This window comes from Lactuca saligna, chromosome 5 (genome assembly GCF_052625555.1).
Source record: "Lactuca saligna cultivar CGN05327 chromosome 5, ASM5262555v1, whole genome shotgun sequence".
In the NCBI taxonomy this organism is placed as follows: Eukaryota; Viridiplantae; Streptophyta; class Magnoliopsida; order Asterales; family Asteraceae; genus Lactuca; species Lactuca saligna.
In genome coordinates, this window is record NC_136421.1 from 43,351,876 (window position 1) to 43,496,054 (window position 144,179).

The 144,179-nt window shown below is 39.1% G+C and overlaps 2 protein-coding genes, 1 long non-coding RNA gene and 7 other non-coding genes across 10 annotated transcripts; 7 read left to right on the forward strand and 3 right to left on the reverse strand.

The window, feature by feature from the left end:
- Positions 1 to 37,044: 37,044 nt before the first annotated feature.
- LOC144999005 (small nucleolar RNA R71) lies at positions 37,045 to 37,151 on the reverse strand. Its single transcript, XR_013660533.1, has one exon. It is a non-coding gene; the product is annotated as a small nucleolar RNA R71 (small nucleolar RNA).
- Positions 37,152 to 48,873: 11,722 nt separating this feature from the next.
- LOC145045239 (uncharacterized) lies at positions 48,874 to 53,301 on the reverse strand. Its single transcript, XM_078993581.1, has 2 exons — positions 52,235 to 53,301; positions 48,874 to 48,877 (listed from the first exon to the last, which is right to left on the reverse strand). Exons 1-2 carry the CDS (start codon positions 53,299 to 53,301, stop codon positions 48,874 to 48,876), a joined length of 1,071 nt encoding a protein of 356 aa, XP_078849707.1.
- LOC144999308 (small nucleolar RNA snoR20a) lies at positions 49,920 to 50,012 on the forward strand. Its single transcript, XR_013660821.1, has one exon. It is a non-coding gene; the product is annotated as a small nucleolar RNA snoR20a (small nucleolar RNA).
- On the forward strand, positions 50,097 to 50,179 carry LOC144999290 (small nucleolar RNA R38). The gene has a single exon (XR_013660803.1). It is a non-coding gene; the product is annotated as a small nucleolar RNA R38 (small nucleolar RNA).
- An 11,863-nt stretch (positions 53,302 to 65,164) lies between the features above and the next one.
- LOC145045240 (uncharacterized) lies at positions 65,165 to 65,650 on the reverse strand. Its single transcript, XM_078993582.1, has one exon. It carries the CDS (start codon positions 65,648 to 65,650, stop codon positions 65,165 to 65,167), a length of 486 nt encoding a protein of 161 aa, XP_078849708.1.
- A 1,067-nt stretch (positions 65,651 to 66,717) lies between these two features.
- LOC144999060 (small nucleolar RNA R71) lies at positions 66,718 to 66,824 on the forward strand. Its single transcript, XR_013660586.1, has one exon. It is a non-coding gene; the product is annotated as a small nucleolar RNA R71 (small nucleolar RNA).
- Positions 66,825 to 98,864: 32,040 nt separating this feature from the next.
- LOC145045823 (uncharacterized) lies at positions 98,865 to 101,966 on the forward strand. Its single transcript, XR_013681895.1, has 2 exons — positions 98,865 to 99,145; positions 99,911 to 101,966. It is a non-coding gene; the product is annotated as an uncharacterized LOC145045823 (long non-coding RNA).
- Positions 99,115 to 99,187, forward strand: LOC144999307 (small nucleolar RNA snoR64a). Its single transcript, XR_013660820.1, has one exon. It is a non-coding gene; the product is annotated as a small nucleolar RNA snoR64a (small nucleolar RNA).
- LOC144999309 (small nucleolar RNA snoR20a) lies at positions 99,353 to 99,446 on the forward strand. The gene has a single exon (XR_013660822.1). It is a non-coding gene; the product is annotated as a small nucleolar RNA snoR20a (small nucleolar RNA).
- LOC144999292 (small nucleolar RNA R38) lies at positions 99,511 to 99,592 on the forward strand. The gene has a single exon (XR_013660805.1). It is a non-coding gene; the product is annotated as a small nucleolar RNA R38 (small nucleolar RNA).
- Positions 101,967 to 144,179: the final 42,213 nt, after the last annotated feature.

Sequence of the window (144,179 nt, forward strand, 5' to 3'; positions counted from 1 at the left end):
TCCTATCTGTTGGCGCTCCTTCCCTACCCTCTCGTCTATCGGTGATCCTCAAAACAGTCGGAGCAGGCTCACTCACTGCCCCTCCCAACAACATCGGATAACCGACCTTCTTGTAGCCCACCTGATTGTAGTGGAAACATAACAAGCTTGCCCCCTGAGGGAGATCCCTGCTGATGTGGCCAACTTGCCGCACTTGAAGCAATCCAAACCCTCGGAACGACAAACCCCATCGTGCGTTTTTTGCACGTGATGTACTGACCCTGACCCTGCTCGCCTCTCAAATGCTAATATGAAGTCTTGAGTCTCTTCTCGAGACCCTCCACTACATGCACCTGATCTGATCCACTCTTCATGAGGTGCTCCAAATCGATATACCACTCTCGGGATCTAGAAACCATATAATTTAGGGTTTCGCACCTTGAAATACTTACAAACTCCCTGATATTATCCCACAACATGTCATGGTACCCCACATTCTTCATTTCCTCGTATGCAATAAAGCCCTTTCCCGAAACTTGGCAATGATCTCTGCCACAATCCCATTAGTCTGGTGAAGATCTAGAAATCCTCATGCCAACTTCTGCACCTCAGTCGACGATGTAAACTCATCTCGAAGCCTGGTCGAGAGTTCATCCATGACATAACATCAACAGTATCATCACCCAACTCACTGCCAACCACTTCCCACCAATCACGTGCCCTTTCCTTCAATAGGCAGGAAGTATATCTGACATTTGCCTCTTCGGGGTAGAAACTTATCTTGAATGCATTAGCCATATCCGCTAACCACCTCCTACTGACAATGGGGTCCCTCCCCTATGAAACTCAGGAGCTCCACAAGCACGGAACTCCTAGAAAGAAAGAGTGTGAGCTCTTATAATAGCCATAACCTCAGCACGGAACACGCTCAAGCGTTGTAACGCTCGATTCCTGGTATGTATTTTAATAATGAATTATTCATTTTTGCAAAGGGACTCGTCGAGTAGGAATGGGACTTTTGGTAGCGGGACTTGAAGTCTACTCGATGAGTTGAGAAGCCTCAACTCGACGGGTAGCACTACCAGAGTGAAACCCTAATTTTCAAGGTTTGCACCCTATTTAAGGACATTAACACTTCCTTACAGCCTTCCTCATTGCCTCCCTCAGTCCAACAAACCCTAATTTGTGATATTGAACCTTATAAGTGTGTGAGAGAGAGAAAGGAGTGATTCTTTGGTATTTTCCTTGAAGGACTGGAAGTTAGAAGTGTTTGGTTGAAGGAAGGAGCTTTGGATTAGGGCTGAGCAATAACCAAACCGATAAAAGAAAAACGCAACCGAAAAACTGAAACCGACGCAAAAACCGATGGTGCGAATTTTATTTTTTTGAAAAAACGAATTTATTGGTGCGGTGCGGTTTTTATCTAGAAACCGAACGACGCCGCAAACTTATTAACAATAAAAGAAATCAGTAATTTATATTATACAATTATACATATTATTTACAAAAACTAATAAATTATAATTTATACATATATTATATATTGAACTTGAAGGTAATTAATAATTAGGTATTAGGTGTAATATGTGAGTTTGTCACTTTGTGTTTGTGACTTAATGATTATGTGTAAAGTGTAAACACTATATAGACTACAACTTGCAAGCTTGTAACTTCTAAGCACAATTTGAATTAAAAAATGAGTTTGTGAATATTGGTTACAAATGAATTGATCAAGTAAACAACATAAAAAACTCAAAATTACAGCTTCTAAATGCGAGGAAACGAAATGACACCATGTCAAACAATCATAAATCTTCACATGAACACCACGATTAAAAAAATAATACCGATGAACATAAAAAACCGCACCATATGTTTGACTCGGTTTAAAATCGACACCGAACCGGTACAAAACGAAACCGCACTCAAAAACCAAAAAACTAAATCATTGAAAAATCACACCCAACGATTTCTAGAATTCAAAAAATGCACCTTGCGGTTTGCGGTTCGGTTTGGCCGTAAAACCGCACCAAACCGCACCATGTTCACCCTGTAACTCCCGTGTTCCTGGGCTAAGAATCTGTATACTTTCATCTTACACATAGATATGAAGTATTTTATATAAATTACGTGCTATGTGTGCATATTATCTGTATAGTTGCTATCTATGTTGGATGAACGATTTTATACATGTTTAAAATGATTTAAATTGTATACGTATTTTATATCTACAAAATGTGTTGGGTAAAACATTGATAGATGTAATAGTTGATGTGTGATAAAATAAAATAATGAGAGGCCTCGATGTTATTGATGATATAGTCATATAGCGGAGTATAGATGATGACCACAAACTATTCTAGACAATCCAGTGGAACACTAGGAGGCTCGCAACATGTAGGTGTTTATTTGAACTTAGTGTTCACCAGCAGTACTCCATCCCCCACATGGTTGCCTTATTTGACATAAATTTCTAAGGAACCCCCGAAGCAGTGTTGTCACCCGATGAAAGTCCTTAGACTAGGTCCCTTATGTTAGATGTTTTAGGGACGTAAAGTGAGGATAACAGGAACGGGTAATCGGGTTTGCTTGGTTTGATAAAGTAAATAAATATATATTATTGTGGGTTGAAAACCCTATGTGCTTACCAGGCTCCCAAGCTTGACCCACGCAGTTTCTTGTATTACAGGTAGTGGCACACGAGAATAGATATGATGTTGGGATGAGGGATCATGGATTATAGGCTTGTAAATATGAAATAATGTAGTAAGAATTATATTGTACTGTTTCTACTTTTCATCTGTATCGAACATGACATCCCGAGGTTTTTGTGACATCCCCAATTTCACGGCCAGAAAAAAACGATTTGTTTATGCTTTTTTTTATTATAAATCAGAATGATCGTTTAAAGAAAACGGTTGCGGAATTTGTTCCCAAAATGAAATATGATAACCATTTATCAAAACATTTCTCGAAAAGAAGGTATTTTCATTAAATAATAAAAACTCGGGATGTCATGTTCGTTACAGACCAAAAGAATAAACAATATAAAATAGACCTTACAATAGTTATTCAACTACTGATCTATAATCCAAAATCTCTCGTCAAGTCCACCAACTTATACCCTTGTGCCATTACCTGTAATGAAAAGAAAACTGAGTGGGTCAGGCTTGGAAGCCTGGTGAGCATATAGGGTTTTCAACCCACAATAATATAATTATTATATGTAATCAGCAAACAATCAACCCAATTACCCATCCCCATTATCTTCTTAAGGTTTTACCCTAAGAACCAACTATCCTTCATTTATTTATTCGTAAGGAATTTGGCACGAATTCCATTGCTGCCAAAGCTTATTTATCAAGTACTAAATCCATAGTTATCTGGCGCTAACTCCATAGTCACCAAAGTTTACTTAACAAGCGCTAACTCCATAGTCGCCAAAGTTTACTCAACAAGCGCTAACTCCATAGTCGCCAAAGTTTACTCAACGTGCGCTAACTCCATAGTCGCCAAAGTTCATCAAATAGGCACGAAGTCACATTGTCGCCAAGGTTTATACAATAGGCGCTAACTCCATAGTCACCAACTATTCCATCTACCTATGTTCTACCCAACAATTTTGTAGATATAAATACTTACACAATTTAAATCATTTAACACCTGTATAAAACTCCAATTTCCATGCCCATCTCAAATAGACAAATAACATATAAACACATAGCACATATTTCATAGCAAATACGTCATATTTATGTGTTAGAAGAAAGTAACTACACACTCACACATATAAACAACAATAAAGTTAATATACTCAAACGATACTTGTATTATTATCGTGTTTATGAAAGGTAGTATACACTCACTTGATCAGAAGATGATTGGACAGCACTACGACTTGCAGAAGTAGTATTCTTCGGTAGATCTGGAAGATCTCCACAAAAATCGAACTTCTCGCGGGCAGAGCTTCAGCTCGGGAACCGCACTTCTCGGGATCTCGGGACTTGCTTCGGGGCTTGAGAATAATACCGGGGTTTTGGGGTATTTTTGGCACGCAAATCGATGTAAAACGGTAGAGAGAGAAGAGAGAAAATGAACAAAAGAACCGGCTGCCCTCGCATCTTATTTATAGGAGGCTGGAGCCTCGGAGTACGCAGGGCGTACACGTCCGAATTCGTCACTGCATGCGTCATCCGAAGAAATCGAGTGCGAAGGTCGTCATGCTTCACTGTACGCGGGGCGTACTTCGGATGAGTCCGATGACTCGCCTTCGGATAATACCGGGATTTAATAATTAAATTTAACTATTAATTAATTAATAAACTTCAAAAATTCATATATTCTTCATACGAACTCCGTTTTTGACGTTCTTTATATCCACGCGTAGGTGAGACTACGCTCTTCGACTTTTGTTTAGACTCCGTTGGCTAATTTTGACTTTTATTTTTATTATTTATTTTTAATAGGTCGGGACAGAAAATTTCGTTATAAATCCATAACTTCTTCGTCCGACGTCCGTTCTTGCCTAACTTTTCGTCGTTTCGCTACTAACAACGAGATCTTCGATTCTCGTTTACATCGCTAAGGCTAAATATCACTCTAACGTAAATTCACTTTTTACGTCATTCAACGTTGTGTCGGTTCTGTCGCGAAACTTTAACAAGTCATAACTTCTTCGTTATAACTCGGATTTTGCCGTTGTTTATATGCACGGAAACCTTGTAACATATACTACAACTTAGTTAGGATTATTCATCCTAAATAATCTTCTATCAAAAATTCATTTTTGATGCTTATTGTCTCTAAATTGACTAGCCCTGATCTACGAGCGTTACAGTTTTTAATGAAATATATTCCTTCGGAAATGCTTTGATAAATCTTTATCATATTTTTTTGGGAACAAATTCTGCAACACTTTTCTTTAAAATGTTACTTTTATTTTTAAACAAGCATAAACAAAATCTGTATTTTCTGGCTGTTAAAATGGGGATGTCACAGTTGGTATCATAACATTAGTTTAAGCGAACTAGGAATTTGTAGGATTTCTAAACTTAAACTTAGAATGTTAAGCGATGATTATGAGATGAGTGTCTAGTATTTTTTTAGACACAAGCACTAGTTTATTTTAGGAAAGATGCCTAAAATGCTTTTATGTGCTATATGTTGTTATTTGTTTGGATCTATGGTCTGTTGTCGACCGAATCTGGAAACCTTATGTATCCAGGATTCTAAACGTACGACTACGATATTAGAACTAACATGTACACGTTTCGGAGTGATAAGGATGATTTAAACATCCATTGAAAATAAAGATCTAAATTTACCCTATTCGGTGTATAGATCAAAATGGTAAGAACTCGAAGTGGAGTCGGGAACGCGAATGGAAATAGGAATCAACCCCCAATGATTGAGTAAATACTAATTGTAGCAGATGATCCAGAGCCAATCACAATGGCCAGAGTACTAGCGATGATCCAAATAATGTTGGATCGTCATATGGAGGAGACAAGACGATTGCTCCAGTAGAATCAAGAGGAACCTACTATGCCAGTTAAATAACCCGAGCTGAATGACGAGTAGTCTGAGTAGGGGAACTACAGCAGGACTATTGGTCAAGCTGATTCGCCAGTGATAAGGAGGAGCAATCAAGATGATAGAGTCGATATAAACAAATGCAAGTACAATGATTTTCTGACTTGCAAGCCATCAACCTTCACCGGGAAGGAAGATCCGATCGGAGTTATGGATTGGATCTTAGAGATGGAGTTGGATTTTATGACGTGTAGTTGCAGAGGCAAACTACAGACCACTTTTGCAGTGCGCCGGTTCAGAGGAGGCGCAATTCGTTGGTGGAACACTCTGGAAAGACTTTAAGCCCCAATGAGCCCCTGCAACTGACGTGGATAGAGTTTTTGGTGCAATTCAAACGCAAGTACTACTCGGCCCAAAACCTGTTAGAGCTAGAAAACCAATTCCTAACCCTGAAGAAAGGAAGCATGTCTAATGATAAGTACACCATCAACTTCACAAAGAATATGGATTTTGGCTTGCGTCTTGTCCCAAATGAACTGAAAAAAATCGACAAGTACGTGAAAGGACTTCCATGGGAGTATGCGGCGACGGTACATCAGGAACCTACTCTAGAGGCAGCTATCTGGGCTGCCAAGCCTGTGGAGGAGATGATCAAGGGAAGAGCCGCCAGCAAGATTGAGGTTGGCAAAAAGAGGAAATTTAAGGGGTCTTCTAAACCCAATAAGAAGAGCAATTCAGTTCAAAGAAGTTTGGAGGAGGAGGCAACAAAGCAAAGTGGTGCGAGAAGTGCAAAAAGAAGCACTAAGGTAAATGTAGCGAGGAAGTGACCTGCTACAAGTGTGGGAATATGGGGAATTACACCAATGAGTGCACCGCGACAGCAAAAGGGTGTGCTACGAGTGTCGTGAGGAATGACACATTGCAAAGGATTGCCCCGAAGAAGAAAGTGGCAGCAAGGCCTAACATTCCACCAAAGCCAAAGGTGAGAGCCTTCCAGATGACGCTTGAGGCTGCAAAGGGAGGCAACAGATGTCGTATCAGGTACCTTTCTTGTAAATGGATTTCCTGCCACTATATTGTTTGATTCAGGATCAAACTACTCATTTATGTCACATAAATTTGGAGGTAAATTAGCATTGCCTGTAGAAAAAACTTGTGGAAGTGGCCAGTGGAAAATTCGTACCAATTAGTGATCATATTAAGAACATCGTCATTGACTTAAATGGAAACGAATTCCACGCAGATCTGTTACCCATAGAGTTGAATAGTTTCAATGTCGTTTTGGGAATGGATTGGCTTAGCGCCAACGATATCGAGATATTATGCCAAAAGAAGATAGTAAGAGTAAACCACCTGGAAAAGAGTAGTTTATGGTGTACGGGGACAAACGCAGAGTAAATTCTGGAATCATCTCCCTGATGAAAGCCATAAACTGTTTGTCCAGAGGATGTGCATCATATTTGGCATTTGTGATCGATGCTAAGAAGGAAAAGGTGGTGCAAAATATACCGGCCGTGTGTGATTATCCGGAAGTCTTTCCCGAAGATCTTCCCGGATTACCTCTTGATAGACAAGTGGAGTTTTGGATAGACTTGTTACCAGGAACGACACCAATAGCAAAAACACCATACCGATTAGCACCAACGGAGTTGAGGGAGATCATGACGCAACTTCAGGAGCTGTTGGGCAATGATTTCATTTGACCTAGTTCCTCACCCTAGGAGCTTTGGTGTTATTCGTGAAGAACAAAGATGGAGGCATGAGAATGTGCATAGATTATAGAGAGCTGAACAAGGAAACGAAAAAGAACAAGTACCCTTTGCCAAGGATTGATGACCTATTCTATCAGCTACAAGGTTCGAGCTATTTCTTAAAGATCGATCTTAGGTCAGGATATCACCAGCTGAAGGTGAGAGAGTAGGATATCGAGAAGACTGCATTCAGAACAAGATATGGATACTGTGAGTTTTTGGTTATGTCATTTGGACTAACCAATGCTCCAGCAACATTCATGGATTTGATGAATAGGGTTTGTAAGCCATTCCTTGATAAATCCGTGATAGTGTTCATAGATTATATTCTGATTTACTTAAAGAGCCAGGAGGAGCATGGCCAACCTCTACGAGAAGTGTTGGAAGCATTAAAGAAGGAGAAGTTGTATGCAAAGTTCTCCAAGTGTGATTTTTGGATTCGAGAAGTCCAATTCTTGGGTCATATGGTTAACCAAGAAGGGGTAATGGTTGACCCAGCAAAAATCGAAGCGGTGATGAAGTGGGAACGACCAAAAAGTCCCATGGAGATTTGAAGCTTTCTGGGATTAGCTAGATATTACCAATGATTTATCCAAGGCTTTTCTTCGATAGTTGCTCAATTAACATCTTTGACCCACAAAGGAGCTACTTATACATTGATTGAGAAGCATGGAGAAGCATTCGAAAAGTTCAAGAAGAAGTTCTGTGAAGCACTGATTCTTTCTCTACCCGATGGAGTTGAAGACTTCGTATTGTATAGCGATGTGTTAGGAGTCGGGTTAGGATGTGTTATAACTCAAAGAGAAAATGTGATAGCATACGCATCTCGACAATTAAAAGAGCACGAAAAGAACTACCCCACTCATGATATGGAGTTGGCAGCGGTAGTATTTGCCCTAAAGATATGGAGGCATTATCTCTATGGCACAAAGTGCAAACTTTTCACTGATCATAAGAGTCTCGAGTATCTCTTTAATCAAAAGGAATTGAATATGAGGCAATGACGCTGGCTAGAATTACACAAGGACTACGACTGCGAGATATTTTACCACCCCGGTAAAGCAAATGTTGTCGCTGATGCACTCAGTCGAAAAGTCAACCTTGAGAGAAAAAGGCCAAGAGCATTGAGAATAAAAGTTGTCTCGATGATTGTGGAAAATATCAGGAAAGCTAGAGAAGAAGCTTCAGAGAAGAATGACCGAAAGGAAGAACGTTTGGGCAAAACGTTAGTGTTCGGTACAAACAGTCAAGGACTGAAGGTACTCCAAGATTGGATTTGGGTACCTAAGACGAGAGGAATAAGAGATCTTCTGATGGAAGAAGCACACAAGACCATGTACTCGATTCATCTCAACAACACTAAAATGTTTAGGGACCTAAAGCCCTACTACTGGTGGCCGACGATGAAGCTCGATGTTGCGTAGTATGTGGCCGAGTGTGTGACATCTGTGAGAGTTAAGGCACAACATCAAAAACCGTATGGGAGTTTAAAACCTTTACCCATAACCATGGGTAAATGGGAAGCATCACCATGGATTTTGTGATTAAACTGCCCAGGACGAAGAACGGTCACAACATGACTTGGGTGGCCATGGATCGTTTCAATAAGAGTGCACACTTCATAGCAGCCAACAAGAGGTGGTCTATGCATAAGCTTGAAAATGCTTACATGAAGGAGGTAGTAAGACATCTCGGTGTTCCTATTACGATTGTATCAAATCATGATACTCGTTTCACATCAAGGTTCTACAGAAGTCTACAAGAGGAATTCGGTATGAAGTTGTGTTTGAGTACAACTTACCATCTGCAGACTGATAGACATAGCGAAAGAATGATCCAAAAACTGGAAGATATGTTGAGAGCATGTACCCTGGATTTCCAAGGTAACTGGGATGAGCACTTACCTATGGTAGAATTTTCCTACAATAATAGTTTCCACCCGAGCATCAAGATGACACCTTATCAAGCTTTGTACGGATACAAGTGTCATACGTCATCTTGTTGGCTTGAGGCTAGAGAAAAGCATATTATGGTCCCCGATATAGTCCATGAGACTGCTGAGAAGTCGAAGGTGATCAAGGAAAGGATGTTAGCAGCTCAGGATCGTCAGAAGAGCTATACTGATAAGAAAAGACGACCTATGACATTTGAAGTTGGAGACTCTGTTCTGCTTAAAGTCTCACCGTTGAAGGGATTTATAAGATTCGGGAAACGAGGAAAGTTGAGTCCAAGGATTATTGGACCGTTCAAAGTTCTTCAGATATTAGGAACCAAGCTTACAAGTTCGAATTACCCGAAGAACTAGATGTATTCATAACACCTTCCATGTGTGTTATTTGAGGAAATTCACAAGAGAAGTTCCCGACATAATTCCAACATCAGAATTAAGAATGGATGAGAATAAGAGGCTAATCGAAGAACCTGAGGCAATCGTTGACCGTAAGACTAAGAAGTTACGATGCAAGATGTTCGATTTAGTGCTAGTCCATTGGAAACATTCGAATGGGCCGAATCTCACCTGGGAGACAAAGAGTGACATGATGAGTCGCTATCCACATCTGTTTGTTGATGCATGATTCTGGGACGGAATCATCATAAGGGAGAGAAAATTGTAACGCCCGTGTTTCTGGGCTAAGCATTAGTAGATGATGTAATAGTCTAGGTCAACCAATATAACTCATTTTAAAATAATAAAGATGAATTATTTGAGTATTATGTGAATTATGTGAATTTATGTGCTTCATAGTTAATTATAAAAGTATCATAAATAAAGGATAAAAATAAGCATCAAAATTAAAGTGTGAGATAAACTCTATATATATACATCAAGTTGTAGTGGTCGAAAAAAGGATTCCAGGTATATAAAGAGCGCCGAAATCCGAGTTATAACGATGAAGTTATGACCTATCGAAGTTTTATGGCAAAACCGGCACGGCACCGGGAAACATAAATAGTGAATTTATGATAGAAGACTTTTTAGCCTTAGCAATCTAAAAAAAAGAATGCCCAAATCTGACTTTGAATGAGGAGTTATGATTTTTCTAAGATTTAGCTTAACAGTGCACAGCTCGAAACTTGAATTTTAGATCGAGCGGTTTTTGGCCAACGCGACCTAAATGAGAGTTGAAGATCTCATTAATAGGAACTCAACAATAAAAAGACATACAAAAATGGAGTCTGTATGAAGAAGCTACGAATTTTATGCGGTCATTTAATAGTATAATCTCCTCCTACTGTTAAAGTTAAGATCGGTCAAGAATTAGCCGATGGAATCAAAATGAAAGTTGTAGATTTTATTTTTACCTACGCGTGGATATAAAGAACGTGAAAAACATAACTCGTATGCGAAAGTTACGGATTTTAGAAGTCGGAAGTGTGTTGTGCCAAAATAGGTTACGTGGCACAATCCTGACCATTGCTTTCTCCCCAAGGTTTGCCACCAGATGTCTAACAGCCGGGTTTCCAGGTATATATTATTTTATTTAATTATTTTGAATTATGGGAAGGAACTCGGTGAATTGATGCGTAGACTCGCCGAGTAGGGTCACGACTATTCATCCAGATTTGCTTTGGACTCGGCGAGTCCATGAGTGGACTCGGCGAGTCCACGCTGTTTAATGAAACCCTAAATCCCCGGGTTTGGAGCCTATTTAAGGGCACTTATAGCCTCTCATTGCGGCTACCAGTCCCTTGAGAGAACCCTAAGTGAGCCAAATCGCTGAAAGGAAGAAGAAGAAGACACTTTTAATCCTTGTATCTTTGGTTTAGCAAGAAGGAGGTGCAAGAGCAAGAGGGGAGGTGCGATTCTAGTAGTTCCATGGATTCAGAGACTTCATTTTGAGGTAATGGTTCGAACCTCCTTCTGTTTTGGTGTTGATCTATAGAGTTAGGGTTTTCTAACCCCCTTTGGAGAGTGATTATGAGGAGAAAATGGTCCCTGTTCGACTTTGTGCCTTGGATCTGGACTCAAAGAGGTCCAGAGACCATAACCCTTGGAGCTTTATGGATTAGTTTGGAGTTATTGAACTTAGGTTGCCATTTTTGGGACTAAATCACCTTTTGATGCCTTGTTGTTGTTATACAAGCATCAAGTTTAGAGCTTTACGTGACATTCATGCTTGGGAAGGTCAGATCTTTGATTTAGGGAAACAGATCTGACCTCAAGAGGCCAGTAGAGTTTGTGCATGGCATGAACTCATCGAGTTGTTCTTGAGACTCGGCGAGTAGGGTCATTTAATAGTATAATCTCCTCCTACTGTTAGAGTTAAGATAGGTCAAGAATTAGCCGATGGAATCAAAATGAAAGTTGTAGATTTTATTTTTACCTACGCGTGGATATAAAGAACGTGAAAAACATAACTCGTATGCGAAAGTTACGGATTTTAGAAGTCGGAAGTGTGTTGTGCGAAAATAGGTTATGTGGCACAATCCTGACCATTGCTTTCTCCCCAAGGTTTGCCACCAGATGTGTAACAGCCGGGTTTCCAGGTATATATTATTTTGTTTAATTATTTTGAATTATGGGAAGGAACTCGGCGAGTTGATGTGTAGACTCGCCGAGTAGGGTCGCGATTATTCATCCAGATTTGCTTTGGACTTGGCGAGTCCACGCTGTTTAATGAAACCCTAAATCCCCGGGTTTGGAGCCTATTTAAGGGCACTTATAGCCTCTCATTGCGGCTACCAATCCCTTGAGAGAACCCTAAGTGAGCCAAATCGTTGAAAGGAAGAAGAAGAAGACACTTTTAATCCTTGTATCTTTGGTTTAGCAAGAAGGAGGTGCAAGAGCAAGAGGGGAGGTGCGATTCTAGCAGTTCCAGGGATTCAGAGACTTCATTTTGAGGTAATGGTTCGAACCTCCTTCTGTTTTGGTGTTGATCTATAGAGTTAGGGTTTTCTAACCCCCTTTGGAGAGTGATTATGAGGAGAAAATGGTCCATGTTCGACTTTGTGCCTTGGATCTGGACTCAAAGAGGTCCAGAGACCTTAACCCTTGCAGCTTTATGGATTAGTTTGGAGTTATTGAACTTAGGTTGCCATTTTTGGGACTAAATCACCTTTTGATGCCCTGTTGTTGTTATAAAAGCATCAAGTTTAGAGCTTTACGTGACATTCATGCTTGGGAAGGTCAGATCTTTGATTTATGGAAACATATCTAACCTCAAGAGGCCAGTAGAGTTTGTGCATGGCATGAACTTGCCGAGTTGTTATTGAGAATCGGCGAGTAGGGTTAGGGTTTCACGTAAATTGCTCAGTAAATAGACTTGCTAAGTTGGGGGATGACTCAGTGAGTCAGAAGGGAGTTGAGGACTGGAGTTCGAGGTGACACTCGCCGAGTTGTTCTTGAGACTCGGCGAGTTGAGTTGTGGTGGCCCCGCGATTCATGCCTAGTATGACTTGTCAAGCATAGGGAGGGACTCGGCGTACCAAGAGGGACAAAGTGTTAAAGGACATGTGTGAACTCGCCGAGTCACCAGAGTGCCCTCGGCGAGTAGGGTCAAAGTGTGACCGTTGACTTTTAGGTTTTGGTCAATGGAGTACTTGTGTTGAGAGGGGGGGGGGATAAAATTGCCTTTTCCTTCCTGAGGGTGCAAAAGGCAGGTTAAGTCTAGTCTTGAGAATTATATTTATAAGAGTATTTATTTTATGTGAATAGGCGAAGATTAGGCAATATTCCTACCGAGTCAGAGATTTACCGAGACACCTGAGGTGAGTCTTCTCACTATACTTTACCTAGTGTGGTAACATAGTTATGTGATAGAGTATTTTAGAGTTATATGCTAGTGTAATTGAATGTTATTTATGTGCTATGATTTATTGTGATATGTGCTTTGTATGATTCAGAGTTACAGAGTTAGGACCTACGGGTCCACAGAGTTAGGACTTTCGGGTCCACAGAGTTAGGGCCAGAGGGCCCATAGAGAGTTGGGGCTAGAGGGTCCCACTGAGACATATAGACCTGAGGGTCAACAGAGTTACAGCCTCGAGTGGCTATTGTGTGTTAAAGTGGTATTTTGGGGAACTCACTAAGCATTTATGCTTATAGTGTTATGTGTTTCAGGTACCAGCGACAATCGCGGGAAGGTGCCGGCATGATCCGTACAAACACGCACTGGAGTTTTTATATATATTTTGATCTTGGGTTTTATATTGATACATTGTTTTTATAAAGATTTGTTTATGTTTTCAAATGATATTCTATGGGTTCAAAAGTGAAAAATTGTTCAAATTTTTACGGTGTTACAAGTTGGTATTAGAGCCTTGGTTTGAGGGATTTGGATATATCTTCGGGCGTATCTGAACTCAAACTGGGGATTTGAGGAACTTTTTAATAAATAAATAAGTATATATATATATATATATATATATATATATATATATATATATATATATAATATTTTTGAAAAAGAGTAAAAAGAGTTTTGAGACAAACAGAGCAGAGTCGTGTGTACGATCAGCCAGCGCCCGAACGGTGATTTCCCAAAATACCCTCCTAATAAGTGATTATCAGATATGTTATGTATGCTATATGATGAGTTACGATATGCATGCTAGAGTAGACTAGGTATTCTTATTAGGACTAGAGTGGCCTGATACACGATGCCTTAGTCTAGGGGTTTTTGCTGCTAGAGATGCTTAAGAGTGATTTAGATAGCAACGAGGTGCTTATGAGAGTTTTATTAGTGAGTAGCACATGATAGAAAGAGTAGAGTACTTGGGATTTGAGGCTCCAGGAGAAGGACTTGGGATGAATGCCAATGCGGTATGGACGGTAGTATTGGGCCCGTACTACTGAAGATATCGGGTTGGTACGCAGCCCAAGTAAGAATCCTTTAGGCACCAAGGAATGAGTAGGGTGGAGTTATCGAGTGTATTTATACTCAAAAAGGGTCTCTAATATTCTTATGTTGTATTTCAGAAGGAGACCATGGTTGGGACACGCCACACACCAGTGATCGGCAGTTCGAGTGATGATGAGATCCGTAGGATCATCCAGGAGGAGGTGGCTGCGGCCATCAGGGCAGAGATATAAGAGATTTTCGGGTCTATCAAGACCACTCTGATGGAGACATTTAATGAGAGATATGTTGCTCTTTCTGAGGCTGTTGTTGCTGCGGCCACTGCAGCTATAGCTGCGACTAGGCCGCAGGGTGGCGATGTGTTGTTGTTCCGAGAGTTCAGCAACACAAAACCACCAGAGTTTGACGGGACCCAGGACCCAATCGTGGCGATGAGATGGATTTCTGACATAGAGGGGTGTTTCTTTACTTGCTCATCTCCAGAGCATTTGAGGGTCCGATTCGCGCTGAACCAGCTTCGCTTGGGAGCGAAGGACTGGTGGAAGTTTGTGATTGCGCACTTTACGCCAGCTGAGCTTGCTGCGATGACCTGGGATAGGTTCACCACTGTGTTTCGAGATGATTACGTTCCCCAGGTGGAGAGGGAGCATTTGGCCTAGGAGTTTCTGACCCTTAAGCAGGGTACTGAATCAGTTACGGTGATTACGAGGATGTTTCATGAGCGGGCGATGTTCTGCCTAGAGCATGTGTCCTCCGAGCAGGCACGCATGAGTCGATATTTGAGCATTTTGAGGAGGAATATACGTGAGTTCGTGGCGAACTCGACGTACCGGACATTTTCTGAGCTTCAGGCAAATGCCGAGAAGAGGGAGATAAAGTTGGAGACCCAAGCCAAGGAGGAGGCTGAGTCTCAGGGAAAGGATCGGCGGCCGGATCGGTCTCAGCTGACAGCCAAGCGGGTCAAATCCGTTGATTCGAGATTTGGGAACCAGAAGGGCCGCACTTGTGGCAAGTGCAACAAGAGCCACAAGGGGATTTGCAGAGCAGGGTCTTGCTACAAGTGCGGCAAGGAGGGGCACATGGCCAAGGATTGCCCTAAGGGTTTTTCAGTCTATTTTCATTGCAACCATAATGGACACCGGAAGGCAGAGTGTCCACAGTTGCGGGGGTTAGCGCAGGGAGCATCTTCGGGATCAGCCCCTGGTGCGGTGAGAGCTGAGAAGGTTGAAGCACCGAAGGCACGTGGGAGAGCCTTCCAGTTGACTGCGGAGGAGGTCCGCGCAGCACCCGATGTCATGGCCGGTATGTACTCTTTCATGTATTCTTTTATATTCTTTGATGATTGTGCTTATATTATGTTATGCGTAGGTACCTTCCTTGTGAATTCTATACTTGCTTTAGTGTTATTTGACTCGGGTGCGAGTTGATCTTTTGTATCGTTGGCCTTTAGCCGACACATCAGTACTAGTAGAGAGGCGATGAGTCAACCTCTGAGAGTTTCCATAGCGGATGAGAGAGCGGTGTATGCCACCGAGGTGATACGTGGTTGTGTACTCGAGATTTTTGGGGTTGAGTTTCCGGATGTATTTCCAGAGGATTTGCCCGGTGTACCTCCTGTGAGGCAGGTGGAGTTCAGTATCGATTTGGTTCCGGGGGCCGCGCCTATCGCCAAGGCGCCCTATCGCCTTGCGCCTCCAGAGATGCAGGAGCTATCCTCGCAGCTGCAAGAGCTGCTAGGGAAGGAATTTATTCGGCCGAGTAGTTCACCGTGGGGAGCTCCTATCCTTTTTGTCAAGAAAAAGGATGGTTCACACCGGATGTGCATTGACTACCGGGAGTTGAACAAATTAATGGTCAAGAACCGTTGCTCGTTACCGAGGATTGACGATTTGTTCGATCAGTTGCAGGGAGCATCTTGGTTTTCCAAGATCGACTTGAGATCTGGATATCATCAGGTGAGGGTGCGAGATGAGGATATTCAGAAGACAGCATTTAGGACTCGTTACGGGCATTACGAGTTCGTGGTGATGCCTTTCGGGCTCACTAACGCACCAGCGGTGTTCATGGACCTCATGAATAGGGTGTGAAGACCGATGTTGGATCGCTCGGTAATCGTATTCATTAACGACATTTTGGTGTATTCGAGATCTAGAGAGCAGCATGAGGAGCATCTGAGGGAGATCCTAGGGGTTTTGAGATCGGAGAGGCTTTATTCCAAGTTCTCCAAATGTGATTTCTCGTTACGAGAGGTCCAGTTCTTGGGACATCTCGTTAACCAGAAAAGGATATTGGTCGACCCCACCAAAATTGAGGCGGTGATAGGTTGGGAGGTGCCAAGTTCGCCCACGGAGATCAAGAATTTTCTAGGGTTGGCAGGCTATTATCGGAGATTCATCAGGGATTTCTCCAAGATAGTTGTGCCACTCACCAAGTTGACCCGGAAGGGTGTAGTTTTTGCTTGGGGTCCAGAGCAGCAGGCCTCCTTCGAGACACTTCACCAGAGATTATGCGAAGCCCCGGTGTTAGCCCTTCCGGAAGGAATGGAGGATTTTGTGGTATATTGTGACGCATCGATATCAGGATTGGGAGCAGTACTTATGCAGAGGGGTCATGTGATAGCATATGCATCGAGGCAGTTGAAGCCTCATGAGGCGAGGTATCCTACCCATGATTTGGAGTTGGGGGTAGTGGTGTTTGCCCTCAAGATCTGGCGTCACTATTTATATGGGGTCCGGTGTACCATATACACGGATCACAAGAGCCTGAAGTATTTAATGGATCAGCCCAACCTGAATATGCGGCAGAGGAGATGGCTGGATGTGGTAAAGGATTATGATTGCGAAATCCTGTACCACCCAGGAAAAGCCAACGTCGTGGCCGCTGCCTTAAGTCGTAGGGCAGAGAGTGTTTCGATGCGTGACATTTGTATCAGGTTGATGGTGATGACTCCGGTATTGGACACCATTCGAGGAGCTCAGGCCGAGGCCGTTAGGCCAGAAAACAAGAAGAGAGAACGGGTTGTCGGACAAGTATCAGAGTTTGTCACCGATGGTCGGGGGCTTATGACGTTTCAGGGTCGGATCTGGGTACCGCATGTGGGCGAAACGCGTACCATTCTTATGGAAGAGGCTCATCGATCGAATTTCTCAAACCATCCCGGGGCCACTAAGATGTATTTGGACCTAAAAAGGGGGTAGTGGTGGCCTTGTATGAAGAGGGATGTTTCATGGTTCGTGGACAGGTGTCTAACATGTCGCAGGGTTAAGGCCGAGCATCAGAGACCTCACGGCAAGTTGTAGCCGTTGGAGATTCCCGAGTGGAAGTGGGAACAGATCGCCATGGATTTTATCACCAAATTGCCAAGGACTGCGAGGGGCGTCGATGCAATTTGGGTGATTATAGATCGATTGACGAAGAGCACTCATTTCCTCGCTATTAGCGTGAGCTCTTCCGCGAAGATGTTGGCGGAGATGTATGTGAGGGAAGTGGTAGCACGACATGGAGTGCCGATCTCGATTGTCTCAGACCGAGATGTGCGTTTCACCTCTAGATTCTGGAAGAAGTTCCATGAGGAATTGGGTACTAGACTACATTTCAGTACTGCGTACCACCCCCAAACTGACGGACAGAGTGAGCGGACGATTCAAATGCTCGAGGATATGCTCCGGGCATGTGTGTTGGATTTCAGTGGGAGTTGGGACACATACTTACCCTTGGCGGAATTTTCCTACAACAACATCCATCATTCGAGCATTGGTATGCCACCCCTTGAGCTGTTGTATGGGAGGAGGTGTCGGACCCCCATTTGTTGGGGAGAAATGGGGCAACGTGTGATGGGTAGCACGTAGATAGTGCTTCAGACGTCTGAGCAGATCCAGCAGGTCAGGCAGAGGTTGTTGACCGCTCAGAGTCGCCAGAAGAGTTATGCTGATAGGTGACGATCCGAGCTCGAATTTCAGGTCGGTGATTTGGTGCTTCTGAAAGTATCTCCTTGGAAAGGAGTGATCCGATTTAGAAAGAGGGGCAAGTTGGGACCCCGGTATATTGGGTCGTTTAAAGTGATCGCGAGGGTGGGCAGGGTAGTGTATCGCTTGGAGCTACCTGCAGAGTTGGGTCAGATTCATGACACTTTCCACATATCGCAGTTGCGGAAGTGTATAGCGGATGAGTCGGCAGTGGTGCCATTGGAGGACATTCAGGTGGATGCGAGCCTGAATTATACTGAGAGACCGGTGGCGATCAGGGATCGGAAGATCAAGGTTTTGAGGAACAAGGAAGTGCCTCTGGTTTTGGTTCAGTGGCAGCATCGGAAGGGGTCCGAGCTGACTTGGGATCCGAAGCGTGAGATGTGTGAGCAGCATCCGGAGTTATTTCCAGAGTGAGACTTCGAGGGTGAAGTCCGATTCTAGTGGGGGAGAATTGTAACAGTCGGGTTTCCAGGTATATATTATTTTATTTAATTATTTTGAATTATGGGAAGGAACTCAGAGAGTTGATGCGTAGACTCGACGAGTAGGGTCCCGACTATTCATCCAGATTTGCTTTGGACTCGGCGAGTCCATGAGTGGAGTCGGCGAGTCCATGAGTGGAGTCGGCGAGTCCACGCTGTTTAATGAAACCCTAAATCCCCGGGTTTGAAGCCTATTTAAGGACACTTATAGCCTCTCATTGAGGCTACCAGTCCCTTGAGAGAACCCTAAGTGAGCCAAATCATTGAAAGGAAGAAGAAGACACTTTTAATCCTTGTATCTTTGGTTTAGCAAGAAGGAGGTGCAAGAGCAAGAGGGGAGGTGCGATTCTAGCAGTTCCAAGGATTCAGAGACTTCATTTTGAGGTAATGGTTCGAACCTCTTTCTCTTTTGGTGTTGATCTATAGAGTTAGGGTTTTCTAACCCCCTTTGGAGAGTGATTATGTGGAGAAAATGGTCCCTGTTCGAGTTTGTTCCTTGGATCTGGACTCAAAGAGGTCCAAAGACCTTAACCCTTGGAGCTTTATGGATTAGTTTGGAGTTATTGGACATAGGTTTCCATTTTTGGGACTAAATCACCTTTTGATGCCTTGTTGTTGTTATACAAGCATCAAGTTTAGAGCTTTACGTGACATTCATGCTTGGGAAGGTCAGATCTTTGATTTAGGGAAACAGATCTGACCTCAAGAGGCCAGTAGATTTTGTGCATGGCATGAACTCGCCGAGTTGTTATTGAGACTCGGCGAGTAGGGTTAGGGTTTCACGTAAATTGCTCAGTAAATAGACTTGCTGAGTTGGGGGATGACTCAGTGAGTCAGAAGGGACTTGAGGATTGTAGTTCAAGGTGACACTCGCCGAGTTGTTCTTGAGACTCGGCGAGTTGAGTTGTGGTGGCCCCGCGATTCATGCCTAGTATGACTTGTCAAGCATAGGGAGGGACTCGGCGTACCAAGAGGGACAAAGTGTTAAAGGACATGTGTGAACTCGCCGAGTCACCAGAGTGCACTCGGCGAGTAGGGTCAAAGTGTGACCGTTGACTTTTAGGTTTTGGTCAATGGAGTACTTGTTTTGAGAGGGGGGGGGGGATAAAATAGCCTTTTCCTTCCTGAGGGTGCAAAAGGCAGGTTAAGTCTAGTCTTGAGAATTATATTTATAAGAGTATTTATTTTATGTGAATAGGCGAAGATTAGGCAATATTCCTACCGAGTCAGAGATTTACCGAGACACCTGAGGTGAGTCTTCTCACTATACTTTACCTAGTGTGGTAACATAGTTATGTGATAGAGTATTTTAGAGTTATATGCTAGTGTAATTGAATGTTATTTATGTGCTATGATTTATTGTGATATGTGCTTTGTATGATTCAGAGTTACAGAGTTAGGACCTACGGGTCCACAGAGTTAGGACTTTCGGGTCCACAGAGTTAGGGCCAGAGGGCCCATAGAGAGTTGGGGCTAGAGGGTCCCACTGAGACATATAGACCTGAGGGTCAACAGAGTTACAGCCTCGAGTGGCTATTGTGTAACACCGTGATTTTCAAGACAAAATTTTCGTTTAAAATAATCATTTTAATATTAAAACACCTGTTTAAAATCTCATTCATAATTGAATTACAAAGCATAGTTCATTTTCACTTGAATAGAAAACCAGGATCCTCCAAAACATAACTCTTTCTCTGGTGTGTACAATCGAGTCGGTGCCATCCTGTGTTACTGAAAGAACCTGAAAACAACATAACACAAAACACTGTAAGCACGAAGCTTAGTGAGTTCCCCAATATACAACCTACGCATATACGCCTTTCCAGGCCCTGACCTTCCGGTCCACTACACAACGCCTTCCGGCCCATGAGATAATCGCCTTCCGGCCCATAACGTATTGCCTTCCGGCCCATAGCACATTGCCTTCCAGCCCATAACGTATTGCCTTCCGGCCCATGTAAACATACACAACACGCATAATAATTAACTTACCACATATAGCACATATATCATATATCATATCCGACCTTCCGGTCACATAACATATTGCCTTCCGGCCCATATAAACATACATAGCACGCATAGCAATTATCATTCCATTTATAGCATCTATAACACATATCATATCCGACCTTCCGGGTACAGTATAGTGAGAAGACTCACCTCGAGGATACTGGAAATCAGCAACTCCTGAAATCACTCGTACTCGATCCGCCGAGCTACAGACTCCCTGGATAATATCGTGCATCGCTTATTAACACCTTTATCTTTCAAGACAACTGACCCTAAGAAATCACACACAGGTCAACTCTGGTCAACAGTCCACAGTCAACTCGACCGGACTCGGCGAGTCTAGTCGTCCTCCAATCCTCTAAGTTTTCCCTTCTACTCGTCGAGTATCCTCCTTGACCCGACGAGTTACTCCTGGAAGAATCGCGGGGCCACCCCGACTCCACTCGCCGAGTCTGAGGAACAACTCGACGAGTCCCAGTTATTCTTCAAGCTACTCGCCGAGTCTGCTCGTCTGACTCGGCGAGTCCATGCCATGCAGCCGCGCAAACTGCTTCCTAAGGTCATAACTGCTCCGACCATTCATAGGTCTGGCCTTCCTCGACTGGTCCATTACATAAGGTCTTCATTTAGGTGCTCATGATACACCCCAAGACTTATAATTTACATGTTGACCTAAGGCATAAGGATTTCAATCCAAAACCTTCACCAATTCCCGAAATGCACAGACATGGGATATTCTGGACCTCCAAGGGTCCTAATACAGGGTTACAATCGTTTGGGGAACAAGGGTAACATTCAATCTATCCATAAAAGGGTTCCATAAACCCTAATCCTCTAAATACATCACCATAGCAGAGTATACACGAATCCTTACCTGGATAATGTGCTCTCTGTGTCCCCAATCCTCAGAATGTGACCCCCTTGCTGTTCCTTTAGCCAATCCCTTCTCTTCTTTGCACAACAACTCCTTCAAAATCACCAATGGCCCTTAGCTTTGCTCCAGATGCACACAATCGGTTTAGGGTTCCTCCCATAAAGCTAAAACGAACAATGATGGCCAATAAGTCCCCTTTATACGTCCCAAACCTAAATGGCTAGGGTTTTCGCTAAACAGCGCAGACTCGCCGAGTCCCTATCTGACTCGTCGAGTCCAGTCGCGAACCCGCGACCAGGTCTACGATACTACTCGGCGAGTCTGGCTCCAACTCGCCGAGTCCCCCCTTAAAACACCCCATAATTATAATTTCAACAATACTTGAGATTCCGGGCTGTTACAATTCTCCCCCACTAGAATCAGACTAGAATCAGACTTCGCCCTCGAAGTCTTACTCTGAAAATAGTTCCGGATGCTGCTCCCGCATCTCACGTTCCGACTCCCAAGTCATTTCCGATCCATTCCGGGGTTGCCACTGAACCAATACCAGGGGTAGGGCTGTCAAATCGGGCAGTTGTGTCGTGTTTTTGTCTGACACGACACGACACGACAAGGTTTTGTATAACACGAACACGACACGACACGATGTCGTGTTTTTTTTCATTAACACGAAAACGAACCAATTAAAACACGACAACACGACACGACACGACAAAGATAATATTACATAACTATTAGTGTATTTCGTTCATACTTACAGATATATAACACGACAAAAACGAAAAACACGACAACCACATGCTTAATCGTGTCAATTCCGTGTCGATTTATGAACACGAACACGACACGACACAACATCGTGTTTTTTAATCTTGACACGAAAACGACACGAACACGAATTCGAATTTTGATTTCGTCCCGATTTCGTTTCGTTTCGTGTATTTTTGTCGTGTCGTGTCATAAATTGACACCCCTAACCAGGGGTACCTCCTTGTTCCTCAGAACCTTTATCTTCCGATCCCTGATGGCTACTGGTCTCTCAGCATAACTCAGGCTCGCATGCACCTAAATGTTCTCCAGTGGAACCACTGCTGACTCATCGGCTATATACTTCTTCAATTGCGACACATGAAAAGTGTCGTGGATCTATCTCAATTCAGTTGGCAACTCCAAACGGTAGGCCACCCGTCCTCCCCTCACAATCTCACGAAAAGGTCCAATATACCGGGGCCCCAACTTGCCCCTCTTCCTGAATCGAATCACTCCTTTCCAAGGAGAGACCTTCAGGATTACGAAGTCGCCGACCTGAAACTCAAACTCGGACCGGCGTCTGTCTGCATAACTTTTCTGTCGGCTCTAGGCGATCAATATCCTCTATTTAACCTGCTGAATCTGCTCTGTCGACTAAAGCACGATCTCTGTACTGCCCGCCACTCCCTGTAACCGAGAATTACCCAAGATGCAACTCTGTTCTAAATCTCAACGATCACTCGGCCCATAAGGGTTAGGAAACCATGAATCACCGGATCCCCGATCCAAAGCCCACTGTATCCATTTCGGAACGACTGAGAGACCCATTCTCACTCTCAGAGCAACTCTCACGAGTTCTCCTCTTGCAATCGCATACACATGCAACACTAGCCCCAACATACCTTTCTCTTCCCTTGCCCCAACATACACAAAATCTTCTTTTCCTCATGCGAGAAAAAAAAATACAATCCAACCGAGGATCGTCTCAACTCAATTCCCTGGTTTCTGCTGCGCATATTCCTTGCGTATCTCCCCGCATCTTCTGACAGAGACGGAGACCCCCAACTCAACATCCAAGCTCCAAAGACTCAATACCAAGGCTACCCAAACCCAACTCTTCCACATCATACATTGCTCGAAAAACATTCCAACATCGAAATTCTCTTGCCATCTAGTGAGTATTGCAACTCCACGCAATATCACAACACCCTCAGAGTAGGGAGTACTACGGCTTGAATATCCATCACAGACTCTGGAGGCAATCAACATAACAAATGCCCATCTTTGCGAAAATCCACTCTCTCAAATAATCTTCCCGGATGCCCATACTCGAAAGGCTCCCACTAGATCCACAGATACTTGATATGCCACACGTTGATTCAATTCAGGATTCACTAGTAACTCCTAAATAAAGATATCATACCCGGATATCTCAGAGTACCCCAACAGAACACCACAAGATCCTGCCACAACCACTGTTCTCCTGCCCCAAGCATCATATAAACACAATAATACGTTTCCTCTGAACCCCATAATTAGATCTACATTTTTCCCATATTACAACTTCGGTGCATATAATTTCTCGATTAGAATACGAGAAAACGCTGACGCTACGAAATATACTGATAATTCTCCGAAACCCCTTTTTCCCGACGCTCAAAATCCAAACGAGGATACGCATACCGACCCTGGGAGTTGGCTGCCCAATCATTCTCTATCTACTTGCAACAACACCAAACACCTGTCATGGATACATTCGTTCTCCTCCTCAGGTACTTCCCGCATTAACTCACTCTGACCCTTTTCCTCGGTCACCGACACCTCTGGTCTCATGATTTCTTATAGCATATCTCTATACTTCACTTATAACTACTCTTGACAAATCTTTGCTTCCCTTACATACTGTACCCGGTTCTCCCCCACTTAGGGTTCGAACCATTACCAATTAGCACATCCAACCCACGACTATTTTCCACCAGCGAAATCGCACCTGCTCCAGGAGAATGCTATGCAACGCCCGATAATTTCCCCTTAAGGAAATCAATCAACCCCCTATACTCTGAACCTCTGATGAACTCCTCAAGAACTTCTCATCACGACTGCCTCTAATCGTTCCAAATCTCATACCAATCTAACACTAAGCATCTCAACTGCTCAATAACATCCCTGGTTCATAGACTGCACCACAAAATCATCGTTCCTCTCACCCCAACTCATCAACCAATGTTCCAACACCGGAATTGTCCCAAGGACAGGGACCCACTCCCAACATAGACGAAAACTCCCTGCACTGCAAAACTCAACTGAACTCCCCACTACTACCACTATAAAACAACCTACTATTCTCAATTAGGTGTGGTGTGGTCCTCGACTACCTCAGTCCCAACTGACTGTCTGCTCCCGATAAGTCACTGCCTCGCGGCACACATTCCACCTGATACTCTGGGGAAAATCATCACCGATACGACCTGTAGGGTGTACCCCCAAACCCAAAACTGTAACATCAGGCCTCCCGTGTCTTGCACACGGACAAAAATAGCACCACCCACCTAGAAGATGACCTCTCCTCTATCGACTGATTGCTCAATTCAGACCGAAATTTTCCTCTTCCTTTAACTCCTTACCAAAATACTCTGATAGGCACTCGCCTTTCCTCTCGAGGGACGCCTCTCCATACTCAATCATGGTATACAGGCCTAAAACCCATAGCGTCCGATCTCTACCTCATCGATCATGACCGGATAATAAGATAATCACAAGCATCATACACTACAAACCATGGTACTCACCCCATGACATCCCTTCTCAATCTGCTCCGGTGTATGGTACCCGAACCATAGCATCACTCCTCAATCTGCTCCGATGTATGGTACTCGAACCATAGCATCACTTCTCAATCTGCTCCGATGTATGGTACTCGAACCATAACGTCACTCCTCAATCTGCTCCGATGTATGGTACTCGAACCATAGCATCACTCCTCAATCCGTTCCTTAGGACCTTCAGAATGCTCCCTGTATCAAGTATGGGTCCTCTGCTTTCAGTAGTACGGGCCCATACTACCTGCCACATCTACCCATACCTTCCACACGGACCATCCCAGAGCTCCTAAGTAGCTGCTCGACCTGCTCTTTCACCAATCCCATCGCACGTGCTCGTTCCCCAGCGAAATCCTCTACTCTACCAGCGCACTCATCTGGATAGGGTTATTCCCTAGGCTCTTCCGTCGTCCTCCCACTTCTTTGCTATCAGCTGTTGAAGAGCTCCTAATGATGCCAACCATCTACCTCCTAAATATCATCATATTCACTTGGTAGCTGACTCCCATCATCGAGAGTTCCACAAAGCACAAAGCAAGCAGCATTCGAGCATTCGAAGAATACATAGGACTCCCTCCCTGTGATAACTCCAACTTCTCAGCTCATCCTCGAAAGTACCACCGAACTCTGTAACTCTACCCCTCATGGGTTCTAACTGGATACTCTCACTCATCACATACTCAAAACATAACACATATAACAACGAGTCCTAGGCTAAGGCATCACAAATCAGGCCACTCTAGTCCTAACATATGAAATACCTAGCCTGTCTCTAGCATGCAATAATATCTCATAAAGTGCATCATACATATCTCATAACACAAAAATAAGGGTATTTTGGGAAATCACCGTTCGGGCTCTAGCTGATTGTACACACTGCTCGTTCTTGCTTTCTCTTTGAACTCTTATTCACTTTTAGAAAACTATCTATTTGAAAACTTTTTCTTACTTCCTCAGTTTGAGTCCAGATTTACCCGAAGGCGCATCCGAATCCCTCAAACCAAGGCTCTGATACCAATTTGTAACACCGTGATTTTCAAGACAAAATTTTTGTTTAAAATAATCATTTTAATATTAAAACACCTGTTTAAAATCTCATTCATAATTGAATTACAAAACATATTTCATTTTCACTTGAATAGAAAACCAGGATCCTCCAAAACATAACTCTTTCTCTAGTGTGTACAATCGAGCCGGTGCCATCCCGTGTTACTGAAAGAACCTGAAAACAACATAACACAAAACACTGTAAGCACGAAGCTTAGTGAGTTCCCCAATATACAACCTACGCATATATGCCTTTCCAGGCCCTGACCTTCCGGTCCACTACACAACGCCTTCCGGCCCATGAGATAATCGCCTTCCGGCCCATAACGTATTGCCTTCCGGCCCATAGCACATTGCCTTCCGGCCCATAACGTATTGCCTTCCGGCCCATGTAAACATACACAACACGCATAATAATTAACTTACCACATATAGCACATATATCATATATCATATCCGACCTTCCGGTCACATAACATATTGCCTTCCGGCCCATATAAACATACATAGCACGCATAGCAATTATCTTTCCATTTATAGCATCTATAACACATATCATATCCGACCTTCCGGTCACACAATCAAACCCTTCTGGTTACAGTATAGTGAGAAGACTCACCTCGAGGATACTGGAAATCAGCAACTCCTGAAATCACTCGTACTCGATCCGCCGAGCTACAGACTCCCTGGATAATATCGTGCATCGCTTATTAACACCTTTATCTTTCAAGACAACTGACCCTAAGAAATCACACACAGGTCAACTCTGGTCAACAGTCCACGGTCAACTCGACCGGACTCGGCGAGTACTCTGGCGACTCGGCGAGTCTAGTCGTCATCCAATCCTCTAAGTTTTCCCTTCTACTCGTCGAGTATCCTCCTTGACCCGACGAGTTACTCCTGGAAGAATCGCGGGGCCACCCCGACTCCACTCGCCGAGTCTGAGGAACAACTCGACGAGTCCCAATTATTCTTCAAGCTACTCGCCGAGTCTGCTCGTCTGACTCAGCGAGTCCATGCCATGCAGCCGCGCAAACTGCTTCCTAAGGTCATAACTGCTCCGACCATTCATAGGTCTGGCCTTCCTCGACTGGTCCATTACATAAGGTCTTCATTTAGGTGCTCATGATACACCCCAAGACTTATAATTTACATGTTGACCTAAGGCATAAGGATTTCAATCCAAAACCTTCACCAATTCCCGAAATGCACAGACATGGGATATTCTAGACCTCCAAGGGTCCTAATACAGGGTTACAATCGTTTGGGGAACAAGGGTAACATTCAATCTATCCATAAAAGGGTTCCATAAACCCTAATCCTCTAAATACATCACCATAGCAGAGTATACACGAATCCTTACCTGGATAATGTGCTCTCTGTGTCCCCAATCCTCAGAATGTGACCCCCTTGCTGTTCCTTTAGCCAAGCCCTTCTCTTCTTTGCACTACAACTCCTTCAAAATCACCAATGGCCCTTAACTTTGCTCCAGATGCACACAATCGGTTTAGGGTTCCTCCAAGAAAGCTAAAACGAACAATGACGGCCAATAAGTCCCCTTTATACGTCCCAAACCTAAATGGCTAGGGTTTTCGCTAAACAGCGCAGACTCGCCGAGTCCCTATCTGACTCGTCGAGTCCAGTCGCGAACCCGCGACCAGGTCTGCGATCCTACTCGGCGAGTCTGGCTCCAACTCGCCGAGTCCCCCCTTAAAACACCCCATAATTATAATTTCAACAATACTTGAGATTCCGGACTGTTACATATTGTGTGTTAAAGTGGTATTTTGGGGAACTCACTAAGCATTTATGCTTACAGTGTTATGTGTTATGTGTTTCAGCTACCAGCGACGATCGCGGGAAGGTGCCGGCATGATCCGTACACACGCACACTGGAGTTTTTATATATATTTTGATCCTGGGTTTTGTATTGATACAATGTTGTTATAAAGATTTGTTTATGTTTTCAAATGATATTCAATGGGTTCAAAAGTGAAAAATTGTTCAAATTTTTACGGTGTTACAAGATGGTGACATGTGGCACCAAGATGAACCATATTTCAACCTATAAATACAATCCCTTCCACCCTCATTTCTTCACACCTTTCCCATTCTTTCTTGTCTCTACTCTCTCTCTCTCTCTCTCTCTAAACCTCCCAAGCCCCCAAGCCCTAGCGAACTCCCCTAGCGCTAGAAGAAAGCCTTGGAGCGCTCAACGGCTCCTAGAAGAAGAGCTTTTCAGCTTAGAAACGTTGCTCCAGTGAAGCTTGCTTTTTAATAAAAACCCGTTGTAAGTGAGATACGTCTACCATACCTTAAATATAGCTTATATATAAATATAATATCGTTATTATGAACCTATAAATAAGATTTATCAGTGATTCAAAGTCGTTATACTGATTGATCTACTTACGGGAATGATGTCTAGGCTATGATTTAGTGAAGTGTTTAAAGTGGGATTTCCATACAGTATACTTCGTATACCAAACGAACCCTACGTCCGATATGATCCTACCTGGTTATTCCTTGCTTGATAGGTCATGAAGTAGACCCCGAGTTAATGACGAATCTAGACTAATAATTAGTCGCAATAAATATTAGACTAAAATCTAGTGGTAATGATACTAGGTTTCGTCGAATGAAATCATATTGTTAAGAAGCGAAGCGCTGCTCAAATTTTGATTTGTCACTTTAACAAGTGAGTACATAGTTACTGTGACAATCCAAAATTTCTATCTTATAAAGCCAGTTAATTCAATCCAAGGTCAGACTTATTTTTGCTATCTTTTAGCCTGGTGAAGGGTCTGTTTGAGTGTTCTAAGCCTAGTACATTCAAGGATTGGGTGTTAGGAAGTATCTTTTAGAGTTCATTGTGCAATATTCAAGCCAGAAAACTACATCATGTGGAGTTTACGACCGTAAACTAGGGTTTACGGCCGTAAACTAGGGTTTACGCCCGTAAACACCTCCTTGGTCATGAACTCCTCCCATGAATATGAAATTCCTTCATTTTTCACCATTTCTCACCCTTCCAACTCAAGAAACTCGATTCTCTCTCAACTATCATCAAGAGTTTTCATCTTGATCTTTAATTATGTAAGTGTTTCTTTCATTTGTTAGTTGGTACCTTACTTAATCTAGTGAAACTCCATGATTTCACCCATGAAATTACCTCTTTTGGTTAGATCTTCAAGATCATCAACTTTCACCAAGAACGCACACTTGTTATTGGGCTGTGAACTCCATAGGAATCCTCAAAAGTCTAAGTATATCTTCTAGTTAGGCTTGAAAAACACATGATTCCTAGCCTTGAAACATCATAAAGTTCATGAACATCAAGATTATACGGTTGTAAACCCTTTCATGGCCGTAAACCCTTGTTTCGGTGCATGTATTGGCCGCAAACTCGTCTTAAGTCCAAACCTAGGACCGTGAACACTTAGTGGATGCTAGAAAGGACTGTAAACACATCTTAAAGACATGCCCTATGGCCGTAAACTCAACTTGGCCGTAAACACCAAAGGTATGGTTGTAAACACCAAGGTGTGGCCGTAAACTCCCCTTAATACAATCATATGTGATTATAACACTTCAATACAAGTGTTTCCTAGTCTCTAAGGTGGTTCTCTATCATGATTAGTTGTTATATACACTAGTTATATCCATATATGTGTCATTATATGCTTAATAGGATCCTTTTGTGCTCGAGGCTTCACTTGACACTTAGCATCATATATCGATCTTACATTCGAATCACTCACTACAGGTGAGTTCATACCCCTAACTTACCTTTTAAATGATTTTAAATGCTTTTATGGGGGGGATACAACTTGAAACATTATAGTTATTATATCAATCACATGTGATTAATAACTATCAAAATGATGGATTTCTCATACTTCAAAACGGTGTTATCAAACAAACTACTTCAAAACATTTTATCAAACTCTTTTATATGTTAAACTCTTTATCAAACTCTTTAAAACTTATATATTGTCAAAAACATGTCTATACAGATATAGTTATATAAATAAGATTGAAAGGGCTTAGGACTAATAACTCGCTTTATTTCATGTTCCTTGTTTGACTGTGGACTTAGGGTATCGGTTGTTTGTCTAAATGTCATTTGAATCTTAGTAATATATTATGTATATATGTATAGATATAAAAGTTCTTACATTAATTCAATGCCTTTGGGTAACAAAGGTGTACATACATAATCAGTCATTCAAACAACATTACTAGTGAACTATAATAAGTATAGTTTAGGAGATTACTACTCACTATTTCTAGTACAATGAAACATACAAGAGTCAGTTCAAACATACTATAACGAGAAACAGAAAGAACATACTATAATGAGAAACAAGAAGGAACATACTATACACTATATAAAGAGAACATACTATATACCAAGGTTGTAAAAATCACTCGGCGGTAGCTCGGCGGTCGACTGGGGTCAAGCGATTAATCGGTTTGGCGGAGATTAATCGGAGGATTAATCGGGGACCATAAATTACTAATAAAACTATATTAAAACTTAATATATCCTAAGAAAAAATAGTATTTGAAAATTTAAAATTTTTAAATTTTGAATTTTTGAAATATTTGGTAATAATATTTGAAAATTTGAATATTTAAAAATTTAAAGTTTTAAAGTTTTGAAAATTTTGGTATAATATTTGAAAATTTGAAAATTTGAATTTTTTAAAATCTTCCCGCCAAGGACCGCCGAGGACCGCCAAGGACCGCCGACGACCGCCTAGCCCGAGTTTGACCGATATTGACCAATTTCCGCCTAGCACCCCTAATCGTAATCAGTTGCAAACCGCCTAGCGCCTAGGCGGCCGCCTAGACCGATTTTTACAACACTGCTATATACTATACAAAGAGAACCTACAATACACTATAACAGAGAGAACATACTATACAGATACAAGAATACTATAACATTAATGTGAGCCACTGCTTCATGGCATGGCAATCTACTGTTGTGTCAAGTTTTGTAATCAGAGCCTCCTGGAGGGAGAGCATGAATTGGTGTATAGATCTATACTGGATTGATCATCCTAAACCATGCTGCTAGCTACAGTGGGATCTGCAGGTCTACATGTGACGAATGTCATACCATTTCGACGTCTTCAAACGTCATGTTTTACTAAGTTGATCAAGCATAGTCATAATCAAATCACATTATACCTTAATTAACAATTGGTTTAAGGTAGTTAGTACAACAATAGTTACTATATACAATACTACAGTACATCATTATTTTTCCCATTGCATTCACATTGTGATCTTCTCACATAAACGGTAATGTAAACAATATTTTGGGAATGATAGTCGTGCTTGGGAAAAACACTCACTTTTACAAACAAACAACATTCAAAAAATTCGGGTCTTGGTAGAAGGCTACATTTCATGATAAGTAGAAAATATAGGATTTTCTAGGAGATACAAACATTTACAACAAATACTTACAAACATTTACAACAAACCTTTATAAACACTTTCTTCAAACTTATACAAACATTTTACACTAAATACTAACGAACTCACCAACTTAAATATTGATCCTCTATTTCAAAACAACTTGTATTCTCAGGTCACCAGTAGACAAGTACAGATGATAGGTTTTGAGAAGACAGAGCACTTTCAGACTCGTCTTTTATTTTGATATATACATTTTTGGGTGTCTTACATTTGCATTCAAAACACACTTGTATTGAATTATATTATTAATGCAATGGATGATGTTGTTGCTTGTTTACTATTATGCGTTGTTATGATATTGTACATGACGTCCTCCGCCACCGAATGTTTCCACCAATTTGGTTTGCGGGTGTGACAGTTACTTTCATCTTACACATAGATATGAAGTATTTTATATAAATTACGTTCTATGTGTGCATATTATTTTTATACTTGCTATCTATGTTGTATGAACGATTTTATACATGTTTTAAATGCTTTAAACTATATATGTATTTTATATCTACAAAATGTGTTGGGTAAAACATTGGTAGATGTAATAGTTGATGTGTGATAAAATAAAATAATGAGAGGCCTCGATGTTATTGATGATCTAGTCATCTAGCAGAGTATAGATGACAACCACAAACTATTCTAGACAGTCTGGTGGAACGCTAGGAGGCTCGCAACCTGTAGGTGTTTATTTGAACTTAGTGTTCACCAGTAGTTCTCTATCCCCACTTAGTTGCCTTATTTGACATAAATTGCTAAGGAACCCCCGAAACAGTGTTGTTACCCCGATGAAAGTCCATGGACTAAGTCCCTTGTGTTAGATGTTTTAGGGACGTAAAGTGAGGATAACAGGAATGGGTAATCGGGTTGGCTTGGTTTGATAAAGTTAATAAATATATTTATTGTGGGTTGAAAACCCTATGTGCTCACCAGGCTCCCAATCCTAACCCACTCAGTTTCTTGTATTACATGTAGTGGCACACGAGCATAGATATGATGTTATGGTGAGGAATTACGGATTATAGGCCTGTAAATATGAAATAATGTAGTAAGGATTATATTGTACTATTTATGCTTTTGATCTATATCGAACATGACATATCGATGTTTTTAATGAAATACATTTCTTCGGAAATGCTTTGATAAATCTTTATCATATTTTCTTTTGCGAACAAATTCCGCAACACTTTTCTTTAAAATGTTACTCTGATTTTTAAACAAGCATAAACAAAATCGGTCTTTTCTGGCCGTAAAAATAGGGATGTCACACACCCCTACTTTGGATCCAGAAGAAGAACTTCATTTCCGGTCCATTTGAGGTATACATTCTTACCTTGTCCATTCATTTACTATATCTCTTCATGGAGCAATTTAGGGCTTTAAGGAGCCATTTTTTGAACCATTCATGGATGCAAACATGTTTGGGGTCAAGATATTAGATCCAAAGTCTTTGAGGGACTCCATGGCATAAAGGTGCCAACTTTATGGCCATGGGAGTCCCCTGCATCATAAGAACCACTTTTTATAACTTTTTGAGCTAACTAACCCATGCATACACGTAAAGTTAGAAACTTTACGTGATATATCGACCCTAGAGAACTAGATCTATGTTTTGGATGCATTAATCCCGACTAGAAATGACTGTATGGATTTGGACTGTGGGGCACTCGACGAGTTGTTCATACGACTCAGTGAGTTGGGTTGTGGTCCCCGAACCTTTTTTTGTTAATGAGTAAACTCGTTGAGTCTGAGAGATCACTCAGCAAGTTGAACCTGTTTGGGCTTGAAGATTGAAGGAGAACTCGACGAGTTCAAGGAGGAACTCAATGAATTATGTGCAAAATTTCCCGACTCTATATGAAGGAGGACTCGACGAGTTCAAGAGGAACTCGGCGAGTTATTAGTAAAAGGTCCCGACTACGTTATAAGGAAGAACTTGATGAGTTCATGATAGAACTCGACAAGTAGGATCGGGGGTTTCAGAGTTCTACGAATCATGGAACTCAACAAGTTCATGAAAGAACTCGACGAGTAGGGTCGAGGTTCCAAGGTTTTATGGATTATGGAACTCGACGAGTTGATGGACCAACTCGGCGAGTTGGGCCAACCAGGATGTTGACTTTGACTTTGACCATGACCAGAGTTGACCCTGAAAGGGGTATGAGTAAGAGAGGGTAATTAAAAGAGATTTTTATGTGTAGGAGTTTGATAGGAGTTGATCCCAACAATGAGGATAGTTCAGCTACTTCACAACATTGAGGTGAGTTACCTTCCGGTAGAAGTGGGTTGAAGGCACCAACGTCGGCCCACTAGTAGAGCTATAGTAGAGATGATTGTCTTTGTGATAATATATGGTATGTCACTATTTGTTATGCTTATGTGCTAGTATGCTATCATGTCATGAGATAGTGGTAGGAGGGGTAGGATAGACCCCAATACCGGTCGCTAGGGTCGAAGGGGTATGCCAACACCTAGATAAGCTAGGTAGAATATGACTTATATGTTTATGCACTGGGATGCTGTGGTAAAAGTAGGAGTTGAAAGCATCCCCGATACCGGTTGAAAGGACCGAAGGGGTAAGCCAGCACCCTGATATGCTAGGCGAGGTACCGGTCCACATGACCGAAGGGGTAGGCCAGCACCCTGATAAGTTAGGCAAGTTATCAGTCGAAAGGACCAAAAGGGTAGGCCAACACCGTGACATGATAGGCAAGTTACCGGCTGAAAGAGACCGAAGGGGTAGCTAGTACCCGGATATGTTAGACAGTATGTGTTGTGTACGATATGTGGTAAGATGGGGGAACTCATGAAGCTTTGATCTTACGGTTTTCAGTTTTGGTTTCAGATACTTCTTCCGCGAAGGGAAAGGAGTCGGCACGGTAGCAGCGCATCGCACTAACGATTTTCCAAATATGAGATTCTTGAGATTTGTACTCTGACATTGTTACTATTTTTTGACATGCTTTTGAGACATATGATCTATGATTTTTATGAAATGAGATAACTTGACGATGTTTTCTTTAAATTGTTTTATAAACCGTTATATCAAAAATGAAATTTTTGGTCTAGAATTTTGGGATGTTGCAAGTTGGTATCAGAGCCTTGGTTTGAGGGATTCGGTCACACCTTCAGGGGTGTCTGGACTCAAATCAAGGGTTTTAAACATTTTTACAATAAAATAGTTTCCCTAAAATTTAAAATAAAGAGTTTTAAGAAAGTGAAAGGTGTGTGATTGATATTGCTATATTTGTACATACTTTTAGGCAACATTTGAATACATTTTGATTAATAATTTGGTTATTTGCATAGATAAATGACACTTATAAGATTAAATTGTATTTTGCAGCCAAAAGAAGTCATTTTGAAGAATAAGGACTCAAAGTGACAAGAATTGGAACTTTGGAGGTTAAAAGCTCAAGAGATGAAAAATTAAGCAAAAAGGCATACTCACGACGTGATCATGGTGATTCTAGAAGATAAACATCCGAAAGCAAAAGAATTTTTGTTGGTATGGATACATTCGAGCTCACGACGTGAGCTTCCTTGCTCACAATGTGAGGATGGCAAAATCAGAAGCTATAAGTATCCTTGATCCTCACGATTTTAGGAAGTTGGTTGGTGAGATAAGAGATACCATAAGACAATTTTCAGAGTTTTAAAGGCTAGAAACTTGGTAATACACCAAGGGGGAAGAAGAAGAACATACTTTACTTTTTGACTTGGTAAATTACTATGCTTTTGATTATGAAGACTATTTGTTTATTTGTGGCTATGAGTAGCTAAATCTAGTTGCTCCTGTTAGCTAGATGAAGTTGGAACTCATGAACTAGTAATTGGATTGTGGATTCTTTTAGTTGGTTATTTGCTTGTGTTGATTGTTTATACCTAGCATGTTAGAACTTGATACCTAAGATTGCTTAAACTCATGTTATGTGTAGTTAGTGAATATTGAATTGCATGAACTTGACACCTAGCAATTTAGTGATCATTGAATTGCTAGAGCTAGGATCTAACTAGTCTTAGTTAAGTAATCAAATAATTAGTTTTTGTTATGTTAGAGAACATATATTGTGATCGTAATATTGTGCTTACTTAATCAATCTTACATAACTCCAATCCATTTAATAATTGATTATGTGTTCATGTGTGACTATACATAGATCTACATGAATTAATTTAACATTAGTAAAATTGGACTTGAATTGCTAATAAAATATTAATTGGTAACCAACGAGAATTATCCTTAATTAATAACTAAATAATGAGGGAAAGTGACTTCGAACTGACAGGAGTGCTTTTCATAATTGATTTAATTAGTTGTTAACAATTTAAGTATATCTAAACTTGCAAAATTAGATATAAACCAATTAACTTTGCTAGAATTTTAGGTTAATTTAATAGTGAGTAGATTAATTAATTAAAACTGATCCCTATGTTCGATACCCGACTTTTGTGTTTTACTATTTACAAAGGGGTGGGTCGAATAGCTAGTAGATTAGGAGGTAAAATTAGGTGAAGCTGTTCCAGACGCATCAAGTTTTTGGCGTCGTTGCCAGGGAATGACTTATTTGATTTTTGATTTATCTGCTTTAGGTAAATCGATCCTTTTTTGGGGGTAAAACCAGCAAAAAAAGTTAATTTGCAGCCTAGTTTTTATTTCATTTTTAAATTCACGATGTGAGCCTTAAGCTCACGACGTGAGTTTAGTAGGTTTTTCGTTTTTCTTCGCTTTTCTTTTTTGTTTAGTTTTCTACAACAACACGAGGCGGTGATCTTTACCACGTCGTGGTGGCCGGTCTGTAGGTAGTTTTATTTAGTTTTCGTTAAGTTTTACGTTTTTATTTTTGTTTATTTCCAGTAGTACATGACCAGAGGCTCAAACACACATTTGGAACCACCGCTTGGAGATCCAGAGTCGACCCTTCACAAAAAGATGGATAAAAACGCAGGAGAAGCAAACCCATAAAAGAAATCACCTTTCAAGGACCTCAAATCAATTTTTGGAAAGAAGAAATGAAAGAACATGGGTAGGTCCAGTAGTCAAAGGATGGAAGAAAGCAAATTAGAAAGCTTTGGATAAAATCCAAATTCATAAGATATTGAATACAAGACTGAACTCGAGGTTGAAGAAAGCGATTTCAAGGACGAGCCAAAGAACGAGATGGCAGACATTGCGGATATGTCCATGGAAGCATATAAGAAGCGAATAAGAGACGACGTTGGTCCTGGTCTAGTGCAACCTATAATTCCCTCCGCCGCAACATTCGAGCTAAAAGGACACATTCTCATTGCACTTAAGGATGTACCATTTTCTGGGAAGGATCATGAGGATGCTTACAAGCATTTAGATGAGGTCAATGACATTGCAGATTATTTAAATGCCCTGAATGTTCCAAGAGAGATTGTGTTGTTAAGGATGTTTCCCGTTACTTTTAAGGGAGTTTTAAGAAACTGGTTGAAAGCACTTCCACCTGGTGCAATTACTACTTGGGCACAGATGCGAGAGCAATTTTTGGAACAATTATGCCCACCTTCAAAAATAGCCAAACTCAAGAAGGCGATAGCCAATTTTGAGCAACAATCAGCTGAATCACTTTATGAGGCATGGGAGCGATATAAAGGGTTACTAAGAAACTGCCCTCAAAATGACCTTAACATACAACAAGAACTGTATATATTCTATGATGGAGTAAATGTCATGACGAGGCAACTCCTTGATTCCTAAGGACCGCTTACAAAGAAAAATATGGGAGGAGTTAAGGAGTTAATTGAAGTCTCAAAGCATTCTCGTGAGTACCATAATCCAAGACATGATGGAACAAGGGGAATTGGTAGTGGAACATCAGAAGACATGGATGGTGTGCTAGCAATGCTTAATATTATGGACCAGAGGATGACCCAAATGGATCAGTCGATTCATGCTATTAGAGTTGGTTGTGAAAGGTGCAATGGTCCACAATTAACAAGAGACTGCCATTTGGATGAACATGGAAATAAAAAGGTGCAAGTTTGCTACTCGATTGGGGATAAGTATGATGAAAATTGGAGGAAACCAAAGAAAGAGTGGTTACTATAAGACGAATATAAGAAGCTAAAAGAAGACAAATATAGGCAAACTGACCGAGACTTCTACCAAAAAGAACCACCACCTCCTGAAAAGAAGGTTGATCTTGAGTCCATTTTACATAGATTTATGGAGGCTTCTGAGAAAAGACATGATGAGACAGATGCAATGATCAAGGAACATCAAAATATCATGAAGGAACAACAAACCTTGCTAAGAAATCACCAAGCATCAATCCAAAATATTGAAGTCTAACTAGGTCAACTAACTACTTTAGTACAAGATAAATTATCTCAAAACAATTCCCGAGAAAAAGCCTCAATCACATGTCATGGTAATAGAAACTGAAGAGGATACCATTTTCGAGTTACTTGAAGCACTAGAAGTCGATCCATCTCAGTACAAACCAAAGCTAAAGAAGTCCAAACTCGAAGAAAACAAACTTGCTGAAACACTAGGATCACGGCGTGGGCATCTAAAGCTCACGACGTGGGCATGATCTGAATATAAATTTTTTGATAATGTTTGAGCTTATCGTCCACCGCTTCTGTTTCCTTCCTGAGCTAATATCCATCCACTGGAACAGGAGCATTTGAAGTTTATGCAACAAGTGAATGGTATTCCAATAAATACTCCTTTCATTGATTCGTTATCTAAAGTTCCCGAGTATGCCAAGTTTTTGCAAGATTTAATCAATACTCGTCAGCAGCTACAGAAGAATTCCAAAGTAATTCTAAGTGAGCAGAGTTCTAAAGTAATAATGGGAGAGTTACAAAAAATATGGGAGATCCTGGATGCTTCACTCTTCCATGTGAGTTTGGGAATAATTTGAAGACTTATGCTTTAGCTGATTATGGGGCTAGCATAAATCTAATGTCTTACTCATTTTATCTAAAGCTCAATACTCCAAAGTTAAAGGCTACAAGAATTTACATGGTCAATAGTTCAGTAACATATCCTATGGGTATTATGGAAGATATTTTGGTAAAAATTGAAAATTTTGTTTTTCCAATTGACTTTGTTGTTTTGGACATGAAGGAAGATGTCAATGTCCCAATTATTCTTGGACGCCCTTTATTGAATATTGCAAGAGCCCTGGTTGACATTCACGAGTCAAAACTTGTTGGATTAGGTGTCTAAGCCCATAACTATAATTGGTATGTACTTGACCCGAGAGTAGCATGGTCCATTTGGGTTGCCTTCACCATAGCAAATTGATAGGATGGACTTTTAAGAAGAGGTTATTTATGATTTAATAATATATTATAAGTTCTAATATATTAATATAAAATCGTTATGTTTAATTAGTATTGATCAAGATTGGAATTAATTTAGTGATCAAAAGAGACTAATTAAATAAACAGTGACTGATTATATATATATATATATATATATATATATATATATATATATATATATATATTGTTTGGGCTATTGATCCATGATGGATTAAGTTTATGTAATTATTCACGAAGAGTCAGCCCACAATAAATATGGATCATAACCTAATTGTATGGATTATGGTTTACCCATGACTCTTGGATTCCTACACTATATATATGACAACCCTTTGGCTTAAAATTGGTTGAACATGTATTCTTAGAGAAGCATAGCTGAATTTTAGTGCTCCGTATTCTCTCTCAAAAGTCCTCTATTTGTTCATGGTGTTTGTGAACCATTTGAGACATCACATCTGAGGTTCTAAGCTCTTAAAGGCCAAAACTACAAGCTACAACAAAGAAGTAATTCTACAACGCAATTCTATGTTGTTTATGTCAATTCTATGGTAGTTGCAGGCTTCATGCTTTGGAAACAATATTGCATGTATAATTAGAGAAAACATAGATCCAAAGACGGAGAATAAAGATGTAGTAAGATATAATATTTTATGGAATAGCTGGATTTTTGAATGTTACGGTTACTCATCACGATTCCTCCCCCCCCCCCCCCCCCTTCTTGATGTTTCGATGTTTAAACACACATTGCTGCTTCAAAAGACGGAGAAAAAAGATGTAGTAAGATATAATCTTTTATGTGAGACAACGAGGTCAGTAAATCACACCCATGACTAATACATTGTTGTTGATTACACATGATTTTGAAGTTATACACACTCGTTTTTGACCTTTTTTTCTGGGTACTCGTATTGCTTCGCGAACCTTCGTGGGTACTCGTCGAGTAGACGTCTCTACTCGCCGAGTAGCTTCAAGATTTGGCATACTTTCTTCTTTCTTCAATTCCTGAGCTTTCGATCGTATCTCATGTGATACAATTTAAACACTATTAAGTACCTTTTGTCCATAATTTGCAAATAATTAGCTAATAAATAATAAAAATCTATACTAAAAATATAGCTAAATATGCACATATCAAATATACATATATTTATTCTTATGCATATGCACATACATAAGCATAATCATATTTATTTAATTGTTTCATGTATATTTTAATATATGCATATGTATACATTTATACGTGATGGGTTTTAGCCATATGAACATCCCTATGTGCACATACAAAACCCTAATGCTTGGATCTAGGTTTCTCTAATTGAACATGCATGAGTCCAAGACTTTTAATGGTCATTCTATCATAATAACATTAAGAAATCATAGTCATAAGTTTACCTTAGATCACTTGCTTGATCTTCTTGTCCTTAGAGCTTTAGAGTCACAATTGTCACTCCTCTAATGGTTTACAAACACCAACTAGCAAGAGGATGATTTAAGAGAGTGGGGATGGAACTAGAATTAGGCCAGGGTTCCTTAGTGACAAGGGTACCGATTTCGATGACCCCTAGGGTCTATTTATACTTGTAAGGCTCCTAGGGTTTCACCTTTAAACCCTAATTGGATAACTTAGGCCCTAAGCAATCTTAAGCCCTTTCATGATAAGCCTTGGACGGATTTTAGGTCTATCCTAAACCCCTAAAATTGTCCACCCCTTATCCATAAGGGATTATAGCCTAAAGTACAACTATCATACACTTGACAGTTTATGCCCTTCCATTCAATTAATCTCCTTCAGTCACCAAATTAATTCCTAATTAATTTATGACTTATATTAATCAAATAACAATATTATTATTCCTTATAATATTTCAACTCTCATTGTAAATCATCCTATCAAGTTGCTATGGTGAAGGCAACCCAAAAGGACCATGCTCAATCGGGTCAAGTACTTTCCAAATATAGTTGTAGCCTTAGACACTATTCCAATAGTCTCCCACTTGGATAAGTCTAGTAACTATATACACCGATTAGCAATCGTAGCTCTCAAAGACGCTGTCAAACTTTGATCTAATCAATTTTTTCCTTTAGATAAGGGATCGTACAGTCCTCTGTTTATATATCATGTAGACATTCATATGTAACCAATTGTCTAGCATTTGGTTTCTCGATCTCGGATTTATTCGACATAGAACTTAATCGAACACATCAATTTAGTTCTGACCGGGCCCGACACATAAGTCAAATCAAATCATCGAGCGGCCGAGATATCGCTTTTTCCTTCTTAGGATAAAAGTAACATATAAACTTCGACTTATATGCATTTACTTATTCATTAACCAACTATACACAACAATGCGTTTTATAACATCAAGTTACTGATGCAGTTTCGTATTATCAATGTACAACCAATTAACAAATAACAAACCATATATCTAGGTTTTAAGACCATATGATATTATCGTCTTGCGATCACCCTTTTATCACATTCCATAAGGTGATTCCAGCAAGTGCGGGTTTGTTCCAATGCTCAAAACTAGTTCATAAGTACTCATGAACGCTGCAACAAACTTTTGCTATGTCTAATACCATTTAGACAATCTACACACCAATTCATGACAATCTTCATTCATACCTACTTCCAACATATGAACGATTGTGGACAATTTGAATCATTCGATTATTCTTAATAAACTCAATTATTCTGGACGTCAAAACATGCAAAGTGAAACAATGGTTAAACAATTAACATAAGACAGTAACATTACTCATAAATAATACTCTTTTATTTAATCATCAAATGTTAATTACATTTATCTATCACACGTTTCTAACACTATCTAATCTATACTAATATCATCCTTCTGCCTAATGCCCCTAGCATGCTGCAAGTGCTTAACTCTGCTCAGTCCCTTCGTAAGCGGATCTGTTGGGTTATCTTCTAATGATATCCTCTTCACCACGAGTTGTCCTTCTTCTACACGATGTCTTATAAAGTGATATTTTTTGTCGATATGTCGAGATCTACCATGATCCCTTGGTTCCTTGGTCAAGGCAACCGCTCCTTCATTATCACAGAAAATCTCCATGGGCTCCTTTATGGTAGGTACAATTCCAAGATCACCAATGAAGTTCTTTAACCATATTTCCTCTTTCGATGTTTCGCTCGCTGTGATGTATCTGATTCACATGTTGAATCAGCTACAGTTTATTGCTTGGAACTTTTCCAAGTTACTGCTCCTCCATTCACGGTAAAGACCCAGCCCGATTGCGAACGGTAGTTGTCCCTGTCGGTCTGAAAGCTGGCGTCACTATACCCTCGTACCTTCAATTCATCACTCCCTCTGAGGACTAAAAATGATTCCTTGGTCCTCCGAAGGTACTTATGGATATTCTTCACCGTAATCCAATGGGATCTGCCAGGGTTCCCTTGATATCTACTAACCATGCTCAAAGCAAAGGCTACATCAGGGCGAGTACAAGTCATAGCATACATGATTGAGCCAACTGCAGAAGCGTATGGTACTCGGCTCATTTCTGCTATTTCGGCTTCGGTACTCGGACTTTGAGTCTTATTCAACTTGGCATTATATTGTATCGGTAATTCTCCCTTCTTCGAGTTTTCCATACTAAAATGTTTTAGTACTTTATCTAAGTAAGTGTTCTGACTAAGTCCTATTAGTCTCTTACTTCGTTCTCTCACTATCCTTATTCCCAGAATACAGGAAGCCTCTCCGAGGTCCTTCATAGCGAAGCACTTCCCGAGCCAGGACTTAATCTCCTGCAGTGTCGGGATGTCGTTTCCTATGAGCAGTATGTCATCGACATACAAAACTAGAAACCTACCTATACTCCCACTAGCCTTGACATATACACATGATTCATCTTCACCTCGTGCAAATCCAAACTCTTTGACTTTCTCATTGAAGCAAAGATTCCATCTGCGAGATGCTTGCTTAAGTCCATAAATGGACTTCTCAAGCTTACACACTCTATTTGGATGCTTTGGATCAACAAAACCCTTTGGCTGAGCCATGTAAACATCCTCAACCAACTTCCCATTAAGGAAAACGGTTTTGACATCCATTTTCCAAATCTCATAATCATGAAATACGGCAATTGCTAGCATCACTCTAATAGATTTTATCTTCGCAACTGGTGAGAAGGTCTCATCATAGTCAACTCCAGGAGTTAGAGTAAAACCCTTCGCAACCAATCGCGTCTTATATCTGTGTACGTTTCCATCCACGTTGGTCTTCTTCTTGAAGATCCATTTGCACCCAACGGTCTTACATCCGGGTACATAATCAACCAAATTCCAAACTTGGTTTTCATACATAGACTGGATCTCGCTGTCTATTGCCTCTTTCCATTTTGCAGACTCCGGGCCTGCCATGGCTTCCTTACAACTATTAGGTTCATCTAGATTTATTAGTGTACCATCACTAATATACGTGTCCCCTTCGGTAGTAATATGAAAACCATAAAAGTGGGGTTGAACTCTAACTCTTTCAGAACGTCTAAGAGGTAAGGACTCGTTAATCGGTTCAACCGGAGTTTCTATGCGAGTAGCCGATGAAAATACATCGCTCACTACGAGGTTTGAGCTTGTCGTGAGTATCTCGTCTTACGAAAGCCTCGCAACCCCAAACCTTGATATGTGCTAACGAGGGAGCTTTCCCTATCCACATCTCGTGAGGTGTTTTGGCAACCTTCTTAGTAGGGACTCGGTTAAGGATATGGGCGGCAGTCTCTAATGCATACCCCCAGAATGAGATAGATAGTGAAGCACGACTCATCATAGAGAGGACCATGTCTAACAAGGTTCGATTACGCCTTTCTGCCACACCATTCAATTGTGGTGTCCTAGGTGGCGTCAATTGTGAAACTATTCCACACTCTTTTATATAGTCGTGGAATTCAAGACTTAGGTACTCTCCTCCTCGATCGGATCGAAGTATCTTGATTTTCCTGCCCAGTTGATTCTCCACTTCATTATTGAACTCTTTGAACTTTTCAAATGTTTCTGACTTTTGCTTGATTAAGTAGATATATCCATATCTACTATAGTCATCGGTAAAAGTCACATAGAAGCGGTTCCCATCCTTTGTGGTTGATCTAAATGGTCCACATACATCGGTATGTATTAGGTCTAATAAACCCTCACCCCTTTCACATGAGCTAGTGAAGGGTGACTTGGTCATCTTTCCAAGTAAACAAGATTCGCACGTGTCATCTTCCCTAAGGTTGAATGACTCCAACACTCCATCCTTTTGGAGTTGGGCTATGTGCTTCTTGTTGACATGTCCAAGACGACAATGTCACAAGGATGCTCTATCCATACTATTGGAAGAATCCATGCATAAAACATCATTTCCTAGGTTATCTACAATCATAACAGTTTCATAAATTCCATTACATGGTATTGCTTCAAAATATAAGACACCATTTAGATAAGCACAAATAGAACCATTCTCATTATTAAAAGAAAATCTAAATCCTTGTCTAAACAAACCATGAAATGAAATGATGTTTCTTGCCATTTCTGGAGAATAGCAACAATTGTTTAAATCTAAACATAAACCATTCATAAGCACTAGAGAATACACTCCAATCTTGGTCACAGGCGACGATCTTCTGTTCCCCATGATTAGATTTATTCTTCCATGCTCCACATCCCTATTTCTTCTTTGTCCCTGCAATTCAGAACAAATGTGGTAACCACACCCAGTATCTAGGACCCAAGAAATAGCATGAGATGAATCATTAGATTTAATTGTATATATACCTGCGAAAGACGGCTTGATCTTCCCTTCCTTGATAGCTTGCAGGTACTCTGAGCAGCTTCTCTTCCAATGCCCTATTTTGTGGCAATGGTGGCACTCTTCCTCCTTTGGGTTAGAGTTAGGCTTAGCGGGATCAAATTTGGTCCCACTAGAGGAGGAACCATCTCGGGACTTTCCCTTGCGGTGGCTCTTAGACGGAGCCTTCCTCTTCTTTCCTCTTCCTTGCCCAATGGCCAAAACAAGAGCAACGGGTGGATTGGGAGTGGGTGCAACAGACTTGTCCTTGAGATTGCTCTCAGCAACCCTAAGGAGACCTTGGATCTTACTTAGGGTGACCTCTTCTTTGTTCATGTGGTAGGTCATCTGAAATTGGTTGTAACACGGAGGCAAGGAGTGAAGCACCATGTCGATTGCCAAGTCTTCCCCAAAGTCAACATTCAACTTGCGAAGACGATCGACGTACCTTTGCATCTTTTGCAGGTGCACGGTTAGAGATTCACCATGACCCATTTTAGCGGAGATCATGTTAGTGAAGATCTCGTAACGTTCTTGCCTCGCGTTTTGGTGGTATCTCTCCAACAAGTCTTGGTTCATTTCGTACGGATACATGTCCTCGTAGGACTTTTGGAATTCGGAGTTCATAGTGGCTATCATGATGCAATGAACCTTCGTTGCATCACACTCATGAGTTTCAAAAGCGGTGATTCAGCCGGATTAGCGATTTCAGGATTGATCTTTTCGAGCTTCTCATCGAGGACATACTCCTTGTCCTCGTAGCGAGCAATCGTGCGAATGTATCTTATCCATTCGCTAAAGTTTGTCCCATCGAAAGTTACCTTTTGGCAAAGGCTCATCAATGTGAACGAGCTTGCAGCAACGTTGTTCACGTTCGACATCTACAAATAGAAAGGACAAAGATAGATTAGAATTTGGATCCCTAATTATCACCCAATAAGAAAATTAGGGCTAGGATCCAACAACAATATTTACATATTAGAAAGGTATGCCGTAATCTAACATGCAAACAATTTGAAGGTAAGTGAGTGAAGATTCACTAAATCTCCACCATGAAAACATAACTTTAAGTTCTAAATGTATTGAGAATTCCTAGGTTTGGATGAGATTCATTCAAACTTTTCAATGGCATGTTTAAATCTCAATATGCCCCTCTCGTTTGTGATTGGGATATCGAGGATCACAAAGTGGGTGTGAATTACCATGCAAATTCACATGGTGCCTTCATTGTAACAATCACCTATTCGATGTGCCGGTAAACCACACACGCTCCATCGAACTATGATAAACAATGAATCACCCTTTGCCACTTTTGCTTAGAACCAATTAGTGTGCTGGTAAACCACACACGCTCCACTAATTTCTTAGCAATGTTGCAAAGTGTAATTTCATGGGATTGCAATTCACTTTTCATAAAGTAACTAGGATTGGGAATTTTTTTTGAAAAAAAACATGTAGTTACTTTGTATTTCATATTATACTTTCAATGAGGAGATGAGGTTGTCCTATCCTACCCGTTCGGCTAACGACCCTCCACCGATCAAGCAAGCGGTGGGTGTGAGTTTACACCCATTAAGCGCCATTTTATAGGCAACAACCTTATACCCACCTTATAGACCGGCTTCGTGAATGAGGCCTACTAACAGTAAGACTAGCTTTTTAATCATATATATATATATATATATATATATATATATATATATATATCAATCTTGTAATATTATATTAGTATAGAGTTGAATTTTAAACTTGTAAAAATCTAGGGTTTGAAATTTAAATTCTTCAAATTAAACTTTTAATCATAAAACATAAATTTCAAAACTTGAGGGCAGGTTCAAAACTTTTCAAAACATAGAGGATCAAATAACAAATAATCTAAATTAACATTTAATCACATAATTATCCATATTTGATTTATTTAATTATTTCTTGCAAAACAATTTACCAATTTAATTAAAATAATTAATCAATTATCACATAAGGAAACTAATATTTAATTAATTGATAAATATCTTCAATTAGGTCAAGGATATACTCAAATATATCTTAAAATCGGATTTATATTGACCTAATATGATTAAGGTAAGTATCCAAAGGATAAACAGCAAGAAATCCTGAAATTAGCTCTTTCTGACGCTCGAACTCGTCGAGTACCACAATGGACTCGCCGAGTTGAGGCCTACTCGCCGAGTCCACTATGGAACTCGCCGAGTTCATCAGGCAGGAACACAAAATTCGAATTTTGCAAGCATCAAACAAGCAATCAATGCATCAATTCAATAGAAACCAATCTAGGCTCTAATACCACTGATGGGTTTTAGCCATATGAACATCCCTATGTGCACATACAAAACCCTAATGCTTGGATCTAGGTTTCTGTAATTGAACATGCATGAGTCCAAGACTTCTAATGGTCATTCTATCATAATAACATTAAGAAATCAGAGTCATAAGTTTACCTTAGATCACTTGCTTGATCTTCTTGTCCTTAGAGCTTTAGAGTCACAACTGTCACTCCTCTAATGGTTTACAAACACCAACTAGCAAGAGGATGATTTGAGAGAGTGGGGAGGGAACTAGAATTCGGCCAGGGTTCCTTTAGTGACAAGGGTACCGATTTCCATGACCCTAGGGTCTATTTATACTTGTAAAGCTCCTAGGGTTTCACCTTTAAACCCTAATTGGATTACTTAGGCCCTAAGCAATCCTAATCCCTTTCATGATAAGCCTTGGACGGATTTTAGGTCTATCCTAAGCCCCTAAAATCATCCACCCCTTATACATAAGGGATTATAGCCTAAAGTACAACTATCATATACACTTGACAATTTATGTCCTTCTATTCAATTAATCTCCTTAAGTCACCAAATTAATTCCTAATTAATTTATGACTTATATTAATCAAATAACAATATTATTATTCCTTATAATATTTCAACTCTCATTGTAAATCATCCTATTAAGTTGCTATGGTGAAGGCAACCCAAAAGGACCATGCTCAATCGGGTCAAGTACTTTCCAAATATAGTTGTAGCCTTAGACACTATTCCAACAATATGCATGTGTGTGTGTGTGTGTGTGTGTGTATATATATATATATATATATATATATATATATATATATATATATATATATATATATATATATATATACATTTAAATGGCTAAAATAATGTGTAATTTGAGAAATGACGATGTGTACTTATGGGTATATACCACATGGGTGTATATGTTAAATGAAAGAATTATGGTTAGATGGAAATATACTTATATTGTATAAAGTCTTATGTTTAAAGATCAAAACAAACGAGACATACTATATGCCTCAAAGCATAGCAAAGGGAATGTAAGACCTGCTTCCCACCATGATTGAAATTCATCAAACTTCTCACAGAAATAATATTTCATGTTGGTTATTCCTTTAATTTACGTTCATTTAAAGTGTTGTTTTAATCAAACCGATTTTATATGATTTATGAGTTTAGGATTTTTTTTTTACTTATAACATTTTTCTATTGGAACAGGTTTTTAACTAGATGCGGGTCCCAAAGGGTGTCATATTTCAACTTACTATCAGGTAAATATTTCCATACCCAGACCTTAGTTTTATCCAAAGCATAGGATAAATCCTTTCTCTAATTTTTGTTCATAAATGGGCAATAAAATGTAGTTTTAGTGCAGCCTAACGACTCACTCCTAAAAGATGATTGAAAGAAGGTGATTATTGCCCTAACAAGTGTAACTGTTACTATATATAACTGATATGATATGCTCATGGATCGAAGTTTTGATTTAGAAACATGATTATTATAATTATATATATATATATATATATATATATATATATATATATATATATATATATATATATATATATATATATATATATATATATATATATATATATATCAAAGAAATAACAAATGATATCCACAACATACAAAAAAGGACAACGGAGTCGATCCATGATATGAAGAAAACCATCAAGAACCTCCCGAAAGATGATCAACCGTATTTGTAGCCGTTCCAAGTGTTTACATGAACGTTTTTTTTTTTTGCCATTGTTGTTCAATATGTATGACTCCATATTTTATTCGTTCATATATTGGGTTCTAGATCAGCTTCTATGTCATTAATATATATGTATTTTACATGTACTTTTTTCTTTTAGATTAACGCAAACACTACAGACTATACCCTAAGTCTTTGAATATTCAGACGGCACCAACGGCACGGCGGAGTTTCTTCTACTTGATAATAATAAGATTCATAATCAATTACCTAAATCAAATATAAAAAAATTATAAAAAAAAAAAAAAAAACTATTGATTTTTTTAGAATAAACATGTTTTGTAGACCCAAAACGATCCCAAATAGTCGAAAAACACCACACATTTTGGCGAAACTATGATTTTCTTAATCGGTCAATTTTAGATTTTACATGTCGTGTGCACATTTCATCTCATTATGAGCTGTTGGTTCACTTTGGCAGATTTGTTATTGATGCCATCACATTTTTACTGATATTGTCATCATCAAATCATTCATCAACACTTATATCATTCGCTTCATAAAGTTTTTTTTTTTGAACAAGCAAATATAAATATATAATCTACTCCTAAAATAACATCTAAATTTCACCTATATCCACGATAAAATTTGAACCCTCGACCTTAAAGAGCGAAGACACCGCTTAATAGAACTTTTTACTAAACCGATCATATTTAATTATATTTTCAAAGTCTCACAAAATAATCTAAATTTTGCAAATAATGATAGTAAATTCATGAAATTAAGTTTTCCGACACGAAAATACTTTTTATATAATCAACTTCACGATCTTGATTATTTTAACAAATTCTAATATATTTCTTTTCACAAAGTTAAAAAAATCTACAAAACTAAAATAAATATTTCTTACAACTATCAATCGGTTATGGATTGGACTTTGGAGTGTGAAATTATATTCCAATGGAAGCCCAAAGCTTCACTGGGCTTAGCCGCTTAGGTCAACTACGGCGTGAGTATAACGATCCGATCAATCTCCACCACTGCACAAGCAAGTTATAAAACGAGCGTTCATAACCCTAAAAAATCAATCCATCTCGCATCTACCCTTTTCAGTCTAAGATAGTCTTCCTTTTTGTTCATATTCCGTTGTTGATTTCTTTAAAAACTGTGTTGTTTCTCAAATTGTTCTCATCGATTTTAATTTTCTTTTTCTGCTCTCTAATCCGTTTCCTGAACATTCGTGTTATTTCGTTTTGATAATCTAACCGATGTGCATAGCGCATCAGAAATATCGATTTTTCATTTGTTTATGGCCATTGATGACAGTTTATAATTATGGTTTACTGAAAGCTAGTTTTTACATTAGCTAAATTGTTGAAAATCATGAACTAGGACGGTCTGAGGCTATTTTCATTTTTCTTCAATTTTTTTTTTATCAAATGCTAAATTTAATTGATTTGATTGAGATATTGATTGCTTATGGTAAGTGGATTTTGAATGATGAGATCATATATTTACACAGTTATCCCTGTCTGATAACATCTTGATGAAATTTTGTGATCTGACAATATACCACTTTTTTCCCCTAATCTTCTGATTCTTGATGTATGTCATCATTTCCATAGTTTGATTCGAAATATGCGCGAGAGTTGCTTTTTTATTGGTAAATTTGGTTGAGGGGTATACCGTATACATGTTACACAATACTACAATTAATGAGTAGACATCTGATTCTTTTTTGGTTGATGTATATCTTCTTTTATGAAGATTGACATTGTTATAAGAGAATCTGATGTCTATTCGTTTGTTGTGGGTATATATGTGTCTGCATTTACAATGTTTTGTGTTTGTTCTTTTGGCATCTTCATAGACGATTCCAAAGTTGGCTATTGTTCAGATTCTTGCGAATGAATTTATGTTTCTTCCATATTTTGTTTGCCTTTATCTTTAGTAGCATGTATAGTCCTTAGTTTTACATTCTGCGTTGATTCATTATCTAACTGTTAGTATTTTAGAATTACGTGAAGTGGAGTGTAGGTGAGAAGAAGGTTAATTCGTTTGTCCTGAAATTTCTAAATTGTATTTTTTGTAATCGTTTTTGTAAAAGTGTTAATAGTTTTTTCTGTTTTAATTTTTATGTTGAATGACAAAAAAGCAAGTTTTAATTAAATCAAACACAATATAGATCGTATTTGGTTATATGTGTTATTAACCAACTACTTATTCATCTCCGTCTCATTTGGCCGTTGTAATTATTTTTTGTGCGTTTATTTTGACTAGCCAAGATTATCTATAACAAACATAACATTCCCAACATAATTCGGTCATCGATGATGGAACATGTTCACTCTCTTTCATAGAGGAGGATATTAGAGGAAAATAATGGATGTGTCAAAACATAAGAATGGTAGACTGCGAAAGCAGTTTTTAATAAGTTATAAAACAATCAACACTGTATTTCCTCTACAAGTTTGAGGGTCACGCGTGGGCTGTGATATTTGTTGTGATAGTGCTGTAAAATTGGTTTAAGTTGTCCATTAAACGTAGCGGCCCATTAAACGGAATTGAAAAGCGACTGAGACAGCTAATGAAAAATCGGTCAAAAAAACTTGTAATCGGTTAAACTCAGTAAAAATCAAAATCAACTCCGATCCTATCCTATCCAAGATCTGTCCGCTTAAACCAAATTATTGTTCCTGGAAACGATAACGTATTTTGCAACATTGGTTGTGATATATGTGAAATTGATAAGTAGTTTATGAATAGATTTGTGATTTAGGATCGGACAGCTAATGAAAAATCGGTCAAAAAAACTTGTAATCGGTTAAACTCGTAAAAATCAATTCCGATCCTATTCTATCTGAGTTCTGTCTGTTTAAACCAAATTATTGTTCCTGGAAACGATAACGAATTTTGCAACATTGGTTGTGATATATGTGAAATTGATAAGTAGTTTATGAATAGATTTGTGATATACTTGAATATATCATCTTCGAATAGATATAGAGGAATCATTAGCAAAAAAACTCTCTTTCCAGCATGCTGACCAACAGCTATTTCAACATCTATACATTTTGTTGAAAATATTTACATATCAACTGGGTGCCGTTACACAATCCATTTGATGGGTCGAGATTCCGTAACAATATTATTGGGCATCCAACTTTCAGTCGTAGGTAATGAGGGGTAAACCACTAACACTGAGTGTGTTCAAGAATTCCACATGATATAAGTTATTTATGTCTTCAGCTTCATCAAAACTTAAGTAATTTAATTCCATATGATATATAAGTTATTTATGTCTTTTCATCAAAACTGAAGTAATTTTTCTTTTCTTCATGGAATCGGCCGATCAATAAATCATTAATCTCAATGACACTATCATTTCTTGTGGATAATATTGCATGCGAAATAATATAATCGGTTTGAGATCTATTAATTTTCAAGGATGGAAAGATTGCATCAATCAAAGCATTCAATGACTTTTCTTTTTTAGTGAAGGGAATTACCATATCATCAGGGATGCAAATAAAATTTCCCTGCACTGTTTCTTCAACTCCATCACCGACACGTTAAAAAAAGTCTAAGAACCATGGATCGGTTAGTACTCGTATATTTATAGTTAACCGCAACTTGATAATCGAAGACCAAAGAGGCGACATTTGTATGCTAGAATCCACAATCTGTGCTTGTGTTCCACGTCTAACGATAGACAAAACTTGTCTGAAATCACTTCCCAAAACCATTATCTTTCCACCAAATGGGAGCATCACCCCAGTGATATCTTTCATTGTTCGGTCAACCGCCTCCAACGCATGTCTTTTAGTCATCGACGCTTCATCCCATGTGATTACTTTTGCAGTCCGAAGCAGTTGAGCAATGCCACTTTGTCTTGAAATCTTGCAGACCGAGTTATTTTCCAGATTAATAGGAAGTTTAAAGCGATAGTGAGTTGCTATTCCCCCAGGCATGTTATTAGCCGCAACACTCGATGAAGCGGTCGCCAGTGCAATATAACCACACGAACGAATATCAGCAAGTAAATCTTTGTACAAAAATGTTTTTCCTGATTCATCGGGACCGTCTATGAAGAAAACTCCTGGAATATTACTATGGACATGCCGCATTATCTCATCATACGCAAATTTTTGTTCAGGATTGAGAAAATCCCGGGCTTGTAAATGTTCTAATTCTAAAATAATAGAGCATTCCTCTTGTACCTCACGAAAAACTCCAGATTCTAAATCGACATTTTCATTTATCTTTAGAAGATCAAAACAATCAATGTTGTCATTCATAGATTGTAGGAATATCTTGATGTTGATGAGGACCATATTTTGGACTCTCTCAATACTTCCATATTGTTGCCTATAATCTTCCGAAAGAGCATTGTAGTGGTCATCCCATAACCTACAAACATCTCCTGGCTCACAAAAATTCAATATCGTTGCAAACATCATTCTAAGAGCAATAAGAGCTTGAAATAAAGATACCTCTGTAAGACATTGTGATAAACCATCATCAGACTCTATTAATCCTCTTTCAAGAGTTGCTTTCTGAAATGTTGGGTGTTGTACATTGTTGATTGTGTAGAGATCTTGAAAACATGTAGGCCCACTAATATGCAATAAAATTAGGCGAAAGTAGTATCGCTCCCCTTCAACGGGGTTGGCGGAAACCATACGACCCCGCATTAATCCTTGTTTTCAATGATGCCAACAAGGTGAGCTCGGATCCGACGTAATTTTTTTTGGAAAATCTCTATATTTTATCTCTCTCGCAGTGGTATCTTCTTTATTTTTTAGAAAAAAAACAGTCAACATGGATCTCATATCTTTCTCCTTCTCAACAACGCTAGTCATCGTATCATCCTCCCTGAACCTAACCATCTGCTGATTTGGGAGATGCACCTGCAAAGCCATCACAAAAAGGGTGGATCTGAGAAAGAGGGAAGCTAAAAATCCTCCACATGGCCTCTGGAGGTGAGAGATATCGTGCATCCTGAAACCGTTTTATCTCATTAATAGCGACAAGTTGTCCATCCGGATCAATATTGATAATTTGTTTGTCATGACCCTTGTAAATATACTTAAACACATATTTCACAAAGGTTATCATTAACAACTTTGGGTTATATGGGACAACCCACTTGTTATCCATCTTATTGCCCCGTACGTCCACCTCTATACCATTATCTCTCCTTCGGTAAACAGGATATGAGTCCTTTCCTTGTAACGTGGTTTCATTGAATTGCCGAGGGTATCTAAAACGACATTTCTTTTGCTCGTTATTCATACAAGGACAATCAGAGTTTAAGCCACCGCAAGGACCATGGATCATGTGTGACACGACTAATTCGTGCATTTCAGGATACTTTTTTGGATCTGGAATTTCAGCAGATACTATTTTGTCGTAATGGTCAGCGTTAGTAAGCTTGTATGGAGGTCTCATTATCAGGAGGAAATGTGCATGCGGCAAACCACGTTTTTGAAACTCAATGACATAAACGTATGAACCCACCACGCCGAGGATGTGATTTGTGAAGAGTTGTTTCTTAAGATCCTCTAACTTAGCACGAAAAACTTGTGACAACCGTCAAATTCTGGTCAAGTCAAAGTCAAATAAAGTCAACAAGTCAAACCGGTCAACTCAACTAACCCTTGTGTGCTAGGGCTTACGTTAGGTAATTACTATACAACTCGTTATGCTAATGAGAAATCATCAATTGAAAAGTTCATATATCTAGATTTCATTAACCTAAAACTATGGTAAGTAACGAACCAAATCGATAAAACAATGTTGCATACTCATCGGAAGTGTATAAGATCTTTAAACATGGCTTAACGGGGCTTACGGACCTTGCGTTGCGGAGCTAAGCACTCAAAAAGGTCACAAAAGAAGTTTCTCCCAATCTCTTTCACTCTATCTCTCTTTATTAAAAATCTCTCCTAAATCTCTCTCAAAAGTTCCCGTGACTTTTTGTAACCATTCGGGTCATCCCGACCCTTAACCGGGTCAAAAATCGCTTAAAACGGGGTAAAAATGGGTAAAACAGCCTAAAGGAACCGAAACCACCCCTTAGGGAGTGAACCCTCTTAGGGCCGAAGGTCCCCTATAGGGACCGAACCTATTAAGAACCGAAATGCTTGAACCGAACCCGAAGCTGGAAGAGTCGAAGCCTCTCGGACCGAAACCCTTAGGACCGAACTGAAACCCTTTCGGACTGAGCCTCGCAGGGACAGAACCTGAAGGTCCTCTCGGACCCGAACCTCGCACAGACCTTCGCCTCTTACCCCTTTCTCCCCACTTTGCCTTCGGGTCCAAACTGCTAAGGACCGAACCTCCGACCCAATCCGAGAAGCCTCGTTGTAATGCTCTTTTTGCTCGATTTTCGACTACGACTTTGTTTTAGGCCCATTTTTCATCATTTTAGCGCGGGGTTTTCACCCAAAACTTTATTTTAACATATAAGGCCCCATATTTATTAATTAATCACGTTTTTTGGGATAAATCTTATCCAAGAACAGTGGGTGAAGTACAAGAGGTGGAGTGTTGATTTTTCTTTAGTTTATGACACAAGCAACCACCCATACCCACTCCATGACCAACCCACACCCCTCCCCACTATCCCTAGTCACTTCATAGTCCTTTCCCACTCATTTCCCAGCCATACTCACATTCTAAGAACTGGAAAACTCACCCTCTCTCCTCATTCTCACTCATTTATCTCATTTCCACCCAAAGAGCAAACACTTTTCTCTCAACTTCTCTCTTCCAATTCCGATTTTTCCAAGGCTTTTTCCAAGACTTTTCTTCTTCATTTGTTAAGTATCATCATCTTTCATATGATCATTACACTTCCTTTTAACTCAAGTCATAGATCCCTTACACAAACTCCATCATATTTGTGTTAGATCTTCGAATCTTCTAGCAACATTCTAAGTGTTCTTTAGTTGAATACTTCATTTCTTCAACATCCATCCACTGAAATCACACAAGGTGAGTTCATACCCCTACATTATCATGTTTTCTTAAGTTTTAAGGGGGGGGGGGGGGGAATACAAGTTAAAACACCAAGAACATAACTAAACTCATCCAACAACTTTCATCTGAAAAGTTTAACTCCATTCACAGACTTTTTTGGTTAACTTAAACATTTTAGTTTTCAAAACTGTATTAGATACAAATAGTTCAGGTTTATCTATTTAAAATGACTACTTTCACATGTTCATACGATTTTTCTACACTATATGGCGATTTTTACAAAACTGCCTATCACTATAGCTACAAATCCGGACCAGTCTGTGAATATGGACATTTTCACACAAGTTAGAGACATATAAAAATCATGATAAAATTTATGAACAAACTAGACACATTTCTTAAACTCCCAGAGTCTACGATTTTGAATTTGTATGATTTTTCTGTGATTTTTCCAAAACAGTACAGAAATATTAAAAACAAGTTAACAGCTTACAACTTTCATTACACTTTGTAACATGTTGAGCAGAGTGTTAATCTTTGATGGTTTCATATTCTATCTATCTTTTCTGTTGTGGTATAATTATATACAAGAAAATACTCACGGATTTGTAAAATTTGTTGGCTTTATCCAGTTGATATCCCATTTCATGACCTAGACCTTCTTTCTAGCTTGGATTAAGAGTTTTGGCTTCATAACACCTTGCATGCACATAAAGTTAGCAACTTTATGTGCAATGCTAGCATAAGGAGTCCATATCTATGAGTTTGAGGTATTGGGATGGACTGGAATTAGCATAATAGATATGTCATAAGACGGACTCGGCGAGTCAGTTCATGGACTCGACGAGTCGGGTCGTAAACCGAACCCCTTCTGTTTATAAGTCGGATCAGTGAATGGGGTTAGAGAAGGACTCAGCCAGTTTGTATCCATAATGGACATGAAGATCAGGGTACTTGACGAGTTCAAGTAGGAACTTGGAGAGTCCAAGGCAATCTCCTTAGCTTATGAAGATAGACTCGACGAGTTGTTCTACAACTCGGCGAGTCGGTTAAAGATGGTTCGAATGTTTAGTTGAAGGAGAACCCATCGATTTGTTGCTAGACTCGACGAGTAGAGTCGAGGTTGTTTTGGGTTTTGAGGAGCATGGACTCGACGAGTTTGTAGAACAATTGATGTGTGTAAAATGCACTAGTTTTAATCCTACTTTTAAATTATAAATTTAGCACACAAAGACAGTGAATCTGCCTTTTAGTGGTATAGTTGGATAAGTAGAGTGTCGAACTCAGGAACGAAAATTAAACTAATAACTAATTTTAACTAAGCAAGTAATAAAAGTAAAGGTTTTTCTCTAGTTTTACAAGACTAGAAACTTAAACACAACACATAACAAGTGATTAACTAAAAACTAAAACAAGTAAAAATTCACCAAATTTGATAAAGAGTTTTTGTTTAGGTCCAACCAATTCACTCCTATGGTTATTTGTATAATAGTATGATAAATTAATTGTTATTGGTTACCGACTATAGTGGTTAGATTCATGTTCACTAATACTAACCCTTAGACAATTAATCATTTCAAGCAGTGGCCAATTGTTTAAACTAATTAATTCCCTAGTTCAATTATTTGGATTAAATAATATTTGTAATTGGTTAATTAAGTGGTTGTTTCAATTAACCTCTTGTTTGTTGGTTTCTCAAACAAGCTCACACATTAATTTACTCATTCTCTAATTAATTATAGTTTCATGTTCATTATTCCTAGACATATGACAAAGTGTTCACATAAACATATGAGGTTAACAACTAAGAGATGTTCATGCAGCTTAATTGTTTTCCAATTAACAGAAAATAGTTGTGGTTAATGCATAAGGTTCTTTAACAAACTTAATTTAATAAAATCACTAATAAACAATCAATAAAAGTTAATATTAAACCATAGGAGTAATTTGGTTATTCCTAAACAGAAACAATAAAAATTTAGCTCATGATTACAGTGGAAACAAGCTCAAACACAAATTTAACTAAGTTAAAAATGATTCAATCCTAAGATTAAGTGGAAAATATAACCTAATTCGCCTTGAGTCTTCAAAAGATCAAAGGTTAGGGTTCTTCAGGTCTCCAAAGGGTTCTTCAATCGCAGGTGTAACTCCAAGAAGCCAGAAAAAGTTTTCAATTCGGATTAAGATCCAATATTTATAGTTATCACAAAACAGGGGCAACTCGGCGAGTAGGTCCCCCAACTCGCCGCGTAGGCGTGTAAAATCCGTGTACGGCAAGGATTCTTGACTTTTCTTCGGGAACATTCTCATGAACTCGCCGAGTTGGTGCGTGGACTCGCCGAGTAGGTGTGGGTTTTCCTTTTTCTTCATTCTTTGGTCTCTAATTGCTTCTCCTTATTCCTTTTTACCTCCAAGCATGTCTTTTGGAGTGAAAACACAATTTAAGCATTATTAAGTACCTTTTGTCCATATTATGCACATAATTAGCTAAAAATGAATAAAAATATATGCTAAACATATGGCTAATTATGCAAATATCAAAATACCCCACACTTGAATTTTGCTTGCCCCCAAGCAAAACTGAATTTTAACACATTAGAACCACATAGGAAAACTCCAATCGAACCCAACCATCATGCCAAGACCGCAACGCATGCATTTGTGTCTAAAATTTTTCTAATAACCCCCCATACTCTAAATACTCACAATCCTCATAAACATTCGCCCACTTTTTCCGAACAATGCTCATTTTATGCATCCCTCCGAATGCATCAGCATAAAACCTCTTAACCTCAAGGTATTTTTGGTTGAGCAACCCAAGCATACATAATCTAGACAATTACAACTTATGATACCACATTGGAGCTCTTTGGAATTCTTCACTTCTTTGACATTTGATCTTTAATTTCTCTGAATTCATCACCTTGTTGTTTGATTTTTTTGGTATCTTCAACTTTTTGAATTTCTTCAGAATTTTTGATCTTTTAACTTCACACTTTAACTTTGATGCTCCAAAAATTCTTCAAACTTTTCTTGTAATTCTTTTTTTTTTTTAACATGTAACTCACTTTTTTTCACTCAAAACCCTACATGCTTAAGCAAGGGCGCTCAACTTCAACCTTTATTGGTTAACGATAATAATTTTCCTGGATACATTTATGGTACACGATGCTAAACATATTGCATCCTTCAAACTAAGTGAGGTCGTGTTTTTGTCCAATGAATTCACTAGAATAAGGAGGCTACAAATGTACTAGAACGTATATAGGCTCAACTAAACATTTGAGTTTTTATGCAATCATCAACACAATTCTAACATGGAATCCTAATTAATTTTTACCAAAATTTTCTAAATTAAATCCTAAGTAACATTTTTGGTATGCAAGAGTGCAAAAATTTTAAAATAGACCTAAATTAGGATTTTAGGATTCTAAATTTACCAAGATGTAACCACTCCTACCCCACACTTAATTCATGCAATGTCCCCATTGCATGTTATGCATGAAAAATAAAAACATATGAAATATAGAGAGAATTGGAACAAACTCCCCTGGGGTAGTAGTTGCGAAGGTGATTTTCTTCAATTAAGCTCCTTTGAATGACTTTAGACATGGGAACAGCTTATCCATGTATTGGGTGTCATGTCGCGTGTGGTAGACTTGCAAATGACTCAAATATGTAAGACAAAGCTCCTAGAAACCTCCAGTAATGACTCTTCATGAAAAAGTTGGATAAGACTGCAATGAACGTGCCCAAAACAACTATGGGATTCGAAAAATGTTGATGGACTCGGCGAGTATATCGTGTACTTGGCGAGTATATCGTCAACTTGCAGTGATGTCGTGTAATTACTGATGTACTCACCGAGTAGGCTAGATGCACTCGGCGAGTAAGCGCTGAGTTGAAAAGAAAATGTCCTGCTTGTTTACTTCTTGACTGAGGTGTTGAATTGGGGTAATTCAGTGACTCTTCTTCTAATTACTTCAGTAATAACACACTCTATCACTCCCAATCCTAACGGACTCAACCTTAATGGAAACACTTCGCACTATTATCTAAAGCATTACTCACTTGAACCTTGACCCTTAAGACTTCTAAATGCATCCTAACCTTCCAACCTGAAAAAAAATGCAACCACAAGTGAAAGCAACCAAATAAAAGTCCTAAAAACATAATTATCCAAGTTCAACGATAATCCAAAACCAAACACCATAAAAACAAATAAAAACACAAAACAACCAATCTTCAATCTTCCTCATCCATGTTCGCTCCTCCAGCACCACTACCTCCTTCTTCATTTTTTCTCCTTCTTCATCCATATAGGGATAACCGGGCCTGGGTCTTGGGGCGATATTCATTTGTTGGAAAAGATACTCAAATGATTGATTATTGTAATTGACACCTCTCCTAATGTCATCCAAGTATCTTCGATATTCAACTTGGTTCCACCCGTCATTCTCATCCTCCATCGGAATAACCGGTGGGTCTTCTCGGGCTCGCTCACTCCTTTGCCTCACCCGTCGTCCCGACTCCTCGGGGATAACTTCCTCGTCTTTATGCGGAATAGCATAAGAATCTCCAAATTTTTCTACAATCCGTGCCCTCCGATATAATGTAGTGTTGAAAGGAGGAGGAGAAATGACGGTTAGTGCCCTCGCCTCTTGCAAATCCAAGATCCCATATGATCTCGCGAGCCTCGTGATGAACATTCCTCCATTGATTTTGGAGGTCACCTTTTCTTTGACAGCCCCGTCTGCGAGATATTTGGCTAAGCAGTAGGGAAGCTTGCAAAAGACATCGGGAGTAATGATGCTCCAAAGGTAGAAGATATCAAGGGTCGGGACCTTTCCATCGTCCTTCCTCATATTGATTGTACTAGCAATGAGGCGGTATATAAGACGATGAATTGGTGAGCGGATGTGTCCTTCCTGTGCGGAAGATGGAATGTATACCCGGTTGGCAATGGTGTTCCACCAGGTGGAAGCAACAACTTATTTAGGGAGGTCTTTATGGAACTGCTCCAAGAAGGATTCAAAATCTTCATTTAACATAGCACTTTGATCGTAAATGTCAATCCTCCATGCAAGCTCCGCCATGCTGCATTGTCGCAGCTCCCCACCAAGTGAAAAGGAAATAGCATTGGAACTATAATATTCACTACCACCCCGGAATGAGATCGTAGCGAAGAATTCCCAACATAACTCCGTGAATACCGGCTCTTGGATCTTGAAAAATTGTAACATCCGTCACAAATAATGGTAGAATCCCCCATATCGCAAGCTTTTACCAAATATGGCGTAAATTCTTCCTCCAACCCAATCTTTCCCAACCAATCCCAATTTATTGCATTGGGGAGGTGGATCTCCTTTTGCTTTAGAGCTTCCAATCTGTTTTTAGCACCGGCCTGTGAGGATTTAGAAGTTATTTAGCGAAAAGAAAGCCATGGAATGTCTCATTGGCTTCCCCCTCGTGAAGTTTGGCCTCTTCTAGACATGGTTCCTGCAAAATATCATTAAGAAAGCACAAAAAAACAACACCTAACAATTAAAATTAAACAAAATAGATCTATAAAGGCTCCTACTCGCCGAGTTCATGAACTACTCGGCGAGTAGGAAGAACATCGGGACTAGATTCCAATCGGACCATATTAGGTCACTTGAAACATCTAATTTTGTAGAGGGGTTTGTTGTACTAAGTCCATTAAACACTAATCCATAAGAAATTTTGACTAATGCCTCTTAATACATAGTAAAATCAAAACCCTAGAATTGGAGAAAACCCCCAAATCTGAGTTTTGGGAAAAATAAGGACTAAGAATCGATAAAGCTTCAATCTTTAACAAGTATTGGGAGTAAAAATCATACCTTTATGCTTGAAAGATGGAGATTCAACAAAAATTGGAGAAATGGCTTGAGAGGAGAAAGTGTTCGGCGAGTATGAAGGTTATGGTGAAAATCAGTAAAAGAACCCTTATTTACAGATTGTAAACAACCCGTGTAAAACTTCTACTCGCCGAGTAGATCTATGTTTTTGCGATTATTAAGGATTTTAAAGAGGTACTCGCCGAGTATGCGTATAAACTTGGCGAGTAAGGCTTGCAGTTTGAAAAAAACTTAATTTTTTTGATTTTTAAAACCACCACCCCACACTCTGAGCATTGCTTGCCCTCAAGCAATCATTTTAAACATATTTTCAGAAGAATAATGAAAATAAAACAAAACCTAAGAAATTAAAAAGAAAAGAAAGGGGAAAGAAATGCGAACTCTAAATGCGGGTTGCCTCCAGGAAGCACTTCTTTTTAAGGAGTCATTAGCTGGACTCCTTCCATGCTACGTTTCTGCCATTCCCTCCAGCAGCAGCCCTTCTTCTATGTCTTCATTTCTTGGGACTCCTTCGTATCGTTTCACTCTATGTCCATTAACCTTGAAAGGGATACCATCTTTTGACAGTAACTCTATAACACCATGTGGAAATACCTTCTTCACTAGAAAAGGACCATCCCATCTTGACTTGAGTTTGCCCAGGAAAAGTTTTAGTCTTGAATTAAAAAGCAACACCTTTTGCCCTTCATGAAACTCTTTATTACCCTTGATCCTCTTGTCATGCCAACTCTTAGTTTTCTCTTTATAAATTAAAGAGCTAGTATAAGCCTCATTTCTAAGTTCCTCAATAGCATTCATTTGCATCAACCGGTTGTTCTTAAGCTCCGCTATGTTGAAGTTGCACATTTTTAAAGCCCAAAAAGCTTTATGCTCGATTTCCACCGGTAAATGACATTGCTTTCCATAGACTAGCCTATATGGTGTAATACCAATAGGTGTTTTGAAAGCTGTTCGGAAGGCCCAAAGTGCATCATCTAGCTTGTCCGACCACTCTTTCCGATTGCTCCCCACCGATCTCTCCAAGATTCTTTTCAAGGCTCTATTGGTTACTTATGTTTGCCCACTAGTTTGTGGATGGTAAGATGTAGAGAATTTATGAGTTACCCCATATTTCATTAACACCTTTTCTAGTTGATTATTGGCAAAATGAGTGTCTCTATCACTTATAAGAGCTTTAGGAACTCCAAATCTTGAAAATAGCTTCTTCAAAAATCGCACCACCACCCGAGCATCGTTAGTTGGTAAAGCTTGTGCCTCCGCCCACTTTGATACATAATCCACTGCCACCAATATATATTTGTTGCCTTTTGACATGGGAAATGGTCCCATGAAATCGATCCCCCATACATAAAATACTTCACACACTTGAATGCTTTGTTGTGGCATTTCATTTTGGGATGAAATATTTCCCGCTCTTTGGCATGCATCACATTCTTTGATATATTGGGCTACATCTTTAAAAATTGTGGGCCAATAAAACCCAATGTCAAAGATCTTCTTAGCAGTGCAGTATGCTCCATGATGTCCACCGGTGGGTCCGCTATGAAAAGGCTCCTAGATTTGTCGGCTTTCATTCCCGAACACACATCTTCGTATGATTTCATCCACGCAACTTCGTAAAACGTAAGGCTCATCCCAAAAGTAGTATTTTTATTTCTAAAAAGAATTTCTTCTTTAGTTCGCGGGTAAGATCTTTTGGGATGTACTTGCTAGCTAAGTAATTAGCTATGTCTGCAAACCATGGCTCTTCTCCCGTGGTCACCATAATGTACTCGTCCGGGAAGTCATCTCCAACTTTATCTTCTTGCAATTGCGGGTTTGCTAGCATTGATAAGTGGTCGGCTGCTACATTCTCCGTTCCTTTCTTATCGCGTATCTTGATGTCAAACTTTTGAAGAAGTAGAACCCAAAGTATCAATCTTGGCTTGGCATCCTGCTTGGCAAACAAATACTTGATAGTAGAGTGGTCAGTAAAAACAATTGTTTTAGATAAAACTAAATAAGGGTTTTATCATAAGCATACACCACAACTAGTAATTCTTTCAGTGGTGGTGTAATTCTCTTGGGCCGGATTTAAAGTTTTACTTGCATAGTAAATGGGTCGAAAGTGCTTATCAACCCTTTGACCAAGGACAGCTCCTAATGCAAAGTCACTAGCATCACACATTATCTCAAATGGTAAATCCCAATTCGGGGCAATAATGATCAGGGCATTAGTTAATTTTTCTTTCAAGAATTCAAATGCCTCTAAACACTCTTTAGTAAAATTAAATGGTGCATCTTTTTAAAGCAATTGTGTTAGAGGTCTAGCTATTTTAGAAAAATCTTTTATAAAACGCCGGTAAAAACCCGCGTGTCCTAGAAAACTTCTAATGCCCTTCACATTAGTTGGTGGGGGTAATTTGGCAATTGTGTCAATCTTTGCCCGATCCACTTCAATTCCCGATTTGGAAACCTTGTGGCCTAAAACTATACCCTCCTTGACCATAAAGTGACATTTCTCCCAATTAAGGACTAAGTCGTTTTTTTCACACCTAGCAAGCATCAAATTAAGGTTAGTGAGACAATCATGGAAGAAAGATCCAAAAACATAAAAATCATCCATAAAGACTTCCATGAATCTTTCCACCATGTCGTGGAATATGGTTGTCATGCACCTTTGAAATGTCGTGGGTGCATTGCATAACCTAAAGGGCATGCAACGATAAGCAAAAGTCCCACTTGGGCAAGTGAAAGTGGTATTTTCTTGGTCCATTGGGTCTATGGGTATTTGGAAATAACCCGAAAAGCCATCTAAGAAACAGTAATAACTATGGCACGATAATCTTTCTAGCATTTGATCAATAAAAGGTAAGGGAAAATGGTCTTTACGAGTGGTATCGTTTAGCTTTCAGTAATCGATGCACACTCTCCAACCGGTTATCGTTCGTGTCGGAATAAGCTCGTTCTTCTCATTGGTTATGATTGTCATTCCTCCTTTCTTGGGGACCACTTGGACCGGACTCACCTACGGACTGTCGGAAATAGAATAAATGATCCTCGCATCTAAGAGCTTGACTACTTCCTTCTTGACCACTTCTTGCATGTTTGGGTTTAGTCTTCTTTGGTGCTGCACAACCGGCTTTGCTCCTTCCTCCAGGTTAATCTTGTGAGAACAATAAGAGGGACTTATTCCTTTGATGTCGGTAATGCTCCATGCTATGGCCTGCTTTCTCTTCTTCAAGACTTGAACTAGTTCTTCTTTTTCAAATTCAGAGAGTTCATAGGCTATTATAATTGGATTTTGATGACCATCTTCAAGGAAAGCATACTCCAATGTTTTGAGCTCTATTTTTACGTTCTGCATGTTGTACTCGCCGAGTACAGGTGAGAGACTCGGCGAGTCTACTGCAGAATTTACGAATTCAATTGTTTTTTCACATGGACTTGGCGAGTAGATCGTCCCTACTAGGCGAGTAGCTTTATCAGATTTCTTCACTAATTATTCATACCCAGCTTCTTCCAGTAGCCTCTCGATTTCCAGTAAGTCATTTTCAGCATCAAATTCATCATCAAAGATGGTGGACTTGTTGGGATCTTCATTATCGCATTCCTCCATCAATTCATCAAACATGTCAATCAAGAACGCCATATCATCACTATTCCTTGCATGCTTCATAGCTTGATCAACCCCGAAAGTGACTGAATCATCTCATACCCGTAAGGTAAGCTTCGAGTCTCTCATGTCCACTATAGCACTTGTCGTGTTGAGGAAAGGTCTTCCAAGGATGATCGGGACTTGAGGATCCGCTTCCATGTCTAGAATTATAAAATCTGCAGGAAACACAAACTTGTCCACCTTGACCAATAAGTATTTACATATTCCTCTTGGAAATGTGACTATCTTGTTTTCTAAGTGAATTGCCATACAAATTGGCCTTGGTTCCGGGAGATCCAATTTCTTGAAAAATGAATAAGGCATGAGGTTCACACTTGCTCCCGAATCAGCCAAAGCATGAAAGGTAGCCAAGTTTCCAAATTGGCAAGGCAAAGTCAAACTTCCCGAGTCACCCTTCTTATTTGGTAATTTGTTTAACATGGCAGCTAAGGAATTTTCGTTAAGAACTACTTCTTTCACCTCCTCCATCTTCCTTCTATTAGTTAGAAGCTCCTTAAGGAATTTTGCATATTTTGGCATTTGCGCGACTGCTTCGATGAAGGGTATGTTGATTTGAAGAGCTTTAATATGGTCAAGAAACTTCTGGTACTCCTCTTTCTGCTTTTCTTTCTTAGCTCAGGCTGGATATGGCATTGGAGGCTGAAAGGGCTTTTCAGGAATTTGATTTTTGGAGTTTAGCAGTGGACTCGTCGAGTCCATAGTCTGGACTCGGCGAGTAAGGTCTGTTCCATGCAAATTTTTTATTTTGATCTTCTTTTTTTGCATCCTCCTTTTTCAATTCTTTGGGTGCTTCACTCTGAATGGGGGCCAGAGGAGTAATTATCTTCCCACTTCTTGTTGTGACTATGTTTATGTGAGTGCCTCGTGGGTTGTTTCCAGTTTTACTAGGAAGTTCTCCTGGTGATCATTGATTGATTTGTTGAGCAAGTTGCCCAAGCTGCGTTTCAATGTTGTGGATAGATGCTTATTGGTTTCTAAGCATGGTTCTTGTTTCTTGGATTGCATCATCATGATCATTATGTCTCTTTTCTAAAGCAACTACACATTTGGTAAGCATCTCTTCCAAACTTGGTTTTCCTTCTTGTGTCGGCTCCTCCTTTTGGTAAAAACCTCTTCCTTTTTGCTTGTACTTCTTCTCCTTATCCTTCTTTTACTCTTCATAAGGGAGCCACTCCTTCTTTGGTTTACGCCAATCTTCATCATATCATTCCCCACTTGAGTAACATACTTGCACCTTCTTATTGCCATTTTCATCCAAGTTGCAGTCTCTAGTAAGATGAGGCCCATTGCAGTTCTCACAACCCACCTGAATAACATGTATCGTTTGATCCATTTTGTCCATCCTTCTATCCATGGTTTTTAGCATAGCCATAACTGCTGACAAGTCTTCAGAAGCTGCAAAGGCGGCCCCCCTTGTCACATCATTTCTTGGATTATGGTATTCTCTAGAATACTTAGAGAATTCTTCAATTAGTTGCTTAATTACCGGAGGTGCCTTCTTTGTGAGTGGACCTTGCGAGTCAAGTAATTGCCTTTTTGTAACATTTACTCCATCATAGAAGATGGAGACTTCTTGTTAACTATTGAGGTCATGATGTGGGCAATTCCTTAGCAAGCTCTTGTACCTCTCCCAAGCTTCATATAGCGACTCCCCAACTTGTTGTTCAAAGTTAGATATGGCTTTCTTTAGCTTGGATATCTTGGATGGTGGGAAGAATTGATCATTGAACTCTTCTTTCATTTGGACCCATGTAGTGATAGATCCGGGAGCAATGACTTGAGCCAATCCTTTGCAGCACCCTTCGAAGTAACTGGAAGCATGCAAAGTAGCTGAGTTTCCCAAGGCACATCTGGAACATTGAAGTAATCAGCCACATCATTAACTTCATCTAAGTGTTTGTAAGCATCTTCATGGTCTTTGCCGGTGAAGGGGATCTCCTTAAGTTGAGCAATGATGTGACCCTTAAGCTCAAAAGTAGCAGTTGCGGGAATTGCAGGTTGCACAAGTCCCGGGCCAGTGTCATCGCGTATCCTCTTCTTCCATTCCCCCATGGGGATTTCATCGATGTTAGCCATGGTAAGAGCTAAGTTGTCTCCGGAATCGGAGCCGTGCCTGTATGTAGGTTCTTCTTCCTCCTCGATTTCGTACTCGGTGTCTTCTTTGATCGGGTCTTCTCTTGCTAAAGATGTGCTAGATGCTCCTGATTTGCGACTCTTCTTCTTCCCAAAAACAATCTTCAAGTTAGATAAAGGCGACTTCTTAGGTGTATTCGAGCTTTCCATGTCTTTGCCTTTGTTCTTTCTCAACGTGGATTCCAGATCTTCAAGCGGGGGTACCAGCGGAGTGTTGGATCCTCTGGTCATGAAAATCCTGCAATAAAACAAGAAAAACACATAAAAAGAACAAAAAAATGCAACTGAACTAAATGAATAATAAATACCAAATAGCAGGGTACTCGCCGAGTAGGTGCGAGTGCACTCGGCGAGTAGCTTGTTCTAACAAAAAAAAAGCTAAAGGAAAAATTCCTAAAAAATACTAATAAATTCTAAATCCTAACCTACTTACTGAATTACTAAAAAAAGTAACTTTGTGCAAGAAAACTCACACAAAGGATCGATAAAATTAGGAATTAGATTTAATTTTTTGAACCGTTCCCCGGCAACGACGCCAAAGACTTGATGTGGGTAAAATACACTGGTTTTAATCCTACTTTTAAATTATAAATTTAGCACACAAAGGCAGTGAACCTGTCTTTTAGTGGTATAGTTGGATAAGTAGAGTGTCTAACTCAGGGAACGGAAATTCAACTAATAACTAATTTTAACTAATCAAGTAATAAAAGTAAAGGTTTTTCTCTAGTTTTACATGAAAATAAACTTAAACACACCACCTAGCAAGTGATTAACTAAAAACTAAAACAAGTAAAAATTCACCAAATTTGATAAAGAGTTTCTATTTAGGTCCAACCAATTCACTCCTATGGTTATTTGTATAATAGTATGATAAATTAATTGTTATTGGTTACCGACTATAGTGGATAGATTCATGTTCACTAATACTAACCCTTAGACAATTAATCAATTCAAGCAGTGGTCAATTGTTTAAATTAATTAATTCCCTAGTTCAATTATTTGGATTAAATAATATTTGTAATTGGTTAATTAAGTGGTTGTTTCAATTAACCTCTTGTTTGTTGGTTTCTCAAACAAGCTCACACATTAATTTACTCATTCTCTAATTAATTCTAGTTTCATGTTCATTATTCCTAGACATATGACAAAGTGTTCACATAAACATATGAGATTAACAACTAAGAGATGTTCATGCAACTTAATTGTTTTCCAATTAACAGAAAAATAGTTGTGGTTAATGCATAAGGTTCTTTAACAAACTTAATTTAATAAAATCACCAATAAACAATCAGTAAAAGTAAATATTAAACCATAGGAGTAATTTGGTTATTCCTACACAGAAACAATATGAATTTAGCTCATGATTACAGTGGAAACAAGCTCAAACACGAATTTGACTAAGCTAAACATGATTCAATCCTAAGATTAAGTGGAAAATATAACCTAATTCACCTTGAGTCTTCAAAAGATCAAAGGTTAGGGTTCTTTAGGTCTCCAAAGGGTTCTTCAATCGTAGGTGTAACTCCAAGAAGCCAGAAAAAGTTTTCAATTCAGATTAAGATCCACTATTTATAGTTATCACAAAACAGGGGCAACTCGGCGAGTAGGTCCCCCAATTGGCCGAGTAGGCGTGTAAAATCCGTGTACGACAAGGATTCTTCACTTTTCTTTGGGAACATTCTCATGAACTCGCCGAGTTGGTGTGTGGACTCGCCGAGTAGGTGTGGGTTTTCCTTTTTCTTCATTCTTTGGTCTCTAATTGTTTCTCCTTATTCCTTTTTACCTCCAAGCATGTCTTTTGGATTGAAAACACAATTTAAGCATATTAAGTACCTTTTGTCCACATTATGCACATAATTAGCTAAAAATGAATAAAAATATATGTTAAACATATGGCTAATTATGAAAATATCAACAACTCAGCGAGTCGAGTCACCTGGAAGTTGACTATAACCGTTGACTTTGACCTTGAGAAGGACCTTGACTAGAGTTGACTTAGTTGGATTCTTTAGGACAGTTAGGCTAAGTGTTGTTATTGGTGTTGGTAGCTCGGGGAATTGGAGGAGCAGCAGTTCGGGGAGTTGTCAGATAGCAGTCAGAGGGTTATCAGTAGAGTTCAGCAGTGCATGTGAGTTTCCCTTTGTGTGGATGGGTCTACGGCCACAATGCCGGCCCATGTAGTTATGAGTAGGAATTCCCAGGGGTTAGCGCTAGGCACTGTTTGCTAGTATGATATTCAAGACCAAGGTCCAACGTCGGGCGGGTGCCCAAGGAATGGTTTGCATGATAGAATATGCTTGTTGTCTGTATGATACTTGTATGTGCCTGGTAGGGGGTGAGTGTGGGCGAGGTCTTGTATCTCACCATTTGCAGAGTATGGATGCGGTTCCATATCTCATCAATAGTTGAGCAGGGGCGAGGCCCACGTCAAGAAAGGAGTGAGTGTGGGTTGGGCTTGTATCTCACTATCAGCAGGAGTGTGGATGGGGTTCCATGACTCATCAGTAGCAGGAAAAGGGCGGGGCCCAAGACAGTCGAGGCCTTAGTACAGGAATGCAGTAGAGTAGTTATGGTTTATGCATTATGTGATATGTTATACGTTTTTATATGTTTAGCGGGCAGGGCCCAGAGATAGGCGGGGCCTAAGAGAAACATATTTGTGCACCGAGCGGGGCTCAAAGCCAGGCAGGGCCTGGAGCAGTCGGGGTCTGTTGTAGCGGGAGAGGCCTGAGGTAGTGGGAGAGGCTCAATGTTTGCAGTGTGCAGTTATGTGTATGGTATGTGGTTGGTTTGGGATCTCACTAAGCTCTGTGCTTACCATTTTTAGTTTTGGTTTCAGGCACTTCGGTAGCGGAGGGAAGAGCTCGGGATGATCGCATCGCACACACCATAGTTAGCCAACTTGGGATGTTTTACACTGATAATGAGAACATGTTTTGAGTTGATACTCCGAATTTATGATATAACTTATGTTATGGTTTTATAAATATGGTTTTAGTAATGTTTTAAACAAAATTTTTAGTCGTGATTTTTGGGTCGTTACTACCCATATATGTTATCTGTTATGAATTGATTTATGAATCTGTGAATTTCATGCTAGTTATGACTAAGGATATGCTCAATTCTTACATGATAGAATGGTAGAAGATATGCCTTTGTATGTATATTGTATGAGCTGGTAGGCTTGCATGCGAGTGTTGATTAGTTGGTGGTAGCTTGATTTGGTAAGTGATACTTTGTTGCATTGGGGATATATATTGAATTAAGAAATTGCTAAGTGTATGCTTTAAAAATTGTATACGGTTAGAATCTTATAGCCCTAGAATAATTGATTTGGCCTTATTTCTTGTTCCTTGTATGGTTTTGGTTCTAAGGTGGAGTCTGTTATCTGGCAGTTTATTTGATCATGTTTTGTGTATGATTTGCATGTATAAGGCAACCGACATTAAGGGTGGAATTTCTAGCATAAGTGGTGGTGAATGGGTTGAACTTTATATGATAGATCTATGGTTTGGAGCGTGATTATTAGAATGTTGCTTGCTTTGTGCTTTGTGGAACTCTTAGATGATGGGAGTCAACTACTAAGTGAATATGATGGTATTTTTGAGGTGGATGATTGGCATTATGGGTAGTTCCTCAGCAACTGATGACAGAATGAGGTCAGGAACCTAGGAGAGCCTAGGGATTTCTTAAGTAGGTATTCTTGTGTTGTTTAGTGAGCCTTGGTGCATCAGTGGAGTAGGTGACTTAGAGGATTTAGGATGATCCCTGCGGAAAGTATGGATAGGAGTGGCATGTATTATTGGGCTTGTACTACTGAAAGCACGGGATCCATACTCGAATTAGGGAGAGTTTTAGAGAATCTAAGAAACTTGGGGAAGAGAATTATTAACTATGTTTTGATCTTCTACATGGTTGTATTTCAGTTTGGTGATGAGTTTCCAGGAAAGAGGTTTAGGTTCTGGTTCCGGCTCAGGTAAGGGTACTGGGCCGATTAGCGAGTAGATATGGGAATTCATCTCATCGGTATCTACCCGTGGTGTTTTGGAGAAGACTCCTGTGATATTTAGTTCGGTCAATGAGGGGTTTTTGAGGTCTTGGATGAACGTTTTGGAGTGCTCCCTGTTGAGGTTATGGTTATCATTGGAGCTCGCACTCTTTCTTTCCATGAATTTCGTGCTTGTGGAGCTCATGTATTCTATGGGGAGAGGGACCCCGTTGTCATTAGGAGGTGATTAGAGGTTATGGATAACACGTTAAGGATAAGTGTCTTCTTGATGAGGCGAAGGTCAGATATGCTTCCTACCTATTGAATGACAAGGTGCGAGATTGGTGGAGAGAGATTGGTCGTGAAGTGGGTGATGATGTTGTTGATGATATATCAAGGGATGATTTATAGGTAAGGTTTGGTGCATATAGTGGAGGGTCTCATGAAGAAACTAAATACTTCTAATTTTTGAGGTTTGAAAGGCCAGTAGGGTCGGGGTTAGTGCAGCACGTGATGGGTTTTGGTCATAAGACATCCTATGTGCTCATACAAACCCTAATGCTTGGATCTAGGTTTCTCTATTGTACATGCAAGTTATCCAAGACTATAAACCCTAATTCTAGTATTCAACTGATCATATTAACATAAGAATAGGTTTATAATGTTACCTTGATTGTTATGTAGCAATAACAATCCCAAATCTCCTTGTATTGACTTTGGAAGGCTTAGAGTCACAATTGTCACTCCTCTAATGGCTTACAAACACCAAGAGCAAATGGAGAAGATATGAGGAGAGAGTGGAGGTATTGAATTCGTCCCTAAGAAGCCTTGGGAAGGTCTTACACGAATTCATGAGCCAAGGGGGGTTTATATAGGTGTACAGATAGGGTTTCAGTCATTATCCTTATCTAGTTGCTTGCTTACCAAGCAACCCATAAGATAATCCTTGAATCCTTATCATAGTCGAATTCTAAGGCATTATCACCTTAAATTCGTCCATCCTATATTTAGGATAATCCTTACCTTATTTTGTAACTATCACATAATTACAATTCAGCCCCTCTAGTTTAATTAATTACACTTGATCACAAAATTAATTCCTAATTAATTATTGACCAATATTAATTAAACAAATATGATTTCTCCTTTAATATATTATTCTTATAACATATTAATAAATCATAATAACCTCTCTCACCATTTATTTCTCCAATCAAGTTGCTTTGGTGAAGGCAACCCAAAAGGACCATGCACCATCGGGTCAAGTACATACCAAAATAGTTATGGACTTAGACACTAATCCAACAGTCTCCCACTTGGATAAGTCTAATAACTATTCTGCGTATGACTTCAGATCCTGATCTGCAATCGTAGCTTTCCAAAGCCGCTGTCAACTCTGATCCTATCAGATACGCGTGTCCTTTAGATAAGGGATCATATATTCCTCCATTCTAGATATCGTATGAGACATGATTTCAAATCATTCTCTTTGTACTATTTCTCGATTCCCGATTTATGACGACTGACTAATTGAACAAATCAAATTAGCCCTAGCCCGGCCGAGCATTTACGTTTGTCATCACTAAACCATCGAGGGGCCCAAAGATATCGCTTTTGTCCTACTTTGGATAAAAGGAACGGATAAACTTTGATACAATGCTTGCTTGCACTCACTCACCGAATCACACACAACAATATGTTTTATAACACCAAGTTACTAGTGTGTTTTCATATTATCAATGTGCAACCGATTAGCAAGATACAACTCACACATCTCGGTTTCACGAATATAAGATGTTATCGTCTCACCAATCACTCGTGATACAATTCATGGAGTGATCCAAATGAGTGTGGGTTCAATCCAATGCTCAAATTCATATTCATAAGCACTCATGAACGTTGCAGCAAACATTTGCTTATGTCAAATACACTTTTAGACAATCCACACACCAATTCACGACAGTCTTCATTCATACCTACTTCCAACATATGAACGACTGTGGCATGTTCGAATAATTTGACTGTTCTTAACCAATTAAATTATTCAGGAAGTTAAAACATGCAAAGTGAAACACAAGAATAATATTAATCCCATATGGCCTCAAACCTTTGAGTATAAATAAAACTCCTTTTATTTATCACCATATTGATTACTCATTGTTTGTCATTTTTGATAATCAACTTCTTACTTGAATTTCTACACTTATCCCATGCTCATAGCATGCACACAATGTTTACCTATGGTTCTTACTTTGTGAAATAGATCAAATTGAACACATTTCCAATCATTCTCATTTCACAACTCCAAATCCTTTTCATAAGTGAAAGAATATCAAATTCTTGCTACTTATAGAATATGCTAGATTCTAACATTCTATGCAATGATTCTTTCGTAATGTCACTACACCAAAATCACAAAGACTATTGCCAATGATATTACAAAATCTTCTATTCGGAGATTGTTACAAGACAATTCCTTAGATAAGATGTCTCTCACTCAAAGTACATTCCTTTGAACATCCTTTTGCATAAAAGTTTCTAATCTAGACATAGATTTTCAATATTCAATTCCTAATATGGACACGCTTCCATATTTTCCATATGACAACTCATTCTTAATAGAATCTTATCTATTCATAATAATGTCAATATGGTTCATCCAATACCATGCTTCCAACTACTCACAAGCAACCAATCCTCGTCGAACTTTGGATTGTCCTTTGATAGTTGTTTAATTATTTTAGTCAAAACCGATCCTAGTCCCTTTTCCCTCTAAATGCGCTGGACATTTGGAAAATTTTAGAATGGTCAAACATTAAATCATTTGCAATCGATCCTATACCCGAAGCGTATGGGACACGACGCATAATGTTTTATTCGCTATGTTCTCAAAATTCGAATTGTGAAGAGGAGTGTCGTAATCATAATCGAAAATTTTAAGAACACACTATGTACCTTTGACTAAATTTATCAACATTTCTCAACCTAATCCTTTAGATTTGAAATGAAGCATAATATTCTCTCCCTTAATTATAGAAAAACAACTTTACAACCCTTACGACTTTGCAAGGTATAACTCTTGTTTTCTATAATTAATATTGCCAACTTGCAAACTTTCCATAATAATCATACAATCATAACTTTTATGCTCCCACTATAATGATGATTACTATAAAAAACATAACACTTATGCTCCCACTAGCTTCGACATGTATTCAAAACATCTTAACTTCCAGAAAAACAATACCTATTGAATTTCTGAAGTCCATATTTCTAATACTTAATGCTTTGATAATCTTTTATCAAGGCCTCTTAAGCTTATACACCTTTGCCTTAGATAGTTCATATGTGTGTCTAAACAATTAAGACTAATTGCCAAACCTCACAATTCAAATCATGGAAAGGGATACCGTAACCATAATTGAATTCGAGAATGCAACTTTACAATCACTATCTTCTTAAAATCTTTCTTAGTGAAAGCATTTCCTCACAATCATTTTCATGAAGGAGGAAATCTTATGACACTTAGATTTAAACGGTGTATGTGTTCCTATCCATGTGAATTTGTTAAAACCAAAGTTTACGACAAATTCAAACTCATATGGACCGAACTTTCTTAATCTTGATTTCTTGCTTTATGGTAGCACAGCTGCCCACCACATCTTCCAAGTAGTTAAGCAGCTCACCTTTTCCTATCAATGTACCTTTCATTGATCAAGGTGCCTTGCCTTTTACGCGTTCAAAATGAGAACTCATAGAACTCACATGCATAATTAACTCGATTGGAAACAGCACAGAAACAAAATAATGTTAACACGATAGGTTGTAAACCTCAACTCGTGTGCTAGTGATGATCGATAAGGTTTATTTGATTTGTTGTTGAAACTTTTCAAGACCATTAAGACTCCCACTGACTCCTTGACATATAAGATTCTCTTGTCAATAAACATTTGTTGACAACCAAATATTCAAGAGTTAGTGTAGCTTTTATCAAAACACTTCATAAATTGGTCCTAGTTGGCCTTTGTCTTATCCAAGACATCACAACTTTCCACGTTTGATGAATGTTATAAACCTTCTTAATACTTGTCACTGATTGTCACAATCTTAACTTTAAGACTTGTTATTGGAACGAAGTATGATTGACCTTTTGATTTAATCATTTCTTCAATTCTTGATTCCTCTTCTTAAACATACAATTATACTAAGACTTACTTAGAGGATCAATTGAGATATGGTTCTTAATCATAAAGACCTATCATAAAGCATAAAAGGTACTCTCCCTTCTTCTTAGAATGGAGAAACTTTTATCTTTCTGCCTACTTGATTCTTATTCGTTTTGCTATTGATTTAAACCTTTTTAATCAATTCCAAATTATACTTAATCTTATAAGTATAATCATATTTACTAAACCTTTAGTAAATCATGACGAATATCTTTGTTTCTCTTATGGCGAACTTGATCAACACACAACTTTGTGTACTCGATCTCCTAGTTCTTCACTTGACACTTTGTCAATGAATTACTCTAATTTCCGGATATGAAATTTCTCATTCATCATGCAACCAAGTTTCGTGATTCCAAATTTCTGTCCAATTGAAATTTGGGCGATGAGAAACTCTCCCTATTTGGTAAATTCTTGACATTTCCATAATCACCATAAATAAGAATCATATCCATTTGTTGTAGAAATATGCAAACATCAATTTTCATAACGATTTCATTGCAAGGAAGTGAACAAATAAATAAATAAGTCAAACAAAATTTATTTTATTTATAAAAGCAGCGGAAAACATTTGTCCTTACAATTCAAAATCCATTGAAAACTATGTATTTCAAAAGGAAAATTTCTAACAACTCTATCATAACTATCTAAGCTCAAAATCTAATCTTCAAATTCATGCGATCGAGATCCATTTCTTCGTGATTAGACTCATCTTGCTCTATTTCATCAAGCTTCCTTTCTTTTCACCGATCCTACAAAAACATTCAAATGCAATCTTATCACATCATGTATTTTGAATCAATGAATAGGAACTTAACGAAGTTAGATAGTGGATTTTACCTGAAGCGCAGTCATACTCTTTGACTCTCCCATCTTTGGAATTTTCAGGCTCTTGGGGCAGACTTCTATCCAACGCCCTTTCTCTTGGCAGCAAACGCATGTCGCTTCTCTTAGAACGTCCTCAGAAGCATGGTCGGTTGACTTTCCCAACAAATACGCTCCATTGCTTCGCCAAATCATTTCTGATTCAGCAGCAATGAGCATGTAAGTTAGGTCAATGAGGTTGTCGTCATGATCCATCATATAATACTTTCTTTTGAACTCATTATATGATTCAGGAAGTGACTGCAAAACCCAATTTACAGCCAACTCATCGGGGAATGACACACCCAACATTTTTTAACCTATCAATGTGTGATTGCATTCCTAGAATGTGGGCACACACGGATTTACCATCTTCATGTTTCATTTCCAATAGGGCTTTAGTGATATTGAACCTTTCAATTCTTCGATCTTGTGGGTTAGGGAGAATAATTGGAGGAGGTGGAGGAAGTGAAGCATGATTTCTTGTTCCTCGATCGAATCGTGGAATACCATATTCATGTGGAATGCTTGTTCCACGGGATTTGAGAAGATCATAGTTATCGATCTTTGACATCTACAAAACATGAGAAAACGTATTCAAGTTAGTTGATTGATTGAGTCCTTAGTAAATCACCCAAATGAGATACTAAGGCTAGGACCCAACACAATATGCTACAACCTAGAATAGGGATGCCGTAATCTAGTTGCAGAATATTTGAAGGTAAGTGAATGACGATTCACTAATTTCCACCATGAAAAACGAAAAATAAATTTAAGTTTTAAATCTATGAAAACTCCTAGATCCTTTGAGATTCATTGAACATTTCAATGGCATGTTTATATCTCGATATGCCCCTCTTGTTTGTGACTGGGATGCCGAGGATCACAAAGCGGGTGTGAATAACCATGCAAACTTACATGGTGCCCTCACATGTTACAATCACCTATTCGATGTGCCGGTAAACCACACACGCTCCACCGAACTATTACAAACATTGAGTCACCCTTTGCTACCTTTGCTTAGAACCGTTTAGTGTGCCGGTAAACCACACACGCTCCACTAACGTCTTCGCAAGGGCACAAAGTGTAATTTCATGGAATTGCATCAATTCACTTTTGCCTAAGTAACTAAGATTGGGAATTTGGAAAACATTTAGTTACTTTGTATTTCATTATACTTATAATGGAAGGTTTCGTCATATCCTACCCGTTCGGCTAACGACCCTCCACTAGTCAAGAGTGCGGTGGGTAAGAGTGGATACCCATTCAATCGCCATATTATAGGCAATTTCCTTAAACACCCCTTATAGACCAGCTTCGTGAATGAGGCCTACTAACGGTAAGACTGACTTTTACTTATACATATATAAATATATATATATATATATATATATATATATATATATATATATATATATATATATAGTGTTAGACTTTTAATGTTATATATATAGTATAGGGTGTATTTTGCACTTTTAAATTACTAGGTGGTCTAATTTAATAATTATACCTTTAATTCAATTAAATTGTATACCTAAACTTTTATGGATTTATTAAACCTCTTTTAATTATACATCTTAATTAATTAATAAAACCATAAGGGTGTGAATTGAACTTTTCAAAACATTACTAGGGTTTTAGAATTTAACATTCCTAATTAAACTTTTAATCAACTTTTAAATTCCAAAACTTGAGGGCAAGTTTTGAAACATTTCAATACATTAGGGTTTGAACTATTTAAATTTCAAAACAACAAAACTTTTGGGTTCAAATTTAAACTATAAAACCTAAGGGGCAAAATATGAAACTTTTCATAACAACAAGGATCAAATAACAAATAATTCAAATTAACATTTAATCACATAATTATCCATATTTGATTTATTTAATGATTTCTTGCAAAACAATCTATCAATTTACTCAAAATAATTAATCAATTATCACATAAGAAAACAATTATCTTATTAATTGATAAATATCTTCAATTAGATCAAAATTATAGTCAAATATATCATATAATCGGATTAATATTGATCTAACATGATAAGGTAACTATCCATAAGCAAAAACAACAAGAAAACCCGATATACCCTCCATCTGACGAGTTGACTCGTCGAGTCAAGCCTGGACTCGTCGAGTCAGCATGGGCTCGGCGAGTTCAGCTATGGACTCGGCGAGTCGAGCCTCCAGAAACCCAAAAAACGATTTTTTTCAGTTATATAATGCATCAATACAATTGAAACCAAGCTAGGCTCTGATACCACTGATGGGTTTTGGTCATAAGACATCCTATGTGCTCATACAAACCCTAATGCTTGGATCTAGGTTTCTCTATTGTACATGCAAGTTATCCAAGACTATAAACCCTAATTCTAGCATTCAAGTGATCATATTAACATAAGAATAGGTTTATAATGTTACCTTGATTGTTATGTAGCAATAACAATCCCAAATCTCCTTGTATTGACTTTGGAAGGCTTAGAGTCACAATTGTCACTCCTCTAATGGCTTACAAACACCAAGAGCAAATGGAGAAGATATGAGGAGAGAGTGGAGGTATTGAATTCGTCCCTAAGAAGCCTTGGGAAGGTCTTACACGAATTCATGAGCCAAGGGGGGTTTATATAGGTGTACAGATAGGGTTTCAGTCATTATCCTTATCTAGTTGCTTGCTTACCAAGCAACCCATAAGATAATCCTTGAATCCTTATCATAGTCGAATTCTAAGGCATTATCACCTTAAATTCGTCCATCCTATATTTAGGATAATCCTTACCTTATTTTGTAACTATCACATAATTACAATTCAGCCCCTCTAGTTTAATTAATTACACCTGATCACAAAATTAATTCCTAATTAATTATTGACCAATATTAATTAAACAAATATGATTTCTCCTTTAATATATTATTCTTATAACATATTAATAAATCATAATAACCTCTCTCTCCATTTATTTCTCCAATCAAGTTGCTTTGGTGAAGGCAACCCAAAAGGACCATGCACCATCGGGTCAAGTACATACCAAAATAGTTATGGACTTAGACACTAATCCAACAGCACGTGCATGACACTACACGATGGTATTTTCATTCCAAGGATATGAGTTGCTATAAGTGTAGCAGGATTGATCATATCAGCAGGGGTTGTCCTCGGGGGCAAGCCCGCTATGTTTTCTCTGCGTCTAAATGTGTCACTAAAGGGTCTTCTGTCCTAGGAGAAGGGGAGGAGCAGTGATTGCGCCTGCTCTGACTATTTTGTGGATCTCTGATAGTCGTGAGGATAGGACAAGAGACCCAACAGAGAAGAGTCGATCATTGCAGTGTCAGACAGGGGAGTTCAATGCTCCGTCGGGTGATTTTGCAGGCATGTTATCTTTTGCATTCTTTTCGGTTATTTAAGTGTTCATGTTGCTTGATATTTGATATTGATTGGGGTAAGCTTTATCTTCGGGTTATTTCCATGTTATCGTTGAGCGGGTTCCAATGTGATCAATTGATATTCTGGGTTTGGTCGAGTTCAGTTCAGGGAAAATTGTGTGGAAAAATATGGATAGGATCCAGCGAGTTGGTTCTCTGATAATCGTCAGGGTTCAATGGTTATAATATTTATTTCGGTAGGAGCGGAGTTGCCTATGGAAGAACTTTTGGGTTCAAGCATTGCCGTTGTTAGGAGGGAGCGGTGACGGGAGATGGTAGTGTCAGTTACATGGGTTGTTTGGCCATCAAAAGTGTCAGAGGAGCTTTATATTCGCATGGGCTGCAGTCAGTCGAAATCCAATAATTCTTTGAAATTGGAAGTTGGGGTAAAGGTTTGTCGATTCATGGCAAAGGTTATTGTTTCATTCGTCAGCATCAAAATTCAGGAATGGTGTCATGGGAGGTGATCTCGGATTATCAAGTAAGTTAAGATTTCGAGGGCATTCATCATGGTTTTAGAAAACCGGGTGATTAATGAGTGGGCTAGCAATGGAATGCTAGTATTGTTTAGCGCAAGATATGGGCAGTTCATTCTATTTGAGGGAGATGATTTGGAGATATATAAGGAATAATAAGTGAGAGATCTTCGCCGAGTCCAAGTGGGGGGGAGTTAAGTGGCTGTTCAGTTTGAGGTTGCATTGGTGGGTGGGTGGGTGGGTGGGGGGTTCAGGAAACTTTCGAGCGCGGGTCGACATCTCCATTGCTATTCATATTAGGCCATGGGACTCGAATGTGTGACCCTAACTTCTGATTGGCGGTAGGATTTGGATCAAAGTGTGTTGTATTGTGATGGTTTGAGTATGGTAGGGCCATGAGTAATATCCTAGTTGGTTGGAGGTGTTGTAAGATTGCGATGGGATCGTAGCATTCACTAGTTCGAGATAAACCATTATTAGAAATGGTCGAGTGTGATGAGGAAATTAGTTTGCGCCTTGAGCACGTCGATCAGAGTTGTCGAGGATTTTTCTTTGTTTTGGGTTGAGGTTCGTGTCGGTTCGGGTATGTATAGCTTTAGATGAATAGGACCCATGGGTGAGGCCCGTGTGATCATGATAAATTAGGCTGGTTTTGGTGGATACCGTTGGGTCAAGGTATCAGATCTTGAGTTGCAGGATTATGTGGGGGATTAGTGTGGGTCATAGAGGGGTTTTAGGCTAGGTAGCTTACCGTTTGGACTATTAGGAACCTAGTGGTTGGACCGGATGCGAGACTGGTAGTCTTAAAAATAGGTTTGTTGTGAACATTTATCGGTCAGGTGAGGGTTCTGTTGGGTTATGAGCATTCTAACACTCCTAAGTGTACATGCAACCCTAAATACCTTGGATCTATGTTTTCTCTATTATACATGCAAATATGAACATCCAAGGTATTATCCTAATCTAGCATACAAAATAATGGATATAACAAGATAGAATACATACCTCTTTGATAGTGCTTGTCTTCATGAAGCTTGAGTGCTTAGTGCCCCAAGTGTGACACCTCAAATGGTTCACACAACACCATAAGCACTTGGAATAACTTAGAGAGAAATTAGAACACTTCATGAAATCGTGTAGCCCTCATACATACACCTAGTGTTAGTCATAGTCACGATTTCTTGAGCCATGGGTTTCTTTTATATGATGGCTATTAGGGTTACACCATGTAACTCATGACTTTACCCATTCCTTATGCTCCATGGATTTTAACCTCCATGGAGTATCCATGGGTCACCCCATGGACTTAGTCCAACATAAGGAATCTTGGATCACAAGCCCATATATATAAGAATGAATGATTTACACAATCAACCCATATATTTAATTAGTCTTCTTTTGATCACTTAATTAATTCTAGATTAATTCTTGATCAATACTAATTAAATAATCTCATTATTCTTATTATTAATATACTAGAACTTATAATATATTAATAACCGTAAGTGTCTTATTTCTCTCATTATAGTCTATCGAAGTGCATGATGCCATGCAACCCAAATGGACCATGCCGGGTCGGGTCAAGTCTTACCAATTATAGTTATGGACTTAGACATTAATCCAACAGTCTCCCACTTGGATAAGTCTAAAACTATTATTGCGTATGACTTCAGGAACCAACTAGCAATCGTAGCTCTCAAAAGCTTCTGTCGAACTCTGACCTTGTAGATGAACTCTGATCTTTGTCAACGACTTGTCCATTAGATAAGGGATCATATATTCCTCCATTCTAGATATCATATGGACTGAGACATGGATTATAATCATTCTCTTTGTCCATTAGTTGTTTCCCGATTTCCGATTTATGACGACTGACTAATTGAACAAATCAAATCAGTCTTGGCCCGGCCGAGCACTTCCATTTGTCATCATCAAATCATCGAGGGGCCCACAGATATCGCTTTTATCCCAAAGGTAAAAGGAATGGATAAACTTCGACTCATATGGCTTGTTCTACTACTTGTTGAATCATACACAAAGGCACGTTTTATAGCACCGAGTTACCAAATGCAGTTTCGTGCAATCAATGTACAACCAACTCATAGTAACAACTCATATCTCTAGGTTTGAAGAATATAAGATATTATCGTCTCATGATCACTCGTGATAAAATCCATGAAGTGATTCCAATGAGCGCGGGTTGAATCCAATACTCAGAACTTATGAGCACTCATGAGTGTTGTAGCCCTTTGTCCAACAACTTAGACCTCTACAAGCCAACCCATGACAGTCTTAATTCATATCTACTTCCAACATATGACCGACTGTGGATGGTTTGAATAACTTAGTCATTCCGGAAGAATAACCTAGTTTATTCGGGAAGTCAAAACATGCAAAGTGAAACACAATAATAATTGAATCCAATATGGTCTCAGAACTTATGAATATAAATAAAACTCCTTTTATTTATCACCATATGATTACACATTATTCATTGTATATTGTTTCAGCTATCAACATTATTCTTGAATTTAAAACAATAGTTGTCCCATGCTCCAAGAATGTACACTATGTTTTCTAAACAATAGTCATGCCATACACCAAGTATGCATAATATGTTTGACTATGATCTTTATTTTGTGAACTAGATCAAATGAACATAACTTCAATGATTCTCTTTTCACACTCCCAAATCCTTACTGCAAATGCAAGAATTCCAAATTCATGTCATTTACTGAAATCTGTTAGATTCTAAACTTATATGCATCGATCCTCTTGTAATGATTATGCACAAAGTTCGAAAGACTTAACAACAATCATTACAGAGCATTCCAAAGAAGATCAAGTCCTTGGAACCATCCTTCTTGCATTAAGTTTCCTTAATCTTACACAGATTGAAAATTCTAACTTTGAAACATTTCCAGATTCCATTTCGACTATCACTTCTGAACAAGAGTTGCCTCCTTACAGATTATGTCAATATGGTCCTTCCAGAATTATCACTATACTTCCAATTGTCCTTGAGAAACCAATCTTTGGTAAACCTTAGATTGTCCTCGACAATTGTTTAATCATTTTAGTCATATCCAGTTCTAAACCTTTTCCATTCTTAACGCCCTAGGCATTTGGAAAATTTTAGAAAGGATGAATATAGCACATGTAATCGATCCTATATCCGAAGCATATGGGACACGATTCATGATGTCTCACATAAAGACTAAACCAGTCTTTTGCTATAACATTTCCATTTCAATTTGCCAAGTTCTCATAATTCAGATTATGAAAAGGGATGCCGTAATCATAATCGAATTTAAGAACGCAAATAATGGACCCATATATAGAATTTCCTTATGTTGAGCCATTCCAACATGAAATTCATATATATCCTTGACTAAATGATTAAAACCTCATGATCTAAGCTTATAGATTTGAGATGAAGTATAATTTCCTCTCCCTTAATTATAGCAAAACAACTTTTTCCCAATTGAAACCTTTTGTTTTCTATAATTAACATTGCTAGCTTGCAATACGTATTGTAATTATCATGCTCCCACTAACATGATGATTATTAGCATAACACTTATGCTCCCACTAGCTTTGATATATACTCAGAAAGCTCGACTTCTAGAAATCAATACTTTATTGACTTTCTTACCAAAGTTCAGATTTCTGATACTAGATTGTTTTTGATAAGACTTTATCAAAAACATACACCTTCCCTTAGATAGCTCATGAGTGTGTCAAAACAATTTTAAGAACTATGAAAAGGGATGCCGTAATCATAGTCTTGATCGTTTTGACCTTTGCCATTTCTCACAAGTCCAAGTTAGTGTGCCGGTAAACCACACACGCTCCACTAATGACTTTGAGAATGCAAATATCACAATTGCTATCTAACTAAAATCTACTTAGTCAAAGTGTTTCCTCACCATCATTTTTCATGAATCGGAGAGAAACCTTATGACACTTAGATTTAATGGTGTATGAGTTCCTACCCATATGAATTTGTCAAAACCATAATCACAAGACAAGGATAATGACAAATACAAAACCATATGGATTGAACTCAATCTTAATTTCTTGCCACCTGGCAGCTCAAGGGCCTACCATTGCTTCCAAGTTGTTGTGCAACACATTGAGAACTCTAAGAACTCATATGCAAAGCCAACTTTAACTGGAATGGGCACAGAATATGTCAACACGATAGGTTATAAACCTTAAGTCGTGTGCTAGTGAAGAACTTTAGGTTTTATTCTTGATTAGTTCTTGAGACTTTCAAGACCTTTAAGACTCCCACTGTCCTCTTGACATATAAGACTTCTCTTGTCAGATATTCAAGAGATAGTGTGGATTCTAATCAAGACAAACACTTCATACAATTGGCCTTAGTTGGTCTTTGTTTTATCCAAAACATCACAACTTACCAATTTCAAATGTACAAGAGTATAAAACTTTTACTCTTACATTTGATAAGTGTTTTAAACCTTCTTAAAGACATGTCACTCAAATTACAATCTTGGAGTATGACTCTAAGACTTGTATTGGAACGAAGTATGACTCATCTTCTTGATTTAACCATTTCAACAATTCAAGATCCCTTCTTCTTAGTCATAAAAATGAACTAAGACTTCCTTAGAGAACAAATTTTGATATGGTTTCTTAATCATTAAGATAATCACAAAGCTGATACTAAAGTACTCTCCCATCTTTTCAGATTTGAGAAACTTTTATCCTTCTGCCTAATTTGATTCTTCTTATCCGCTCTGCTATGCATTGGAACTTTTCCAATGTCTCAGAGTTACACTTAAGCTTGTAAGTATAATCATTTTTACTGAGCTTTAGTAAACTATGACGAATAGCCTTACATCTTGTGTGGTGGACTTAATCAGTGCACATGACTATGTGCTCGATCCCTTAGTCCATTACTTGACTCACACATCCATGTGAACAAGTAATTAGTCTTAATTTTTCCAATACTTGAAAGTTCTCATTCATCATGCTATACAACTTGCATGATTCCAAGTCCCGGTCCAATTGAGACTTGGGTGATGAGAATCTTTCCTTATTTGGTAAATTTAGACATTACCACAAATGAAGGAATCAATTTCATATTTCCACTCTTGCTATTAATGGAATCATATAAGCAACAATTTGTCCTCAAATGCCATTGTAAGGATATTTTTAAAATAAATAAAATCAAAAATTTTCTTTTATTTTAAAACTATGCGGAAAACTTATCCTTACAATCCATATGAAAACTTGTTGCTATCTATTCCTAAGCAATACCTCATAACTCCTAAGAAGTAGCTCAAGAATCCGATCTTCAAACTATGCGATAGAAATCCATCTACGTGATCAGATTCAGCATATTCTTTCTTTAAGTTCCTTTACTTTTCTTTGATTCTTAAAACATTACCATGTGACCTAGTCACATCATGTATCAGGAATCTCATAATAGAAACTTAACAGAGTTAGATAGTGGACTTTACCTAAAGTAGAGTCAAACTTATTGACTTTAACATCCTTAGGTAAATTTGGCAGCTTCGCAACTAATAACCCTTACTTTGGCAATATAAACATATGGACCCTTTGATAATGGTACACGGGACTATCACAAACTTAGTTTTTCTCTTTACCATTTGTTCAACCGAGTTGACTATGGCCGATCCCTTTCCATTGGGAAGAGAATGCTTTCCTGGATTTCCTGTGTCACTATTGTCAATGTCCATAAAGTTTCAGGAAGTTGATCTTAACAATAGATAAGATCATTAAGGGTCTTGTCATAGTCTATTTCATAGGTGTCCCAAAGGAACTCACTATGTGACTTAGAAAGTGATTGAACCATCAACTTTCTCAAGACTTTGACACCCAACTCTCCCGGCTTGTCAATATGTGACTACATCTCCAAGATGTGATCACACCTAGACCTTGTCTTGCCAATAGGGTTCGAGTGACTTTAAACTTTTCAAGAACTTGTGGGTTAGGGAGAATAATTAGAAGAGGAGAGAGAAGTATGATATCCATGGGACATCATCTTCATTTAGGAAAGCTTGTTTCAAGAGATTTGGGAAGATCATAAATGTCTAATCCAGACATGTTATGGGAGATATTCAAGATAGTTGATCTTTGAGTCCTTAATATGACACCCAATATGAAAATATTAAGGCTAGGACCCAACAAACTATTTTATAACTTAGAAGAGGTATGCCGTAATCCAAGCTATAAAACAATTTGAAGGTAGGTGAATGACGATTCACCAATTTCCACCAAGATAAACGAAATGTATTATTAGGTTTTAATTGGTTTTGAAACTCCTAGATCTTTTGAGATTCATTGAACTGTTCAATGGCATGTTTCAATCTCGAGTGTGCCCTTCAGGTTTTGTGACTGGGATGCCGAGGATCACAAAACAAGGTGTGAAGTAACCATGCAAATTACTTGGTACCCTTAAGTGTTTATCCCTCAATCGATGTGCCGGTTAACCACACACGCTCCACCGATACTATGATAAACATTAAGTCACCCTTTGCCTACCTTTTTAAATACGAGTTAGTGTGCCGGTTAACCACACGCGCTCCACTAACCGACTCAAACAAAGTGCAAAGTGTAATTTCATGGATTAGCACCTTATTCACATTTTCCTAAGTAACTAAGATTGGGAATTATTAAGAGTTTAGTTACTTAGTATTTATCATTAATACTTTTAATGAAGGGAGAATTATAGTCATGTCAAACCCATTCGGCTAACGACCCTCCACCAGTCAAGCGAGCGGTGGGTGAGAGTAGACACCCATTAAGTTGCCATTTTATAGGCAACAACCTTATACCCACCTTATAGACCGGCTTCGTGAATGAGGCGTACTAGCGGTAAGACCGACTTTACTCTTATACATATAAATATTATTAACTTATAATATTATAAAGTATAAGGATTGAATTTTAACTTTTAAAATTCTAAGGGCTAACTTGGAATTAAAGTATTCATAAGAGAAAACTTTACAAATTCCAAAACTTGAGGGCAAGTTTTGAAACTATTCAAAACTAATTAATTCCATAACTTATGTATTTAAAGTAGTTTTAATCCAAAAACTCTTCAAGTTCCATAACTTGTGGACAAATTATGGAAGACTTTAAACTAATAAAGAATTAATCTTTTCTTTATTTTATAACTTATGGAATTAATTAAGGTTACATATTTTATTTATTTATTTATTAATGAAGTGACTCTTGAACCTCCATAACTTAAGGACAAGACTCTTCACCTTTTTGTAACCTTTGCCAACTTTATGAGTTTTATGAGTCTTTAATGTGACTCTTCATGTAACTTAAGGATAAGTTACACAAACACATTTTATACTCAACTCTTAGATTAATTTGGATTGAAAACAACTTTTTCACTCAACTTTTCTATTAATCTAAGCAACTCATAAGAACAAGATAATTCAAATCAAACTTTTTCATGTAATTAGTCTAGCCTTTAAACTAATACAAAACATGAATCTATTGACAATTATCATAAAAATGGATTAGCATGAACATTACCACATTTAAAAACAAGTTTATAAGTTCAAAACAACTTAGGGTAATGTTCCTAGTCCATTTCTAGCCAAAAACCTCGAAGATATGCTGTCTGGGGTCCAACTCGTCGAGTGCATGAACTCAACTCGGCGAGTTGGATGCATTTTGCCTTGGACTCGTCGAGTCCCTTCATGGACTCGGCGAGTCAGCTGGGCTGACAGCATCAAAACTCGATTTTTCAGCTTCTATTGCAGGTATAACAAGAAAACAAGCCTAGGCTTTGATACCACTGTTGGGTTATGAGCATTCTAACACTCCTAAGTGTACATGCAACCCTAAATACCTTGGATCTATGTTTTCTCTATTATACATGCAAATATGAACATCCAAGGTATTATCCTAATCTAGCATACAAAATAATGGATATAACAAGATAGAATACATACCTCTTTGATAGTGCTTGTCTTCATGAAGCTTGAGTGCTTAGTGCCCCAAGTGTGACACCTCAAATGGTTCACACAACACCATAAGCACTTGGAATAACTTAGAGAGAAATTAGAACACTTCATGAAATCGTGTAGCCCTCATACATACACCTAGTGTTAGTCATAGTCACGATTTCTTGAGCCATGGGTTTCTTTTATATGATGGCTATTAGGGTTACACCATGTAACTCATGACTTTACCCATTCCTTATGCTCCATGGATTTTAACCTCCATGGAGTATCCATGGGTCACCCCATGGACTTAGTCCAACATAAGGAATCTTGGATCACAAGCCCATATATATAAGAATGAATGATTTACACAATCAACCCATATATTTAATTAGTCTTCTTTTGATCACTTAATTAATTCTAGATTAATTCTTGATCAATACTAATTAAATAATCTCATTATTCTTATTATTAATATACTAGAACTTATAATATATTAATAACCGTAAGTGTCTTATTTCTCTCATTATAGTCTATCGAAGTGCATGATGCCATGCAACCCAAATGGACCATGCCGGGTCGGGTCAAGTCTTACCAATTATAGTTATGGACTTAGACATTAATCCAACAGGTTCACCAGGAATCAGAAGGTTGTGGTGTGAAATGCAAGTGCAGATTCGTGAATCTCAGGTAGTGAATGGAGCGTTAAATTGGTTTTAGTTAATAACTAAAATTGAGGTATCAATATGCCAATGGCATCAATACCAGGGTTCAAGGGTAGTGAATGGGTTCAGTTTTGATAGAAATCGAGTTGTTGTGTTGTGTCTTGGGTTGGTTCTGTTTTCAAGAAGGCCACAACGCGGTTGGAATCAGGATAAGGTAGGTCGTTGAAGATCGGGTATGATATGAGACTACAGTTGGTCTCGTGGCATCCTTTTAGCAGTAGGTTTGATTTCAAGGTGGTTTGGAGTATTATCTCCAGATAATGTTGCTCTCAAAAGTTGTGTGTGGATACCGTGTGTTTGTATGTCTTTTGGCTTAGCAATCGGGTAGGAGTCCGGTGATTCAGTTAATTGGCATATAAGTTGGGACCAGGGAGGTCTCGACTGCTTTTTGGAAGCAACTAGGTGGCAACAAGATGAGTTGTAGTGGTTTTAGTGATTTGAGCATTGTTTGAGTAGTCGCTTGTATTTCGGGGTGTATGTTAAGTTGCTTGTAGTTGGATTAAATAATCTTAGAGTGGCTGATTAGACCCTGATGCACAACTTTTGCATGAGTCTAATCGTTACAGATAGGAAATCTTCTACTCGAAGGATTATCTAAGCCTTCGGTCAAGCGTAAGTATTCTGCAGATGTATATGATCAATGGTTTTGTTCCAATGGAAGCATTAGGATAATTAGAGTTGGAAGGATTTTGTTTGATCTGTTATTCAATGAGGTTTTAGCATGGTAGTGTTTCAGCATAGGTGGTCTATCGGGGAGTCAGACCATTATAAATTCAGGTATAGGAAAGGTAAAAGTGGTCTTCTGTAAGGGCTAAGGGTTTATTCTTCTTCGGGTAAGGTTTATGTTTGGGTTCGATTGTTTTGGGGAGGTCGTCTTATGCTCAGAATTTTGGAATTGCATCTTTCAGTTTGTTTGGTAAGACATGAGTGTTAGTAAGGAGTGATTTCGAGGACGAAATCAAATTTAAGTGGGGGAGAGTTGTAACACTTGATTTCAAATTTACTTCATTATTCAAGGTTGCAGCCCAATCTTCAGTGGGCATGAGGCCTAGGGCATTGGTAAAGGAAGGAATTGACCTTTCGGTGTGGGTGCTATGGTTTAAGTGATTTAGGTGTTCGATTGTGTCTTTGGAGGTCAAAGTCTCAAAGTTATAATCATAATTTCGTATTTCGGTGTAACATCCATAAAAAAAGTTAATGAAAATTTGAACTTTTCAAAACATTTCAAAACCATTAAATATTATAAAACTTGTTTTCAAAATAGTATAATATCAGAGTATCCCAAAAACAAATCATAAACATGAGGCGTTGTACGATCACGTCTTTGCCTTCCCGCGATCATCTGATGTACCTAAAACCAAAGCTAAAACTGTAAGCACAAAGCTTAGTGAGTTTCTCAAAATACTCATACACACAATAATACATATATAATCACAAACAACATAATATGGGTCCAGTCAACCATCGGATTGGAATGCCAACATACTATGGATCCAATCATCATCAGGATCGAATACCCCAGGCCCACAACCAACAGGTTGGAATACCCACATACTATGAGTTCAATAATCCTCAGGATGGAATACTCATGGCCCACAACCAACATGTTGGAATGCCCAGGTCTATTGGCTTTCGCTCAAAGCAGATAAGTCTGAACCGCCAATAAAAAATGTGCACATATGACAGATAATCACCTAACCGTCTATAGACAAACAAACTGATCTAACAGATTATAGCCACATAATAACATAATACCATCCTATCTACCAGGATACTGATCTAACAGATCATACTAGCATAGCATATCAGAATAACAATCCAAAGGGTCAGCCTTGGTGCCTTCGACCCTTATGTATAGTGAGGAAAACTCACCTCGCAATGTAGATCTCGACTGATGAACCGAACTCCCGAATCTTTGACTCCCCAAAAATCCCAAACTATCCAATAATGAATATTAAGTCAATAAATGGGAATATAAATCTTGACCAAGAGTCCTACAACTATTTATAGTCAATTTTGACTTTTTCCCAATTTTAGGCCAAGGCCCAATGCCAAACCATGATCCACAAGTATACATATGCAAGGCCCATTATTGGCCTAATTTTCCAAATTAGGCCCAACTCCTTATTTGGTCCTTGTACCAAATCCATTACCAAAACTGGCCTAAAACATTATTGTTCAGAAATTCCACCAAGGCTCGTGTCAAACTGGCCCAAGAGTGGCCAAACCCTGAAGCCGAAAATGTCAAAAGCCCAACAGAGGACGTATGCGACGCTTACTCCTCTGGTACGCTGGGAGTACCTTCATTTGTGTTGACCACCACCAGGGTGGTCGACTTAGTACGTTGGGCGTATATAAATTACGCGGGTTTGTACTAAAACTCTCTTAAGTGCTTAATGGCTTAAGCACTTAAGCCCATATTTCAGATCCATTGACCAAAAGTGTCTTAGAAACATAAAGTCTCGAACTTCATCAATTTAGATGTCCAGAAAGCTCTTAATACATGGTCTCAATCCATTTAAGATCTTTCTACTACATGCATGGGACATCTTAAGCCATTGAGACCTCATTTTATCACTTAGGACTCTCTCTAAGGTCTGAAAGGACAGGTCATCTCATCCAAATCATAACTTGCACCAACTTGGGACTTTTGAGACAAGAAATGGTTCCATAAAGCTAGCTTTGCAATATCTATATCATACAAGCATAAAGTTTCAAGCTTTTTACCTTCTAGAGCTTCTATAGCACAAGGAAACTTCAGATCTATAATATTGCCATCCTCCTCCAACTATTTGATGCAATGCCTTCACATTCAAGAGCTTAAGACCCACACTAACTCACACTCACACATAAAATTAGGGTTTGGGATGGTTCTGGAATATGGAGGCTAGGAATGATGAGATAAAATAAGTCATATGGATTTTATATAGCCCCAACCCTAAATATTAGGGTTTTCTTCGGACATGAGTATGCCCAGCGTACTAGGGCGCGCCTAGTACGCTCAGCGTACCCTTATGTACGCGCATCATATTCTCCTGGTCCCAAAATTGCAGCTTAGCCCTTAGGCTTTTCATGGCTTTACCCTTCCATCCCCAGGGACTATAAATGACAAATCTTAGGATGTTACATTCGGGTCTTTTATGGATTTTGGGTTTTTCTTGGAAGTTTTAAGGCCTAGATGTGTTGTTAGAAATGTAGGGCTTCTCGCTAACTTTTCGTGGATATAATGTTCGTTGGAAATGGACCTAAGATGAGGAAGTCATGACATTTTTAAGATTTTGGCAGAAATGGTCCTTATTGGAAAAAGGTTTGCATTTAAATCCCATGCGTGGATGGCGAGGTAGGCACGTGTTTGGGTGAGTACGCCCAACGTAATGGTCAGAGTGCCAAACCCTAGTTGTTAGGTTTTGGGCACTATATAAACATCTTTATGAGCTCAAGGCTCTTTCCTTTCTCAGCTCTGATTGCATTCAAGTCTCATTTTGGAAACACTAATCCAATTTTTGAGTGTTTGAGTGATCCAAGTGTGCTTTTTAGTGTGTTCTTGATCATTTTGATGAAGAGTGTGTTGGTGCTAGCTTGTGGATTCAAAGGAGGATGCTTAGATACAGACTTTTGGCTTCATTTTCAACTCATTCAAGTAAAAAATTTATTACCTTGACGTCTTCTTATGTTAGTTTGAGTTTAGGGCTACATTAAGGGTTTTTATGGTTTATTATGTTCTCCTTGTGAGCTTGAGCCACTCTAGGAGCTTGGAGTGATAGGTGTTGCCTCTTCTGATGTTTATAGTCCATAAAAATGTTTGCTTGATGCTTAGGAATGACCCATGCATGTTCTAGTTGGATTAAGTTGGGTCTTAATGGATTAAAATGGTCAATTGGTCCCATTGAGCCATGCAAATGCATAAAGTTGCTGACTTTATGCATTAGGATATTTATTTTGAGGTTCCTTAAAGTTTGGATGTAAAGTACTTAATCAATTAAGTCAGAAATCGAGTTTGGGTTAAGCCAGGTTACGACCTGCATAACTGGCTGTACGCTTAGTGTACTGAATTGAGATCACGACTAGTATTCTTCGAGCACGCCCAACATAAGCTGAGCGCACACCCCACGTTCGTCTCCAGATGGGTTTTCGGGATTTTTTCATTATGGGCTTCGTATATTTGGGTTGCAAGTATGGATTGTTGGATATAGAGTGGAACCCAAGTGTTAATTGGGTGTTATTTTGTACTGATAGCTCGAGGGATTCGTAAGGGCAACAACTAGGGATCTTCAGTGAGATTCAACATTCGAGGTGGGTTTCCTCACTGGGATTAGCGGATCTAAGTTACCAATGCCGACCCTTATTGATTATGCTAGGATGTTGGGAGTCCGCATGACCCTTGAATGTGTTATGTGTTGCTATGTATACTGGGTGGGGCTCGATGCCGGGCGAGGCCTGATGAATGGAACATATGCTATTCTTTATCATCATTATACGTGTTAGCATGATTATGTAATATATATATATATATATATATATATATTGTATGTGTATAGCGGGTGAGGCCCAATGACAGGCGAGGCCTGAGAATAATAGATTTGTAAACCTAGCTGGGATCGTTGTTGGGTGAGGACCGATGTAGGGCAGGGCCCCAGTATGTGATTTGTTATGTATGGTATGGGATAGTTTGGGGAACTTGCTAAGCTTTGTGCTTATGGTTTTTAGTTTATGTTTCAGTTACTTCCGGTTCCAAGGGAAAAAGCTCAGGATGACTGCATCGCACACACCACATGAATTTGCACTTGATATTTCACTATGATTTTTATGATATTTGATAACTTGTTTTACTTAGAATGTAGGGATGATGTTGGAATACTGGTTTACTTAAAATAAAAATGAAAATTTTGGATCATATTTTTGGGACGTTACATTTGTCATGGATAGTCGAGGGTCGTTGACCTGATGCGATCCGGTTTAGGTTCCAGTTTTTGGTGGGATCAGGTATATTGTATTGGAGGAGGCTTATAAGTCTCGCTTTCTATTCATCCGGGGGGGGGGGGGGGGGCACCAAGATGTATCAGGATTTGAGGTTAAGCTATTGGTGTTCATGTATAAAGAAGGAGATAGCCTGGTATATCGAGAGATGCTTGACTTGCAGGATGGTCAAGGCTGAGTACTAGAGGCCGCATGGAAAGTTGCATTCCATGGAGGTTCCCATGTGGAAATGGGAACAAATTTCTATGGATTTTATCACCAAGTTGCCAAAGACGACAAAGGGTCTTGATGCTATCTGGGTCATTGTGAATCGATTGACCAAGAGTGCCCACTTTTTGGCGATTCGAGAGAGTTCTCCGGCAGAGAAGTTAGCTGATGTGTATCTTCACGAGATCGTTGCTCGCCATGGGGTTCCGATCTCCATTGTTTTAGAGCGTGATGTTCGGTTCACTTCCTGTTTATGATAGAAGTTCCATGAGGAATTGGGCACGAGGTTGCATTTCAACATTTCTTATCATCTGTAGAACGACGACTAAAGTGAGCGGACGATACAGATCCTTTAGGATATGTTGCAGGCCTACATCATTGATTTTGGTGGGAGTTGGGATTTGTACCTACCCATAGCGGAGTTTTCCTACAACAACCGTTATCACTCCAACATTGGTGCTTTGCCTTTTGAGCTTTTGTATGGTCAGAGATGTCGTACCCCGGTTTGTCGGGGTGAGGTTGGTCACAGGGTGATGAGGCAGATCGAAGTGGTCCTTCAGACCACAAAGCTGATTCAGCATATCAGGCAGAGATTGTAGACCGCTCATAGTCCACAGAAGAGCTATGCCGACCGGTGCTAATATGAGTTAGAGTTTCAAGTCAGCGACATGGTATTACTGAAGGTCTCACCTTGGAAGGGGGTGATACGCTTTAGGAAGAGGGGAAAGTTGGAGCCCTGATATATTGGGCCTTTTTCGGGTGATTTCCAAGGTTGGCAAGGTTGCTTGTAGATTAGATCTTCTTGAGGAGCTCAGTCAAATTCATAGCTCTTTCCAAGTGTCGTAGCTGCAAAAATGTGCATTGGATGAGGATGTAGTGATTCCCTTGAATGAGATTCTGGTCGACGAGCGCCTGAACTATGTTGATAGGCCGATGGCTATCCTAGAAATGAAGGTGAAGGTTTTGCGTAGCAAGGAAGTACCTTTGGTAAAGGTACGGTGGCAGCACTGGAGAGGCTCCGAGTAGAACTGGGAGCCGGAGGCCGGGATGCGAGAGCATTATCCAGAGTTATTCGCCACAACAAACTTCGAGGACAAAGTCTAGATCAAATGAGGTATGATTGTAACATCTTGATGGCGAGGTACTCATAGTTTCAACCTTATAATTTATTTATAATGCATTCTAGTCCCTAAGTAGAAGAATGTGTCCATTGGAAACCTTAGTGTAAAAATTGTAACTTGAGAAAAACGGGAGTACGCCATGCGTACGTACGTACGCTTAACGTACTAGGGCATGCCTTAGTATGCTGGGGGTATATCAGCGTATGCGGGGCGTACCTACAAGGTTTAGAAACGCTAAATTTTAGGGTTGAGCCCCTATATAACCATCTTTATAGCCTCATTTCCCCTCACATCTTTAGCCTTCACTCTATTTGAGATGTTTTAGAAACCCTAATCCTTTGAGTGTGTGTTTTGAGCTTAAGTATGTGTTCTTGGTGTATTGAAGGAAGAAAGAAGGTATATCGAGGAGCCTTGGTGTGGAAGCACGCTTGTAGATCTGAGATCTTGCTTCCTTGGGAAGCTCCATAAGGTGTAAAGCTTTGATCTTGACATGTATTTCCTTAACACATTGCCATAAGAAGTTTTATGAGTTTTTAGTCCCTTTTATTGGACTTAATGAGTATGAGCTACTCTAAGACCAAAGGAGTTGTCCTTTCAGAAGATTTGAGGCGCATTAAGTCATAAAAATGCTATCTTAACTCATTTGGTGCTTGCATGCTAGTTATAGAAGTCTTAAGTGGTCAAGGCAAATGAGGGTTATGGTATTGGGACTTATTATGTCATGCATAACTATAAAGTTGGAAACTTTATGGTTTGGAACACCTTTTTAGGCTTATATCTGGATTTGTACGTTTGGACTTGTTAAATTAAGCACTCAATGGAATTTTTGCATGGCTGCTGCGTACGGTGGGCGTAAAATGGGGTATGCTTGGTGTACATGGTCAACTACTCGTTTTTTGTCAAGGGCTGAGTACGCGGGGCGTAGGAGTTGAGTACGCTGGGCGTACTAGGCTAGGTTAACTTTATGTTGACTTTTGACTTAGTTTGACCTCAGGGGCATTTTGTTATGAAGCCTAAGGGCTGGGTCTCTCCCTCTGTATATGTGATATGTAGAGTTGACTCGTGGGTCGATATTCTTTTCATCTACTTTTACGAATTTGCGAGGTAAGTCTTCCTCACTGTACTTTCGGGTCGAACGAACTAAGGTCGGGCCATTGGATTGTTATCTTAGTTTAACACATGATTGGTATGCTGTGGTGATATGTATCCCGATAGATAGGATGATGCTATGCTTAAAGATCTGTAAGATCTGTCTGATTGTCTATTGGCTGATTATATGTATGCTTATTTGTTATGCATACGTCGACATGGTTTATGCATGGTTGGGTTGAGTCGTACCAATGTAGACTGAAGGCTAAGAGACCCATGGCATCCCAGATAGACTGCAGACCCGAGAGGTGTACCAATCAGGCGCTACTTACGAAAGATGTGTCTAGAATGGTTATGTTGGCTTGGTTGTTGGATTTCATAAAAACTATATGCTGAAATGGTCTTGCCTCCTAACCGTCTGGCCATGTTGGTCCTTATTTGATAAAACTCTCAGTATTCATTGGGATTAGTTAATAACCAGTTAACATCAGTAGAAGTTCTTCCTTGGCTAATAGTAGGGTGAAATGGAAAGGAATCCTAGAAGGAGAGTTTAGGAAATTTAATATATGTTTGATAAGGCACATAATCGTAGACAGAGCATAAGTAAAGATGCGAAGTCCTAGTGTAATCTAGGAAAACCTCTTGTATGTGCTCATCGGACACACACACACACACACACATATATATATATATATGTATGTTTAGCGGTCATCCTGTGTAGTATTGGAAGTGACTTGGAAATTGTGTTACAATTTTTGGGACAAGTATGAGCAAGTGTGAAATGTAGTAGAGACCTATACCACCTGAAGCACATAACTCACACTAGGACCATGAATAATCATAAAGTTGCTAAGACATTGGTGGTTAGGTAGATAGTGTGGCTAACATTATGAATCTGTTTATTTTTGTCATTACCTACAATATGGTGATATCTAGAAAAATGACTTTAAGTTCGGTATCAAGTGACCATATAAGATCGAGCGAGTAAAGTATAATTACGTAAGAGACATGGTTTTTCCATTTCAACACTAGAAAAACATTATAAGGTAGATGATCACCTTCACACACAATTGTTGGTTCGATCCTTAACGAGGAGTACACGATCCGAAGTTGAATCGAGTACCATACACATCCCAACCGACATACATCAGAATAAGTTAATTCCTTAATCAGAAGTTCAGAGACTCCTAGATCTCTCGACCTCATGTCATTCTACCGATAAACTGGATAACAAGACTCGCGACTAACCGTCGTATGTCAACAACTCATCATACGAACGCAAGAGAAAAATCCTAAACAATTAACTAAGTAAACAACGACTAAACCAGAATACACCTTCACTCGACTTTAACAACCCTCTCGCCTAACCATAAGAATAACTAAGCAACCAATACGATCTATTTCGGCCAACGAGTATATTTCAACCCAAGTGAATGCTACGGGCCATATCGTAGTCTTGCAACACTCCTGCAAAACGGTCTATTTCAGACAATATGCACCACCCAATGGTCTATTGCAACATATATGAATACTATAGTCTACCCATACTTTTACAATCATTTCTCTTGTTACAATCTAACTGTAGTCTTTCCTATCATGCTCCACCCATGGGTTTTAATGACATACCAGACAGACAATCTAACATACACATGTTTAAATTTCAAATGTGTTACGTGCTTTTTAATTTTAAGTTTGATGTTTTTTAATTTCAAATGTATTCGTACTTTGTATTTTAATGAAAATTTTGATTTTCATATAATTAAAAAAAATGTTGCATGGTAAATGTGTTATGTAAATGATAAAATTTTGAAAAGACCTAACAAATCTTAGTTAACTAGTTGTGAGACCCGTATGTTATACGGGTTGGATAAAATAAAAAAAAATTAAATATGAAGGTTTAAATATATATATATATATATATATATATATATATATATATATATATATATATTTCAAAATTTGAAATTTAAAATTTAAAATTTGAATTTAAAAAGAAACATATTAAATACTATATGAGATGTAATATTGTAATTTAGTTGTTATTTTCAATTAAAGCAATTATTAATTAATGTGTAAATATGATGTGTTAATTAAGAAATATAAAAAAATAAGAAAATAACAAATGGAAAAAACGTTTATTCAAAAATACCATAAAATGATAAGTATAAAAACTCATAAGAGATTGATATGTTGTAAAAAAAAACATTCATTTATTAAAAAGGATACTTATTGAAAAAAAAAATCGAACTATAATTTCATTGTAATAGAAAAAGGAAAAAATAAATAAATAAATAAAATGTGGTGGTGATTCTTAAAATTTTTTTTTTTTTTTTTTTTTTTTTTTAATCATAATTGAAAATCCCGCATATATTAATATTTAAAAACTTTTGTATCGAAAACCTAACGCATGTCATAACTGATACCAAATGGCCCAATGTTTGAATGGGCTTCGGTCAACTACCCATGATTAGCTTCAATCTTGTCCGTTGGATCATATTCTCCACCCACTTATTGTCAATACGAAAAAGGAGCATCAAACCCTTGGCGAACAAATCTCGCCCTATAAAACGACCACTCATCTCCATCAACATCACAAACCTGTAAAACCCTAATCTATTAGCGCCGCCTCCACCTTCCTTTGGTCGATCAAGCCATTGTTTTAAGCCTTTTTGCTCACGAACTTCCTCTTTCTTATTTATTCTCTACTTAAAAAATCTTGTCTTTTTTGATTTCTTTTGCTCTCTTTTATATTCTTCAGCTTTATTTTCAATGGGAATTCGAAGATAGACAGGCCAAATGATGTGATTTTATCGAGTTGAATACCTGCATTCATGTGGGTATCCTGATTCTTACTCTGAATAGGAAGATCTGATGCCTTTCTCTTATAATTTCCCCAACATTTTTTAATTTATATTTTTTACACTTACGATACTCTCACTTATTTTTTTTTTCACGAATCTGTTTTATTTATTTATTTTTTTATTTCAATTTTCAGATATTGATAGATGATTCTCACAAAAAAATCTAATTCAATTTGTTTGCCAGTGATGATAGTTTTTATTAATGGTTGACTGAAATGCATGTTTTATACTTGCAAATTTGATCGAAAATCATGAACTAGGACGGTCTGAGGCTATTATGATTTCTTTTTCAAAGTTTGAGTTTTTGAATTTGAAGATTTATAAGTTTTTCCATGTGGGATGTGCATGAAGATATCATATTTTTACACAGTTATCCCTGTCTGATTAACCTTGATGTGTACATGTGATCTGACTCATACCCATGTGTTAGCTTCTCTAATTACTTTATTAGTTCCATTGTAGATCAGAATGCTATTCAAGTTTCCATTTGTAGATCAGGATGCTATTACAAATGATACCTTTTTAATACTATACCAAAGGAGTATACATCGGATTTTTTGTTGATGTTTTTGTATCAATAATTATGTCCGAAGAATGCGGTGTATACCCTTTGATATATTATTTGTTGGTATAATGGTATACGTACCCTTCGGTTTGAACGAAAAAAGAAAAATAGTGGTATGAATATAAAATGCTATATATTCTATGCTTCAAATAGTTTTGTTTATTAATTGCAGATCAGTTTTGTTGATTGAATTTTTGATTCTGACAAAGATGGAGTATTTTCGTTTTTAAAGGAGATAATCGATGTAAATGTTGTAATGTAAAATTTCTTCAATTATATTAGAATATAATAATATGTGTCCTGTTTTAAGATCATATTTTTAGCTATGTTTTCACCAGAATATCATCATTTATAGTGTTTGCCTCGCTTGTGATGCAGTGTTATTTCGTTGACTAAGCTTCCGTTGTTTTATTATTACCTGTGCACACTTCGATATCGTCCATCATTTTTTAAAAAAAATAGATATATTCGTTTTCTTACTTTTACTATCGAAAAGGAGATGATCAGTTCGCCTACTTATCAACACAAGTTCTTTAGAAACAATTTTCCTAATTATTGAAGTTTTTATAAATTGCTCTGAAGTAACCGAGATCACATTCAAAATCATTATCATCCGAAAATGCAGTCAACCACCAAAAACCAAAGACATTTTTATGCATTTATTTGTTATATGTAGAATTTATTTTTTGATTAATTTACTATGGAATTATAAAATTTATACATTGACTATCATCTCATCAGCTTCCCTCTTTGTCTAGGGTTCCTTGTATCATCTTGATCTGTAGATAAAAGATTCTATTAAACCACGTGATTTGTAAACCATGGGCCTGCATAATCAAAAGTTTCAAAAGTCTGATCAAATGTACAGCTTGAATCACCAAATCTGTAATTTATTTTTAGAGTAAATTTGCTACTCGTCCAGTCCTTTGATTAGCTTTGCTATCTTTTTGTCATTTTATGCAAGGTTTTGAAAACTGGACCGAACATCGAACCGGCCGTCTTAAAGGTTTGATGGTTCCACCGGTTTGACCAAGGCTTGTCGAAAGAACTTGAAACCCGTTTTACCCACCCGATTCGTTCTGAATTCTGGTATGAATATTTGGGTAATAGGTTAAGCTTATAATAATTATAGGTTGGGTTTAGGTATGAATATTTATTTTCGGGTATACTGAATACTTGAATTCATTTTTTAAATAATACCAAATATACAATGCAGTTAGTACGCACAATTCAAATAAAACAAAATCTTTCGTTTCCTTCTTATGAACGACGACTCAACAGTCGAGTCAAACTTGCAAAGGGAATACTTCCTTAACTGTCATCATAATTCTCTGTTTCTCTCTACCGTACGACATCGCAATTCTCAATTTCTTAGTTTCCCCTTAACCATCATCAACTTCTCTATTTGATCATGCTTCGGTTTCTTCCTTCTCCATCGGATCACCCTGAAAAGTCCCACTCTCCTTGAATGGTTGAAGATTGATCGATCAAAAGACTTTTCAAGTATGCAATCATAATCAGAGGTTAATAATTCTGCATTTAAGAAATTTTCGGGTACACCTGATAATTACCCGATCTGACCTCAAATCCGAATACCTGAAACCCAAAAACCCGAAACCCAAAAACCCGAATTACAATATAGGTCGGGTATCGGGTATTATTTTCTTAAGGAAATACCCGTTCTACCCGAAATTCAAAAATTTTACCGGTTCGACACCCTTAGTTGGACCGATCCCAAAAACCGGAAAAACCATATATATATAATCTTATGCTTTTGAATTTTTAAGATTAAACTTCCATTTCTGTTTGTATCTCTGTGAGTAATGAAAAAATGAAAAATATTAGATTGTATCACATGAGGGAGACAAGGAGTGTTGATGGCCATATCCCAATTCCTAGTTCCCACATCGCCTAAAAACAAAAGTGTGAGTCCTTCGGAGTTTTATAAAAGAAATAATAAGCATCAATTAGCCGTGGATCTTACAATTAAAGTCGTGGGTCCCCTTGTTAGTCTTTAAAGGTAATAGTGAAGGAATTGCATTCTGTGATCATTTTGTTCTTAAATCATTAGAGTAATAGTGAAGGAATTGCCTTTGTGTTCTTCAGGTTGATTGTTCTTGTTGCGTGCTACTCATTAGATTAAGTGAATTCATAATACAATCTTCATGGAATCATGACATGTATCCTGAGTTTTGAAAGATGAGTAGGTGAATAAAATGAAAAGTTAACCTTGTTTGTAGTGTAGAGCAATAATGGGTCGAAGGAATCTTTCTCCTTTGATTCTAAGGTTGGAAGGAGTGGCTCGCCACCCTCCCTTGCTAAGCCCTCGCCAAAAGCTTGCTACCATTCCTTTACCATACGCCAAGATGGACTTGTTGGTTGCTTGGCGAGAGGAAAGATTAAGACTAATGGTCCCAACTGAATATATCAGCTTCATATGCTTGTAATTTTAGCTTAACAACTTGTACCATTTTATAGTTTATATTATATGAATGGTTAAATAAAAATAAAAAATATTTTATTTTTTAAACACATAACTCTATATTGTCATATTAAGCTTAGATGTCCATAAAATTATGATATGATAATGTTTTAGCACATGCTACCACATTCTACCACTCCTTCCAGCCTAATAATCTAATGTAGGTTCAAATCGGGCACTGGAAAATTTTCACTATTACCAATTAGGTTTGACAATTCGGTTGGGTTCGAATTGGCGGGTCTCGGGTTGACAGGTTGGCGGGTTAGAATTCAAAAACTCAACCCAACCCATATAATATATGGGTTGGAAGGTTGGCAGGTCACGGGTTGAAGGGTTGGAAACATTAACCCAACCCAACCCACATAACTCATATAAGTATATGGGTTGTCGGGTTCACGTGTCAGTGGGTCGAACCCAACCCGTATAACCCATTTAATAAGCAACGCATTTTAAGATGAAATTGAAAAATCCAAATAAAATGAAGTCTAAAAGTCATAAGCATTAAATATAAAGTAATAAACATCTAAATAAAACCGTAAAAATCAAAACATTCATGAAAAGTTTTAAGGATATGATAAATAGAAAATAATAGTATAATATCATCTTAGATTGTTAAAAAATAAAATAAATAGATAATTAAATATATTAGGCGGGTTGGCGGGTTAACCCACGAACCCAAACGTGTAACCCAACCCAACCCATTAAATAAATGGGTTGTCGGGTTGGTGGGTTAGCGGGTCAGAAATCTCAACCCTAACCCCACTTATTTTCGTGTCAGGTTCGTGTCGGGTCACGGATTGGGTCGAGAGTTGTCCCCCTTATAATATATATATATATATATATATATATATATATATATATATATATATATATATATATATATATATATTAAAGTTATGAAAAATTTTAACAGTTATTTGTTTTGATTGGTTGTAATTTCTTTTTTCAATTAATGTTACAACATTCACCCTTCAACTTTATGATTTTGTTCACAAACAACATTTTCACTTTCGTTTGAATTTTTCATAACCCTCACTTTTTATTACATATTATTAGTATATAGTCATATTAATATTTTTTTGGCAGGAATGGTCCCTCATCTATATTTGGATCATTTTAAAGTTGCTTCCTTTTTTTGTCTTTTTTGGTCATTCTACTTCCGTTGGTTATTTGTGGCATTATAAGTTCCTATCTTTTCGTTTAATTATCACTTTATTAGTTTTGCTTACAGATTCATTGATGTTTTTTTTATTTCTTATTTATTTATTTGTTTATAGATCGGTTAAAGAGGGAATGAATGAGCAACTCAAACTATAAACATTTTCAAAGAACAAACAACGGAAAAAATTATCGCATCCGACCCCCACAACGCGGGGGTTCCCTATCTAGTTACCAATACAAGTACGAATTTTCACCTATTATAAAAAAAAAATCAACAAAGAACAAAACAACAGCTTGGTTAAAACTCTTAAAGTCATTCACCTTTTACAGAAAGAGTTAATAACAGATAAGTTATAAAATCCAACTTCGAACATGTGAAAATTAGCTTAGGACTAACATGATTTGGACTGCAATTCCTTCTGACTAAGCTAATCTATAAAAGTTTTAAATTATAAAATCAAGTTTGCATTTGTCTAGTGAATTGAATTGGAAAATTCAATACAAAGAATTCCTAAATAGTGACAAAACATCTCTCTCTCTCTCTCTCTCTCTCTCTCTCTCCATCTCTCTCTCACTCTCTCTCGTCTTTGAATTCGTGATGTTTGTCTTTGCATCCATTGTATCTAGATAGCATAATCTTTGTATGTGTTCATGTTTTGCACCTTAGAAATTATGATTGTTTATCGTTTCCGTAGACACCTCCATCATCAATGTTGTTCATTTTCTCCACACCACAAAAATCACTACCATCATCAGCGTTTCCGTAAACTCCTAAATTGATTTACGCGTTTACTTTTTCTTGTGATGGATCTCTTGTTCGATTGCGATGTGGCAGACGAATTCGGAGAAGTGAAGAAAGAAGAAGAAGAAGAAGGGTGAGGATATGAGGGGTTGGGTGACGTTAGGGTGAGAGAAAGAGTTCGAGTTAAAAAAAACCTGCGTGCAAGTAACCCCTAACCACAGGGACCAGATGGGTGTTTGGGTGCTGAAATGCACGTTTAATCTTTATTTTTAAAAATTATCTTGGATCGTCCATATTGTTGGATTAAGATGTATAAGCTCATAAGACTCAGTTATCAGTGTAATATGGCTAACATATTAGGGAACTACTTACTTGGATCGGCTGATCACGCGCATTGCACTCTCATCTTTCACTTCCTTTTGAAAACTCTTTTAAGTTACTTTTGAAAACAATTTTATCATTTCCTCAGTTTGAGTCCTGACACACCCGAGAGTGTGCCCGAATCCTTCAAACTAAGGCTCTGATACCAACTTGTAACGACCCAAATTTTAAAGAAAATTTTCACTTTTAATTAATAAAACATAATTGTATAAACCGTGAAATCCCAACACAATTGTTTTCAAATCAACGATTCATTACAACTTATTCAAATCATTAGAGTGTCTCCAATTCCTATCAGTGAAAGAGAGAGATAGAGTGCACACCGCGCCATCATGCCTTGCCCTTGTCCTTGGGCTCAGATGTACCTGAAACAAATCAACAACCTATAAGCGAAATGCTTAGTGAGTTCCCCAGAGCACACCACACACCACACATACACATATCCTGTTAGCTAATTAAAGCTACATATGTATCACATAAGCCATTTATACATAAAACATGTATTAGTGCCATGGGCTACCCCACATGGTCTTTATTTAGGATTGCCATGGGCTCCCCCACATGGTCTGACATCCAATGTCATGGGCTACCCCACATGATCTTTACCTAGGACTGCATTGGGCTACTCCACATGGTCTTACATCCAATGCCACGGGCACCCCCTGGGGTCTTCATGAAAAACACACAATCACATATCATATCAAGTCACAAAAGACTAACACATATATCATCATCACATAATGGGCCAGCCTTGGTGCCTTAGATCCATAGGTATGGTGAGAAGACTCGCCTCTGTTTGCTGAATACAACAGTTGCTCTTTTGACAGTTTGAAACCTCCCAAGTTGAATGATAATATTAATCAATGTTTGCACTTTGGTTAATCGAGGGAACCCAGCCCCCTAAACCCCTTCATAAGGCCCAAATGTCTATCCATTGCTGATGGGCCCAAAGCCCAAGTCCAAAGTCCTTAATGGGCTTCTTTGCCTAATAAAGGCCCGATACTAAATCCATGGCCCGCAATAATTACATGATTCTTAATTCTCAGCTTACACCAGACCCAATAATTAAATGAGGCCTAAATAGCCTAAGGGCCCAAAACAGGTTCGGCCCATCTGCATTGCGTATGCTCGACGTACCATCTTGGTATGCGCATCGTACTCGGACATGGGACTACGCCCCGCGTACACTGGGTTACGCCCAACGTAGCCTCAGTTTAAGCAATTCCCCCCATTAAGTGTTTAATACTTAAGTCCTTTAAGTCCAAAAGCTAGATCTAAGTCTGTAAAGATGTCGTAAGGCATAAAGTTGGCAACTTTATGCCTTTGCATGACTCATACACACCCATTTGCATGCCTTTGCATGACGCATGGACTCGTTGAGTATCTGAATGGAACTCGATGAGTTTTCTGCACTGAGTAAATAGAATTAGTTCATGCTTCAGGTTTGTTTCTAGGGTTTGAGGAGATTATTATAACAATATTCCTCCTCATTTTTCTTCAGTAAAAGAACATCCCTTCAACTCTTTAATCACCGGACTCGTAATTAGACTTAATTGTCCCATTCTTCTCATTTTAGACTCGATCCCACGTTTTATTCCTCATGCTTTATTCGTTCATTCTATCCCTCATCCAATATTCTGAAAAATATCAAAAACAAATACCAAGTAATAAAAAAACATAAAAATCCTAAATTATCCCTAAATACTAGAAGTTTAGAAAGAAAAAGAAAAGCAAACTCTAATGACGGGTTGCCTCCCATAAGCGCTTCTTTTTGTGCGAGTCTTTAGCTGGACTCTCAACTTAATAAACTTCCAATAAACTCAATTCTAATCCATCCCTTGCATTGAATATTTTCTTTGGTGGATCAATTTGTAAAATTTGGCTCTTTGCTTCAAAAATTGGCCAAACGAGCTTGAATTCATAAAACCCAAGAATTTTGACAAGGGTTGGAACCGGTTGGATACTAATCATAAATGGGTCGCGCTTCAGAACTTTCTCCAAAGTTGGAATCGTCACCCCATGCTTCGAAAACAAACTGAAAATACAAGGGGGCATGTCATGGTAATGGTCAAACCACAACTTGGTTCCTGCAATTCAGCTTGTTCTTGTTCTTCGTCTGACACTTCTGCCAGCAACCCTTCCAGCTCCTCCAAATCTCTTTCTGGATTAAAGTCTTCATCTAGCAACTTTAGCTCTTGTGACTTAGATTGCTCTTGTTTGTTAGTCAAGAAGTTATCTAACCATCTTCCAAATTTCTTCAAATCATCATCTGAGTCATACTCCTTATCTTCTTGCTCAGTTTCCTGTACTACTTCCTAAAAAAAAGCATCAAAAGCATCGAGATTTGGAAAATACATAATAAAAAAAAAATTAAACTCTTCAAAAATAAAAATAAAAATATATGATAACAATTAGCAAATAAAATTAACTATTTAGAACCGTTCCCCGGCAACGGCGCCAAAAACTTGATGTGTGTAAAATGCACTAGTTTTAATCCTACTAACTTAAACACAGAAACAAACACACGAAAGGCAGTGTACCTATCGATTAGCAGCTTAGTTCAGGTAATTAGGGTATCGAACACATGGAACGGTAAACAATTAAAATAAATGTTAATATTATCTAAATAAAACAAGTAATAGAAAGGGGGTTTTTCGCTAGTTTTGAAAGACTAGAAACTTAAACAATTAACTAAAACTTAAATTAAGAAACTAAGAGCTAAGCAAATAAAAATCAACTAAATTCAATAACTAAGGAGACTTCAGTTTAGGTTTGAATGATTTATTCCTATGGTTGATTTTATGACGAGTGCAATGGATTAATTGGAATTGGCTACCGATAAGTATGATTAGGTTCACGTTCACTATTACTAATCCTTAGAAAACATATCAATTCAAGCAGTGATCAAGTGATTAAACTAATAGATTTCCTAGTTTATTAATTCGGGTTAAGTAAGACTTGTAACAAGCTAATCGAATATGTTAATTCAATTAACTCCTTGTTGATGGTTCGTCACACAAGCTCACACATTAACTTACCCATTTTCTAGTTAACCCTAGTGTAACGCCCTAAAATTTACCGGTTAAAAATTTCATTTTTAATTTAGATGAAAACGTAAAATATCATTACAAACATTCATGATAAAAATCCATGTCTGAAAAACCGGTGACATCATAATCAGAATTCAGAGTACATCCCAGAAAATCTGTAATGCGGAAACAAAAGGCGTATGTGTGATATGCTGCTACCGCGCCGGCTCCTTTCCCCTAGCTGAAGAGGTACCTGAAATCAAAACTGCAAATCGTAAGCACAAAGCTTAGTGAGTTCCCCCCATAATACCCTATACCATGCAAGCATATAACAAACAACATTCAACTATGAGATACGGGCCCTGCCCACACTCGTGAAGATACGGGTCCTGCCCACACTTCGCTATCTGGGAGATACGGGCCACGCCCACACTCGTGGAGATACGGGCCTTGCCCACACTTCACTATCTGGGAGATACGGGCCTAGCCCACACTCCACTCTCGGAGAGATACATGCCTAGCCCACACTCAACCGCCAACTCATATCATACAAGTATCACACAGACAACAAGTATAGACAGCTATATCATACTAGCATATACCGTAATCACTCAATTAAGAGATACGGGCTCGGCCCACACTCTAATACTAACGTCTCGTCTATACGGGCCGGCCTTGGTGCCTTAGACCCGTTACTACTGAAAGGAAACTCACCTCGAAATGGCTGCTGGTGTGTGTGGGAACCGACTGTCTGATGTTGCTGCTACTCCGGAAATCCTCCGGCTGTAATTCCCACACATACTCAATCAATCACTATTTACTGCCTTTTTGGGTGAAATGACCCTTTTACCCCCCGACCATGCCCTAAGTCTGTAACATCCCGGAATCGCAAGAGTAGAGTTGAAGGGCTAAAAGTGTAAGTTTTAGAGGATGACTCGGCGAGTCCATGGATAGACTCGGCGAGTCAGGTCGCGGTCATGGTCGCGAGCCGAGTGGCCTACTCGGCGAGTCCCAAGTATGGACTCGGCGAGTAGGTGCTGTATGGAGAAAACCCTAGTTTCCGGGGTTGAGCCCTATATAAAGAACATTATACCCCTCCACAGCCTCTCTTATTCCCCCCTTGAGTTCCAGAAACCCTAATCTCGTGGAGAAGAGCATTGGTGGAGCAATTTGGGCTTGGAGAGGTGTTGCTTGGAGAAATCTTGAAGGAGAAGTGGTTTGGATCAAAGGACTTTGCTTGGATTCGTGTTTAGCTGTTGTTGAGGCATCTTCTGGAGGTAATATCTTCGTCCTTAAGCTGTGCATTCCTAGTTTCATCATTTGGGGTTGTGTGGGATGCTTGGTTGTGTGGCATTTTGGCGTTGGAGGATGGATCTGAGGTTGCTACCTCAGATCTGGAGTGGAGAAGTCATTGAGTGCATTAAAGTCCCAACCTTTGTGCTATGAGTGAAGCTATCATGTCCCAAACCTTGGTTTTAAGGTGGAAATGGCCTAGATCTCGTTTGATTCACGTAAAGTTTGCTACTTTACATGATGGATGGATTATAGGAGGCTGGATCTATGTTTTGGATCAATTGCATGGCCTGAGATGCTTCTGTATGGATTCAGACCGGTGGAACTCGGCGAGTCACATGGGTGGACTCGACGAGTTTCTTGAAGATGGCCTTGAACTCGACGAGTTGGAAGAACAACTCGGCGAGTAGGTTGAAGATTGCCTTGGACTCGGCGAGTCCAGTTGGACTCGGCGAGTCATGTCGAGGAAGTCCCAATATTCCTGGTTGAGTCGGCGAATCGGTGAGTCGAGGGATGACTCGGTGAGTTGGGTGCGAGTGGACTCAGAGTTGTTGCACTCGACGAGTCTTGGGGTGACTCGGCGAGTTGGGTCACTAAGTGAGGGAAGTCTGAGCATAAGGACTCGGCGAGTCATCGGGTTGACTCGGCGAGTAGGGTCTGTCAGGGGTTGACTTTGACTTGTCCAGGGTTGATCAGTTATCTTCCAGGGGTATTTCGGTAATTATGGGTATTTATTGGGTTATTGTGGATGTTCAGTAGAGGAGTTGTGTCAGAGCTCGAAGCAGCGGGATCTTATCTTTTCAGCCGTCAGTTTCGAGGTGAGTTATCCTCACTATATCAACAGGGTCTAAGGCACCAAGGCCGGCCCTTTATTGTATTGAGATTTAGTTACGTTTATCATGTTATTGCTGGTTGTGTCTGCATCCTGGTAGTTAGGATGGTACGTGCTAGGGGACCTTGTAAAGGTCAGTCCTTGATATGCAGAGTAATGCTATGCTAGTGAACGGGTAGGTCGGTAGCCCGGTTAGAGTAATGATATGCTACGTGATCTGTTTACTCGGTTTGTTGATTATGACTGTTATATGAATGTATGTTTTGTGCACATGGTTGTTTGGACTGGAGATGGGTTGAGGCGGGTCCTGCTTTGTGCTGTAGGCCAAGATACCCAGGGCGGACCGGTTGTTCCGAAGGCCCAGCGAGCGGTCCGGATAGGCTGTAGGCTCCATGAGGGCGGACCAGACGTGCCGAGGCTCGGAGAGTGGACCAGGCCGACTGTAGGCCCGATGCGGGCGGACCAGTCACACTGTAGACTCAGAGAGTGGACCAGGTGGGTTGAAGGCCTGATGCGGGCGGACCAACCCCACTGTAGACTCGAAGGACATGACTAGACCCGGAGGATGGATGCGAAGGACTGAAGGCCCGATGCGGGCGGACCAGTCACGTTAGACCCGATATGCATGGTTGTTCTATGTTCTGTTATGTTATGTATGATTTATATGTTTTGGACCGGAAGGTCGTAGCCTGGAAGGGCGTGTGCGTGGTTGGTATCTTGGGGGTATCTCACTAAGCTCTCGGGCTTACAGTTGTGGTTTAATGTTTTTCAGGTTCTTCAGGAGACTGTGGCAAGGCGAAGGCGCGATCGTACCGCTCCTTATGATTTCGTAACGACATGATTCTGGGGAATACTTAAATGAATTGTATTGAAAACCTCTTTGTAAACATTTTAATGAAAATCGGGTTGTTTTGAAAATTTTAAATTGGTTGTGTTTTTCGGATGTTACAAGTTGGTATCAGAGCCTTGGTTTGAGTGAATTGGAGGAACACTTGTGTGACTCCAGTCTCAAATCGAGGAGAGTTTTCAAAAAGAGAAATTAAAATGGTTTTCAAATAAGTAAAGGAGGACGCGGAGGTACGATCAGCCGGAGCCAGTAAGTAACCCCAAAATACCATACATGGCAATTGTTTTATTGAGCTTTGATAGAACAGCATGCTAGAGTTAGGCTAGGGATCTTCAAGATTTATTGATAAGTTGCCTGATTTATGATGCCTGCTAGCCTAGGGTTCCTTGTGAGAGATTTCTAGTGTTCCTCTAGTTGTGAGGATAGAGCGTTGTTATGTGTGTCGCTAGGGTGTTGTGGGAGTACTTCATGCAAATATGGGTTGGTGTGGAAGGTAGTATGGGCCCGTACTACTGAAAGCACGGACTCATACGCGTATCAGGGAAACCATGACCTCTAGGGTTGGGATGTGAGCCGGTTCCCGGGATAGTGGAATATGTCTGAGATTGGTGTTTTCTTTTCAGTATGGAGATTTCAGGGCACGCTGGGAGTGGATCCGGGTCAGGATCAGGAGCCGGAGAGGGAGTTCCGGGTGGGTCTGTACAGCCAGAGGTTGTCAGTCAGATGAGTACGCACGAGTTGGATGCGAGGATTCGCGAGATTCTGCATGATGAGGTTGCTGCGTTGATTCGGGCTGAGCTGCCAGAGTTGTTTGGGTCGATCAAGACCGCCATGGTGGAGTATTTTGATGAGCGTTATGCGGCTCTCACGGAGACGGCTGCCGCAGCAGTAGCGGCGGCAGGGGGAGGAGCCAGTAGAGGTTTTCAGTATCGGGACTTCGATAATACGAAGCCTCCCACTTTTGATGGAGTTCAGGATCCGATCGTTGCTATGAGGTGGTTATCAGATGTGGAGGGATGCTTCTTCACATGTTCATGCCCTGCTGATCAGAGGGTGAGGTGTGCTTTGAACCTGTTGAGGCTCGGAGCAAAGGATTGGTGGAGATTGACCACGGGGTCGTACTCGGATGCGCAGAGGGCTGCGATTTCATGGGATCGGTTCAGAGAGATGTTCAGCACTCGTTATGTTCTGCAGGTCGAGAGGGAGAGGTTGGCTCAGGAGTTCTTGGAGCTGAAGCAGGATTCAGAATCGGTGACGGAAATCACCAGGATGTTTACTGAGCGGGCGATGTTTTGCCCTGAGTTCGCTTCGGAGCAGGCTCAGATGTCTCGATATCTGAGCATGCTAAAGAGGGATATCAGACAGTTTGTGTCTGCGCAGAGGTGCGAGACTTTGCTGGAGTTACAGGAGGCCACCAGGCGGCGTGAGTTAGAGATTGAGTTACAGATGCGGGAGCTGAGGCAAGCTCCGGTTCAGTCGCAGCCGGCGACGAAACGGTCTAAGACCGTTGATTTCAGGATGGGAGATCAGGGTGGCCACGTCTGTGGTAAGTGTGGAAGGGGTCATGCCGGGGTTTGTCGGTCCGGTGGAGCATGCCGCAAGTGCGGGAAGGAGGGGCACTATGCGAGGGATTGTCGGCAGTCGGTGCCGGTTCGGGATTTGAGGATATGCTATCATTGTCATCAGGTTGGACATTTGAAGGTCAACTGTCCACAGCTTGCTGCGAGATCGGTGCAGGCTCCAGCACCGGCCACGTTGAGGATCACAGGTGGAGGTCAGGGTGGAGCGGAGCCCCCAAGGGCTTAGGGTCGTGTTTTTCAGCTTGCTGTTGCGGGTATGTTTCTTTCTGATGTTTTGATTATTTATGATTGTTGTGGAGTATTGTTATCTACTAGTTTCAATGTTTGGCTATGGAAATTGCGTTTCGAGTTTCTTGTGGTATTTGTTGTTCCTTGAGGGATTGGCAAGTTGTGATCAAGATTTTGGTTTTAGTATCTTGTGTCCCTTGAGGGATCGTTATGGTTATGGGATTGTGCTTCGAGCCATCATTGATTATCTTTGTGAGGATTGGTGGCGAATGCGGCGTTAGTTTGGAGGCTAGTTGGATCCTGCAATCTGAGGAACGGAAAGATGAAGGTTGAGTCGCTTTCGAGCGGGTTGTACAGCGGGGGAGCATGATTTGTATGAAAGCTGTTGGTACTGGTGAAACGCACTTGGAGTGCATGTGTTGATTCCTGCGAGGTGCTTTGGGAGATCGGTGATGGCGACCGGTGATTATCTGTCAGTGTCTTAAGTGGGGGAGAATTGAAATTCTCCGGATGATCGTTGGGCATGGAAGGTTATTTAGCCGCTTGGGGAAATACAGCGGTATTTCTATCAGATGAGAGCAGGCTCGTACGGGTGAGCAGTAGGCGTGCGGGGCGAAATACAGACCTAGAGCAGTTGATTGAGGAAGGCATGGGGACAGGCCGGGATCGAGTATGTATGATGGAGGTAGAGTTCGGAACCCCTAGAGGGCTAGAACGGTATGCACGGGAGGATTTCCCGAAGAGATAGTTCGGAATGATGAGTGATTGTTGAGCGGTCCGGATAGACTGAAGGCCGGTAGGCATACCAGTCAGGCCGAAGGCTCGGAGGACGGTCCAGTCAGATTGGCTGAAGGTTCTGAGAGTGGTCCAGATTGGCTGAAGGCCTGGGGAGGCGGTCCAGTCATGCTGAAGACTCTGCGGGTATTGTTAGATCGGTTGGAGGTTATGGGTTGCGTATGTTGCAGTGGGAATACATTGGGAGGTCTGGCCCGGCGAGCGATCTTTAGCGGTAAAGGTAGTGCGCGGGCTTGAGAGTCCTTGTGATGAGAGGCAGAGTAGCGGTAATGCATGGATGTTGAGTACGCTGTAAGGAGGTAAAGTGGCATAGGTTGAGCACCAGGGTGCCTGTCATGATGAGCGAGCAGACGAGTGGGTTCCTTGGTAAGGAAAGAGGGAGGAATGAAACTCCGGAAAGGGAGAGCGAATTCACGGAAGTGAAAGCGGCAGTGTGGAGTTGCGATCACTGTGGTCCGTCGATGGTCCTTGAGTAGTGTGTTGCGGCGGCAGAAAATAAGCTTATTCGACTCGATATGTTGCTTTGGGCGCAGAGGGAATATCGCGACGTGGAGTCAGGGAGAGGAGTTCGGAAGGGATGCAGAGCAAGAGTCTTGGACTCTCAGTGAGATCATGATCAGGGTTCTGGGTATGTATCAGTGGGTTATCCTGGAAGGATGTTGGGGATATCGTCTGTATATCAGGTTATCCGCACCTGAGGGTGCTAGAGCTAGATCGGCATATGTGTGTGTTTGCGATAGGAGAACTCGGGGGAGTTGCTCCGAAATGGAAGAATGAGTCTTTCGGTCGTTATGGTAAGGGTAGAGTGGAATTTGGATCGGGAATCCGAGGGTTCGTAGCGCTATAGCCATGCGAGTCAAGTGAAAGATGAGAATTGGAGCAATAAGGCATTATGGGTAATTCTCGGTTGTTGAGTGTGGTTATCGGAGGGTACAGTGGGTGCCGGTTTGAGTAGGTGGTGGGAACACCGTATGGAAGGAGAAAGTGAGCTTCTGGTTCTATGGTTGTACTTTGAGGGGCTGGTTCGGTCAAGGTCAAGTGGCGCATAGTGGGAAGTAAATTGAAGATGAGATGCCAAAGGCTTCGAGGACGAAGCCTAATTTAAGTGGGGGAGAATTGTAACATCCCGGAATCGCAAGAGTAGAGTTGAAGGGCTAAAAGTGTAAGTTTTAGAGGATGACTCGGCGAGTCCATGGATAGACTCGGCGAGTCAGGTCGCGGTCATGGTCGCGAGCCGAGTGGCCTACTCGGCGAGTCCCAAGTATGGACTCGGCGAGTAGGTGCTGTATGGAGAAAACCCTAGTTTCCGGGGTTGAGCCCTATATAAAGAACATTATACCCCTCCACAGCCTCTCTTATTCCCCCCTTGAGTTCCAGAAACCCTAATCTCGTGGAGAAGAGCATTGGTGGAGCAATTTGGGCTTGGAGAGGTGTTGCTTGGAGAAATCTTGAAGGAGAAGTGGTTTGGATCAAAGGGCTTTGCTTGGATTCGTGTTTAGCTGTTGTTGAGGCATCTTCTGGAGGTAATATCTTCGTCCTTAAGCTGTGCATTCCTAGTTTCATCATTTGGGGTTGTGTGGGATGCTTGGTTGTGTGGCATTTTGGCGTTGGAGGATGGATCTGAGGTTGCTACCTCAGATCTGGAGTGGAGAAGTCATTGAGTGCATTAAAGTCCCAACCTTTGTGCTATGAGTGAAGCTATCATGTCCCAAACCTTGGTTTTAAGGTGGAAATGGCCTAGATCTCGTTTGATTCACGTAAAGTTTGCTACTTTACATGATGGATGGATTGTAGGAGGCTGGATCTATGTTTTGGATCAATTGCATGGCCTGAGATGCTTCTGTATGGATTCAGACCGGTGGAACTCGGCGAGTCACATGGGTGGACTCGACGAGTTTCTTGAAGATGGCCTTGAACTCGACGAGTTGGAAGAACAACTCGGCGAGTAGGTTGAAGATTGCCTTGGACTCGGCGAGTCCAGTTGGACTCGGCGAGTCATGTCGAGGAAGTCCCAATATTCCTGGTTGAGTCGGCGAATCGGTGAGTTGGGTGCGAGTGGACTCAGAGTTGTTGCACTCGACGAGTCTTGGGGTGACTCGGCGAGTTGGGTCACTAAGTGAGGGAAGTCTGAGCATAAGGACTCGGCGAGTCATCGGGTTGACTCGGCGAGTAGGGTCTGTCAGGGGTTGACTTTGACTTGTCCAGGGTTGATCAGTTATCTTCCAGGGGTATTTCGGTAATTATGGGTATTTATTGGGTTATTGTGGATGTTCAGTAGAGGAGTTGTGTCAGAGCTCGAAGCAGCGGGATCTTATCTTTTCAGCCGTCAGTTTCGAGGTGAGTTATCCTCACTATATCAACAGGGTCTAAGGCACCAAGGCCGGCCCTTTATTGTATTGAGATTTAGTTACGTTTATCATGTTATTGCTGGTTGTGTCTGCATCCTGGTAGTTAGGATGGTACGTGCTAGGGGACCTTGTAAAGGTCAGTCCTCGATATGCAGAGTAATGCTATGCTAGTGAACGGGTAGGTCGGTAGCCCGGTTAGAGTAATGATATGCTATGTGATCTGTTTACTCGGTTTGTTGATTATGACTGTTATATGAATGTATGTTTTGTGCACATGGTTGTTTGGACTGGAGATGGGTTGAGGCGGGTCCTGCTTTGTGCTGTAGGCCAAGATACCCAGGGCGGACCGGTTGTTCCGAAGGCCCAGCGAGCGGTCCGGATAGGCTGTAGGCTCCATGAGGGCGGACCAGACGTGCCGAGGCTCGGAGAGTGGACCAGGCCGACTGTAGGCCCGATGCGGGCGGACCAGTCACACTGTAGACTCAGAGAGTGGACCAGGTGGGTTGAAGGCCTGATGCGGGCGGACCAACCCCACTGTAGACTCGAAGGACATGACTAGACCCGGAGGATGGATGCGAAGGACTGAAGGCCCGATGCGGGCGGACCAGTCACGTTAGACCCGATATGCATGGTTGTTCTATGTTCTGTTATGTTATGTATGATTTATATGTTTTGGACCGGAAGGTCGTAGCCTGGAAGGGCGTGTGCGTGGTTGGTATCTTGGGGGTATCTCACTAAGCTCTCGGGCTTACAGTTGTGGTTTAATGTTTTTCAGGTTCTTCAGGAGATTGTGGCAAGGTGAAGGCGCGATCGTACCGCTCCTTATGATTTCGTAACGACATGATTCTGGGGAATACTTAAATGAATTGTATTGAAAACCTCTTTGTAAACATTTTAATGAAAATCGGGTTGTTTTGAAAATTTTAAATTGGTTGTGTTTTTCGGATGTTACAAAGTCAAAGTCAGAGTCAACTTCCAGTTGACCCGACTCGCTGAGTTGGCTATCTAACTCGTCGAGTCCATGTCCAAACGACTATCCAGGGTTCTATTCCTACTCGTCGAGTTAGGCGTTGAATCGATGAATTCTCCATCCAAACTGATGTTCAAGTCCTTCATCCTATTCGCCGAGTTGTATGAACAACTCGTCGAGTTCATCTTCATCCGATGAACACTCATGCTTAGACTCGCCGAGTTGTATGAAAAACTCGTTGAGTCTGTTCTTGATCTATGAAGATTGCCTTGGACTCGCCGAGCCAGGCCATGACTCGCCGAGTCCTACCATGGGTGAGTTCAGCTTACAACTCACCAAGTCACACCCTGTGACTCACTGCTCAAACTCGATACAACAAAAAAAGGGGACAACTCGAAGACTCGCGAGCAGACTCGCCGAGTCACATGAATGACTCGCCGAGTCGTTGCCATGCACCCATTAATTACACCAATTTGTTCGATTCCAGTCCATGTCATTCACAGATCTGGGCTTCTAGGACACGAATCACACGTAAAGTTTCCAACTTTACGTGTAGATATTCACCAATATGGATTTTAGGGTTCAAAATGCCTCAAAAGGGTAGATCTAGGGTGAACAAGCCACATGGGTCCATAAAGCTAACAGATCTGAGCTCCTGGAGCTCAATATTGCCTAGATCTAGAGGCCAAACAACTTATTACGAAACATTATGCACATACTAGCTTGGGGAATGGCTCAAGAATGTCTTAAATGAACCCTTAAGCATAGAAACAGGGGGAAAATGGGGTATACCTCAATGAAACTGCTGAAAGAACACAATGATGCTTGGATGGCTCTCCTTCCTCTCGATCTACTTCTCCTTCTTGCCTCAAAGCCTTCAAGAACACACACAATAGCCTCAAACTCTCAAGGAACAAGCTTAGAACGAGGGTTGGGAGCTCTGGGGGTGAATGGGGGCTGGCATGGGGCGGATATGAGGTTTAAATAGGGTGCAAACCCCTGAAACTTAGGGTTTCATCCAACAGCGGTGACTCGCCGAGTCCAGGATATGGACTCGCCGAGTCGCCAACTTAAACGTGTCCCGGGTCTCGTCCCTACTCGGCGAGTCGGACCTATGAATCACCGAGTCCAAGGCTTAAAAAAGAAAAATACTCAATTAAGATTTACATACCAGGAACTAGGCGCTACACCTAGTTTCACGTTTGTTATTCCTAGGCATATAACTATGTGTTCACATAAATCATATGAAGAGATGTTCATACAACTTAATTACTAATTTATTAACAAAAAATAGTTCTTGTTAACATATAAGGTTCTTTAACAAGCTTAACAAAACAATATTACCAAATAAAATTAATCCTAACCATAAAATCATACCATAATCATAAAGTCATATATCCTAAACAGAAGAAAATAGTTTTAGCTCATGATTACAGTAAAACTAAGATCAAAAATGAAATCAAAGAACTCAAATATATTTCAACTTAAAGAATAAGTAAGAATGGACTTGAATTTGCCTTGATTCTTCTCAAAATTGGATCTAGGGTTGATTCTCTGGCTTCCAGCACCTTAGAAGGTCTTCTAATCGCAGCTTTACCCCCAAGGGTTTCTCTCCATGCCAGGGTATCGATCTGAAAGTCCCTTTAGATAGATTTTCACAAAATAGAGGTGACTCATCGAGTCTAGTGACCCACTCGGCGAGTCCGTCACTTAAAACCCGTGTATGGCAAGTCAGCGCGTCCAGAATCGCGAAAGTTCGACGTAACTCGTCGAGTTTATGGCCTACTCGTCGAGTCCATTTAGAATCAACATTTTCTCAAAACATGAAAGTCGTCCGAAATTGTGTCTAGTTTTCAGAAATTTTTGAATCTTGTCAATTGGAGTTACGGTCAATGAGATATGGTCAAAACACTGACGAGGGGTCAAGCTGTCCAGCAACACCCTTCTTTCTTCAAAATCCATGATCCAAGCTTCCAATCGCTAGTTTTGCTTCTTTTTCCACCCGATCATGTCATTGTTGCTGAAAAATGAAATTCTAAACTAGTTAAGCACCTTTTTTGTTCATTAAATGAGACAAAAACAACATAAAGTATTAAGATAATCCATGGATTTTATAACTAAATATGCCCATATCACTTTGCATGACTCATACACACCCAACTTCTCCATTAAGACCTTTCCAAGGTCTTTAACTCAATCATGAGGACAAAGCTCTCATCGAGCTTCCATTTTTATGTTACTAAAGGGATGAAGGACCTCAGATCTGTCTATTCCTTCTCCTGGAGTTGCTTAACTCACAAAGGAGATCCAAAACCATCCAAAGAGGGACCAAACAAGAAACCCAAACTAGATCTAGAGATTAAGATGGAAAGGTGCAAAGTTTTTACCTCCAGAAGCTTTGCAAGAAGACTATTAGGTAGGATCTTGAAGCACCAACTTGTCCTAATCTTGCACAACCTCTTATCCTTCTTGAAAGAACTCTAAAATGCCCACAAAACTCCTTTCCTTAAGCTCAAAACTCTCACACACACAACCATAGCTGAAAGTAGACGAAAAGAGGCTCAAGAGGCTGATAGGTTTGGTTCAAGAGGCTTAAGGATGATTAAATAGGGGAACAAGTCCGGGACTTAGGGTTTTAACTATCTGACGTGTATGCCCGACGTACCCTCACGTGCTCCCAGCGTACGTGAGGCTCTTCCGCGATCAATCATGCAGAGTACGCTAAGCGTACCCATAGGTATGCCCAATGTACTTGAGGGACCAATTATGCTCATAAGTAAAATCTCAAGGGTTCCATGATGTACTAGGTTTTTGGGTGTTACAACTCTCCCCCACTTAAACTAGACTTCGTCCTCGAAGTCCATAGTCGTAAATAGATTGAGATAATGTTCCCGTATTTCCTCCTCCGGCTCCCAAGTCCATTATGAGCCATTTCGGTGTTGCCATTGTACCTTCACCAACTTCATTGCCTTGTTGCGAAGACCCTTCGTCTTCTTGTCTAAGATGGAGACCGGCTACTCGACATAATTCAGGCTCCCATCCACCTGAATGTCATCCAAGGAAACAAATGCGGACTCGTTAGCAACACACTTCCGAAGCTAGGACACATGGAAGGTGTTGTGAATCTGACTACGCTCCTCTGGAAGCTCTAAACGATATGCCACCTTGCCCACTCGGGCTATGATCCTGAATGGGACTATGAACCAAGGCCCCAACTTGCCTCTTTTTCGAAACCTGATAACTCCCTTCCAGGGCGATACCTTCAGCAAAACAAGATCCCCCACCTGCAACCCGAGATCCGATCGTGGTCGATCAGCATAAGTCTTCTGACGGCTCTGCACGACTCACAACCGGTCACACACCTACTAAATCAACCCGGTGGTCTTGAGCACTACCTCAGTGCTTCCCATAACCCGATATCCAACCTGGTCCCAGCACACTGGGGTCTTGCACCTCCTACCATATAACATCTTGAATGGAGCTCGGTCGATACTGGCGTGATAACTATTATTATACGAAAACTCTGCCAACGGGAGATACGTATCCCAACCCCCTCCAAATTCCAACACGTAGGCTCGAAGCATGTCCTATAGTGTTTGGATTGTCCTCTCACTCTGACCGTCTGTCTGAGGGTGGTATGCCGTGTTGAAAAGCAGATGAGTACCCAATTCCTCGTGGGATTTCTTCCAAAACCTGGATGTGAACCAGGCGTCACTATCCGAAATTACCATTACTGGCACCCCGTGCCTAGCTACCACCTCTCAGACATAAATATCCGCCAACTTCTCCGCGGATATACTCTCAAAAACTGGAATGATGTGGAAACTCTTTCATAGTCTATCCATGATAACCCATATGGCATCCACACCCCTCGCCGTCCTTAGAACCTTTGTAATAAAGCCCATAGTGATTTCCTCCCACTTCCTGAAACATCCCAAAATACGACCCAGAAATTTTTGTTTAATAATTACTAAAAACATCATGTTAATATCATAAAATAAAACCCGTACGTCAATATTTCAAAACCATAGCAAAGTATCACGAGAAAACTGTATCAATACTGTATCAAATCACATCTATGAAAAGCTAAAACAACTCCCAGGACAAACTGAAGTTGTGGTGTATGCGATGCCATCAACCCGAGCTCTTCCCTTTACTTGCGTAAGTACCTGAAACCAAAACAAAAAATGTAAGCACAAAGCTTAGTGAGCTCCCCTAAGCTACCACATACCATACAATAACATATAACACCTACTGGGCCTTGCCCACTGCATCGGACCGAAGTTCGGAAACTGCACCGGACCGAAGTCTGGAACTAACCAGGACCTTGCCCTTTGCATCGGACCGAAGTTCGGGACTAACTGCATCGGACCGAAGTTCGGAACTGACTGGGACCTTGTCCCATGCATCGGACCGAAGTCCGGAACTAACTACATCGGACCGAAGTCCGGAACTAATTGGGAATAACATAGCATAGGATAAACATATCAACTAGCATGAACACATAAACTGCATACTGGATCGGGTCGTAGCCCGGAACACATAACACATAAACCCTGTCTGAACCACGAAGGCATCAAACATTCTAACTACGACATCAGACCGAGGTCCGGAAACTTCTACTAATTAAACGGGCTGGCATTGTGGCCTTAGACCCGTTCCTACTGGAAGGAAACTCACCTCGTACACTGGCTGCTAAATGAACTGCTCTGGAAACCGTCTGCTGCTGCTCCGGTATCTCCCCGGCTACAATTTCCATAAATACAGTCAATCAATTACTGATAACTGTACTGAGGGTAAAATGGCTATTTTACCCCTGGTCAAAGTCACCCTCCTGGTTAAAGTCAACCTCCAGTTGACCGGACTCGCCGAGTCTGAGGAAATACTCGCCGAGTCTGAGGAACTACTCATCGAGTTTTGTCGTGCAGACTCCATACAACTACATTCGAATCCGCTCCATGAATGAACTCGTAGATCTGAAATCTTGGAACCATCTGAACACGTAAAGTTGCTAACTTTACATGTAACTACGAAGGAATGAAGCCATCCTACTCAAACACAACTTTACTCGGGAAAACTCATCCGACTTGCCGAGTTGCTCATACAACTCGTTGAGTTCTAAGGCAAACTTCATCGGAATCGCCGAGTTGTTCTTCCAACTCATCGAGTCGACGGCTAACTTCATATAACTCACCGAGCCGCCAAGGGGACTCGGCGAGTTCATTCAGTCCTTTTTCCATACAGGTCCGATCTGAGCCATGCAGTTGTTCCAAATCATGGATCTAAACTTCTAGGGCATGTTATTCATGTAAAGTTGCTAACTTTACATGCATGCATGGCTTTAAAGGCTTCATATGACCAAAATAAGCTCTTAATGAGGTTCTAGGCTCAATAGGGACTTTAATCACAACCACAACCACAACCAAAACTTTATACTTCTAGCATGCCATGAGTGTCCAGATCTGAGGTATAACCCGGCCACAAGGCCTAATCATAAGGGATTTTGGGGTTTTTGGGCTTAGAAACCACAAATTAAGGGCAACATAGATCATATGATCAATAAGAAAGGTATAGAATTTAATACCAGAAAAGATGACCAATAGAGTGTGTATTCTGGATCTACTTCCTCTTCCTTGAACTCTCCAACTTTCTCCTTCTCCTTCTTACTCCAAATATGCCTTCACAAGCAATAAACACACACACACTCACTAATAAAATGGATAGGGTTTGTTAGTTGGTGCTCTGGAGGTGAAAGAGACGAGTTTAGGCGCATAAGAGGGTTTAAATAGGTGCAAAACCCTAAAATTTGGGTTTCCTCCAGACAGGAAAACTCGCCGAGTCCAGCGTGTGGACTCGCCGAGTAACCGGCTAAATATGCATGCTCATCCCGTCTCTACTCGATGAGTCAGGAAACGGACTAGTCGAGTTCCTCACAAAAGGAATAAACTTATTTAAATACATACCGGGAATGGGGCGCTACAACTCTCCCCCACTTGCCTCAGACTTCGTCCTCAAAGTCTACTGCTGCTAAATCTTGGAACAACTCTGGATAGTGCTCCCTCATCTCTTCTCTGCCTCCCACATCCACTTAGACCCCTTCCGGTGCTGCCACTGCACCTTCACCAACTGAACCACCTTGTTCCTCAAGGTCTTTGACTTCCGGTACAAAATCGCAACCGATTTCTCAGTATAATTCAGGCTGCTATCAACCTGAATATCTTCCAAGGGTACTACTGTTGTCTCATCCACCAAGCACTTCCTCAACTGAGAAACATGGAAAGTGTTGTGGATCTAGCTGAGCTCTGCCGGAAGATCCAACCGATAAGCAACCCGACCCACCCGGGCCAAAACCCTAAAAGGACCGATGAACCTGGGGCCCAACTTCCCCCTCTTCCGAAACCTGATAACACCCTTCCAGGGTGATACCTTCAGGAGGACCATATCGCCCACCTGGAACTCCAAGTATGAACGCCTTCTATCGTCGTAGGTCTTCTGCCGACTCTGCGCAGTCTGCAGTCTGCTACGAACCTGTTGGATCAACTCCGTCGTCTTGAGCACCACTTCGGTGCTCCCAATGACTCGTTGACCGACCTCGCCCCAACAAATCGGGGTCCTGCACTTCCTCCCATAGAGTATCTCGAAAGGAGGTCGATCAATACTTGATGTGTGTAAAACCAACTAGTTTTAATCCTACTTTAATTATCAAATAACACACAAAAGGCAGTGAACCTATCAATTGTGGTATAGCTAAATAAGCAGGGTATCGAACACAGGGAACGGCAAATTAAATTAAAAACTAATTCTATCTAAGTTGATTAAGAAAATAGGGGTTTTTCTCTAGTTTTACAAGAATAGAAACTTACTAACTAAAACTAATTAAAGACTAGAAAATGACAATTTAACTAGATTCAATAATGGGAAAGGAACTTCTGTTTAGTTCAACTCAGTTAACTTTATGGTTGATTTCAAGGTAATAGTGCAATGGATTAATTCTTTCGTTGGTTACCGATTCAAGTGATTAAGTTCATGTTCACTACCCTAATCCTTAGCAAATAAACTAACTCAAACAGTGGCCAATTGCTTAATTTAATTATATTTACTAGATTAATTATTCGGTTTAAGTTAGACTTGCAATAGCTAATTAATTTATTATTCTTAATTAACCTCTTGTTTGATGGTCATCTTACAAGCTTGCACATGAATTTACTCAATTTCCTTATTAATCCTAGTTTCATATTCATTAATTCTAGACATATGGTATAGTGGTCACATATCATATGAGGTTGATAATCAATAGATGTTCATGCTAATCAATTATCTTCCTATTAACAGAAAATTAATTATCATTCATACACAAGGTTCTTTAGCAAGCTAAAATAACAATAATTCACCAACTTGGAATTAATCCTACCAATTAATCAAACCATTTTGTCAACTTTGTATTCCCAAATAGAAGTCTAAAGAATTTAGTTCATAACTAAGGTAAATAACAGCAAACAAACAAGTTCAAGTTGCTTAATCATGTTGACAAAACAAAAGAAATAAGTAGAATGATGAAATTATGCCTTAATTACTCCCGGAATTGGATTCTAGCTTCCTTGGTCGACTTCTAGGGTTCTTCTGGCTTCTTATTCGCAGCTAAGCACTTCTAAAACTTCCCAGAATTTCTCCCCTCTCTATTTGTGGAGTTATCTTTAAATATGCGTTCCGACTCGTCGAGTCATATAGTGACTCGTCGAGTCCCTCTCACATTCTTCGTATTGCGATAACTATCTTGACTTCCGAATCATTATCCTTCTGATTCCGCGACCGGACTCGTCGAGTCAAGGCTCGACTCGACGAGTAGAAGCCTTTTTTTTGGGTGTTTTCCTTCTTCATTCCACTCTTGAGCTCCTAACCGCTTCTCTCGCTTCCTTTCGCTTCCGAGCTTCATCTTTGGACTGAAAAACATAATTTAACACTTTTAAGTACCTTTTGTCCATAATATGCAATAATTTAGCTAATATATGAATAAAAACTATACTTAATACACACTAAATATGCACATATCAAAATACCCCACACTTGTCTTTTGCTTGCCCTCAAGCAAAACTGAATTTTAACACATTAGAATTATGTATAACAACTCCAATCTAACCCAGCCATTATGCCAAGACTGCAACGCATGCATTTGTGTCTAAAATTTTCCTAATAACCCCCATACTCCAAATACTCACAATCCTCATAAACATTCGCCCACTCACCCCGAACTATGCTCATTTTATGCAACCCTTCGAATCCATCCTCAGAAAACCTCTTTACCCTCAAGGTATTTTTAATTGAGCAACCCAAGCATACATATTCTAGAATTACAACTTTTCGATACCACTATGGAATTCTTTGAATTCTTCACTCTCTTGATAATTTGGTCTTTGATATCTTTGAATTCACCAACTTGTATTGACTTTTGGCATCTTAAACTTTTTGGATTTCTTGGAATTTTCGATCTTTAGATCTTCACTTCATTTGCTCCAAAATTCTTACAATTTTTCTTGTAATTCTCTCTTTTTTTTACATGTATACCTCACTTTTGTCACTCAAATCCCTACATGCTTAAGCAGGGGCGCTCAATCTCAACCTTTATTGGCTAATGATAAAAATTTTCCTGGATACATTTCAGGTTTAGGCTGCTAAACATATTGCATCCCTCAGGCTGAGCAAGGTCGTGTTTTTGTCTCATGATTTCACTGAAATAAGGAAGGTACAAATGCACTAGAACGTATATAGGCTCAACTAAACATTTGGGTCTTCATGCAATTATCAACACAATTCTAACATGGAATCCTAATTTTTTACCAAAATTTTCTAATTAAGTCCTAAATAATACTTTTGGTCTGCAATTTTTTTTTAAAAATTGACTATTATGTAACTATTATGTAACCAACCCCCTACCCCACACTTATATGATGCAATGCCCTCATTGCATATGATGCATAAAAACATAAAAATAAAGAGGGAATTGGAACAAACTCCCCTGGGATAGCAGTGGATAGGTTGATCACTCTCAATAAAGCTCCATCTTCAATCAGCTTTAGACATGGTAACATCTCATCCATATCTTGGGTGTTTCGTCTCGTGTGGGTCGCTCCAAATATGCGAAAATCGGTGTAAAATCTTCAAGAATGGATATGGAAGAATAAGGAAGCAAGTGGTACAAGTATCAACATGAAATCAGCAGTCTTCCGGCATAAAAATTGAACGACTCGTCCAGTCATATGATGGACTCGTCGAGTACCAGCGCGCCTTCTCAGATTTTGTGGAAATACAAGGCGACTCGTCGAGTCAGCTTAGTGCACTCGACGAGTTGGCCACTGAACGAAAAATCTTGGTATTTTGCAATTGTTTTAGCCTCTAAAAACTTCTTTAACTCTTCCTCAAGTTCGGACTCAATTGCTCATACCCCTAGGACCGGACTCGACACTTTGACGTTAAAATCCCGCTTCCTTGACTCGCTCTCACTCGCGAAAACATCCATGCTTTATATCTCTAAACCATCCTAAGCAAGCAATCATAATTCAATCCTGAAAAATAACTAAAGCAAACAACCATTAAACATAATAAAATCTCAAAGCATACACACCAAATAAAAATAAAACAAAACAAAAAATTAAAATTGTTTGATTAAAAACACAAAAATATCAAAATCAATCTTCATCCTCCTCATCATCATTGGCGGCTCCACTTCTCCCGGCTCCACTTCGTCGCGCACCAATCCTCTCATCCCAAGATGGAATAAATGGGTAATTCCCACCATCAATATGTGGGATATTGAAGTGATCAAAAAGTCGTATGTGGGATTGGTTGCTAAAGTTCAGCCCCCTCGCCATTTGATCCTGCATCCGCCTCATCTCTACATTGTACCAATCCATTGGTACGTCTTCATTCTCGACCGGAATCACTGGCGGCTCATCCTCCACATCCCGTTCTCTTCTTGATCTTACCCTCCTTCCCGGTGCTTCAGGACCAACAACGGGGTCATCATTTGGAGTGGCATAAAGGCCACCACCATAGTCTTCAATTATCCGTGCTCTTCGGAAGAGAATGGGATTAAACGAAGGTGTCGGGATCAATGTCATGAAGTTCCTGTTGGATTAATGTCTAAGTCCATAACTATGATTGGTAAGACTTGACCCGACCCGGCATGGTCCATTTGGGTTGCATGGCATCATGCACTTGGATAGACTATAATGAGAGAAATAAGACACTTACGGTTATTAGTATATTATAAGTTCTAGTATATTAATAATAAGAATAATGAGATTATTTAATTAGTATTGATCAAGAATTAATCTAGAATTAATTAAGTGATCAAAAGAAGACTAATTAAATATATGGGTTGATTGTGTAAATCATTCATTCTTATATATGTGGGCTTGTGATCCAAGATTCCTTATGTTGGACTAAGTCCATGGGGTGACCCATGGATACTCCATGGAGGTTAAAATCCATGAAGCATAAGGAATGGGTAAAGTCATGAGTTACATGGTGTAACCCTAATAGCCACCATATAAAAGAAACCCATGGCTCAAGAAATCGTGACTAACACTATGTGTATGTATGAGGGCTACACGATTTCATGAAGTGTTCTAATTTCTCTCTAAGTTATTCCAAGTGCTTATGGTGTTGTGTGAACCATTTGAGGTGTCACACTTGGGGCACTAAGCACTCAAGCTTCATGAAGACAAGCACTATCTAAGAGGTATGTATTCTATCTTGTTATATCCATTATTTTGTATGCTAGATTAGGATAATACCTTGGATGTTCATATTTGCATGTATAATAGAGAAAACATAGATCCAAGGTATTTAGGGTTGCATGTACACTTAGGAGTGTTAGAATGCTCATAACCCAACAGTGGTATCAGAGCCTAGGCTTGTTTTCTTGTTATACCTGCAATAGAAGCTGAAAAATCGAGTTTTGATGCTGTCAGCCCAGCAGACTCGCCGAGTCCATGAAGGGACTCGACGAGTCCAAGGCAAAATGCATCCAACTCGCCGAGTTGTGTTCATGCACTCGACGAGTTGGACCCCAGACAACATATTTTCGAGTTTTTTTGGCTAGAAATGGACTAGGAACATTACCCTAAGTTGTTTTGAACTTATAAACTTGTTTTTTTAATGTGGTAATGTTCATGCTAATCCATTTTCAAGATAATTGTCAATAGATTCATGTTTTGTATTAGTTTAAAGGTTAGACTAATTACATGAAAAAGTTTGATTTGAATTATCTTGTTCTTGTGAGTTGCTTAGATTAATAGAAAAGTTAATTGAAATAGTTGTTTTCAATCCATTTTAATCTAAGAGTTGAGTATAAAATGTGTTTGTGTAACTTATCCTCAAGTTACATGAAGAGTCACATTAAAGACTCATAAAACTCATAAAGTTGGCAAAGGTTACAAAAAAGATGAAGAGTCTTGTCCTTAAGTTATGGAGGTTCAAGAGTCACTTCATTAATAAATAAATAAATAAAATATGTAACCTTAATTAATTCCATAAGTTATAAAATAAAGAAAAGATTAATTCTTTATTAGTTTAAAGTCTTCCATAATTTGTCCACAAGTTATGGAACTTGAAGAGTTTTTGGATTAAAACTACTTTAAATACATAAGTTATGGAATTAATTAGTTTTGAATAGTTTCAAAACTTGCCCTTAAGTTTTGGAATTTGTAAAGTTTTCTCTTATGAATACTTTAATTCCAAGTTAGCCCTTAGAATTTTAAAAGTTAAAATTCAACCCTTATACTTTATAATATTAAAAGTTAATAATATATATATGTATAAGAGTAAAGTCGGTCTTACCGCTAGTACGCCTCATTCACGAAGCCGGTCTATAAGGTGGGTATAAGGTTGTTGCCTATAAAATGGCAACTTAATGGGTGTTCACTCTCACCCACCGCTTGCTTGACTGGTGGAGGGTCGTTAGCCGAACGGGTTTGACAGGACTATAATTCTCCCTTAATTAAAAGTATTAATGATAAATACTAAGTAACTAAACTCTTAATAATTCCCAATCTTAGTTACTTAGAAAAATGTGAATAAGGTGCTAATCCACGAAATTACACTTTGCACCTTGTTTGAGTTGGTTAGTGGAGCGTGTGTGGTTAACCGGCACACTAACTCGTATTTAACAAGGTAGGCGAAGGGTAACTTAATGTTTATCATAGTATCGATGGAGCGTGTTGTTGGGTTATGAGCATTCTAACACTCCTAAGTGTACATGCAACCCTAAATACCTTGGATCTATGTTTTCTCTATTATACATGCAAATATGAACATCCAAGGTATTATCCTAATCTAGCATACAATATTATCAATATAACAAGATAGAATACATACCTCTTTGATAGTGCTTGTCTTCATGAAGCTTGAGTGCTTAGTGCCTCAAGTGTGACACCTCAAATGGTTCACACAACACCAAATACACTTGGAATAACTTGAGAGAAACTAGAACACTTCATGAAATCGGTTAGCCCTCTCTAGAATAATCTAGTGTCCGATTTTGGGAAGAATAATATCTTTATATAGTGTTACAATTAGGGTAAACCCTAATTGTCATGACTTTCCATTTCCTTGGATCCATGGGTTCAAATACACCATGGAGCATCCATGGAGCATCATATGCGTTTTGGCCCAACTAGATAATCCATGGAGCATTAGCCCACTATATAAGTATGGATGATTTACACAATCAACCCATATATTTAATTAGTCTTCTTTTGATCACTTAATTAATCCTAGATTAATTCTTGATCAATACTAATTAAATAATCTTATTATTCTTATTATTAATATACTAGAACTTATAATATATTAATATCCATAAGTGTCTTATTTCTCTCATTATAGTCTATCCAAGTGCATGATGCCATGCAACCCAAATGGACCATGCCGGGTCGGGTCAAGTCTTACCAATTATAGTTATGGACTTAGACATTAATCCAACAGTCTCCCACTTGGATAAGTCTAAAACTATTATTGCGTATGACTTCAGGAACCAACTAGCAATCGTAGCTCTCAAAAGCTTCTGTCGAACTCTGACCTTGTAGATGAACTCTGATCTTCGTCAACGACTTGTCCATTAGATAAGGGATCATATATTCCTCCATTCTAGATATCATATAGACTGAGACATGGATTATAATCATTCTCTCTGTCCATTTGTTGTTTCCCGATTTCCGATTTATGACGACTGACTAATTGAACAAATCAAATCAGTCCTGGCCCGGCCGAGCACTTCCATTTGTCATCATCAAATCATCGAGGGGCCCACAGATATCGCTTTCATCCCGAAGGTAAAAGGAATGGATAAACTTCGACTCATATGGCTTGTTCTACTACTTGTTGAATCATACACAAAGGCACGTTTTATAGCACCGAGTTACCAAATGCAGTTTCGTGCAATCAATGTACAACCAACTCATAGTAACAACTCATATCTCTAGGTTTGAAGAATATAAGATATTATCGTCTCATGATCACTCGTGATAAAATCCATGAAGTGATTCCATTGAGCGCGGGTTGAATCCAATACTCAGAACTTATGAGCACTCATGAGTGTTGTAGCCCTTTGTCCAACAACTTAGACCTCTACAAGCCAACCCATGACAGTCTTAATTCATATCTACTTCCAACATATGACCGACTGTGGATGGTTTGAATAACTTAGTCATTCCGGAAGAATAACCTAGCTTATTCAGGAAGTCAAAACATGCAAAGTGAAACACAATAATAATTGAATCCAATATGGTCTCAGAACTTATGAATATAAGTAAAACTCCTTTTATTTATCACCATATGATTACACATTATTCATTGTATATTGTTTCAGCTATCAACATTATTCTTGAATTTAAAACAATAGTTGTCCCATGCTCCAAGCATGCACACTATGTTTTTCTAAACAATAGTCATGCCATACACCAAGTATGCATAATATGTTTGTCTATGATCTTTATTTTGTGAACTAGATCAAATGAACATAACTTCAATGATTCTCTTTTCACACTCCTTACTGCAAATGCAAGAATTCCAAATTCATGTCATTTACTGAAATCTGTTAGATTCTAAACTTATATGCATCGATCCTCTTGTAATGATTATGCACAAAGTCAGAAAGACTTAACAACAATCATTACAGAGCATTCCAAAGGAGATCAATTCCTTGGAACCATCCTTCTTGCATTAAGTTTCCTTAATCTTACACAGATTGAAAATTCTATCTTTGAAACATTTCCAGATTCCATTTTGACTATCACTTCTGAACAAGAGTTGCCTCCTTACAGATTATGTCAATATGGTCCTTCCAGAATTATCACTATACTTCCAATTGTCCTTGAGAAACCAGTCTTTGGTAAACCTTAGATTGTCCTCGACAATTGTTTAATCCTTTTTAGTCATATCCAGTTCTAAACCTTTTCCCTTCTTAATGCCCCAGGCATTTGGAAATTTTTAGAAAGGATGAATATAGCACATGTAATCGATCCTATATCCGAAGCATATGGGACACGATTCATGATGTCTCACATAAAGACTGAACCGGTCTTTTGCTATAACATTTCCATTTCAATTTGCCAAGTTCTCATAATACAGATTATGAAAAGGGATGCCGTAATCATAATCGAATTTAAGAACGCAAATAATGGACCCATATACAGAATTTCCTTATGTTGAGCCATTCCAACATGAAATTCATATATATCCTTGACTAAATGATTAAAACCTCACAATCTAAGCTTATAGATTTGAGATGAAGTATAATTTCCTCTCCCTTAATTATAGCAAAACAACTTTTTCCCAATTGAAACCTTTTGTTTTCTATAATTAACATTGCTAGCTTGCAATACTTATCGTAATTATCATGCTCCCACTAACATGATGATTATTAGCATAACACTTATGCTCCCACTAGCTTTGACATGTACTCAGAAATCTCGACTTCTAGAAATCAATACTTTATTGACTTTCTGACCAAAGTTCAGATTTCTGATACTAGATTGTTTTGATAAAACTTTATCAAAAACATACACCTTCTCTTAGATAGCTCATGGGTGTGTCAAAACAATTTTAAGAACTATGAAAAGGGATGCCGTAATCATAGTCTTGATCGTTTTGACCTTTGTCATTTCTCACAAGTCCAAGTTAGTGTGCCGGTAAACCACACACGCTCCACTAACGACTTTGAGAATGCAAATATCCCAATTGCTATCTAGCTAAAATCTACTTAGTGAAAGTGTTTCCTCACCATCATTTTCATGAATCGGAGAGAAACCTTATGACACTTAGATTTAATGGTGTATGTGTTCTTATCCATGTGAATTGTCAAAACCATAGTCACAAGACAAGGATAATGACAAATCCAAACTCATATGGACTGAACTCAATCTTAATTTCTTGCCACCTGGCAGCTCAAGGGCCTACCATTGCTTCCAAGTTGTTGTGCAACACATTGAGAACTCTAAGAACTCATATGCGAAGCCAACTTTAACTAGAATGGGCACAGAATATGTCAACACGATAGGTTATAAACCTCAAGTCGTGTGCTAGTGAAGAACTTCAGGTTTCATTCTTGATTAGTTCTTGAGAATTTCAAGACCTTTAAGACTCCCACTGTCCTCTTGACCTATAAGACTTCCTTGTCAAACATCCAAGAGATAGTGTGGATTCTAATCAAGACAAACACTTCACACAATTGGCCGAAGTTGGTCTTTGTTTTATCCAAAACATCACAACTTACCAATTTCAAATGTACAAGAGTAGAAAACTTTTACTCTTACATTTGTCAAGTGTTTTAAACCTTTTTTTTTAAGGACATTTCACTCAAATTACACTCTTGGAGTATGACTCTAAGACTTGTATTGGAACGAAGTATGACTCATCTTCTTGATTTAACCATTTCAACAATTTCAAGATCCCTTCTTCTTAGTCATAAGAATGCACTAAGACTTCCTTAGAGAACTAATTTTGATATGGTTTCTTAATCATTAAGATGATCACAAAACTGATACTAAAGTACTCTCCCATCTTTTCAGATTTGAGAAACTTTTATCCTTCTGCCTAATTTGATTCTTCTTATTCGCTCTGCCTTACATTGGAACCTTTTCCAATGTCTCAGAATTACACTTAAGCTTGTAAGTATAATCATATTTACTGAGCTTTAGTAAACTATGACGAATAGTCTTATTAATCTTTTGTGGTGGACTTAATCAGTGCACATTACTATGTACTCGATTCCTTAGTCCATTACTTGACTCACACATCCATGTGAATAAGTAATTAGTCTTAATTTTTCCAATACTTGAAAGTTCTCATTCATCATGCTATACAACTTGCATGATTCCAAGTCTCGGTCCAATTGAGACTTTGGATGATGAGAATCTTTCCTTATTTGGTAAATTTAGACATTACCACAAATGAAAGAATCAATTTCATATTTCCACTCTTGCTATTAATGGAATCGTATAAGCAACAATTTTTCCTCAAATGCCATTGTAAGGATATTTTAAAATAAATAAAATCAAAATTTTCTTTTTATTTTAAAACTATGCGGAAAAACTTATCCTTACAATCCATACGAAAACTTGTTGTTGTCTATTCCTTAGCAATATCTCATAACTCCTAAGAAGTAGCTCAAGAATCCGATCTTCAAACTACGCGATAGAAATCCATCTACGCGATCAGATTCAGCATATTCTTTCTTTAAGTTCCTTTACTTTTCTTTGATTCTTAAAACATTACCATGTGACCCAGTCACATCATGTATCAGGAATCTCAGAATAGAAACTTAACAGAGTTAGGTTAGTGGATTTTACCTGAAGTAGAGTCAATTTTATTGACTTTAACATCCTTAGGTAAATTTGGCAGCTTCGCAACTAATGACCCTTACTTTGGCAATATAAACATATGGAACCTTTGATAATGGTACATAGGACTATCACAGACTTAGCTTTTCTCTTTACCATTTGTTCAACCGAGTTGACTATGGCCGATCCCTTTCCATTGGGAAGAGAATGCTTTTCTGGATTTCCTATGTCACTATTGTCAATGTCCATCAAGTTTTGAGGAAGTTGATCTTAACAAATAGATAAGATCATTAAGGGTCTTGTCATAGTCTGTTTCATAGATGTCCCAAAGGAACTCACTATGTGACTTAGAAAGTAGTTGAGCCACTAACTTTCTCAAGACTTTGATACCCAACTCTCCCGGCTTGTCAATATGTGACTACATCTCCAAGATGTGATCACACCTAGACCTTGCCTTGCCATTAGGGCTTGAGTGACCTTAAACTTTTTCAAGAACTTGTGGGTTAGGGAGAATAATCGGAGGAGGAGAAAGAAGTATGATATCCATGGGACATCATCTTCATTTAGGAAAGCTTGTTTCAAGAGATTTGGGAAGATCATAAATGTCTAAACCAGACATGTTTTGGGAGATATTCAAGATAGTTGATCTAAAGTCCTTAATATGTCACCCAATATGAAAATATTAAGGCTAGGACCCAACAAACTATTTTATAACTTAGAAGAGGTATGCCGTAATCCAAGCTATAAAACAATTCGAAGGTAGGTGAATGACGATTCACCAATTTCCACCAAGATAAACGAAATGTATTATTAGGTTTTAATTGGTTTTGAAACTCCTAGATCTTTTGAGATTCATTGAACTGTTCAATGGCATGTTTCAATCTCGAGTGTGCCCTTCAGGTTTTGTGACTGGGATGCCGAGGATCACAAAACAAGGTGTGAAGTAACCATGCAAATTACTGGGTACCCTTAAGTGTTTATCCCTCAATCGATGTGCCGGTTAACCACACACGCTCCATCGATACTATGATAAACATTAAGTTACCCTTTGCCTACCTTGTTAAATACGAGTTAGTGTGCCGGTTAACCACACGCGCTCCACTAACCGACTCAAACAAAGTGCAAAGTGTAATTTCGTGGATTAGCACCTTATTCACATTTTTCTAAGTAACTAAGATTGGGTATTATTAAAAGTGTAGTTACTTAGTATTTATCATTAATACTTTTAATGAAGGGAGAATTATAGTCATGTCAAACCCGTTCGGCTAACGACCCTCCACCTGTCAAGCGAGCGGTGGGTGAGAGTGAACACCCATTAAGCTGCCATTTTATAGGCAACAACCTTATACCCACCTTATAGACCGGCTTCGTGAATGAGGCGTACTAGCGGTAAGACCGACTTTACTCTTATACATATAAATATTATTAACTTATAATATTATAAAGTATAAGGGTTGAATTTTAACTTTTAAAATTCTAAGGGCTAACTTGGAATTAAAGTATTCATAAGAGAAAACTTTACAAATTCCAAAACTTGAGGGCAAGTTTTGAAACTATTCAAAACTAATTAATTCCATAACTTATGTATTTAAAGTAGTTTTAATCCAAAAACTCTTCAAGTTCCATAACTTGTGGACAAATTATGGAAGACTTTAAATTAATAAAGAATTAATCTTTTCTTTATTTTATAACTTATGGAATTAATTAAGGTTACATATTTTATTTATTTATTTTTTAATGAAGTGACTCTTGAACCTCCATAACTTAAGGACAAGACTCTTCATCTTTTTGTAACCTTTGCCAACTTTATGAGTTTTATGAGTCTTTAATGTGACTCTTCATGTAACTTAAGGATAAGTTACACAAACACATTTTATACTCAACTCTTAGATTAATTTGGATTGAAAACAACTTTTTCACTCAACTTTTCTATTAATCTAAGCAACTCATAAGAACAAGATAATTCAAATCAAACTTTTTCATGTAATTAGTCTAACCTTTAAACTAATACAAAACATGAATCTATTGACAATTATCTTGAAAATGGATTAGCATGAACATTACCACATTAAAAAACAAGTTTATAAGTTCAAAACAACTTAGGGTAATGTTCCTAGTCCATTTCTAGCCAAAAACCTCGAAGATATGCTGTCTGGGGTCCAACTCGTCGAGTGCATGAACACAACTCGGCGAGTTGGATGCATTTTGCCTTGGACTCGTCGAGTCCCTTTATGGACTCGGCGAGTCAGCTGGGCTGACAGCACCAAAACTCGATTTTTCAGCTTCTATTGCAGGTATAACAAGAAAACAAGCCTAGGCTCTGATACCACTGTTGGGTTATGAGCATTCTAACACTCCTAAGTGTACATGCAACCCTAAATACCTTGGATCTATGTTTTCTCTATTATACATGCAAATATGAACATCCAAGGTATTATCCTAATCTAGCATACAATATTATCAATATAACAAGATAGAATACATACCTCTTTGATAGTGCTTGTCTTCATGAAGCTTGAGTGCTTAGTGCCTCAAGTGTGACACCTCAAATGGTTCACACAACACCAAATACACTTGGAATAACTTGAGAGAAACTAGAACACTTCATGAAATCGGTTAGCCCTCTCTAGAATAATCTAGTGTCCGATTTTGGGAAGAATAATATCTTTATATAGTGTTACAATTAGGGTAAACCCTAATTGTCATCACTTTCCATTTCCTTGGATCCATGGGTTCAAATACACCATGGAGCATCCATGGAGCATCATATGGGTTTTGGCCCAACTAGATAATCCATGGAGCATTAGCCCACTATATAAGTATGGATGATTTACACAATCAACCCATATATTTAATTAGTCTTCTTTTGATCACTTAATTAATCCTAGATTAATTCTTGATCAATACTAATTAAATAATCTTATTATTCTTATTATTAATATACTAGAACTTATAATATATTAATATCCATAGGTGTCTTATTTCTCTCATTATAGTCTATCCAAGTGCATGATGCCATGCAACCCAAATGGACCATGCCGGGTCGGGTCAAGTCTTACCAATTATAGTTATGGACTTAGACATTAATCCAACACGTGTGTGGTTAACCGGCACATCGATTGAGGGGTAAACACTTAAGGGTACCAAGTAATTTGCATGGTTACTTCACACCTTGTTTTGTGATCCTCGGCATCCCAGTCACAAAACCTGAAGGGCACACTCGAGATTGAAACATGTCATTGAATAGTTCAATGAATCTCAAAAGATCTAGGAGTTTCAAAAACCAATTAAAACCTAATAATACATTTCGTTTATCTTGGTGGAAATTGGTGAATCGTCATTCACCTACCTTCAAATTGTTTTATAGCTTGGATTACGGCATACCTCTTCTAAGTTATAAAATAGTTTGTTGGGTCCTAGCCTTAATATTTCATATTGGGTGTCATATTAAGGACTTTAAAATCAACTATCTTGAATATCTCCCAAAAAGATGTCTGGTTTAGACATTTATGATCCTCCCAAATCTCTTGAAACAAGCTTTCCTAAATGAAGATGATGTCCCATGGATATCATACTTCTCTCTCCTCCTCCAATTATTCTCCCTAACCCACAAGTTCTTGAAAAGTTTAAGATCACTCAAGCCCTAATGGCAAGGCAAGGTCTAAGTGTGATCACATCTTGGAGATGTAGTCACATATTGACAAGCCGGGAGAGAAGGGTGTCAAAGTCTTGAGAAAGTTGGTGGTTCAATCACTTTCTAAGTCACATAGTGAGTTCCTTTGGGACACCTATGAAATAGACTATGACAAGACCCTTAATGATCTTATCTATTGTTAAGATCAACTTCCTGAAACTTTATGGACATTGACAATGGTGACACTGGAAATACAGAAAAAGCATTCTCTTCCCAATGGAAAGGGATCGGCCATAGTCAACTCGGTTGAACAAATGGTAAAGAGAAAAGCTAAGTCTGTAATAGTCCTGTGTACCATTATCAAAGGGTCCATATGTTTATATTGCCAAAGGAAGGTCATTAGCTGCGAAGCTGCCTAATTTACCTAAGGATGTTAAAGTCAATAAGATTGACACTACTTCAGGTAAAGTCCACTACTCTAACTCTGTTAAGTTTCTATTCTGAGATTCTTGATGCATGATGTGACTGGGTCACATGGTAATGTTTTAAGAATCAAAGAAAAGTAAAGGAACTTAAAGAAAGAATATGTTGAATCTGATCGCGTAGATGGATTTCTATCGCGTAGTTTGAAGATCGGATTCTTGAGCTACTTCTTAGGAGTTATGAGATATTGCTTAGGAATAGATAACAACAAGTTTTCATATGTGTTGTAAGGATAAGTTTTTCCGCGTAGTTTTAAAATAAAAGAAAATTTTTTGATTTTATTTATTTTAAAAAAAAAATATCCTTACAATGGCATTTGAGGAAAAATTGTTGCTTATATGATTCTATTAATAGCAAGAGTGGAAATATGAAATTGATTCTTTCATTTGTGGTAATGTCTAAATTTATCAAATAAAGGAAAGATTCTCATCACCAAGTCTCAATTGGACCGAAACTTGGAATCATGCAAGTTGTATAGCATGATGAATGAGAACTTTCAAGTATTGGAAAATTAAGACTAATTACTTATTCACATGGATGTGTGAGTCAAGTAATGGACTAAGGGATCGAGTACATAGTCATGTGCACTGATTAAGTCCACCACAAAAGATTAATAAGACTATTCGTCATAGTTTACTAAAGCTCAGTAAATATGATTATACTTACAAGCTTAAGTGTAACTCTGAGACATTGGAAAAGGTTCCAATATAAGGCAGAGCGAATAAGAAGAATCAACTTAGGCAGAAAGATAAAAGTTTCTCAAATCTGAAAAGATGGGAGAGTACTTTAGTATCAGCTTGTGATCATCTTAATGATTAAGAATCCATATCAAAAATTAGTTCTCTAAGGAAGTCTTAGTGCATTCTTATGACTAAGAAGAAGGGATCTTGAATTGTTGAAATGGTTAAATCAAGAAGATGAGTCATACTTCGTTCCAATACAAGTCTTAGAGTCATACTCTAAGATTGTAATTTGAGTGACATGTCTTAAAGAAGGTTTAAAAACACTTAATAAATGTAAGAGTAAAAGTTTTCTACTCTTGTACATATGAAATTGGTAAGTTGTGATGTTTTGGATAAAACAAAGACCAACTTCGGCCAATTGTGTGAAGTGTTTGTCTTGATTAGAATCCACACTATCTCTTGGATGTTTTACAAGGGAGTCTTATAGGTCAAGAGGACAGTGGGAGTCTTAAAGGTCTTGAAATTCTCAAGAACTAATCAAGAATGAAACCTAAAGTTCTTCACTAGCACACGACTTAAGGTTTATAACCTATCGCGTTGTCATATTATGTGCCCATTCCAGTTAAAGTTGGCTTTGCATATGAGTTCTTAGAGCTCTCAATGTGTTGCACAACAACTTGGAAGCAATGGTAGGCCCTTGAGCTACCAGGATGCAAGAAATTAAGATTGAGTTCAGTCCATATGAGTTTGGATTTGTCATTATCCTTGTCTTGTGACTATGGTTTTGACAATTCACATGGATAAGAACTCATACACCATTAAATCTAAGTGTCATAAGGTTTCTCTTCGATTCATGAAAATGATGGTGAGGAAACACTTCCACTAAGTAGATTTTAGCTAGATAGCAATTGTGATCTCAAAGTCGTTAGTGGAGCGTGTGTGGTTTACCGGCACACTAACTTGGACTTGTGAGAAATGGCAAAGGTCAAAACGATCAAGACTATGATTACGGCATCCCTTTTCATAGTTCTTAAAATTTTTTTGACACACCCACAAGCTATCTAAGGAAGGTGTATGTTTTTGATAAAGTCTTATCAAAACAATCTAGTATCAGAAATCTGAACTTTGGTCAGAAAGTCAATAAAGTATTGATTTCTAGAAGTCGAGCTTTCTGAGCACATGTCAAAGCTAGTGGGAGCATAAGTGTTATGCTAATAATCATCATGTTAGTGGGAGCATGATAATTATGATAAGTATTGCAAGCTAGCAGTGTTAATTATAGAAAACAAAAGGTTTCAATTGGGAAAAAGTTGTTTTGCTATAATTAAGGGAGAGGAAATTATACTTCATCTCAAATCTATAAGCTTAGATCGTGAGGTTTTAATCATTTAGTCAAGGATATATATGAATTTCATGTTGGAATGGCTCAACATAAGGAAATTCTGTATATGGGTCCATTATTTGCGTTCTTAAATTCGATTATGATTACGGCATCCCTTTTCATAATCTGAATTATGAGAACTTGGCGAATTGAAATGGAAATGTTATAGCAAAAGACTGGTTTAGTCTTTATGTGAGACATCATGAATCGTGTCCCATATGCTTCGGATATAGGATCGATTACATGTGCTATATATTCATCCGTTCTAAAATTTTCCAAATGCCTAGGGCATTAAGAAGGGAAAAGGTTTAGAACTGGATATGACTAAAATGATTAAACAATTGTCGAGGACAATCTAAGGTTTACCAAAGATTAGTTGCTCAAGGACAGTTGGAAGTATAGTGATAATTCTGGAAGGACCATATTGACATAATCTGTAAGGAGGCAACTCTTTTTCAGAAGTGATAGTCAAAATGGAATCTGGAAATGTTTCAAAGATAGAATTTTCAATCTGTGTAAGATTAAGGAAACTTAATGCAAGAAGGATGGTTCCAAGGAATTGATCTCCTTTGGAATACTCTATAATGATTGTTGCCAAGTCTTTCTGACTTTGTGCATAATCATTACAAGAGGATCAATGTATATAAGTTTAGAATCTAACAGATTTCAGTAAATGACATGAATTTGGAATTCTTGTATTTACAGTAAGGATTTGGGAGTGTGAAAAGAGAATCATTGAAGTTATGTTCAATTGATCTAGTTCACAAATTAAAGATCATAGACAAACATAGTATGCATACTTGGTGTATGGCATGACTAGTGTTTAGAAAACATAGTGTACATGCTTGGAGCATGGGACAACTATTGTTTTAAATTCAAGAATAAAGTTGATAGCTGAAACAGTATACAATGAATAATGCGTAATCATATGGTGATAAATAAAAGGTGTTTTATTTATGTTCATAGATTTTGATACCATATTGGTTTCAATTATTATTGTGTTTCACTTTGCATGTTTTGACTTCCCGAATAAACTAGGTTATTCTTCCGGAATGACTAAGTTATTCAAACCATCCACAGTCGGTCATATGTTGGAAGTAGATATGAATTAAGACTGTCATGGGTTGGCTTGTAGAGGTCTAAGGTGTTGGACAAATGGCTACAACACTCATGAGTGCTCATAAGTTCTGAGTATTGGATTCAACCCGCGCTCATTGGAATCACTTCATGGATTTTATCACGAGTGATCATGAGACGATAATATCTTATATTCTTCAAACCTAGAGATATGAGTTGTTACTATGAGTTGGTTGTACATTGATTGCACGAAACCGCATTTGGTAACTCGGTGCTATAGAACGTGCCTTTGTGTATGATTCAACAAGTAGTAGAACAAGCCATATGAGTCGAAGTTTATCCATTCCTTTTACCTTCGGGATGAAAGCGATATCTGTGGGCCCCTCGATGATTTGATGATGACAAATGGAAGTGCTCGGCCGGGCCAGGACTGATTTGATTTGTTCAATTAGTCAGTCGTCATAAATCGGAAATCGGGAAACAACTAATGGACAGAGAGAATGATTATAATCCATGTCTCAGTCCATATGATATCTAGAATGGAGGAATATATGATCCCTTATCTAATGGACAAGTCATTGACCAGATCAGAGTTCATCTACAAGGTCAAAGTTCGACAGAAGCTTTTGAGAGCTACGATTTCTAGTTGGTTCCTGAAGTCATACGCAATAATAGTTTTAGACTTATCCAAGTGGGAGACTGTTGGATTAATGTCTAAGTCCATAACTATAATGGTAAGACTTGACCCGACCCGACATGGTCCATTTGGGTTGCATGGCATCATGCACTTGGATAGACTATAATGAGAGAAATAAGACACTTACGGTTATTAATATATTATAAGTTCTAGTGTATTAATAATAAGAATAATGAGATTATTTAATTAGTATCGATCAAGAATTAATCTAGAATTAATTAAGTGATCAAAAGAAGACTAATTAAATATATGGGTTGATTGTGTAAATCATTCATTCTTATATATGTGGGCTTGTGATCCAAGATTCCTTATGTTGGACTAAGTCCATGGGGTGACCCATGGATACTCCATGGAGGTTAAAATCCATGAAGCATAAGGAATGGGTAAAGTCATGAGTTACATGGTGTAACCCTAATAGCCACCATATAAAAGAAACCCATGGCTCAAGAAATCGTGACTAACACTATGTGTATGTATGAGGGCTACACGATTTCATGAAGTGTTCTAATTTCTCTCTAAGTTATTTCAAGTGCTTATGGTGTTGTGTGAACCATTTGAGGTGTCACACTTGGGGCACTAAGCACTCAAACTTCATGAAGACAAGCACTATCTAAGAGGTATGTATTCTATCTTGTTATATCCATTATTTTGTATGCTAGATTAGGATAATACCTTGGATGTTCATATTTGCATGTATAATAGAGAAAACATAGATCCAAGGTATTTAGGGTTGCATGTACACTTAGGAGTGTTAGAATGCTCATAACCCAACAGTTCCAGGCACCGCGGTTCATCAACCCGAATGAATTAGCCAATCGGGTGACAAACATTCCACCATTGATACGGGAGGTTTTGCGATCTTTGACCGCACCCTTCGAAAGGTATGAAGCTATACACCAAGGGATGTTGCAAAAGACGCCGGGTGTAATTATGCTCCATAAGTAGAAAACGTCAAGGTTGGAGACCTTGTCATCGTCTTTCCTTTGGTTGATGGTGGAGGAAATAAGCGGTGAATGAGGCGGTGAGTTGGGGATCGGATGCTCCCTTCTTGTGCAGACTTTGGGATGTAAACTTTATTTCCAATGGTATTCCACCAGCCCGTGCTTGTAACTCCATCGGGGAACACCATATGAGTATTTGCCAAAAAGGCCCGAAAGATGCTTGTTGACACCAAGGGCTGATCATAGATCCCTAGTCGGCAGGCAAGATCCACCACCGAGCATTGACGATACTCACCCCCAAGACAAAAAGTAAAGCTTGCCGGGTGATACACATCCACTCCCCCGGTAAAGGATACCGTGGAGAAAAACTCCAAGCAAAGCTCTAAATAGACCAGCTCTTGTATGCGGAAGACCCGGCTCCACCCATCGCAGATCATTGTCTCGCCTTCATGTTGGAACTCCTTCAAAAGTTAAGGAGCTAATTCTTCTTCATATCTAACACTTTGCAGCCACTCCCAATCAATTCTGTTCGGCACATACACCTCCTTCTTCTTAATGTCGGAGAGCTTCTTCTTCCACTTCCTCATTGTTGAAGCGGATTCAATTTGCGGGAAGTTTAGCCATGGAAACTCCCCTTGGCTACCACTTGAAGATTGTCCCCTTCTGAACATGATTTCTGCAAAACAAATAAACAAAACCCAAAAAAACACAGAATTTAATTAAAAACTGGCTTGCATCTGTAACTCGACTGGACTCATCGAGTCCATGCCCGACTCGGCGAGTCGCGCAACCTGCACGAGTCGGTCGACGGGTCTCATAAAATTGGACCATTAAACCTGTAAATTCTTTCAAGGGTTTTGTCTCAACACTTAGTATTGATGTATTAAGGCCAAAATAAGCATTCAAAACAACTTAATTCATGAGAAATCAAAACCCTAAAAATTTAGAACTTCTCAAAAACGGGTTTTTCATGCAATTTCTACCTTGGATTGCCTTATAATCATGCTCTTAACAGAAAATAGGAAGAAATTTGATACCTTTTTGGATTGTGCTTGAGAATTTAGGAAGAACTTGATGAATGCTTGAGAGAGAAAATGCAAATAGCGGCCCGTCGACGAGTGTAGATGTGAAACTGATTCTTTAGGGTTAAAACCCTACTTACCCAATGTAAAATTAATTTTGAAATTATTTTTTTCTGTAAATAAGACCGACTCGTCGAGTCGTGGTCAGACTCGGCGAGTCTGGTCGCGAAGTCAAATGCTTTTTCTGAAATCCATGTAGACTCGTCGAGTCGTGGTCAGACTCGGCGAGTCATTTTAAAAATTTGTATAATTTTCAAAATTTTTCTGTTTATTATGAATCATTTCACCCCACACTTAGGCTATGCACACTCTCAAGCAGACATGCCCGATGATTTGGTAGATTAAGAATAAAAACGAAGGGAAAATAAAAAGAAAAATAAAAAGAAAACTAAAAAGTAAAAGAAAGCAAACTCTATATAACGGGTTGCCTCCCGCCAAGCGCTTCTTTTTGAGGAGTCATGAGCTAGACTCCTTCCCATCTACGTTTTGTCATCTTCGAGCATCGGGAACGCACGCCTAACTTTTTGTGATTTGTACTTGGTCTTGTAAGCGTGGATCTTTTTCTTGTAAGTCCTTTTTAATTCATCTCTTTTTCTTTTCATTGCTTCATCTTCAGCTGCTTGGGCTTCCCTTTTCCTCTTTTTCTTCTTCACCCCCTTCTTTTTCACCGTCTCTTGAACCTCCTTTTCTTTAAATTTAATAACTTCACATTCCATGATGGTCCGTGCTCTAGGTTTAGTGGTGAATTGGTGATCAGCTTCCTCCTTCCTTTCCTTTATTTCTGCATCCTTTCCCGTGCTTAACCCTTCCTCGAATTTGACCGTATCAAGACATGCAACATCGGCGTATTGAACTCTCCTTTCCTTTCCCTTTTCTGCTGTTTGTTCTTCTAAAAACTCCTATATATTGCTGAAATCTAAGGTATGTGAAGGACTAG

Bases quoted from the DNA above. Each gene is read 5' to 3' on its own strand.
- LOC145045240 (XM_078993582.1), bottom strand. From the start codon at position 65,650: ATGCCAAAATATGCAAAATTCCTTAAGGAGCTTCTAACTAATAGAAGG.
- LOC145045239 (XM_078993581.1), bottom strand. From the start codon at position 53,301: ATGCGGGGTCGTATGGTTTCCGCCAACCCCGTTGAAGGGGAGCGATAC.